Source organism: Loxodonta africana, chromosome 5 (assembly GCF_030014295.1).
Source record: "Loxodonta africana isolate mLoxAfr1 chromosome 5, mLoxAfr1.hap2, whole genome shotgun sequence".
In the NCBI taxonomy this organism is placed as follows: domain Eukaryota; kingdom Metazoa; phylum Chordata; class Mammalia; order Proboscidea; family Elephantidae; genus Loxodonta; species Loxodonta africana.
In genome coordinates, this window is record NC_087346.1 from 25,924,564 (window position 1) to 26,068,742 (window position 144,179).

The 144,179-nt window shown below is 39.3% G+C and overlaps 1 protein-coding gene and 1 pseudogene across 1 annotated transcript; both read right to left on the reverse strand.

Moving 5' to 3' along the window:
* Positions 1–39,863: 39,863 nt before the first annotated feature.
* Positions 39,864–94,041, reverse strand: LOC104845456 (rho GTPase-activating protein 20-like). Its single transcript, XM_064285398.1, has 14 exons — positions 93,902–94,041; positions 86,868–87,035; positions 82,670–82,801; positions 79,355–79,396; positions 78,581–78,665; positions 71,833–71,910; positions 69,161–69,227; positions 66,655–66,843; positions 51,234–51,412; positions 49,122–49,283; positions 45,842–45,951; positions 43,612–43,801; positions 42,115–42,238; positions 39,864–40,961 (listed from the first exon to the last, which is right to left on the reverse strand). Exons 3-14 carry the CDS (start codon positions 82,753–82,755, stop codon positions 40,924–40,926), a joined length of 1,350 nt encoding a protein of 449 aa, XP_064141468.1. The 5' UTR covers positions 82,756–82,801; positions 86,868–87,035; positions 93,902–94,041; the 3' UTR covers positions 39,864–40,923.
* Positions 94,042–110,564: 16,523 nt separating this feature from the next.
* Positions 110,565–120,322, reverse strand: LOC100668167 (mitotic spindle assembly checkpoint protein MAD2A-like; annotated as a pseudogene).
* Between the last annotated feature and the right edge of the window lie 23,857 nt (positions 120,323–144,179).

The window sequence follows — 144,179 nt, forward strand, 5'->3', positions numbered from 1 at the left end:
TCTTCCTCGAATCCTGACATCCTGTTCTTCTTCATATAGTCCAGCTTCTCTTATTATTTGCTCAGCATACAGATTGAATAGGTATGGTGAAAGAATACAACCCTGATGCACACCTTTCCTGACTTTAAACCAATATAATAGGTCATAAAATCAGGTAGTGTGAGGCTTCCAACTTTGTTCTTCTTTTTCAGTGATGCTTTACTTATCTAGGGCGTCTTACTCTTCCATATGAAGTTGGTGATTTGTTTCTCCATCTCATTAAAAAATGCCATTGGAATTTGGATTGGGATTGCATTGTATCTATAGATCGCTTTCTGTAGAATAGAAATTTTTACAATGTTGAGTCTTCCTATCCACGAACAAGGTATGTTTTTCCACTTATGTAGGTCTCTTTTGGTTTCCTGTAGTGGTGTCTTATAGTTTTCTATGTATAGGTCTTTTACGTCTCTGGTTAGATTTATTCCTAAGTAAGAACTGAAGAAAAAATTCAAGCCTCGAGTTGCAAGTGTGAAGGATACTACGGGGAAAATATTAAATGATGCAGGAAGCATCAAAAGAAGATGGAAGGAATACACAGAGTCATTATATGAAAAAGAATTAGAGTCGATGTTCAACTATTTCAAGAGGTAGCATATGATCAGGAACTGATGGTACTGAAGGAAGAAGTCCAAGGTGCTCTGAAGGCATTGGTACAAAATAATGCTCCAGGAATTGAAGGAATGTCAATTGAGATGTTTCAACAAACAGATGCAGCGCTGGAGGTGCTCACTCGTCTATGCCAAGAAATATGGAAGACAGCTTCCTGGCCAACTGACTGGAAGAGATCCATGTTTATGCCTATTCCTAAGAAAGGTGATCCAACCAAATGTGGAAATATTAGAACGATGTCATTAATATCACACGCAAGCAAAATTTTGCTGAAGATCATTCAAAAACAGCTGCAGCAGTATATTGACAGGGAACTGCCAGAAATTCAGGCTGGATTCAGAAGAGGACGTGGAACCAGGGATATCATTGCTGATGTCAGATGGATCCTGGCTGAAAGCGGAGAATACCAGAAGGATGTTTACCTTTGTTTTCTTGACTATGCAAAGGCATTTGACTGTGTGGATCATAACAAATTATAGATAACATATCAAAGAATGGGAATTCCAGCACACTTAATTATGCTCATGGGGAACCTTTACATAAATCAAGAGGAAGTTGTTTAGACAGAACCAGAGGATACTGATTGGCTTAAAGCCAGGAAAAGTGTGCGTCAGGGTTATATCTTCTCACCATACCTACTCAATCTGTATGCCGAGCAAATAATCTGAGATGCTAGACTATGTGAAGAACAACCGGGCACCAGGTTTGGAAGAAGACTCATTAACAACCTGCGTTATGCAGATGACAAAACCTTGCTTGCTCAAAGCGAAAAGGACTTGAAGCACTTACTAATGAAGATCGGAGACCACAGCCCTCAGTATGGATTGCACCTCAACATAAAGAAAACAAAAATCTTCACAACTAGACCAATGAGCAACATCATGATAAATGGAGAAAAGATTGACGTTGTCAAGGGTTTCATTTTATTTGGATCCAGAATCAACAGCCTTTGAAGCGGCAGTCAAGAAATCAAATGACGCATTGCATTGGGTAAATCTGCTGCAAAGGACCTCTTTAAAGTGTTGAAAAGCAAAGATGTCACCTTGAAGTCTAAGGTGCGCCTGGCCCAAAGCATGGTATTTGCAATCTCATCATATGCATCATAAGCTGGACAATGAATAAGGCAGACCAAAGAAGAATTGATGCCTTTGAATTTTGGTGCTGGGGCGCCTGACCCAAGCCATGGTATTTGCAATCTCATCATATGCATTATAAGCTGGACAATGAATAAGGAAGACCAAAGAAGAGTTGACGCCTTTGAATTTTGGTATTGGGGAAGAGTATTGAATATACCATGGACTGCCAAAAGAACGAACAAATCTGTCTTGGAAGAAGTACAAACAGAATGCTCCTTAGAAGCAAGGATGGTGAGACTGCGTCTTATATACTTTGGACATATTGTCAGGAGGAATCAGTCCCTGGAGATGGACATCATGCTTGGCAAAGTACAAGGTCAGTGGAAAAGAGATAGCCCCTCAATGAGGTGGATTGACACAGTGGCTACAACAATATGCTCAAGCATAATAAAGATTGTAAAGATGGCACAGGACTGGGCAGTGTTTCTTTCTGTTGTGCATAGGATTGCTGAGTTGGAACCGACTGGACGGCACCTAACAACAACAACATTTTATCTACTTGGGGTTACTACTGTAAATGGTATTGATTTGGTGATTTCCTCTTCGACATTCTCTTTGTTGGTGTAGAGGAATCCAACTGATTTTTGTATGTTTATCTTGTATTCTGGTATGCTGTTGAACTCTTCTATTAGTGTCAGTAGTTTTCTTAAAGATTCCTTAGAGTTTTCTGTGTATAAGATCATGTCATCTGCAAATAGAGATACTTTTACTTCTTCCTTACCAATATGGATGCTGTTTATTTCTTTATCTAGCCTAATTGTTCTGGTTAGGACTTCTAGCACAATGTTCAATAAAGGGTGATAAAGGGCTTCCTTGTCCTGTTCCCGTTCTCAGTCAGGGGGAATGCTCACAGTCTTTCTCCATTTAGGATGATGTTGACTATTGGCTTTGTATAAATGCCCTTTATTATGTTGAAGAATTTTCCTCCTATTCCTATTTTGCTGAGAGTTTTTATCATGAATGGGTGTTGGACTTTGTCAAATGCCTTTTCTACATCAGTTGGTAAGATCATGTGGTTTTTTTCTTTTTTTATATGATGGATTGCATTGATTGTTTTTCTAATGTTGAATCATCCCTGTATACCTGGTATGAATTCCACTTGGTTATGGTGAGTTATTTTTTTGATATGTTGTTGAATTCTATTGGCTAGAATTTTGTTGAGGATTTTTGCATCTAAGTTCATGAGGGATATAGGTCTATAATTTTCTTTTTTGTGTGTGGTATCTTTACCTGGTTTTGGTATCAGGGATATGCTGGCTTCATAGAATGAGTTTGGGAGTATTCCATCCTTCTCTATGCTCTGAAATACCTTTAGTAATAGTTGTGGTGACTCTCCTCTGAAAGTTTGGTAGAACTTCCCGGTGAAGCCATCTGGGCCAGGGCTTTTGTTGTTGTTGTTGTTGTTGGGAGTTTTTTAATTACCTTTTCAATCTCTTTTTTTTTTTGTTTGGTCTACCTCTATGTGAGTTTAGGTAGGTAGTGTGTTTTTAGGAATTCATCCATTTCTCCTAGGTTTTCAAATTTGTTAGAGTACAATTTTTCTTAATAGTCTGATATGATTCTTTTAATTTCAGTTGCATCTGTTGTGGTATCACTCATCTCGTTTCTTATTTGGGTGATTTGCTTCCTCTCCTGTTTTTCTTTTGTCAGTTTGGCCAGTGGTTTATCTATTTTGTTATTTTTTTCAAAGAACTATGTTTTGGTCTCGTTAACTCTTTCAATTGTTTTCCTCTTCTCTATTTCATTTAATTTTGCCTTCATTTTTATTATTTGCTTTCTTTTGGTGCCTGAGGGTTTCTTTTGTTGCTCTATTTATAAAAGTTGTAGAAATAATTCTTTGATTTTGAACGTTTCTTCTTTTTGGAAGGGTGCATTTATTGCTATAAATTGATCTCTGAGCACTGCTTTAGCGGTGTCCCAAAGGTTCTAATAGGAAGTGTTTTCATTCTCATTGGATTCTATGAATTTCTATATTCCATCCTTAATGTTTTCTATAACCGAGTTGTTTTTCAGAACGGTGTTGTCCAGTTTCCAAGTGTTTGATTTCTTTTCCCTGGTTTTTCTGTTACTGATTTCTACTTTTAAGGCCTTATTGTCAGAGAAGATGTTTTGTGATATTCTGATGTTTTGGATTCTTTTAAGGTTTGGTTTATGACCTAATATGTGGGCTATTCTAGAGAATGTTCCAAATTTGCTAGAAAAGAAAGTATATTTGAGTGCTGTTGGGTGGAGAGTTTTGTATATGTCTATGAGGTCAAGTTGGTTGATCGCGGCATTTAGATCTTCTGTGTCTTTATTGAGCTTCTTTCTGGGCGTTATGTCCTTCAACGACAGTGGTATGTTGAAGACTCCTACTATTATTGTGGGGCTGTCTATCTCACCTTTCGATCCTGTTAGAGTTTGTTTTATGTATCTTGAAGCCCTGTCTTTGGGTGCATAAATATTTAATATGGTTATATCCTCCTGGCATAGCCAAAACGAAACCAAACCCTGTGCCGTCAATTCTGACTCATAGCGACCCTATAAGCATAAAAAAAATTATTGTCCCTTTAATCATTATATAGTGTCCTTCCTTATCATTTGTGATGGATTTAACTTTAAATCCTATTTTATCAGAAATTAATATTGTCACTCCTGTTCTTTTTTGATTGTTTTTTGCTTGATATATTTTTTTCCATCCTTTGAGTTTTAGTTTGTTAGTACCTTTAAGTCTCTTATATGCAGGATATAGATGAATTGTGATTTTTTAATCCATTCTGCCACCCTCTGTGTCTTTATTGGTGCATTTAGTCCATTCACATTCACCTTAATTATGGATAGGCATGTGCTGTTATTTTGATGTCTTCTTTTCTGTGTTGTTGACAGTTTCTTTATCCCACTTAATTTATTGTGCTGAGTAGTTTATCTTTATATATTGTCTTTTCCTCTTATTGATTGTTGTTGATTTTGTTTTTGTGGGGTGTTTGTGTTTTTCTTGTATTTTATTTTGATATGTAGGATTGTTAATCTCTTTTGTGGTTACCTTAATATTTATCCCTATTTTTCTAAGTTTAAACCTAACTTTTATTTTTATTTTCTTGTATCACCTTGACCTCGTCTCCATATGAAAGATCTATAACTATATTTTTTAGTCCCTCTTTATTGTTTTAATGTTGTCATCTTTTACATAATGACATTGCTATTTCCCTATTTTGAGTGTTTTTTTAAATCTTGATTCATTTTTGTTATTTCCCTATTTGGGTTGATATCTGGTTGCTCTGCCTGTGTTCTAGTCTTGGATTAATATCTGATATTCTTGATTTTCTAAGCTGAGAACTCCCTTTAGTATTTCTTGTAGTTTTGGCTTGGTTTTTACAAATCCCCTAAACTTCTGTTTATCTGGAAATGTCCTAATTTCACCTTCATAGTTGAGAGAGTTTTACTGAATACATGATTCTCGACTGGCAGTTTTTTTCCTTTAGTGCTTTATATAAGTCGTCCTATTGCCCTCTTGCCTGCAAGGTTTCTGCTGGTTAGTCTGAACTTATTCTTATTGATTCTCCTTTGTAGGTGACTTTTGTTTTATCCTTAGCCATCCTTAAAATTTTCTCTTTATCTTTGGTTTTGGAAAGTTTGATTATAATACGACTTGGTGACTTTCTTTTGAGATCTACCTTATGTTGAGTTTGATGAGCATCTTGGATAGATATCTTCTCATCTGTAATGATAACAGGGAAGTTTTCTGCCAGCAAACCTTCAACAATTCTCTCTGTATTTTCTGTTATCCCCCCTGTTCTGGTACTCCAATCACTCATAGGTTATTTCCCTTTATAGTGTCCCACATAATTCTTAGGGTTTCTCCAATTTATTTTTTATTATTTTATCTACTTTTTCTTTAAATATATTGGTGCCAAGTGTTATATCTTCAGTCTCACTAATTCTACCTTCCACTTCCTCACTTCTGCTCCTCTTACTTTCTATTGAGTTGTCTAATTCTGTACTTTTATTGTTAATCTTCTGAATTTCTGATTGCTTTCTCTCTATGGATTCTTGCAGCCTATTAAATTTTTCATTATATTCTTGAATAAACTTTTTCTTTCTTCAGTTGCTTTATCTGTGTGTTCTTCAGTTTGTGTGTTTTCCCTGATCACCTCCCTGATCTCTTGGAGAGTTCTGTATATTAATCTTCTGTATTCTACATTTGGTAATTCCAGGAAGACATATTCATCTGGAAGATTCCTTGATTCTTTGTCTTGAGAGCTTGTTGAAGCGATTGTTGTCTGTTTCTTTATGTGATTTGATATTGGCTATTGTTTCTGAGCCACCTATAAGTTATTGTATTAATTTATGTTTGTTGACTGTATCCTAGTTACATGCTTTGTTTTGTTTTGATGTGCCCATATAGGCTGCTTGAGTGAGCTAGCTTGATTATTTGCACCTTTGAAGCTCTAATGTCATTTCACCAGATGGCTAGAGCTGTTACCAGATATATGAGTCTAGGAGTCCATTCAATTTTCTTGTATGGATTCAGCTCAGGTGTCCAGGTAGTTGGTCAGCAAGTGTGTAGTACAGGGTCTGTCCTACAGGCTTAGACGGGGAGGGGTGATTAGTGTATGCACAGGTATCTGCTTGCAGCAGGGGGTCATGCTTCAAACAAGGCATGGGGCTGACAACCATCCCCCAAGTGTCTGTGAGGAAAATACATCCCTCCCTGTTCCCTAGAGTGCACAGGTAGGTAGGTTGTGCACCTGGAACATGGGCACCCATTGCTTTTGTTTATAAGGACTGGGAGGCACCACTTGTCCTTGGACCCCTGTCATGGGTGGCTAGGTGATGTGGGTGGGGCCACCAGCCCCCAGGCTTTTGATATGGGTAGGTGAGGACCCTGTTTAATAGCAAAGTGGTGTCAAACATCAAAAACCCGCCTCTCCACCACACAGCTGAAACAGTTAAGTCAGATCTCAAGCACATACACCATTGCAGTCTGCCAGCCAAGGCCTAATCTCCTGAAATGGGCCCACACACATCCATGCAGGCATGAAATGTACATGAAGTTCATGGACATTTGTGCCTGGACAGGAGCCGCTTCTGTCCTGAGCTCCCCAGGTTAGTGGAGCTGGTAGATTATCTTTTCTCCCAGTTGTTAATTTATTCCTTCTCCAAGGCTGGACAAATGGCCCAGGGTGCTCAGTAGGACCTATCTCAGACCCAGAGAAATCAACAGCCACTGAAGCCAGCTTGGGGGCTAGGGGCAGGGTAAAATAAACACAAGTACTTAGCTTTTGCTGAGAGCACTATTTTTCTCTGGTTTCAGAGGTGTGAGTAGACTGTGTGGTTTGCTATCTCTCCCTGAGGAAACTACACCCTGGACATTACCACCAGCCCTGCCATGGTCGCTCTAAGTGATCGTGCCTGAGGGGTGCTGGTTCTTACCGAGTCAGGTACAGCAAATCCTTCCTCATTCTGAACTGTCTCTCCCTCCTCCTCCCGCTGAGTCTGATTTCCTAACTTTGCCTGTGATGTTCAGGGCTCCTAGCTTGTCATATATATATAAACATTTCACTTGTTTTTTGGGTCTTTGTTTTAAGAGGGATCACCAGAAGCATCTGATTATTCCACTATCTTAGCTCCGCCCCAGGTATGTTATGTTTTTTAACGCATCATTAAAAAAAAATTACACTTGGGAAATTCACTAAAATAGAGTGTATTTCTTTACTGACTTTTTTTTTGTGCTTTAAGTGAAAGTTTACAAGTCAGGTCAGTCTTTTATACAGAAATTATACACACCTTGCTATATGCGCCCAGATGCTCTACCCTAGTGAACAGCACACTCCTTCTCTCCACCTTGTATTCCTGTGTCCATTCAGCCAGATTCTGTCCCCCTCTGCCTTCTCATCTGCCCACCAGACAGGAGCTGCCCACAGAGTCTCATGTGTCTACTTGAGCCAAGAAGCTCACTCCTCACCAGTATTGTTTTCTATCTTATAGTCCAGTCCAATCTCTGTCTTTACTGGCATTTTTAAAGAGGTAGTTAACCTTACTTGTTGGCTGTAGCAAGTAGCATGGATTTCATAATGAAAAGAAAGTTTACTATCTTTCTAATGCATTGTTTAATATGCTTAGAGATATTCAGAAGCCTAACATAATGCTCACAAGATTTATATATTTAGAAGTTAAAAAAAAATTAAAATACATATTAGTATTCTTTGGGCTACACACAACAGGTATCTATTTGTGCTTGCTTAAATGTAAGAAAAGGAAATGTAAAGAAATAATTTATAAGAATAATTTAAAATCCAAGAAAGGTTTTAGGGACAGCTCAGGATGAGCAAAACCCAAGGTAAATCTAAAGACAAGTCAGGGTTCTGTGGTCTTTCAGTTCCAGTGGGCTCTCAACAGTCTGATTTGAGATCAACCAGCTGTGATCAGCCTGGCAGTGCCACAGAACACAGCAGTCAGAGTGGTAGGACCTACTTCACACTTGATCAGTACACAAAAGTCAAAGTATAAACTAGGCAAGTCCAAATGTCGTCAAGGTGATTCTGAGTCACGGGACTGCCATATATGTCAGAGTAGAACCGTCCTCCATGGGGTTTTCATGGCTGTGACTTTTCAAAAGCAGGTCGTAAAGTTTTTCTTCCGAGGTCCCTCTGAGTGGGTTCAAACTGTTAACCTTTTTATTAGAAGCCTAGTGCTTAACCATTTGAACCACTCAAGGAATCCAAAAAAATATAAAACTTAGTGGTGATTCTTCCTCCAAATAGATATTCCAAACAATTAAAATGTTCTGTCAATACATTTTGTTTTATACACATGGAAATGTGTCTAAGGGTCTTAGACTCATTATAGCTCAGTGAACTTGTAAATCTTCCTTATCCTAATACTTGGCTATAAAGATTTTTAAGAGGTATGTAAAATCATACAGGCTGAATTCCAAAATTTCCTTTATTATGTGTTGACACAGTGTTTGTCAGAGGCAAAACGTAAATGTTACCAGGGAGTTACAGTTAGTGGCTATAAAAAGACTAAGATGAGAATTGTGTTAATGTTACCTTTAGCCTGTAGATCTGGCTAAATAAAGGAATGGCAAATGAAAGCAATAAGTTCCTTACTTAACTCTACAAAGATATGGTGAAAAGCTACTCACAGTCATCTCAGTTTGGAGAAACCAAACATTTCTTTTGAGTTTTAATGCGGCCTTTCTCTTTGGTTGTACTCTAAGAAGGAGATAGATTTGAGTCTCAAAGGGAGGTATGTGCTTTGAGTTTCATTCTCTGATCAGGAATGCTAAAAAAGGAAATCAAAGGACCTCCCTGTAACTAACTCTGAATACATAGGCTGGCTGAGAGACTGTGTATTAGCTTCCTAAGGCTACTGTAATACAGTACCTTAAGTTGGGTGGCTTAACAAAACAAGGATTTATTGTCTCATAGTTTTGGAGGCTAAAAGTCTGAAATGAAGGTGTTAGCAGGGCCACCCTCTCTGAATGCTCTAGGAGAAGATTTGTCCTTGTCTCTTCCTAGCTTCTGGTGGTCCCTGACAATCCTTTGTAATCTTTGGCTTGTAGATGCATCACTCCAATCTCCGCCTCTGTCTTCACATGGCCGTCTTCCCTCTTAACCTGTGTGTCTTTTCTTTGTATAAGGACACAAGTCACATTGGAGTAGGGCTCACCCTACTCCAGTATGACCTTATGCTATTACATCTGCAGAGACACTATTTCTAAATAAGTTCATATTCACAGGTACTGCAGGTTAGGATGTCAATATCATATCTTTTAGGGGGACAGAATTACATACAGAGAGGGAGAGAAAAGGAAAGAGAGAAAACACTTTTTGGAAACTGAGGAAACATCTCAGTCATGCTGGCCTGCAGTATTAGAGTAGGTACCAGCCCAAGAGGCTAAGATTAAAATGGCATGTTACCTGAGGTCTCTGGAAAAGACCAGCTGAGGGAATGTTGTACTTCAGAACACAGGCTAACAGCAGCTAATCCGAACTGAGGGCTGACTATGTGCCAGATGCCTCACTGAGCATTTCTCTTGCTTTCTTTCATTTAATTCTCAAAATAAGCTAATCAAGTCAGTGCTGTTCTTTCCCTCAGTATACAGCTGAAGAAATTGAGACTTAGAGAAATTAAGCAACTTGCTCAAGTCAGGAGGAGAGGCAGAATTTGAACATAGGGCCCGTGCTCAGAGAATAGATGCTCTCATGACGCTGGACAGCCTCTCCTTAATAAGAAAGCAGCAAATGTCTTTTCAAATTTATGTCTTTAAAAGCTGCTGACAAGTGACCCCCGCATAAAGCCCAAGCTTTTGAACCCTGTGAATTTACTACTCCATAGAAACAAATGTCACCGTAAAGAATTTAAGACGAAAACCAGCCTCTTCATTGTTCCAAGTTTGCCCTGAAGCATATTAAGTGATGACAGTTTTTTAGGCAGCACCATGCCTTCATGAGGCACTTTGTCCCACATTAAAGACGTAAGCTTTACTGGGGATGTGAACTAGATTTTGGTTTTTTTTTTGACTCTTGGCGATTTAGCAGGTCATGTTTGCCAAAACTCTTGAGACTCTTCTTGCAGTTATAAAAAAGGGTATCCCTTATACTTTTGCAAGTATGAGTATTTCTTTATTTGCATACATATCCCAAACAGGGTTACAGCTATATGTTTTCATTTCTATATCTAAACATTAGAATTAATGTCCCTGGGTGGCCCAAATGGCTTGCACTAGATTACTTACCTAAAGGTTGGTGGTTTGAAGCTATGCAGCACCACTGTGGGGGAAAGGCCTGGTGATCTGCTTCCATAAAGATTTTTTAAAAAACCCAGTGGCATCATGTAGATTCTGACTCATTGTGACCCTATAGGACAGAGTAGAACTGCCCCATAGAGTTTCCAAGGAGCACCTGGTGGATTCAAACTGCAGAACTTTTGGTTAGTAGCCATAGCTCTTAACCACTACGCTGCCAGGGTTTCGCCATAAAAATTACAGCTGAGAATATCCTATGGAGCAGTTCTACTCCCTAATGAGTCAGAATTGACTTGATGGCAACGGGTATATTAGAATTAGCAAGGTAATTTATTATTGTGCTGAGTGTGCAAACCCAAACCGAATCCAGTGCTGTCGAATCAATTCCGACTCATAGCGACCCTATAGGACAGAGTAGAACTGCCCCATAGAGTTTCCAAGGAGCACCTGGCAGATTCGAACTGCCAACCCTTTGATTAGCAGCCGTAGCACTTAACCACTACACCACCAGGGTTTCCAAGTGTGCATGATAACATTATTAATGAACTAAGTTAATGATGTTGTTGTTGGGTGTCATCAAGTCGATTCCAACTCATAGTGAGCCATGTGAAAAAGTAGACCTGCTTCATAGGATTCTCTTGGCTATGGTAGTTTTGGAAGCAGATCACGGGTCTCTCTTCCATAGACTGATGGGTGGGTTTGAACTGTCAACCTTTGGGTTAGCAGCTGAGTGCTCAACCATTGCACCACCAGGAATCCTTAAAGCTAATGATAACAAAAAGTAATTAATACTTTGTAGAGCTATTAATTCCCATATCGTGTGTGTGTGCTTTTCCTCCTTTAGGACATTTTTTTGTTTCCTAATTTCTATTCCGATGATTTATATACTGCCCTCAGTATGTTTTAGGCAACACTGGGCAGAGACTTCACTCAAACATGTTGTAGTCCCAGGATTTGTATCACAGTGGTATCTTCCACAGTTATGCCGGGTGTTAATAGTCTTCCATTTCTGAGCCTGAAATACAGCACTTACAAAGTTGTTTTAGAATTATTATTTTACGTCTCTGAGTTTCTCTATGATAGCCAATACCTTCTTTTATTTGTTTCTGTCTCAGGACCTTGTAAATTGCTTTAGAGCAGGATTTCTGAAATTAGACATTATGTAACACCTCCACCATTTTTGCCAAACATGCCACCTTCATACTTTTTTGCCATAATGCATACCACCTGCAATTAATATTTTTTTAGTAAACTCAGGATTTAGGTATACAAATTTACCTATAAGGGGAGTATATACTATTGCCAATGGAAAACCAGAATTTCCTGCTTTATTAGGTTATGAAACGTATTGATACACTGGCTCTGTGTTCTTATCTGCCCCTAAGCATTAGACACATACTGACTAATCTAAGACTTTATTCTTGAGGTTGTAAGATTAATTAAGAGGAACTTTTAAAAGGAATAACTTTCTTATTATTTAACGGTGTGTTACTTAATGTCACTTTGTTACTGCTTACAGTCATCTGGCTTACAACCCATGACACACTTCGGGAGACACAAACATGGCCCACAAATAGAACACAAGTCAACCTGGGTTCACATCCTCATTTTCTTACTGTTTATTCTTTGGCAAGCCAGTTAACTCCTTTAAGCCTTAATTCCTCATTGTAAAAGAGGGACAATAATATTTACATTTCAAGAGCACTTTGAATATATGAGGTCACGATCACAACGTGCCTGGGATTCATTTAGCAATTTGAACACCTGCTATGTGCCAGGTGCACTCCTTGGTGCTCAGAATACAGAAAATCTCCCAGTAAGGAAGAGCTCTGCTCTCATGGAATTTATATTTTAGTGAGGGAAAATCAACCACAAACAACCAAACAAAAGAGCAAGTTCTTTCAGACTGTGCTAAGAGCTCTGAAGTAAACACAACAAGGGAATGTGAAAGAAAGTGACTAGTATTCGAGGAATGCTAATTTCCTTCCTGACTCCCACCCCATATGGTATTTAAGGACAAAAATGGAGACCGTCTTGAGAATAGGGCTTGTCAACTGAGGTAAGCAAGGTGCAAAAAACTGAATACAGGTAACAATTGCAGTTTAAGACATAATTAAATACATGGCCCAAATTTTAAATTTCTGTTCTTCTCTAAGATCTGCCTTCTTAAGTTACTTTATATAAAACATATTGTAACTGAAGAGGGTTCTTTTCCAGTCTTATTAGCCGATCAAAATAAGATCGACCCCACACCATCAGTTGCAAGGGAAAGAGAAAGTGGAAATTTATTGTTTAAGCAAACTAGGAGCAACCTGGGGCCTAGCAGAAGAAAAACCACGTGCTTCCAGCCCAGGGGAGTTTGGAGTTTTTATGCCCTCCAGTCCACAGGGGGCGGGATTGGTGCCCAAAATCGACACCCAGGTCTCTCCCACGTCCATATTTTGAGATCCAGGTGCTGAGTCATTTCCAAAGGAAGAGAACTTTTACTTTCCAAATGGCCTCTGGTGCAGCTGTGTGCTAGAGAACATCTTCCTCTCCAGCTAAGTTCAGGTCCCACGTAAAGTTCTGGGACAAGGCATGCGTGAGATCTCAGTTTGCGCATGCGCGGGGTTTTGGTCCTAAATTCAAACAGGACTTAGGGCCCAGGGCGTGGTGGGGCCTAGCTGCTGTTAGAAATCCCGGCTTGTGGAGTTGGCGAGGGAGGGAGGGGAAGTGCGGTGGAGCAGGGGAAACCTCTGCAGGGGTTTCAATGTGAACTTCTCTTCCACACAGAACATTTCAGTGTTCGTGTCAGATTATACACAGTTGGTACTTTATCAGCTACTTTCATCATGATTATACTTTTCTTCTTTTTTACTCTCTAGAAGATATTTTCGTAAGCTTGGTGAATTTAATTCAGAAGAGTTGAGTTTTTTTTTGTTTTTTTTGTTTTTTTTACATAATTCAAGCCTATAAACATGCGTTAGGGAAAAATTTTTTATAATTTTGTTGAATTACTCAGATTGTATTTCTACACAGATCAAATTCACTAGGTAATTTTTTCAGAACAAGTATTTTTTGACAAAATATAAACAAACTTGCAATAAAAAATAGTAAGTTACTCATCTTAACCTGAACTAAAATTATGAACCTTTTAGGGAGTGTCTAAAAACAGGAACTTATTGGTAAATTCAATCATCATCAGAGATTCTCTGAGTGGAGCAGGGCTTGGACATAAGTTTGTTGATCACGCCTGAATGGGAAGCCAATATGCAATAGTTTGATTTTGTACCTGAAACAAAGGATGGATTAATATAAAGAAAAACAACGTCTAAGATTTCTAAGATGTATTATTTGGCCTGTGAAAGATAACTTAACTTGTCTGAAGCATTCCTGATTAATGTTTGAGGGGAAAAAAATCAGGAAAAAATGATTCTTCTTTTCCAATTCCTTTGTCACTTAAGTACTCAACTCCTTTGCAATGATTTGCATTCTGTAGCTCTTGCTGGATTGTTAACATCCTTCCGATGTCTAAATGGTGTAAGTATCAGGATCAAGATCTTGAAGAATCAATTAAAAGAGTATGGAGTTGGAGACAGGGCACTCAATGAAGAAGTATTGAAAAGGCAACTACTCTGTTCCCTCTGTCTTTCACCTCAGGCATAATTGAATCCTGCTTTTCCTTCTCAAATAACCATGACCCTTTTGATGTTTGCGAAAAAAGGGAAGATCAAGCTGATTCTCTGAATCCACACATGAATGTCTCCCCCCTCCACTTCTTCAAAGACCCAATTAAATTTGGGTTACAGTTATGTTTCCAATGTAATTACCAGGCACAAAAGAAAACTACTTCCTTTATTAAGATAACTGCAAAATATTTTTTCCCTTCCTCTCTGTTTTTTTTTATGTTACATTTCAAAATTTTGTGAGTATATTTTAAATCCCTGAGATTCATATAAATTTTACTTTTTCTCTGGCCACTCATAATTAGAGGTTTCCATAACGATGCCACAATAGGTTTTTCTTCTGGGTCAGAACACCTACTTGTAAAGCAAGTAGTTCAGAGCCATTGGCCCATCATTTCCTTTAGAACCATAATGATTTTTATTGCTCAAAGCAGCAATTAGGAATGTTTAACACGCTAGATGATGTAGTGGACATAGCTGTGATCTACTTTTGACCCCAGTATTTATTATTTGTACTTTAGCAAATGAGTCTCTGAGTTCTGAATTCCCATTGTTGTATCTATAAAACAACAGTACTTAGGCCCATAGTGTTGTTAGGAGAAGCAAATGAGAAAATGCGTATGTGCTGCTTTTTAATAAGCAGTAATGAACTCTGCAATGGAAGCTTTTGTGTGTGTGTGTATGTGATACACAGCAATATACATTTCAACAATTTCTACATACAACTCAGTGACATTGATTATATTCTTCAAGCATGGAAGAATTCTCACCATCCTTCTCCAAATTTTTCCATCACCATTGACTTAAACTCACTGCCCCCTAAGCTTCTCATCTAACCTTTCGACTTGCTTTTGTCAATTTGATCTCACACAGGTAATTCTTTAACAGAGCACAATGGTCAAAGCAGACATACTTATTAAGATAAACTACCTTTTAGCTCAAAGAAGACTTCAGGAGATAGTTTTGGTATAAGATTTGAAGTTTCATGATTGTCTCATGGAAACAGTTTTGGGGGTTCATCCAGCCTCAATGGTTCCAAAAAGTCTGGATTTGCAGAGGAAGATTTTGCTATTACCATGGCACTAGAAGAAAGCCTCAAGCAACAAGCCAAGGCTCATAAATCATTGCTATGTTTAGCCTGATTTTCAGTGCTCACTGTATGCAACCAGTTGCATTTATCTGAGCTAATGTTACTTTGAAAGCTTGACATATGGGATCGAATGTCTCAATTCCTGTCTGAACACACCAATAGTAGTGACCACTCAGGTTCCAGTTGTAGAATGAAAGACCAATCCAGCTATTCCATTATCCATATTCTATCATGCTTTTCATATGTATCTGGTCAATGAATTGCCTCAAAGTTTTCATGAAAATTTACTTATAGCGATAATGATAAAATGACACTCCATCCATAAAAATATTACCTCAGCGACAATCTGTATTAATATTCTGGGATCAACTTGCCTCACATAATCTGGTTCTCTCACTCATTGCCTCTCTCCCAAACCCACCCAGCAGGAAAGCCTCTGACACAGAAAGCTACCCTAGGTCAGGTCAAATGTCTGGATGGATGTGTCATACCTAGAAAGTTCTCTGAAGTCCAGATCAGTGCAGGACTTTCGGGTTTGTAACAAATTGGAGATCCGTAAAAGGCCAAGATCATGCTGGATATAATTTTGGGACTAAGGTGAAAACGAGAGCTGCCTGAGGAAAGGATATCAGAAAATGGAGCTTGACAGGTAATATGGCGCATTACGATCATTGGAAAAAGGGGAGCTTTTCTTCCCCTCTTTTGGCAATACAACAGAATAAAGAGGGGAACGAGGACAGGAGTCGAGGTAAAGTGTAAATTCACTCAGTGAATAAGCTATTTAAACCTTACGTACTTCTAGTTTTTCGAATTTTACTTCTTGCATTCTAACTAAACATCTAACTTGAAATTCTACAGCAGCAAAATTCTATCTTCAAGAAGCCAAGTTTCTAAATAAAAGTTATGTTTTTTTTATTTTTCTTGGAAAATACTAATCTTATCTGAAGGATAATACCTTGTGATCTTAAATTATAAAAAAAAAAAAAGCCATTTACAAATCTTAAAATTTATCTGTGTGCTTTGGAGAGAAACCTAAAGCTTGCTCTCTGTAAAGACATAATGGAGCTGTAATTCATATTCACTCTGGGAGGCCTCCGCCATCATTTTTCAGGAAAATGAGAACCCAGAAAGGAACTGACATTTAGGAGGCTGGCAGAGAGTTGTCTGAAAAGATTGAGAGAAGTGGCTGCTGTGGGTGTTGTCTGCAGGTTTGCACATAAACCAATCAGGAGAAAGCTGACAAAATTATCTAGCCAGCACTGTGCCAGGCCCAGCGGGTGAAGAACCTGTGATCAAGTGAGAGACAAGGGTGAAGCATATTAAGCATTTATATCAGTATTTTCAAAGATTCACAAAACCTTTTTTTGACATCTATACATAAAATGATACAACAAAAATTACCGAAACATGTTGGTCTGCTTATTCAAGTTTGTAGGCGTGACCAGGCAAGGACTTGCTGGTTTACCTCCTTTCCCACAGCTCCAAGGAGCCCTGGTGGTGCAGTCGTTAAGTGCTTGGCTGCTAACTGAAATGTTGGTGGCTTGAACCAACCAGCCTCTCTGTGGGAGAAAGATGTGGCAGTCTCCTTCCTTAAAGATTGCAACCTTGGAAACCCTGTGGGGCAGTTCTACTCTGTCCTGTAGGGTTGCAATGAGTTGATACTGACTCAACGCCAACAGGTTTACTACTCCAGCCTGGCTCCCTGTGGCTCCCAGAGGTGCCATGGAGGACCATCTGAAAATCATTGAAATGTCAAGTTTCCTTATTTCCTGAATCCCTAGAGCCCATGGACTTTAGGTGTGTTCTCCATTTAAAAACAATGGGGGGAGGGGAATCGCTGAAAGAAAATAAATATATGTACATATACGTATGAGGAACCCTGGTGGTACAACAGTTAATAGTTAAGCACTTGCTGCTAATCGAAAGGTTGGTGGTTTGAACCTACCCAGGGACTCCGTGGGAGAAAGACCTGGTGATTTGCTTCCATAAAGACTAAAAACAGCTTAGAAAATCCTATGGTGTAGTTCTACTCTGCCACATAGGGTCATTATGAGTTGAAAATCGACTTGATGGCACCTAACAACAACAGGTATATCCATATGTGTGTATATTTAAATATGTACTCCAATTTCAGAAATGTTAAAATCTGAAAAAAAGAAAAAAACAAACACATGCCTTAGAGTACAGACTACATTTCACAAAAATTGTGTAAAAAAGATTACAAGGCTACAGAAATTCAAATAAAAAGGAGTGGCCACTGTGGCTGAACCAATCAAGACAGCCTTCACTGGGGAGATGACACTTGATGGGTCAGATTTGGACAGGGGAAAAGAAAAAGAAGGGAATCGTTTAGGAGCGGCAAACACATAAGCAAAAGTTCTCCGAGCAGGAATGACTGAATTGTATTGTGGGAAACTGGCCAGTGTGGAATGAAGAGCCTGGGTTATGAATGGTCGAAGTAAATTTGGTTGGATTGAAAAGGATTATTGTGGGCAGAATATCAGAAAGGTTGATCATCTCTGTACCTACCAGTTTCAGCATTTACAACTGTCCCTGACACCTATTGGGTGTTGAAAGGGAAATATAAATTGAGGAAGTTTTTCTTGATACGGGAGCTATTGGGAGAGCTTTTTTTTTTTCCTTTTTTTAATCAGAAAGTGTCTTGTGCCATTTTCTTGCATGGGGCTCATATTTAAAATATACATTATTGAGTTAATTACATTTATTAAGTAATAATCCAATACTGATCCCCAGCCCAGGTGGCATAGTAGTTAAGAATTCAGCTGCTAACTAAAAGATTGGCAGTTTGGATCCATCATCTGCTCCTTGGAAACCATGTGGGATAGTTCTATTCTGTCCTATAGGGTTCCTATGGGACGGAATTTACTCCACAGCGACTTTTTCTTTTGTTGCTGTTAATCCAATACTGGTTTATACTACTGAATTCACAATATTATAAAGTCACACACCCTCAAAAATTCCAACATTTTATAACAATTATGATGTTAAATGGACTAGAGTTAAACAAGCACAGAGACACCTGTTTTCCACTACTACGAGTCACTTTGTTTTGCTGTTATTCAAGTAGTACATCATGTAATGCCTCCAATGTGCAATTTAGGAGCTGAGGCTACCTGGCAGATAGCTCTGGTCTATTAACTATAGCCCAGAAAATCCTAAGATATTAGAAATAAGCAACAGTCATGAATTTCAGACCAATATAAAAAAGAAGACAAACATGTTTTACACAAATTGATGCAATCCTAGCTCAGTGCAAAAAAAGTTTATGTCTTAGTTCTTAAACCCAAAAACCCACTGCAGTGGAGTCCATTCTGACACATAGCAATCCCGCAGGATAGAGTAGAGCTGTCCCATAGAGTTTCCAAGGCCATAAATTGTTGTGGAATCAGACTGCCACGTCTTTCTCCTGCTAGTGAGTTTGAATTGCCAACCTCTCGGTTAGCAGCCAGTGCTTATCCACTGTGCCACCAGGGATCCTTACAGTGGGCAAAAGTATGTTTGCCTTTAAAGTTTTTTGTAATGAAAATAGTCTGATGATGGTCCAATGTGGACTCCCATTATTTGTTTGGAGGGGGATGCTTCTTCCCCATTCTTGGCATATCCGTGCATACGGAGGGATCTCCATTAAAGCAATGTTCTGTTCTCTATTTTGCCCAAAGTAACAACAACAAAACACTGTTGCTGTGGAGTCTATTCAAACTCATGGTGATCCTATAGGACAAAGTAGAACTGTCTGATAGGAGTGGCTAATGGATTTGAACTGGACACCTTTTGGTTAGCAGCCAAGCTTTTAACCACTACACCACCAGGACTCCAAGAGGGAACTTATCCAACTGGAACATTTGAAAAGAATAAACTGGTCATGAGCTGCTCATTTCTGTTCTCTCCTTGGCCTTGGTCGGTAGGTAGAGAGTATGTGCTCTGCTGTCCTTCCTGCCCCTCTGGGAATGAGGCTGCCCCAGTGGAGGGGTGGGGAGGCCTGAGGGGGGCAGCTTCACCTGGGACCAGATGGGTGAGTCTGTCTGAACTGGGATTCAGTGTTAGGAAGTCGACAGCTTTTATCAGTAACAAAGATGGAGCTGTATGCTCCTTATGTTTTATTTTTTGCCTTTCTCTCAAGTGGTTAAGAAATGAAGCAAGGAAGTAATGTCATCTTTATTGAGGGCCCTCAAAGTCAACCCAGGGAATCTAGGTGAAAGTCATTGCACTAAGTCAATGTAGTTTCTCAAGAAAAGAAGCAAATGTTTTTAGCTTTCTTTGTCTAGTTTACTGATAAAAAATTTAAAAAAGAGGCACGGGACTTCTTAGGCATAAGATGATTGATAGTGGTTTGGATAGTATGGTAAAGATGAAAACTGAAGGTAGTGAAAAATTAAGGAAACGTTTCAGAGGAACATAAAGTAAAACAATAGGATATCTGAAACTCTTAAATCACCATCATGGCAACAGTCTGTAGGGTTGCCAGATTTAGCAACTAAAAATTTAACTGGACAGGAAGTCCAGTTAACTCTGGACTTCAGGTAAACAATAAATAATTTTTTTAGGATAAGCAGGTCTCATGCAATATCAAGGACATAAATATACAAAATATTTATTCATTATTTATCTGAAATTTAAATTTAACTGGGCATCCTCTATTTAATCTGGCAAACCTAGGGACAGGGGACATCATGGGACCATCCCATGTGCCAGAGCATAAGCAGCAGAATTAGGATAGAATATTCTACCAAGGAAGTCTAGAGAGACAAGTACAAGAAGGGTCAGTGTGAGCTAAAATCTTTAGGAGAAGTAAGTTCAGTGGTAGGATTCCCAGCTTCGGTGCAGGAGACCTGGGTTCATTTCCTGGCCAATGCATCTCAGCCACCTCCTGTCTGTCCGTGAAGGCTTCTCTGTTGCTCTGATGCTGAACAGATTTCAGCAGAACTACCAGACTTTTTTTTTTTTTTTTTTTACCAGACTAAGACAGACTAGGAACAAAGGCCTGGTGATCTACTTCTGAAAACCAACCAATGAAAACCCTGTAGATCATAGCAGTCTGATCTGCATCTGAACATGGAAGGTGACACAGGACTGGGTAGCATTTTATTCTGTTTTACATGGGGTCACCATGAATCAGGGGATGACTTGGTGGAAGCTAAACAACAATGATGTCAAAACTTGAGAGATATCTTTGTAATTTTTTATTTTTATACTTTATTGATCATCACTACAAATATTTAGTCAAGAAAGCAAAACAGACTTTCAAGTGGGAGACCCCATGAACTGAACATCAGTGGAATATATAATTGGAAGAGTGGCAGATTGAGAGTAAGGGAAGAAAGCTTTGCATAATTGCTAGGAAAGGCATGGAGTATCCTCATTTGTTGATTTATTCCCTTTGGTGACCAACAAGTGGAGCAAAGAAGATAGAGCTGTATAGAAAACTGAGGAGCACCTCCTTGGACCGGAAACAGCAGAAACACAAAGTGGTAAGAAGGGCTGAGACCATGGGTCTGACTGCCCTGAATTTAGGAACAGGCAGAGGCAGCCTGGAACCAATGCCTGTGGATAACAGGGGCCCAGCAGAGTCAAGGGAAAGAGCCAGCTCAATGCTGAAAACCAAGGCTAGTTTAAGTCCCCATCCTATTCCATGAATGGAAGCCGAAAAGAACAAAACACTGCCTAGTGAGCCATTTAGAAGGTGGGAAGCAGACGTAGCCTCAAAGTACTGTGAATCAATCTGCGATATTGCCAGTATTCATGCTGAATGAAAGCTTGACAAGTGCTACTGATATAAACCTTTCTTTGTATTAACAGCTTCAGGGGATCAAATGGGGGCAACTGAAAATCCATTAGATAAGAATGGTAAGGTCTGAGAAGAACTTTAAAAAAATCTCCTCAATATGAGCCAGCAAACTAAAATAACAATATAAACAAGAGATCTGAAGAAAGACAGACAGCCAAAGAAATAACCAGCCAGGAGATAAATTTACTCCCTAAAAAATGAAAACAATTGAGCAATCTTAAAATGACATTAAAGTAAGTACGTTTAAGGTTCACAGAGAGGAAAGAATGATTTCTACAGAAAAAATAGAAAATGATATGAACAGGAAGAGGAATCAATTACTAATCCTAGAAAATATGTAAGCATTAAAAAAAAAACAGGAAAAACTTAAAAGATAAACTCTAAAATTAACAAAGGTAAAGAAAAGAGAGAATGGGAAGAGAATTTTTGTTCATAATAAAACATGGAGAAAAAAAATTTAAGTAGTTAATAGATTTGGAAGTTTGAGAACTCATTTTTTCAGTAGGATTTTAATAGGACTCTGGCAAAAGATAATAGAATGTTGAAGTAGCATTATTCACAAAGATAAGGGCCGAGAAATTTTAATATATATAAGTAAAAAATTACAGGGAAACACTAATAGAAGTATAACCCATAGTTTACAAATAAAAAAAATTAGGAAAAAAAAAACCCTAAAGTCTCTGATACAATAAAAATGTGAAATAAGATGCTAAATGTAAATTCAAATATATTATTAGTGATAATAAATGTAAATATGTTAAATTACTGTATTAAAGCTTAGATTAAAAAAAAAACAACTATATACTGCCTGTAAGAGACACTGCTACACAAAAAAGAAAAAAAAAAAAAGAGACGGGGCCAAGATGGCTGAATAGTCAAAAGCTTCCGCTGAACGCTCTTGCAACAAACACCTAAAAAAACAAGTGAATGGGTAACATACATGACAATCTACGAACCCTGACCAACAAACACAGAACTAAGGAATCGACCTGAGTAACAAGGGAATGAGAGACAACACAGAAGCAGCGACTAGTTGTAGAGCCTGTGCAGCGCCCTGGCTCTGATTCCTTGGGGCTGTTCTTTTGTGCGAATGTGGTGGGGCTAGTGGCAGATTCCTGAGACACGGCAAGCACGGGATGCAGCCTTAACCCCTGGGGCAATGTCGGTGGGGACCCAGCCAGCTCACAGAGGCTACACACCAACCTGAGTGAAGGGGAAGCAAGAGACCCGTCAGAAGCAGCGACTAGTTGCCAAGCCTGCACAGTGTCCCAACTTTGATTCCTTGGTGCTATTCTTTGGTGCAAATGTGGTGGGGCTGACTGCAGTTTCTGAGACAAGGCAAGCATGGGATGCAGCCCTAAAGCCCTGGGGCAATCTCAAAAGGGGACCCACTCAGAACACACAGGCTACACACACCTCTCTAACCTCAGATAAAACAGCTCTGTGGACCCAAGGTAAGTGATTTTGTCTATTTTACCACACTACTCTCTCCTCTCTGATCCCTCCACTCCTTGCTCCAGACGACTTCATTAACATTTGAATTCCCTGGGCCTGAGATAGTAGTGCCCTGCTTTTTTCTGAGCCATTTTCCTAGCCTGGGAAAAGCAGCAAATTAACAATCATGGGAAAAATACTTTCCTGACTTCCCTAAACCAGAAGATCAAGGCAGAAGCAGCTCCAGTCCAGGCATAAGAGACCCATAGGCTCTGGCTTTCACCCCTACATGGAACCAGGTGGCTATTATAATGGAAACGCAGATCTGTTAAAGGTCTGACTATAATTGTTTCAGCTGAGCAGTGGAAAGGCAGGTTTTGGAGGTCTGATACCACTCTACCTATTAAACAGAGCCCTCACCTACCCAGAGCAGGGACCTGAGGGCTGAGGCTCCATCCACACCACCTAGCCACCCATGAAAGGATTCTGAGGATAATGGTACCTACCAGTCTTTACAGGTATAAGCACTGGGTGCCTAAGGTACAGATGCAGAGCCCACCCACCAAGGCGCTCTAGAGAAGGGAACACTGCTTCCTCACTGGCACTTACAGGAAGGCTGTCAGAACCCTGCCCTCCTCAGAGTGTGACCCCTGCCGCTGCCAGAAACTGGTGCATACAACTATCACCACTACTCCTCTAAGATAGTAGGTGAAAGCCTACACCACACATGAGGTGACTGACCATCAGGACACCTGAGCTGATTCTACTCAAGAATAGTGAATGGACTCATAGGCTCATATACCTGGTAACAGCTCTAACCACCTGGTAATGGGACATTAGTGCTTCAAAGGCTCCAATAATTGAGTTAGTGCACTCTAGAAGCCTATGTGGGTATATTGAAACAAAAGAAAACAAGAAGATAGGACTCAGTGAGCAAATATAAAATAAATTATTGCAATAACTTATAGATGGCTCAGAGACAGCAGTTGATATCAAATCACATAAAGAAGCAGACCATGACTGCTTCTACAATGCCCCAAAACAGAGAATCAAGATCTCTCCCAGATGAAGATATATTCCTGGAATTGCCAGATGTAGAATACAAAAGATTACTATGCAGAACGTTTCAAGACATCAGGGACAACATCAGAAAGGAAATCAGGCAATGTACAGAAAAAGCCAAGGAACGCACAGAAAAAGCAGTTGAAGAATTTAAAAAGATTTTTTTATTCATGAACATAATGGAAAATTTAATAAGCTGCAAGAATCTGTAGAGAGACAGCATTCAGACATTCAAAAGATTAGCAATAAAATTACAGAACTAGACAATTCAATAGGAAGTCAGAGGAGTAGAATTGAGGAATTGGGATGCAGAATTGGGGAGATGGAGGATAAGGCAATTGGCACCAATATATTTGAGGAAAAATCAGAGAAAAGAATTTAAAAAAATGAAGAAACAATAAGAATCATGTGGGACTCTATCAAGAAGAATAACTTGCATGTGATTGGAATTCCAGAGCAGGGAGGGATAACAGAAGGAATTGTGAAGATGTGTTGGCAGAAAACTTCCCTGAGATTGTGAAAGATGAAAGGAAATCTATCGAAGACGCTCATTGAACCCCATGCAAGGTAGATCTCAAAATAAAATCACAAAGACATATTATCATCAAATGTGACAAAACCAAAGATAAGGAGAAAATTTTAAAAGCAGCCAGGGATAAATGAAAAGTCACCTACAAAGGAGAATCAATAAGAATAAATTCGGACTACTCGGCAGAAACCATGCAGGCAAGAAGGCAATGGGATGACATAAATAGAGCATTGAAGAAGAAAAATTGCCAGCGAAGAGTCATATATACAGGAAAACTCTCTCTGAAATATGAAGGTGAAATTAAGTCATTTACAGATAAACACAAGCTTAGAGAATTTGCAAAAACCAAACCAAAGCTACAAGAATTACTAAAGGAAATTCTTTGGTCAGAAAATCAATAATATCAGATATTAACACAACACAAGGACAAAGAACAGAGCATCCTGAGATCAACTCAGATAGGGAAATCACAAAAATAAAATAAGATAAAAAAAATGCTCAAAACAGGGAATCACTGATGTCATTATGTAAAAGATGACAATAATCAATAAAGAGGGACTAAATACAGGAGGCATAGATCTTCCATACGGGGAGGAAGTCAAGGTGATACAGGGAGATACAAGTTAGAATTATACTTAGAAAAATATGGATAAATATTAAGGTAACCACAAAGAAGACTAACAATCCCATGCTTTAAAATAAAAACCAAGATAAACATAAAGACTCAGTAAAAACAAGTTCAACTACAATGAAAAAGAGGAACACACAATTTACAAAAGAAAACTTCTCAGCACAAGGAAGTAAGTGAAAAAAAGAAATTGTCAACAGCACACACAAAAAAGGTATCAAAATGACAGCACTAAACTCATAAAAAAAAAAAAAACCCTCATCTATAATTACACTGAATGTAAATGGACTCAATGCACCAATAAAGAGACAGAGAGTTGCAGATTGGATAAAAAAAATATTCCAGCTATATGCTGCCTACAAGAGACACACCTTAGACTTAGAGACACAAACTAAAACTCAAAGGATGGAAAAAATATATCAAGCAAACAACAATCAAAAAAGAGTAGGAGTGGCAATACTAATTTCTGACAAAATAGACTTTAAAGTTCAATCCACCACAAAGGATAAAGAAGGACACTACATAATGATTAAAGGGACAATTTACCAGGAAGATATGACCATATTAAATATTTATGCACCCAATGACAGTGCTGCAAGGTACATCAAACGAACACTAACAACATTGAAAAGTGAGGTAGAGAGCTCCACAATAATAGTAGGAGACTTCAACACACCACTTTCAGTGAAGGACAGGACATCCAGAAAAAGGTCAATAAAGACACGGAACATCAAAATGCCACAGTGAACCAATTTGATCTCATAGACATATACAGAGCACTCCACCCATCAGGCGCAAAGTATACGTTCTTTTCTAGTGCACATGGAACATTCTCTAGCATAGACCACATATTAGTTCATAAAGAAAGCCTTTGCAGAATCCAAAACATCAAAATATTACAAAGCATCTTCTCTGTTATAAGGTGATAAAAGTAGAAATCAATAACAGAAAAACCAGAGAAAAGAAATCAAATACTTGGAAACTGAACAATACACTGCTCAAAAAAGACTGGGTTATAGAGGACATTAAGGAGGGAATAAAGAAATTCATAGAATCCAATGAGAATGAAAACATTTCCTATCAGAACCTTTGGGACACAGTGAAAGCAGTACTGACAGGTCAATGTATATCAATAAATGCACACATACAAAAAGAAGGGCCAAAAACTGTCCCTAAACTTGAACAAATAGAAAGAGAGCAACAAAAGAAACCCTCAGGCACCAGAAAAACAAATAATAAAAATTAGAGCAGAATTAAATGAATTAGAGAACAGAAGAATTGAAAGAGTTAACAAGACCAAAAGCTGGTTCTCTGAAAAAATTAACAAAGTTGATAAACCATTGGCCAGACTGACAAAAGAAAAACAGGAAAGGAAACAAATAGCCCAAATAAAAAATGAGATGGGCAACATCACAACAGACCCAACCGAAATTAAAAGAACCCTATCAGGTTACTACAAAAAATTGTTCTCTAAAAAATTTGAAAACCTTGAAAAAATGGATGAATTCCTAGACACAGTATACCTACCTAAACTAAGACAAACAAAGGTAGAACAACTAAATAGACCCATGACAAAAAAAGAGGTTGAAAAGGTAATCAAAAAATTTCCAACAAAAAAAAGCCCCAGCCCTGATGGCTTCACTACAGAGTTCTACCAGACTTTCAGAGAAGAGTTAACACCATTACTACTAAAGGTATTTCAGAACATAGAAAAGGATGAATACTCCCAAACTCATTCTGTGAAGCCAGCATATCCCTGATACCAAAACCAGGTAAAGACACCACAAAAAAAGAAAATTACAGACCTGTATCCCACATGAACTTAGATGCAAAAATCCTCAACAAAATTCTAGCCAATAGAATTCAACAACATAAAAAAAAAAAAAAATTTCACCATGACCAAGTGGGATTTATACCAGGCATGCAGGGATGGTTCAACATTAGAAAAACAATTACTGTAATCCACCATATAAATAAAAGACAAGAACCACATGATTTTGTCAACTGATGCAGAAAATGCATTTGACAAAGTCCAAAACCCATTCATGATAAAAACTCTCAGCAAAATAAGAATAGAAGGGAAATTCCTCAACATGATAAAGGGCATTTATACAAAACCAACATCATCCTAAATGGAGAGATTCTGGAAGCATTTCCCTTGAGAATGGGAACCAGACAAGGATGCCCCTTATCACCACTCTTATTCAACATTGTGCTGGAGGTTCTAGCCAGGGTCTAGGCTAAATAAAAAAATAAATGGCATCCAGATTGGTAAGGTAGAAGAAAAAGTATCTTCATTTGCAGAAGACATGATCTTATACCCAGATAACCTTAAAAAAACACTGAAACTAACAGAGTTTGGCAGAGTGTCAGGGTACAAGGTAAACATACAAGAATCAGTTGGATTCCTCTACACCAACAAAAAGAACATCGAAGAGGAAATCACCAAATCAATACCATTTACAGTAGCCCCCAAGAAGATAAAATACTTAGGAAAAAACCTTGCCAGAGATGTAAAGGACTTATACAAAGAAAACTTCTAGACACTGCTGCAAGAAACCAAAAGAGATCTACATAAGTGGGAAAACATACCTTGCTCATGGATAGGAAGACTTAACATTGTTAAAATGTCTATTACACCAAAAGCCATCTATGGATACAATGCAATTCTCATCCAAATTCCATTTTTTAATGAGGTGGAGAAACAAATCACCAACTTCATATGGAAGGGCAAGAGACCCTGGATAAGTAAAGCATTACTGAAAAAGAAGAACAAAGTGGAACGCCTCAGTCTACCTGATTTTAGAACCTGTGATACTGCCACAGTGGTCAAAACAGCCTGGTACTGGTACAACAACAGGCACATAGACCAATGGAACAGAATTGAGAATCCAGACATAAATCCATCCACATATGAGCAAATGATATTTGACAAAGGCCCAAAGTCAGTTAATTGGGGAAAAGACAGTCTTTTTAACAACTGGTGCTGGCATAACTGGATATCCATCTGCAAAACAATGAAACAAGACCCATACCTCACACCATGCACAAAAATATACTCGAAATGGATCAAAGACCTAAACATAAAATCTAAAATGATAATGATCATGGAAGAAAAAATAGGGACAACGTTAGGAGCCCTAATAGCTGGCATAAACAGTATACAAAACATTAATAAAGATGCAGAAGAGAAACCAGATAACTGGGAGTTCCTAAAAATCAAACACCTGTGCTCATCCAAAGACTTCACTGAAAGAGCAAAAAGACTACCTAGAGACTGGGGAAAAGTTTTTAGCTATGACATTTCTGATCTGTGCCTGATCTCTAAAACCTACATGATTCTGCTAAAACTCAACCACAAAAAGACAAATAACCCAATGAAAAAATGGGCAAAGGCTATGAACAGGCACTTCACTAAAGAAGACATTCAGGCTGCTATCAGATACATGAGGAAAGGCTCAGGATCATTAGCCATTAGAGAAATGCAAATCAAAACTACAGCGAGATTCCGTCTCACTTCAACAAAGCTGGCATTGATCCAAAAAAGACATATTAATAAATGCTGGAGAGGTTGTGGAGAGACTGGAACACTGATACATTGCAGGTGGGAATGTAAAATGGTACCAACACTTTGGAAATGGATTTGGCGCTTCCTTAAAAAACTAGAGATTGAACTACCATACGATCCAGCAATCCCACTCCTTGGAATATATCCTAGAGAAATAAGAGCCTTTATATGGACAGATATATGTACACCCATGTTCATTGCAGCACTGTTTACAATAGCAAAAAGTTGGAAGCAACCAAGGTGCTCATCAGCAGATGAATGGATAAATTATGGTATAGTCACACAGTGGAATACTACACATATATAAAGAACAATGATGAATCCATGAAACGTTTCATAACACGGAGAAATCTAGAAGACATTATGCTGAGTGAAATTAGTTGCAAAAGGACAAACAGTGTACAAGAGTACTATTACAAGAACTGGAGAAATAGTTTAAGCAGAGAAGAAAATATTCTTTGATGGTTAGGAGAGGGGGGAGGGAGGAAGGGAGGGAGGGGGTATTCACTAATTAGATAGTACATAAGCTTTATTTTAGGTGAAGGGAAAGATAATACACAATACAGGGTAGGTCAACACAACTGGACTACACCAAAAGCAGTTTCCTGAATAAAGTGAACGCTTCAATGGCCAGAGTAGCAAGGGCAAGGGTTTGTGGACCATGGTTTCAGGGGATATCTAAGCCAATTGGCATAATAAAATCTATTAAGAAAACATTCTGCATCCCCTTTTGGAGAGTGGTGTCTGGGGGCTTAAACGTTAGCAACCGGCTATCTAAGATGCATCAATTGGTCTCAACCCACCTGGAGCAAGGAAGAATGAAGAACACCAAAGACACAAGGTAATTATGAGCCTAAGATACAGAAAGGACCACATAAACCAGAGACTACATCAGCCTGAGACCAGAAGAACTAGATGGTGCCTGCCCACAACCGATGACTGCCCTGACAGGGAAAGAACAGAGAACCCCTGAGGAAGCCAGAGAGTAGTGGGACGCAGACCACAAATTCTCTTAAAAAGACCAGACTTAATGGTCAGACTGGGACTAGAAGGACTCTGGAGGCCATGGTCTCCAGACCTTCTGTTAGCGCAAGACAGGAACCATTCCCAAAGCCAACTCTTCAGACAGGGATTGGACTGGAATATGGAATGGAAAATGATAGTGGTGAAGAACGAGCTTCTTGGATCAAGTAGACACATGAGACTATGTTGGCATCTCCTGTCTGGAGGGGAGATGAGAGGGCAGAGGGGGCCAGAAGCTACCCGAATGGATACAAGGAGAGAGAGTGGAGGGAAAAACTGTGCTATCTCATTGGAGGGAGAGTAATTAGGAGTGTAAAAAAAAAAAAAAAAATTAGGAGTGTATAGCAAGGTGTATATACATTTTTGTATGAGGGACTGACCTGATTTGAAAACTTTCACTTAAAGCACAATAAAAACTAATAAAAAAAAAAAGAAAGAAAGAGAGAATGTGGTTTGAACCACCAAGGACAGGAATGGGGAGGTGGGTCAGGAGAGGTCAAGTCAAAGTTTTTCACTCATTTCACAAAGCAGTCACCTATATCCCCCAACATAAAGGTGCCTGCCAATTCAGTGAATCAAAGCGCAGCTCATGTCATCAAAAAGAAGATCCCAAAGGCTTCCACGACCCCCACCCCCACCCCAATCCACTACATTGGAGGAGAGATGAAGACCATAAGAGGATGAGGAGAAGCAAAAGAGCAGATGAGGCTCCCTCCTAAATCCAAGTTCCTCCAGTTACGATTGGGCTGAGCTGCCAGAGAGGAAGGGCATGAGACTGATAACTTAAACTGGGATAAGTGGACAGAACTGAACTGAACTGTTTAATATGTGAAAGTAATCAGCTATGAGATCTGTCCTGCATATCATTAAGGGACTAGAAAGGGAGATTCAGCACAGTCAAAGGCAGTAATTAGAAAAAAATAAATAAGTAAAGCAATTCCATAGTTGTACCCCAGTGAATCAGACTTTTCAATAAACCAGTTGTACACGTACGAAAAAATAAAAAAAGAGGAGATACATTAGGCATAAGTGAGCCACATCTTTCTCCCGTGGAATGGCTGGTGAATTCAAACCACTTACCTTTGAGTTAGCACCAAGTGCTTAACCACTGTACCACTAGGGCTCTTTAGCAACTATATAGGAACTTAAAAAAAAAGAAGGAAAAGATTACCATTGAGTTGACTCTGATTCTTGGCAACCCCATGTACGTCAGAGTAGAAAAATGCTTAGTAGGGTTTTCAATGGCTGACTTTTCAGAAGAAGATCACCATGCCTTTCTTCTGAGGCATCTTTGGATAGACTCAAATCTCCAAACCTTTTAGATAGCAGCCAAGCAGGGTAGCCATTTTTGCCACCCAGGGACTCCATAAAACAACTAGACTTGAGTGAATTAGTTCTATATATGTCAATATAGAAAAAACATGTTAAGATTAAAAAAAAAAAGTTGCAGAATTATAAAAATTTGTGTAGGTTACTGATTCATTGAATAATACTTTGTTGTTGTTGTTGTCACGTGCCATAGAGTCGGTTCAGACTCATAGCAACACTATGCACAACAGAAGGAAACACTGCCCGATCTGCGCTATCCTCACAATCGTTGTTATGCTTGAGTCCATTGTTGTGGCCACTGTGTCAATCCATCCCTTCTCCAGGGACTGATCCCTTCTGATAACAAGTCCAAAGACCAAGTCTCACCATCCTTGCTTCTAAGGAGCATTCTGGCTGTATTTCTTCCAAGACAGATTTGTTTGTTCTTTTGGCAGCCCTTGGTATATTCAATAATACTTTATTTACTTACATATGCAAACATATATATGTTGTGGATATTTATGTACTAAAACTATCCATAACTTTTTATTTATTAAAAAATGATGTGAAGCAGTTTGAGGGCTTAGGACCATAATCTCGGAGGACAACCTGGCCACTTGGTATAACATAGCTCATAAAGATAATGTTCTACATCCCAGTTTGGTGAGTAGCGTCTGGGGCCTTAAAAGCTTGTGAGTGGCCATCTAAGATACAACTCCTGATCTCTTCTGGTCTGGAGCAAAGGAAAGTGAAAGAAACCAAAGACTCAAGAAAGAAATTAATCCATAGGACTAATGTCCCACACGAACCACAGCCTCTGCTACCATAAGACCGGAAGAACTAGATGGTGCCCAGCTACCACTATCAACCATTTTGACCAAGGACACAATAAATGGTCCCAGAGAGAATGGAAAAAAAAAAAAAAAAATGTAGAACAAAACTCAAATTTCTTAAAAAAGATCAGACTTACTGGACCGGTAGAGACTAGAGGAACCTGAGTCTATTGCCTTGGGATACTCTTTAAACTTGGAACTCAAACTATTCCCAGAGGTAGCCTAGCAGCCAAAGACTGAGTGGATCGTAACAATAAATAATATCACCTGTGAATATTGTGCTACTCTAACCAACCACCTAAACGAGACCTAGCGGTCAACATTTGCTCTAGACCAAGGATGAGAAGGTAAGGGGGGTCAAGGAGGCTAGATTAACGGAAACAGAACATCCAGAACGGAAATAATGAGCATGCTGACACATTGTGAGAAGTATAACCAATGTCACTGAATAGTATGTATAAAAAACATTGTTAAATGAGAGCCTAATTTGCTGTGCAGATTTTCTCCAAAATCATAATATTTTTAAAAATGATGTGAAGCATATGACAAAATGTTAACATTTTTAAATCTTTCTTTTAAGATCTAAAATACTACACATACACTTTAAGTTTTTTGCTTTTTTCCTATCCCATCCCCTTCCTTCTTTCACAGAGATAATCATTATCCTGAGGTTTTTTTCTGTCCCCATTAGTTGTACACCTTTACATTTTGGAAAAAAATCCCATAAAGTAATCTCTTTCCATTTTAGGAAATCATAACTTTCCTTTGAGAATTTTGTTTTCCACCAAAATTTTTTAACTGCTCCAAGGAACGACTTAATTGTTTGGAAGAACCAAGTCAATGAAATCAGTACAGATATTTAGGCCCAGGGCAAAAAAGAAATCAGTTTCTTCCCAGCACTAACTATGCTATGGACAAGAAAAACATTTAACAAAAATGGAAAATACAGTCACTGTCCTATTACAGCTCTTCAGGGCACTGGCTCATTTGGTTAGCAGAGAAAGCTTTGTAGAAAGGATGAAAGTCATTGTCAAATGCTTTTTAAATGGTGTTTTTTTGTACTCATATATGCTCCTTTCCCCATATACTTATGGGTTGCTTTTTTGAACAAGAATTGTGTGCACATATATTTCATTCAATGTATCACAGTAATTAATCACCACCATTAAGGAGAACTATTTTGCTGATATAGCCTATGAGCAGCTTTCTTTTTAGAGTCAAGTAAGATGTTCATCCTAAGAACCCATACTTTGCTTTTTGAAATGTTTAATCTTAATTACAACACTAACTGCAAACTGATTAATGCTTACCTGAGTCTGACTCCCAGCTACGCTGAAGGCCAACATCAGAAAGTCTAATTGCCTTTTATTCATTCTAGAGTAGACAGTTGGGACCTTTTAGAGTTTATCAGGCCCTAGAGCTTTCCTTAAAATTAAGAAATAAATTGCCTTTCTCAAGAACATATTGTTCTTGAGTATCCAAAGGGAAAAACTGACATTTATTATTTCCCCACGGCCAGAATCTCCTCTGTGAGTTGCAATTGATAAATCAGTTAAATCTTAGTTTTTCTTTCCCTCCTGTTATCTCTGTCTCCTCTTATATTGAAATCAGAGGAACTTTTGTGTATTTTCTTTACTGGCTCAAATATTCGCAGGTGCCTTGCCCAGCCATATCTTTTTTTTGACCACTTTTATTTGCAATCGTTGATAAGATACTTTAGGAGAAATTTCACACAATCATTCCCAAATATAAAAATTAAAAAATACAGTCTGAATATCTTATTTTTTGCATAATGAATAAAAATAGTATATCCCAGGATCTATGATAAGGCTGTGAAATCATATCTAAAAATTTCATTGAGCTCACCAAACTGATTTCATATGTGCTGTTTTCCGTCAGTTTTAAAATTTGCAGACATTACTAATCCATACAAAATCACTAAATTCTTAGAAAAATGCACACATTCACTCATTCCTCTGTGTGCGTGTATGTCTTTTGAGTAGACGTCTAGCAAGCATTAGAAGTAACATAAAAGTACCACAGGATATAGCTTTTTACGGCAGAAATTTTAACTGGTCAGACAACTTATAAACTTAGGAGCATAATTCCCTGGTGGTGCAAGTGCTTATGTGTCATAAAGGAATGACCATTTTTAGCTGGGATGGACAGGGAAGGCTTTGAGGAATTGCCGCGAGAGGAGAACCCACACAGCTACATAGCGTTTGGATATGCAGAGGCGAAGGGGAGCTGAAGGTCATAGTTAGAAAACTGTGTGTCTTGTTCAGGGAAGAGTGAGATGTCTGACCTAGCTAAAGTAAAGGATCTACACTGGGAAACACGGAAGATAAAATAACACTACCAGAGCAGAAGACATTGTACAAGATCTTTAAAAGTGCACTTCCCTGGAAACAAAAATCTGGAGATCCATTGAAGCCCATTGCTTTTTGAGCAGTGAGTAAGTGTAAAATCTGTGGTTTAAAAAGATATATTTAAGGAATGTTTATTAGTGTGTTTCCAGGAATATTAATTTATGGGGTTACTCCAAGAGTCTCCTTGATCAAATAAGTGTGGGAAACACTGAGTTTTCTTTCTTTCTTTTGTTTTAACTGCAGGTCTTCTCTAATGCTTTAACAGACATCTTGACTCTCCTAAAAGGAAATACAGCATTTCATAAAACTATCTGGCCAGAGAACCCTTTGTAGAAAAAGAGTGCACGGATCAAGTATTTCACAATATTGGTATCAAGTCTACAAACAGATACGTGAGAAATGTACTTAATAACTCAATTTAGTTTCTATTTTGATCCTGTGTTCCCTGATGGAAAATCAGGATTTCTCCATTTTCCCCATGAATATGTTTATGTTCTGTGGTCTTAGAGTATCAAGGATTTAGTGGGTTATGGAGGATAAGTGTTATGGATTTAAATGTGTCCCCTCCAAAATATATGTTGTAAATCCTAACCCCTGGTTATAATCCCATTTGGGAATGGGTTTTCTTTGTTAAGTCAATGAGGAAATATTAGTATCAGGTATGTGTTTTAAATAAATTTCTTTTGAAATATGAAAGAGCAGATTAAGCAAGCAAGCAGAGATGGCGTAGGTGCTATAGCACGTGAAGGTCACCAAAGAACAGGTACTGAGAAGAGACAAGCATCTTTCCCCAGAGCCAACAAAGAAAGTCTTCTCCTAAAGCCAGTGCCCTGAATTTGAACTTCTAGACTCCTAAAATTGTGAGAAAATAAATTTGTTTGTTAAAGCCACCCATCTGCAGTATTCCTGTTACAGCAGCACTAGATAACTGGGACAATCGAGTAACATGATCTTCCATGATATATATTTATAGTGGCATCTGCTGAGATGTTTTAATTGCCATCTGGTCCTGGGGAATTAATCTGTACAGCTGTTGCTGAGACACGTCTCGTTTAAATCCAGTGGCTTCCTTTGCTACTTCCATACTGTTCTTGGTTCATGGGAATAATTCTTCTGATCTCTCCCGTGGCAAGGTACAAGAAATTGTGTAAATGGTCAGGGCTCCATTTTCTTAGACACGTCATGTAGCTATTTTTTTTTTAAATAATTTTTATTGTGCTTTAAGTGAAAGTTTACAAATCAAGTCAGTCTCTCACACAAAAACCCATATACACCTTGCTACACACTCCCAATTACTCTCCCCCTAATGAGACAGACCGCACTCTCCCTCCACTCTCTCTTTTCTTGTTCATTTCACCAGCTTCTAACCCCCTCCACCCTCTCCTCTCCCCTCCCGGTAGGAGATGCCAACATAGTCTCAAGTGTCCACCTGATCCAAGAAGCTCACTCCCCACCAGCATCCCTCTCCAACCCATTGTCCAGTCCAATCCCTGTCTGAAGAGGTGGCTTTGGGAATGGTTCCTGTCCTGGGCCAACAGAAGGTCTGGGGGCCATGACCACTGGGGTCCTTCCAGTCTCAGTTAGACCATTAAGTCTGCTCTTAATGAGAATTTGGGGACTGCATCCCACTGCTTTCCTGCTCCCTCAGAGGTTCTCTGTTGTGTTCCCTGTCAGGACAGTCATTGGTTGTAGCCGGGCACCATCTAGTTCTTCTGGTCTCAGGATGATGTAATCTCTGGTTCATGTGGCCCTTCTGTCTCTTGGGCTCGTCATTGCCTTGTGTTCTTGGTGTTCTTCGTTCTGCTTTGATCCAGGTGGGTTGAGACCAATTGATGCATCTTAGATGGCTGCTTGCTAGCGTTTAAGACCCCAGACGCCACTCTTCAAAGTAGGATGCAGAATGTTTTCTTAACAGATTTTATTATGCCAATTGACTTAGATGTCCCCTGAAACCATGGTCCCCAGACCTCTGCCCCTGTTACGCTGGCCTTCAAAGCATTCAGTTTATTCAGGAAACTTCTTTGCTTTTGGTTTAGTCCAATTGTGCGGACCTCCTCTGTATTGTGTGCTGTCTTTCCCTTCACCTAAAGTAGTTCTTATCTATTATCTAATTAGTGAATGTCCCTCTCCCACTTTCCCTCCTTCCCCTCTCTCGTAACCACAAAAGAATGTTTTCTTCTCAGTTTAAATTATTTCTCAAGTTCTTATAATAGTGGTCTTATACAATATTTGTCCATTTGCAACTGACTAATTTTACTCAGCATAATGCCTTCCAGGTTCATCCATGTTATGAAATGTTTCACAGATTCCTCACTGTTCTTTATCTATAAGTAGTATTCCATTATGTGAATATACCATAATTTATTTACCCATTCATCCATTGATGGGCACCTTGGTTGCTTCCATCTTTTTGCTATTGTAAACAGTGCTGCAGTAAACACGGGTGTGCATGTATCTGTTCATGTAAAGGCTCTTATTTCTCTAGGATATATTCCAAAGAGTGGGATTGCTGGATCCTTTGGTAGTTCTATTTTAGCTTTTAAGGAAGCACCAAATCAATTTCCAAAGTGGTTGTACCATTTGACATTCCCACCAGCACTGTAGAAGTGTTCCAATCTCTCCACAGCCTCTCCAATATTTATTATTTTGTGTTTTTTGGATTAATGCCAGCCTCGTCGGAGTGAGACGAAATCTCATTGTAGTTTTCATCTACATTTCTCTGATGGCTAATGATCGTGAACATTTCCTCATATATCTGTTAGCTACCTGAATGTCTTCTTTAGTGAAGTGTCTATTCATTATCTTTTGCTCATTTTTTAATTGGGTTATTTGTCTTTTTGCAGTTGAGTTTTTGCAATATCATGTAGATTTTAGAGATCAGGCACTGATCAGAAATGTCATAGCTAAAAACTTTTTCCCAATCTGTAGGTAGTCTTTTTACTCTTTTGGTGAAGTCTTTGGATGAGCATAAGTGTTTGATTTTTAGGAGCTCCCAGTTATCTAGTTTTTCTTCTACATTCTTTATAATGTTTTGTATACTGTTTATGCCAAGTATTAGGGCTCCTAACGTTGTCCCTATTTTTTGTTGCATCGTTTTAGATTTTATATTTAGGTCTTTGATCCATTTTGAGTTAGTTTTTGTGCATGGAGTGAGGTATGGGTCTTGTTTCATTTTTTTGCAGATGGATATCCAGTTATGCCAGCACCATTTGGTAAAAAGACTGTCTTTTCCCGATTTAACTGTTTTGGGGCCTTTGTCAAGTATCAACTGCTCATATGTGGATGGATTTATGTCTGGATTCTCAATTCTGTTCCATTGGTCTATGTGCCAGTTGTTGTACCAGTACCAGGCTGTTTTGACTACTGTGGCGGTATAATAGGTTCTAAAATCAGGTAAAGTAAGACGTCCCACTTTGTTCTTCTTTCTCAGTAATGCCTTATTTATCCGGGGCCTCTTTCCCTTCCATATGAAATTGGTGATTTGTTTCTCCATCTCATTAAAGAATGTCATTGGGATTTGGATCAGAATTGCATTAAATGTATAGATCACTTTTGGTAGAATAGACATTTTTATAATGTTAAGTCTTCCTATCCATGAGCAAGGTACGTTCTTCCACTTAAGTAAGTCTCCTTTGGTTTCTTGCAGAAAGGTACTGTAGTTTCTTTGTATAAGCCTTTTACGTATCTGGTAAGATTTATTCCTAAGTATTTTATCTTCTTGGGGGTTACTGTAAATGGCATTGATTTGGTGATTTCCTCTTTGATGTTCTTTTTGTTGGTGTAGAGGAACCCCACTGATTTTTGTGTGTTTATCTTCTATCCTGATACTCTGCTGAACTCTTCTATTAGTTTCAGTAGTTCTCTGGAGGATTCCTTAGGGTTTTCTGTGTATAAGATCATGTCATCCACAAATAGAGACACTTTTACTTCTTCCTTGCCAATCTGGATGACCTTTATTTCTTTATCTAGCCTAATTTCTCTGACTAGGACTTCCAGCACAATATTGAATAAGAGTGGTGATAAGGGGCATCCTTGTCTGGTTCCTGATCTCAATGGGAATGTTTTCAGGCTCTCTGCATTTAGGGTGATGTTGGCTGTTGGCTTTGTGTAAGTGCTCTTTATTATGTTGAGGAATTTTCCTTCTATTCCTATTTTGCTGAGAGTTTTTTTTTTTTTTTTTATCATGAATGAGTGTTGAACTTTTTCAAATGCCTTTTCTGTATCAATTGATACAATCATGTGATTCTTGTCTTTTGTTTTATTTATGTAGTGGATTACATTAATTGTTTTTCTAATGTTGAACCATCCCTGCATACCTGGTATGAATCCCACTTGGTCTTGGTTAATTATTTTTTTGATATGTTGTTGAATTCTATTGGCTAGAATTTTGTGGAGGATTTTTGCATCCACATTCATGAGGGATATAGGTCTATATTTCTTTTTTTGTGGTGTCTTTACCTGGTTTTGGTATCAGGAATATGGTGGCTTCACAGAATGAGTTTGGGAGTATTCATCCTTTTCTGTGTTCTGAAATACCTTTAATAGTAGTGGTGTTAACTCTTCTCTGAACGTTTGGTAGAACTGTGCAGTGAAGCCGTCCGGACCAGGGCTTTTTTTTTGTTGGGAGTTTTTTTGATTACCTTTTCAATCTATTCTTTTGTTATGGGTCTATTTAGTTGTTCTACCTCTGTTTGTGTTAGTTCAGGTAGGTAGTGTGTTTCTAGGAATTCATCCATTTCTTCTAGGTTTTCAAATTTGAGTATAGTTTTTCATAGTAATCTGATATGATTCTTTTAATTTCAGTTGGGTCTGTTGTAATATTTCCCAACTCAGTTCTTATTCGGGTTATTTGCTTCCTTTCCTGTTTTTCTTTTGTCATTTTGGCCAGTGGTTTATCAATTTTGTTGTTTTTTTCAAAAAACCAGCATTTGGACTTGTTAATTCTTTAAATTGTTTTTCTGTTTTCTATTTCATTCAGTTCAGCTCTAATTTTTATTATTCATTTTCTTCTGGTGCCTGTGGGATTCTTTTGTTGCTCTCTTTCTATTTGCTCAAGTTGTAGGGATAATTCTTTGATTTTGGCCCTTTCTTCTTTTTGTATGTGTGCATTTATTGATAAAAATTGGTCTCTGAGCACCGATTTTGCTGTGGGGGACTAAATTTTTAAAACTCATAAGCTACAAAGAACTTCCTTTTCCTCATATTTCTGTCTTTCCCCTGAGGCAATGACCTAGCTGTCTGGAAAGAAGGGTGGAGGAAAGGACTATCTCAGAAAAAAATTTGCTACTATTTCACAAATATTTCCTACCACAATTGGAATACCCTAGGGAAACTGACTTAAAGAACGAAGGGTTAAAAGCTAGTGAACAAGAGGATGAGTGTTGTAGTGGGACTGTCTTGAGGTTTGATTATTATTTGTGGTAGATTACAGTAATAAACTGCAAATATTCGTTGCTGTCGAGTCATTTCTGAGTTATAGTGACCCTAAAGGACAGAGTAGAACTGCCCCATAGGGTTTCCGAGGCGGTAATCTTTATGGAAGCAGATGCTACATGTTTTTCCTGTGGAGTGGGTGTTGGGTTTGAACCACAGACCTTTCAGTCAGCCACTGAATTCTTAACTGTACCACTAGGGCTCCTCAGATTACAGCAATAGTCTTCAATAAATGAGTGGCCCCTTCTCCATAACTCATTGTGTTTGTAGATGCTTGTGCAGTCCCCTCCTAAGTTGATTCTAGGTTTGACCATGTGACCTGCTTTGAGAAATGAGACATTAGCAATCATGAAACAGGCAGAGTCTTGAAAAGGGTTTACCTCTCTTGCTTGTGGGAACAATTCTTTTACCATACTAAGAGGCCTAGGTAGGGTAGCTTGTTGGAGACATGTGGACCAACTGGGAGCTAGCATTAACCGATGGACACATAAGCTAGCCCTAGTCAAGCTGTCAGCTGAGTGTAGGTACTTGAGAGTCACCAGGCGAGACCAGGAAAACTGTCCAGCTGAGCTTAGACCAAAGTGCTTATACACAGAAATATGAGGCAAATAAAATGGTGGTCTGAGCCACTAGATTTTGGAGTTGTTTTTATTACAAGAATACATAAATTATGATAAATATATAATAATATCTAAATAACAATAATATCTAAGTAACATAAATAATATAGTAGGAATGGAAAGATAGAACAGAGATTTTGTGGAAAGATTTTCTCAAATATGAGTATGTGGGATCAAGGAAAGGAAAGCTCAAAGAGAGCTATGAAGAGTTATGGAGCTCATTTTTTGTTCAGTGTTCCAAATAAAAACAAATGATGTAAAGATACCAGAGTTTAAGATGACTTCTGTTCATCTAGGGCTTCAAACTGGTTTGAAACAGTTCCGTTAGAGTGATGGAGGCAAGGCAGGGCTTTGAACCGAGTTGATAGGCTTCAGTCATGGACAAGGGAAACAAGGAAAGCTTATGGTTGCACAGCAATCAGATCTTGTTGTGGGATTTTGTCCTGAGTAGGAAACAGGTGACAGTGCCCCCCTCAAAGATGGCTCTTGATGGCGCTGCTTTGAATGTGCGCTGTTCTCCACAGTTCTGCCAATAATCCAATCTCCCGCATCAGGAAGCTCTAGCATCAGGAAACCAGGAGGCTGATGCTGGAGACTGGATTCCTGGCACGACTGTGGAGAGCGACACACATTCAAAGCAGCACCACATTTTTGAGCAGGGTTTCCTACCAGGGTCAAAATCTCACAGGCAAGAGATTTGGTTGCGGTGCAACACATAGGGCTGTCTTTGTTTCCGTGTCCCTGACAAAGCATTTCAAATCAGTTCGAATTCCTGGTTCATTCTTGCGCCAAGAAATTTGCTTATTTCTGAACAGCATCTCAGGATTTAATCCAAATTCAGCAAAGCCCTGTAAACATTTTGGAAAACACAACAGCTCTCAGTGGTGTCTTATAGATAGGAGTGATATGGAAGAGTCCAATATGATTATGGATGTTCTAATCTTCAGGGACTCAGAAAATGGTGACAGGTAGTTGGTCCACGTCAGAAGGGGCCTGGGCAGAATCCCGCAGTTGTCTCTTTCTGTAAATCAGTATAACTCTTATCGGCTTGGATTCAAGAGGCTGCTCCGTGTTACTTCTGAATGAAAAAAAAAAAGTTGTCTTGGCATAAACATATTCTCAGATACTAGACCCATCTCAGTTCCTGATAAAATGGACTTTCTTAAAGATTTCCTCAAAGGACTGAGATAAATATCATACAACCAAGAAATAGCAAAAATATGAAGGGACGCATGATACATGATACAGGTTCTGAATCTAAAATCCACCTTGTAAATAAAAAGGGGTGTTGGCAGTTAGCTATGATGTCCAGGTGTTATTGAGACAATTCTGACTCACGGCAACCCCATGTGATGGTGACCTTTTGGAAGGAGATCGCCAGGCCTTTCTTTCAAGGCATCTCTGAGCAGGTTTGAACTGCCAACTTTTCGGTTAGTAGCAGGGCGCTTAATTGTTTGCACCACCCAGGGGCCCCTTAGCTATGATTACCTAGACTCAAATAATACTAGCTACTGAGTCTGGCCTCAGAGAAATCTCTACTAGTCCATTGTTGTCTTTTTCACAAATTTACTTGACATCGTTATCTTATTTAATCCTCACAAATATCCTAAGATTTAGATACCATTTTTATCTGAATTTTAGAGATTAAGAATTTGAGGCTGAGATGGAAAAACTGGCCACAGATAACAGAACTGGTAACAGTGGGGCAGGGGTTCACACTCTGAAAAAGCTGTTTGACATCAAGTCCTTTTTTTCTCAATGATGCTGGTTCTTTTCAAACTGTTTCAAAGAGCACTGGATCCCTGAGGTACCTCAGGGACACTGAGCAAGAAGAGGGGGAGAAATAAAACAGGCAGTGCTCTTGGCCCCTCACTTTGGTTTCAACCAGAGCGCATCTGTTAGATCTATCAGGGTTCCATTTAAAGTTTTGTTTGAAAAAGTCTCCAAACCACTGTATCCTACCATGCTCTGTCCTGATGCTGTTACAAGCTGCACTAGCAACTTCTTGACATCGTGGACTTGCTCTTCTCTTTTCTTTGATCTCACAACAGCATGCTATCTCCCCCTATCCATGAGCCACCCTTCTGAAGAAGCAGTAAGAAGACCCCTAGGCCCAGCTTCATTGTCCTTGGTCATGCTGTGGGCTCCAGGACAGTTGCTGTCTCCGCATCACCCATGACTCCTACCAGGCTCACTCTTTCTTAGAAAAGCCATTAAATTATTCACAGTACCTGAAGCCTTCTCTGAACAATCACAACTCATTGTTGTGATCATTGAGCTTTCCTCCAAGAGGGAAGTGATGTCTTTTCCAAATATTTTCAAGCAATTTTTGATAACAAATTGTACAAGAGAAATCTGGAACACAAAACGGCAAAAAGGTTTTTTTTTTTTTTTAATATGACAAAGTTATAAATCACATTTCATATAGGCACCCTGAATCTAACCAAAATGTAAAAGAATTCTGAGACAAATTCAGAGTTGATATGAAAACAAATAAACTAGTTTTCTCTAAGAAATGGTGATACTTTCAAGAGTAGTTTGGGCAAAGACATTAAAAATACTCTTAATCAGTGAAATAAAGATGTAATTTGTGTCCCTGGCTTAATGGCTAATATTTTTATATCAATGGCTACACAGTTAACATTTAGATAATTTTTAAATTACCCACATATGGTGTTGGGGGTTAAGATGTTATTCAATTTATAAAGCATCGGATACATGAAAATTCATGAAATTCACTTCTTAAGTGAAGAAGTATCTTAAACTTGAGAAGTGGAATTTTTCTGTGGGCTTACTGTGAAGGAATGAGGCAGCGGGGTAGAAAAATCTGTCTGTCTGTCTAACTGCTGTCCTTCCCCAAGCATTGTCTTGTCTTAGGCTTGCACTGTGGGGGTGCTAGGGGGAAAACTGTGATCTCATTAGGCACCCTGCTGCTCCCTTAGGATGTTCTGGAATCTTTTACTGTTTTTTTCACCCTGGTAGCAGACATAAAAGGGCAGCCAAGTATTTCTGAGTGGGCCAATGTTGGCAGAAGTCCGGTGTGTGTGGAACCAAGGGTGCTCATATTGCCTGGTCCCCTGGGATGTGCATGGGCACAACTGCGAGCAATGCCTAGATGAGCTGGGTGCTGTGAGCACGGCCATTGCTCAGATGAGGGGGCTGGCTTGGAGACTTTGCCCAAGGTTACACATCCAGCAATGATAAGGTTGAGAGTTGAAGCTTGGCTTGTCCAACTTTAAAGCCCAGGTTTTTTCTATCATATCACACCTTTCATCACACCACTTTTTTATCTCTCTGTGGTTTGGTCAGAGCCCTGGTGGCACACTGGTTAAAGAGCAGTGAATTTGAAGTGCTAACTGAAACATCAGCACTTCAAATTCACCAGCCACTCCTCGGAAACCCTATGGGGCAGTTCTACTCTGTCCTATAGGGTTGCTATAAGTTGGAATCCACTTGATGGCAATGGGTTTTGGTTTATGTTTCAGTCAGTCTAGTATTTAGTATTTAGTGTCCTGAACAGGAAAGAAGTGACTCAGCTGCTCTCAATTTCCCACATGAGGATCCACCTTCCCATACCCCACCATGATAAGATAAATGACTCTGCCATCCCAGAAGAGTAGGATTAAAGTGTATACTTTTAAAAAATGGTGCTTTAGATAACAACCTGATTTTCAAGTACGCAGTGAGGACTCAGGCCCCAAAGGCATAAAAAGGAGAAATAGGATTACCTTTTTTGTCAATTCATTTTCCAGTCCTGGGCTGCAGGAAGTAGAAGACCAAAGAATGCTTGGGGCGATGCAGACTGATAAATTATATGCAGTCATCTGATTCGATGCAGAATGTTGTTCAATGTTGTGTAAAGCCCCAAAAAGGTATCGCAGGAGAACAACATTGGCTTTTGGAAGTTGGTCTAAAAGCCTTGAAATACAGAAAAACACACTCTTAAGTCATTTCTTTAAGGACTTGTAAATAAGGAGAGAGACAAGACATTTTTTTTTTGTCTACTACGTCCATAACCCAATGAAAAACGTAAAAGAATGTAGGACTCTGTCTCATAAAAAGTGCTGCCTGCAATATTTCCCAGAAACCACTACCATGTGTTTAACTAAAAAAAAAAAACAAAAAAAAAAACCTGTTGCTGTCAAGTCTATTCCAACTCATATCGACCCTATAAGACAGAGTAGAACTGCCTCATAGCATTTCCAAGGAGCACCTGGTAGATTCGAACTGCCGGCCCTTTGGTTAACAGCTATGGCACTCAGCCACTATGCCACAGGGTTTCCGTGTTTCACTTGGGCTAACCTTATTAATGTAGAATTTAATATAAATTTAGTACAAACCCCATAAAATTCCAGAATGTGCTCAATTAACACTCACAAAAATTACTGATGAAATTAAACAGCAATTGCATTGAAAATACTCCCTTTATTTCCAAGGTAACAATGAAGAAAATGCTGTCTGATGATAAAAGTTCAAATCTTATCTACTGAGACACATAAGTACGTTGTGAGGTCTGCTCTGCTCAGCAGCATCCAAGGTCAATTTTATTCCAAATCAATCTCAATGGTACCACTTTCTTCTACAACTTTACAAGAGTATAATTTTCAATGTTCTAATATTTGTGATTAATTTTTTTTTTCTAATCATGCATTGGAACTGTTTCTCAGTTCATATTCAGTTTTACTTTTTTTTTTATAACAAGATGCTGCAACTTGGAGAAAATATGGTCACTAAAACGGCACCAGGAACAGGGAGCCCAGCTCTGAGTACTACGGACTGATGATACACCCTTAAAGTACTGTGAAGTACACAGGTTTTATACTAGCAGCAGCAAAAAGCTATGGGATGTGATATTTGATGTACCCGAACGGTCTCCTCTAAAGTGTAATAGGAGTGCAGTTGGTAACATGCACAACAGAGAGCTACAGGACTTGGTGCTCACTGTACTCAAATGGTCTTCTCTAAACTATAACAGAAATAGAGGTGGTATTTTGTTCCATCGCCTTGTTTTTTGGTGACTTTTGTGCTGTTCCTTAGTTTCTAACTCTTCAATGCAAATACTATGTTCTATTGCTAAAAAGGGGTTTACCAAAAGTATTGTGAAGGTGATAATTCATAACATTTGGAAGTCGCTAAAAAAGATTTGTGCTCAACAGGCATATACACATACTACACACTATTGGAATTCTCTGGTTTTTCACAGAAGGAAAGCTTAGGAAATGGAATTACTGGGTACTTTTTTCCTATTCTGCTATGTTGCACATAACATTCATGATGAGTCCTGCCAGAAATTTCTATTTGCATGGGCATAGACCTGGAATTCTTTGTGATCATGTCTTGACTTTGGAATTTGAGCTCCTGTTTTCTCTGAGTCTTGCAGGGAGCTAATTATCACTCCACCATGTTCCCCCAGTACCTCTGAGTGTCCCTTTTATAGCACTGATGACACTTCAGTTTATCTACTTCTCTCCTCCACCAGCCTCTGAGTTCATTGAGGTGAGGGATCATGTCCTTCACCTCTGTGTGTCTAGAGACTAGCAGAGTTGCAGGTATGAACGCATACAGAAATGCTTCATTAAATTTACTTCCTAAGCATGATAAGACCTTCTGGTTAATTAAATATTTGAGAAATTTAAATAATAACGCTGTCAGAGTTGGCCTCTACCACCTCTCTTGGACTAATGGATTTCATCTCCCATTAATTTCAAATATTCAGAAGGTGGACAATGGTCAACGGTCCCCTATTAGTAAGGTAAGGAGAAAAACAGTAACTTGGTGACAGCAGCAACGTAGACATCTATTTTTAAACTGGCCTCCATGGGTGTGACCACATGAAACACTTTGGCTGTAGTCCTCACTTAGTAGGCAAAGTTGTACAATAGAAGTTATTTTTTCCTGAGAGTGTGTTGGTTGTATTTTTGAGGCATGGACAGAGTCGGGTTATGATTGCATCATTACCTCTGGATTCCAGTTATTTTCTCCTCCTCATTCCCTTCATCAATAACAGCAAGCCACTGACAATACAGACCAGACGAAAATACACTTTCCTGGATGTTCCTAAAAAAATCCTAAAATAGATGAGAAGTAATATTATTCTTAAGACAAACATGTATTAGACAAATGACAGAGACAACATTTAGTTGAAAAATTCAGTTTGGTCCCCACTTCCTTCACAGCCATCCACACTGTGACATCCACAGAACTCGGCTCCACCTCTTTGCTGACTTGCACACCCATAAGCAGGTGCTTGGATTTTCTCCAACTAAAACTAGTGGCATAAAAGCAGAGTCTGGGCTGTGATGGGAATAAAGGTAAAGCCCCTTTCTATCTTCTGAAATCTTCCTATGTACAGTTTAGCCAACTGGTACAAACTACAAGGCCTGGTGATAAACACCCTAAATCCTATTATTTTCTTCAAAAGAGATATACATACACATTTTGATTATCTGTTTCAGCCATGGTATTCTTAATTCCTGGCAAGAAAAGTTCTGAAACAAACACCACACACACAAATGCAGGCACACACACACACACACACACATAAAAGAGGAGTAAGTCTTCTGACTTGAGATATATGTGCTTCTTGGAAAAACCTCCTCTCATAAAAGCTTCGTTTTTCATCTCTTTAAGGGTTTTTGCTGTTTCTGTGCACCCCTGAGTGGATTCAGACTCATCATAGTGACCCTATGTGACAGAAGAGAACTGCCTGATAGGGTTTCCTAGGCTGTAATCTTTATGGAAGCAGATCGCCAGGCCTTTTCTCCCGAGGAGCGGCTGGTGGTTCAAACCACTGACCTTTCCGTTAGGAGCTGAGTGCTTAATGATTGCGCCACCAAGGCTCCTTACCTTAATTGGAAAGGTGGGATAGGATATCATATTTTTTGGGGGTTTAGTTTCTTTGGGAAGTAAAATGTTCCAAAACAGAAAGAAATGATCAAAATTTAGATACAGCAAAACTTCAGGCCTCTGAGTACTAGAGCCACAGGCATGCACACGCCAGCTTCCTAAGTGGTGACCTGGAAAATCTGTCTTAATATCATACAGTTGGGCCTATTAAAATTTATTAAGCTTAATTTTAGTGTGATAACAAGGGGAATATGTCAGATCATCTTGCTAGCTTCAAAGTCACATCTTTCTGCCAGTGGTCTCACTAAATAAATAGCTCGAACCACTCACCCAACACCCCCCCCAGCAACAACAAAAACATTGTCTTTGAGTCCATTCTGACTCATAGCGACCTTATAGGACACAGAAGAACTGCTCCATAGGGTTTCCAAGGAGCAGCTGGTGGATTCTAACTGCCAACCTTTTTGGTTAGCAGTCATAACATGCCTTAGCTCTTAACCACTGCGCCACAAGACCTCTCTTAATAGCAGCTACTACAGAAAATGCCTCAGGGCAACTATCATGATCACAATCTGGAAATCATTCACTCTTTCTTATATTTACTGAGGTCCTGTGTGTGTCAGGCTCTGCTTTGCATTCTGAGGACTTAGCTGTGAAGAAAACGGACAAAGTCAGTTTCCCAAGTCCCTCCCACCCTCCACTTATTAGAGCAATGGTGACCTTGCTTCCTCTGCATCCTTCCAACAGGGCACTGCCTGAACAGAAGCATGTCCCTTCTTCCATTACCAGTACCCTGTTTTTTTTGTAAGGATTCCAAGGAGACCAAACAGCGAGAATTCAGCTTAGGCTGTTGGTACATGCAGAATTCCGCATACTGTCTTGGTGGAAGTCTCCCAGTAAGGGGCCACAGCCTTTTGATCTGGGGGCTGGCTAATTTATGCTAATCTATGTGTTAAAAGCTAGTGGACAGGAAGGTGTTATAGAAAAGCGGGTACACACTAGTGATAGAACATTTGTTGCTACATATTTTCATATGGACTAAGACACAGGTTTGCAAGAAATGGCCATTTACTGGCATATATGATGTCCCATTTACCAAGATGGATTTGATTGTATTTAAACTCATGAAGTAATATTAAATGGGCATCTGGCCACTCGACTGGAAAGGGAATATACAAAATTATTCTTTACTCATGTCTAGGGCAAGGCACTTTTGATCTTTATGCCTCAGCCTGAGTTGGAGGCCCTGGGCCCTGTTTCTACCCTGCCTTCCTTGTATCTCCGCCATGCTGGGGACCAGAGCCCTGAAGCAGGCCTGCAGAGGCTGCTCTGGGATCAACACTTTGCTTAAAGTTGGTCTTGGTTGTAGGTTCTATTTTCACAATATGTGAGGCATCTCTAAGGATGCGAAGAGCAAGGCATCTGAGAAGAGCAGGTTACCGCGTAACTGTGCCGTGCGTGGCAGGTTAAGCGTAACACGTATTAAAGAATGCTGAAGGTGGTCAAGATGAAAGAAGGCCCAATGGTAGCATCATTCCTATGGCACTTTTAAAGTGAAAGGCATTAAGAGAACGGGAAGGAATGATGATAAAACCAGTGGAGCTGTTGGTGGCCTGACTGAGCATTTATTTATTTTATTTTCTTCTAGTTTAAGTGAAAGTTTATAAATCAAGTCAGTCTCTCATACAAAAACTTATACACACCTTGCTATGTCCTCCTAGTTGCTCTTCCCCTAATGAGTACAGCACACTCCTCTTCTCCACCCTGTATTTTCCCTACGTATTCAACGAGCTCCTGTCCCCTTCTGCCTTCTCACCTTGCCTCCAGACAGGAGCTGCCCACATAGTCTCAAGTGTCTGCTTGGGCCAGGAAGCTCACTCCTCACCAGTATCATTTTCTGTCCTATAATCCAGTCCAATCCCTGTCTGAAGTTGGCTTGGAGAATGGTTCAGTCTTGGGCTAACAGAGGATCTGGGGACCGTGACCTCTGGGGTCCCTCTACTCTCATGGACTGAGTATTTTTTGACTCATCATAAGGTAAAAATTTCCTTACTATGGGAAATTTTTGTCATTATTTTCAAAAGTTTAAAAAGAAATTTCTTTTGGAAACTTTGCCGTCATTTCCGGTGAGGAGCTCTTCAAAGGTAGGATGCTTGTGTGTGTGTAAGTGCGTGCTTCCAAATTTTTATTTATTTAATTTTTTTGCACGTGGCATGCAGACAGGTGCTTTTAACACCCACGGCAGTTTCCTTACCTTTCTGTAATGTTTTTCAGATTTTCAAATTCTGACTGTATTATACCTACTATGGCTCTTTGCCAATCATGAAGAAGGGAGCCAGTCATATTTCTTTACAGCTACACTGTGTGAAGATAATGGTAGAACTTTCCTTACCTTTAAGACAGACGCTACTACCAAAACCGACTCATCGTCCCAATTCACCTTCTCTCCTGAGTTTAGTTTCTGCTTGAGGGCTCCACATGCTCTGATACTGGCCGATATTCTGAAGATGCCCTCTGTCAGAGGCCCTTTTTGGTTAAGAAAGAAAAGCATTTCCTGGGGGGAAGGAATGGAAAAGACAATATGCAGAATTTCATACACACAGGCCTCAGCACAAGCTTGTCCTTATTGGCATCCGGAGCTAGGCTACAGGAGAGTATGGTGCTCAAGCTGGAAGGACTCAAGTAAATTCTTTAGTTTTTTTTTTTTTTTTTGGCGTCTCTAAGTACGTTTTCTATTCATTGGTCCACTCTACATTCCTACACTGAAACACTTCAAACACTTGTTTTTTTCAGATTTTCTTTTTCAGTTAATTTACACTTCTAAATCAAAGTTCTCTGTCTACTTTAAGACTTCTGTTACATCACCCCGTCCTACCTCACCATTCTTTCCCCATTTGCTTATCCCCTTTAAGCAACTGTATCCCCCATTCCTACTTCTTGTATTTCCTCTCCTCTTTCAAAATCAGGCTCAAAAACCTCCTCCTCCAGATAGCCTTCTCCAAATAAATCCTCTCAGCACTTTCTGGAAAACCTGGTGGCGTAGTGGTAAAGTGCTACTGCTGCTAACCAAAAGGTTGGCAGTTCAAATCCACCATGCGCTCCTTGGAAACTCTATGGGGCACTTCTGCTCTGTCCTGTAGGGTTGCTATGAGTCAGAATTGACTTGATAGCAATGGTTTAGTTTGGTTTCTTACTTTTTCATTTCCTTTTTCTCTATCTTTTTGTCTCCTGCTTGCAGTCAGGGGTCTATCTAGGGAAAGCAGTGCCTAGGGCAATTAGTGTTAAATCTCTCAATGATCTCTCCCAGCTGGCCATGGAAACTGTGGTGGCCAATGGAAACTGTTCTGGCACCCTGCCTCAAGTGGTGCCCAGGGCACACAGTCAGAGCACAGGACAGGCACCCTACGTGCCCAACTCCCCGTACCCCCAGATAGGCCTCTGCTTGTTGGAGTAAGGTAATCTGTGGCACTGAATTCTATTATACCACCTATTCACTGTGTGACCTTGGGGAAAGTATAGTACTTACCTATATTAAAGCTTTTGTATCTCATTTGTGAAATGGGGATGATGATAATCATAACCCAAGCCAAACCAGTTGCTCTGGGACAATTCCAACTCACAACAATCCTATAGCACAAAGTAGAACTGCCCCATAGGGTTTCCAAGGAGCAGCCAGTGGAATCAAACTGCCAACCTTTAGGTTAGCAACCCAGCTTTTAACCACTGCAACTCCACGGCTCTCTGATGATACTGATAATTACCCCAAATTTTCTGTGAAAGTTGCAGGGTCTGGGGTGGTACCCAGCATGCCCTTAAGACAATGATTTTCTTCACATCAAGCATGTGAAGCACTAGGACAGCCCCTGGAGGGATACTAGATACTCAATAACTGTAAACACTGAGGGTTTAATACACTTCTTTCAGACAACACAAGCTAAACTTTGTGGCTTTCGTTTGACTTATTCTATCAGGATTAAGATATTGGTATGTGCCAGAAGGTGAGTCTTGTAGTGTTATGCTTTAGCACTTGAAATAAAATCAATCGCCATCTGAAATAAAAAATCAAACTCCATCTGAAATATTTTGAGTTGTAATATTGAGTAGTCTCAGCTGAAGAAGCAACTAACGGAAAGCTGAGAGTAGCACGGAGTTCATGGAAGGAGCTGAGAGGAGAATGTGAAAGGAGGTGGTACCTCTGCTTCAGAGACTGGTAGACACAGAGCACGTTCTGACTTATCTGAGCAGGCATATGTGGGTCTTTGCTGAAACTGGTGGAATGGAAAAATTACCTTTTTCTCTTGTGTCCACCTTATGATTCTGCAATAACTAAGTCAAATTTTTATTCTTTGAAAGAATATAACAAAGTTTCTCAGCCAAAGCCAGGGGCTGTCTAGTGCTTTCTCCACTTAGGAATAGATTTGGATGAGAACACGCACCTTCCAGAGCTTTCCCTTCCTCAATCTCTCTCCTCAGGGGGGCCACAAAAGGCCAAAAGGAGACCTACCCGGAGAGGAGAGGGCAGGTCATCACTGGGACAAACATCCTTGAGTGAAACCCCAAAGAGCTTCCCTGGCTCGGGGGATGGTAGAGCCCTGCACACGTTGTCCTGGCAAGTGCTGGGGTTCCGCCGAAAGGCCCAATTCACCACAGGCCATTTCTTTTCACCTGTCTTCTGGCCTGCATCTAAGGAAGAAGTGAAATTGTTAGAAGTAGTAGATTAATTCACTTAAACTTATTTCCACTGTTTTCATTTGCAGAGCATGTTGTTTCCTAGGGCTAGAAGAGAGAGAAAGGGAGTCATTCAGTGTGTAGAATTTCCTCCATCCTGGGCAGGTGGATCACATGCTCGTGGTGGTAACTTGTTCTGTTTTTCCTTAATCCATAAATGGATACTTACATCCAGAGGCTTCATCAGACTCAGGTTCAATTCTTCTGGAGGTGACACTTCCTACAGGTGCTATCTGCTCCTGTTGCAGTGCCTCCTGAGGCACCTAATGCTTGGTGGTACAAGTTCACTGATGTTAAATACGATCCATGAGGAATCAGATCCCATTTGAAAAGCTAAAAAATGTGGTATCAAAATCAAGCAGAGTTTCATAATCATCTACCTTTACAGTAAGTCTCCCCACTCTGGATATTCTCTTCGGCTTTCTGAGTGAGTGCCTGCCTATTGTGAACTCTTTCTTATCAAAAAGATCTGCCCTTCATGACTCAACCTCCCTGACCCCACCTCTTGGGTACCCTATAACTCCTTCACTCCGAGGGGCCACAACCCTCAGGCAGTTCCATGGACGATGTGCCTCCCCCTGAGGACAGGATTCTTGGGAAGTCACCTTTAAATGCTGGCTGTGTGATGAGAACTCAGGTGGCCTTGTTTCTTGTAACACCCACCCATGCTACCCAGAGATGATTTTTAGCTACCCAACAGTCCCTGTCAAAGGAATGCTGGACAAGAAGAGCTTTTCTAAGACCAGGTGGTCAGCAATGAAAACCTGAGTTCAAAGAGGTCTTTTCTACTACTCAGCTATGAATGTTTCCTGATAAGATGTCCTAATATTTTGTTAAGCTGCTTAGAACCAGATGCTAAAAGAGTCCATAGACGAGCCAAGTTGTTGGAGGAAATACAGATGAGCAACATTCCACCAAATATTCTCAAATGCCCATCGACTTGGTTTTTCTAGGACATGGCAAGTATAACCTTAGGTGTAGTACTTCTGGTGCTGGATCAGAAGGTTTTGCCATTTAAGGGAACAAATTACTCAATCTCTTTGAACTTCAGGTTCCTCGACTTTAACACGATATCTCATGGAACTGAGTACTAAAATGGATGAAATGTATAATATACTCCTCAGCACAACGCACGGTTCATAGTAACCTTGATGAGAATGATTTCCTCACTCAGAGGGCCCAAGGCAATCAAGACATCAGTATCCTCTTCGAAAAGCAGACCCCATCCCCCTTCTCCATTTGGCTTAGTACCCCCAGAAGGTATGCAGTCATGAAGGATTGCCAGCATTCCACCTAACTCTTTCTTCCTGCCCTAACATTCACACTCCATCATTTTAAAAGCCTGAAGGAAAACAAACACATTCTTCAATCCAGGAAGGGATTTCTATACATCCAGCAATGTCAACATGTGCAAATGTTGAACGTACAGGTTAACATATAGGTGAAATAGCTGTGCTCAGCCTGGTTTCCCTACCCTTGACCTGATTTTATTATTTCTAAAACTATCGAAATGTATTCAGTTATTTAGCTTTAATACCTCTTAAGAACATTGTTCTATCCCTTGGTTTAAAGCTATATATAAAGGTACGCTGTGACACAAACAGAGGGCAAAGTATAAACTGAGTTCTGTACTTTCTCAAAAGGACTTTTGGGCTTAGATGGACCTTTTGTTACATACATTATCTGGTGTAAGAGTTCATGTTGCCTCTGGCACCAGTGAAAATAAGTGCTATTGTCATGAAAACTATCAGGTGATTGAACAAGCTAACTTTTTAACAAGCTAAGAAACCTAGCCTTTCTTAAATGGTCCTGGCTAGATTGGAGTTGTGTTACCTCATGCTTGTAAATAGGGTATTAATATTAAAAAATAAAATGTGTGAAACTTTGTGCTTATAGAATAACTATCATAAAAATAAAAACACTTTAACTGGGAATTCTGGCCACACTATTCCTCAAATTAATAATACATTTTCTTCAGAAAGAGAAATATTGATGGGAGAATACAGGAATAGTAGGAAGAAGAATGGTAAGAAGGAAGATTAAAAAGCTCCCAACCATAAGGGTAAGTGACAAGGTAACCACAAAGGAGACAAACTATCTTACTCACCAAAATAAAATACAAGGGAAAAATACAGACTCAGCAGAAACAAAATCAACAGCAACAAATATGAGGAAAGGACAATACATAAAGAAAATCTACTCAGCACATAAAATGAAGTGGGAAAAAGAAGCTGTCAAATGCACAAAAAAAGACATCAAAATAATAGCACTAAATTCCTACCTACCCATAAGTACTCTGAATGTAAATGGACTAAATGCACCAAGAAAGAGACAGAGAGTGGCGGAATGGATTAAAAAACAAGATCCGTCTATATGCTGCCTACAAAAGACACACCTTAGACTTAGAGACACAAACGAACTAAAACTCAAAGGATGGAAAAAAAATATATCCAGCAAACAACAATCAAAAAAGAGCAGGAGTGGCAATATTAATTTCTGACAAAATAGACTTTAAAGTTAAATCCATCATAAAGGACAAGGAAGGACACTATATAATGATTAAAGGGACAATACACCAAGAAGATATAACCATATTAAATATTTATGCACCCAATGACAGGGCTGCAAGATACATAAAACAAACTCTATTTTTTTATCACCATTGAAAAGTGAGATAGACAGCTCCACAATAATAGTAGGAGATTACAACACACCACTTTTGGTGAAGGACAGGGCATCCAGAAAGAAGCTCAATAAAGGCACGGAAGATCTAAATGCCACAGTCAACCAACTTGACCTCGTAGACATATACAGAACACTCCACCCAACGGCAACCAACTATACTTTCTTTTCTAGTGCACATGGAACATTCTCTAGAAAAGACTACATGTTAGGTCATAAAGCAAGGCTTAGCAGAATCCAAAACATTGAAATATTACAAAGCATCTTCTCTGACCGTAAGGCCATAAAAGTGGAAATCAAAACAGGAAAAGCAGGGAAAAGAAATCAAATACTTGGAAACTGAACAATACACTGCTCAAAAAAGACTGGATTATAGAAGACATTAAGGACGGAATAAAGAAATGCAAAGAATCCAATGAGAATGAAAACACTTCCTATCAGAACCTTTGGGACACAGCAAAAGTGGTGCTCAGAGGCCGATTTATATCAATAAATGTACACATCCAAAAACAAGAAAGGGCCCAAATCAAAGAACTATCCCTACAACTTGAACAAATAGAAAGAGGGCAACAAAAGAAACACATAGGCACCAGAAGAAAATGAAAAATAAAAATTAGAGCTGAACTAAATGAAACAGAAAACAGAAAAACAATTGAAAGAATTAACAAGACCAAAAGCTGGTTTTTTGAAAAACTCAACAAAATTGATAAACCATTGGCCAAACTGACAAAAGAAAAACAGGAGAAGAAGCAAATAACCCAAAAAAGAAATGAGTTGGGCGATATTACAACAGACCCAACTGAAATTAAAAGAATCATATCAGATTACTATGAAAAACTATACTCAAACGAATTTGAAAACCTAGAAGAAATGGATGAATTCCTAGAAACACACTACCTACCTAAACTAACACAAACAGAGGCAGAACAACTAAATAGACCCATAACAAAAGAAGAGATTAAAAAGGTAATGAGAAAACTCCCCCCCCCCCAAAAGCCCTGGTTTGGACAGCTTCACCGCAGAGTTCTACCAAACTTATAGAGAACAGTTAACACCACTACTACTAAAGGTATTTCAGAGCATAAAAAAGGGTGGAATACTATCAAATTCATTCTATGAAGCCACCATATCCCTGATACCAAAACTGGGTAAAGACACCACAAGAAAAGAAAATTATAGACCTATATCCCTCATGAATGTAGATGCAAAAATCCTCCACAAAATTCTAGCCAATAGAATTCAACAACACATCAAAAAAATAATAAATCATGACCAAGTGGGACTCATATCAGGTATGCAGGGATGGTTCAACATTAGAAAAACAATTAATGTAATCCACCACATAAATAAAACAAGAGACAAGAATCCCATGATTTTATCAATTGATGCAGAAAAGGCATTTGACAGAGTTCAACACTCATTCATGATGAAAACTCTCAGTAAAATAGGAATAGAAGGAAAATTTCTCAACATAATAAAGGGCATTTATACAACGCCAACAGCCAACATCACCCTAAATGGAGAGAACCTGAAAACATTCCCATTGAGATCGGGAATCAGATGCCCTTTGTCACCACTCTTATTTAACATTGTGCTGGAAGTCCTAGCCAGAGCAATTAGGCAAGAAATAAAGGTCATCCAGATTGGCAAGGAAGAAGTAAAAGTATCTCTGTTTGCAGATGACATGATCTTATACACAGAAAACCCTAAGGAATCCTCCAGAAAACTACTGGAACTAATAGAAAAGTTCAGCAGAATATCGGGATATAAGATAAACATACAAAAATCAGTTGGATTCCTCTACACCAACAAAAAGAACATCAAAGAGGAAATCACCAAATCAATGCCATTTACGGTAGCCCCTGAGAAGATAAAATACTTAGGAATAAATCTTACCAGAGATGTAAAAGACTTATACAAAGAAAACTACAGTACACTTCTGCAAGAAACCAAAAGAGACTCACATAAATGGAAGAACATACCTTGCTCATGGATAGGAAGACTTAACATTATAAAAATGTCTATTCTACCAAAAGCGATCTATACATTTAATGCAATTCTGATCCAAATCCCAACGACATTCTTTAATGAGATGGAGAAACAAATCACCAATTTCATAGGGAAGGGAAGAGGCCCTGGATAAATAAGACATTATTGAAAAAGAAGAAAAAACTAGGAGGCCTTACTTTACCTGACTTTAGAACCTATTATAGCACCACAATGGTCAAAACAGCCTGGTACTGGTACAGCAACAGATACATGGACCAATGGAACAGAATTGAGAATCCAGACATAAATCCATCCACATATAAGCAATTGATATTTGACAAAGGCCCCAAAACAGTTAAATGGGGAAAAGACAGTCTTTTTAGCAAATGGTGCTGGCATAACTGGATATCCATCTGCAAAAAAATGAAAAAAGACCCATACCTCACTCTGTGCACAAAAACTAACTCAAAATGGATCAAAGACCTAAATATAAAATCTAAAACGGGCGGCAGAGCCAAGATGGCGGACTAGGCAGATGCTACCTCGGATTCCTCTTACAACAAAGACACGGAAAAACAAGTGAATCGATCACATACATAACAATCTACGAACCCTGAACAACAAACACAGATTTAGAGACGGAGAACGAACTAATACAGGGAAGCAGCGATTGTTTCCAGAGCCTGGAGCCAGCGTACCAGTCAGGTACGGCACAAGCACAGAAAGCTGCTCCACCCCCCTGAACTAACCCCGGGAGGGGGACCAGCCGGTTCCACGGGCGGCGTGGGACGCAGCCGGTAGGATAAGTCCCCGGGAGGCAGTGACTGGTCTTGGAGCAGAAAGAGCAGCGTCCGAGCCGGGGAACCGTCCCGCAGGGATTTGGACTGGACGCAGGTACTGCATAAACATGGAGAGTTGCTCCACCCCCCTGAACTAACCCCGGGAAGGGGACCAGCCGGGTCGCGCGGGCGGCGTGGGACGCAGCCGGTAGGATAAGTCCCCGGGAGGCAGTGACTGGTCTTGGAGCAGAAAGAGCAGCGTCCGAGCCGGGGAACCGTCCTGCAGGGATTTGGACTGGACGCAGGTACGGCATAAACACGGAGAGTTGCTCCACCCCCCTGAACTAACCCCGGGAAGGGGACCAGCCGGGTCGCGCGGGCGGCGTGGGACGCAGCCGGTAGGAGAAGTCCCCGGGAGGCAGCGACTGGTATTGGAGCGGGGAGAACAGCGTCCCAGCTGGGACACTCGGTCACGGCACAAGCACGGGGACCTGCTCCACCCATCTGAACTAACCCCAGGAGGAGGCCCAACTGGCTCTCGGGTGCGGCACGGCCACGCGGCTGGAGGGACGAGAAGTCCCCGGGAGGCAGCGACTGATTTTGGAGTCGAGAGTACACCGTCCCAGTAGGGGAGCCTTGACGCTGGGCGTGGGGCTGGAAGCAGAGGATCTGACCGTGACTCCAGCGGGCCAGACGCCCCAGGGGCAATCTCCACACAGCCAGCACACATAGGCGACGCGCCCCACGGGAATCTCAGATATAATAGTCATTCCAACCAAGACAAGCAACTCTGGCTATATTCTGAGGTGCTACTCTCCTATCTCTCTGTTCCCTCCCCCACCCTCCCCAGGCGGCTTCATTAACATCTGAATAGCCTGAGCCAGAGGGAGAACTCTGATAGGGATCTGACTGCATTTTTTTTTAGCAGATTTTCTGGAAAAACTAGTTTCCCAGTGATGGCTCAGAGACAACAATCCATATCAAACCACTTAAAGAAGCAGACCATGACAGCTTCTCCAAGCCCCCAAACAAAAGAATCAAAATCTTTCCCAAATGAAGATACAATCTTGGAATTATCAGATACAGAATATAAAAAACTAATTTACAGAATGCTTCAAGACATCACAAACGAAATAAAGCAAACTGCAGAAAAAGCCAAGGAACACACTGATAAAACTGTTGAAGAACTCAAAAAGATTATTCAAGAACATAGTGGAAAAATTAATAAGTTGCAAGAATCCATAGAGAGACAACATGTAGAAATCCAAAAGATTAACAATAAAATAACAGAATTAGACAACGCACTAGGAAGTCAGAGGAGCAGACTTGAGCAATTAGAATGCAGACTGGGACATCTGGAGGACCAGGGAATCAACACCAACATAGCTGAAAAAAAATCAGATAAAAGAATTAAAAAAAATGAAGAAACCCTAAGAATCATGTGGGACTCTATCAAGAAGGATAACCTGCGGGTGATTGGAGTCCCAGAACAGGGAGGGGGGACAGAAAACACAGAGAAAATAGTTGAAGAACTCCTGACAGAAAACTTCCCTGACATCATGAAAGACGAAAGGATATCTATCCAAGATGCTCATCGAACCCCATTTAAGATTGATCCAAAAAGAAAAACACCAAGACATATTATCATCAAACTCACCAAAACCAAAGATAAACAGAAAATTTTAAAAGCACCCAGGGAGAAAAGAAAGGTTTCCTTCAAGGGAGAATCAATAAGAATATGTTCTGACTACTCAGCAGAAACCATGCAGGCAAGAAGGGAATGGGACGACATATACAGAACACTGAAGGAGAAAAACTGCCAACCAAGGATCATATATCCAGCAAAACTCTCTCTGAAATATGAAGGCGAAATTAAGATATTTACAGACAAACACAAGTTTAGAGAATTTGCAAAAACCAAACCAAAGCTACAAGAAATACTAAAGGATATTGTTTGGTCAGAGAACCAATAATATCAGATATCAGCACAACACAAGGTCACAAAACAGAACGTCCTGATATCAACTCACATAGGGAAATCACAAAAACAAACAAATTAAGATTAATTAAAAAAAAAAATACACATAACAGGGAATCATGGAAGTCAATAGGTAAAAGATCACAATAATCAAAAAGAGGGACTAAATATAGGAGGCATTGAACTGCCATATGGAGAGTGATACAAGGCGATATAGAACAATACAAGTTAGGTTTTTACTTAGAAAAATAGGGGTAAATAATAAGGTAACCACAAAAAGGTATAACAACTCTATAACTCAAGATAAAAACCAAGAAAAACGTAACGACTCCACTAACATAAAGTCAACCACTATGAAAATGAGGATCTCACAATTTACTAAGAAAAACACCTCAGCACAAAAAAGTATGTGGAAAAATGAAATTGTCAACAACACACATAAAAAGGCATCAAAATGACAGCACTAAAAACTTATTTATCTATAATTACGCTGAATGTAAATGGACTAAATGCACCAATAAAGAGACAGAGAGTCACAGACTGGATAAAGAAACACGATCCATCTATATGCTGCCTACAAGAGACACACCTTAGACTTAGAGACACAAACAAACTAAAACTCAAAGGATGGAAAAAAGTATATCAAGCAAACAATAAGCAAAAAAGAAGAGGAGTAGCAATATTAATTTCTGACAAAATAGACTTTAGACTTAAATCCACCACAAAGGATAAAGAAGGACACTATATAATGATAAAAGGGACAATTGATCAGGAAGACATAACCATATTAAATATATATGCACCCAATGACAGGGCTGCAAGATACATAAATCAAATTTTAACAGAATTGAAAAGCGAGATAGATACCTCCACAATTATAGTAGGAGACTTCAACACACCACTTTCGGAGAAGGACAGGACATCCAGTAAGAAGCTCAACAGAGACACGGAAGATCTAATTACAACAGTCAACCAACTTGACCTCATTGACTTATACAGAACTCTCCACCCAACTGCTGCAAAGTATACTTTTTTTTCTAGCGCACATGGAACATTCTCTAGAATAGACCACATATTAGGTCATAAAACAAACCTTTGCAGAGTCCAAAACATCGAAATATTACAAAGCATCTTCTCAGACCACAAGGCAATAAAACTAGAGATCAATAACAGAAAAACTAGGGAAAAGAAATCAAATACTTGGAAAATGAACAATACCCTCCTGAAAAAAGACTGGGTTATAGAAGACATCAAGGAGGGAATAAGGAAATTCATAGAAAGCAACGAGAATGAAAATACTTCCTATCAAAACCTCTGGGACACAGCAAAAGCAGCGCTCAGAGGCCAATTTATATCGATAAATGCACACATACAAAAAGAAGAAAGAGCCAAAATCAGAGAACTGTCCCTACAACTTGAACAAATAGAAAGTGAGCAACAAAAGAATCCATCAGGCACCAGAAGAAAACAATTAATAAAAACTAGAGCTGAACTAAATGAATTAGAGAACAGAAAAACAATTGAAAGAATTAACAAAGCCAAAAGCTGGTTCTTTGAAAAAATTAACAAAATTGATAAACCACTGGCTAGACTGACTAAAGAAATACAGGAAAGGAAACAACCCGAATAAGAAATGAGAAGGACCACATCACAACAGAACCAAATGAAATTAAAAGAATCATTTCAGATTATTATGAAAAATCGTACTCTAACAAATTTGAAAACCTAGAAGAAATGGATGAATTCCTGGAAAAACACTACCTACCTAAACTAACACATTCAGAAGTAGAACAACTAAATAGACCCATAACAAAAAAAGAGATTGAAACGGTAATCAAAAAACTCCCAACAAAAAAAAGCCCTGGCCCGGACGGCTTCACTGCAGAGTTCTACCAAACTTTCAGAGAAGAGTTAACACCACTACTACTAAAGGTATTCCAAAGCATAGAAAATGACGGAATACTACCCAACTCATTCTATGAAGCCACCATCTCCCTGATACCAAAACCAGGTAAAGACATTACAAAAAAAGAAAATTATAGACCTATATCCCTCATGAACTTTGATGCAAAAATCCTCACCAAAATTCTAGCCAATAGAATCCAACAACACATCAAAAAAATAATTCACCCTGATCAAGTGGGATTTATACCAGGTATGCAAGGCTGGTTTAATATCAGAAAAACCATTTATGTAATCCATCACATAAATAAAACAAAAGACAAAAACCACATGATCTTATCAATTGATGCAGAAAAGGCATTTGACAAAGTCCAACACCCATTCATGATAAAAACTCTTACCAAAATAGGAATTGAAGGAAAATGCCTCAACATAATAAAGGGCATCTATGCAAAGCCAACAGCCAATATCACTCTAAATGGAGAGAACCTGAAAGCATTTCCCTTGAGAACGGGAACCAGACAAGGATGCCCTTTATCACTGCTCTTATACAACATCGTGTTGGAAGTCCTAGCCAGGGCAGTTAGGCTAGACAAAGAAATAAAAGGTATCCGGATTGGCAAGGAAGAAGTAAAGTTATCACTATTTGCAGATGACATGATTATATACACAGAAAACCCTAAGGAATCCTCCAGAAAACTACTGAAACTAATAGAAGAGTTTGGCAGAGTCTCAGGTTATAAAATAAACATACAAAAATCACTTGGATTCCTCTACATCAACAAAAAGAACACCGAAGAGGAAATAACCAAATCAATACCATTCACAGTAGCCCCCAAGAAGATAAGATACTTAGGAATAAATCTTACCAAGGATGTAAAAGACCTATACAAGGAAAACTACAAAGCTCTACTACAAGAAATTCAAAAGGACATACTTAAGTGGAAAAACATACCCTGCTCATGGATAGGAAGACTCAACATAGTAAAAATGTCTATTCTACCAAAAGCCATCTATACATTTAACGCACTTCCGATCCAAATTCCAATGTCATATTTTAAGGGGATAGAGAAACAAATCACCAATTTCATATGGAAGGGAAAGAAGCCCCGGATAAGCAAAGCACTACTGAAAAAGAAGAAGAAAGTGGGAGGCCTCACCTTACTTGACTTCAGAACCTATTATACAGCCACAGTAGTCAAAACAGCCTGGTATTGGTACAACAACAGACACATAGACCAATGGAACAGAATTGAGAACCCAGACATAGATCCATCCACGTATGAGCAGCTGATATTTGACAAAGGACCAGTGTCAATTAACTGGGGAAAAGATAGCCTTTTTAACAAATGGTGCTGGCATAACTGGATATCCATTTGCAAAAAAATGAAACAGGACCCATACCTCACACCATGCACAAAAACTAACTCCAAGTGGATCAAAGACCTAAACATAAAGACTAAAACGATAAAGATCATGGAAGAAAAAATTGGGACAACCCTAGGAGCCCTAATACAAGGTATAAACAGAATACAAAACATTACCAAAAATGATCAAGAGAAACCCGATAACTGGGAGCTCCTAAAAATCAAACACCTATGCTCATCTAGAGACTTCTCCAAAAGAGTAAAAAGACCACCTACAGACTGGGAAAGAATTTTCAGCTATGACATCTCCGACCAGCGCCTGATCTCTAAAATCTACATGATTCTGTCAAAACTCAACCACAAAAAGACAAACAACCCAATCAAGAAGTGGGCAAAGGATATGAACACACATTTCACTAAAGAAGATATTCAGGCAGCCAACAGATACATGAGAAAATGCTCTCGATCATTAGCCATTAGAGAAATGCAAATTAAAACTACGATGAGATTCCATCTCACACCAGCAAGGCTGGCATTAATCCAAAAAACACAAAATAATAAATGTTGGAGAGGCTGCGGAGAGATTGGTACTCTCATACACTGCTGGTGGGAATGTAAAATGGTACAACCACTTTGGAAATCCATCTGGCGTTATCTTAAACAGTTAGAAATAGAACTACCATACAACCCAGAAATCCCACTCCTAGGAATATACCCTAGAGATACAAGAGCCTTCATACAAACAGATATATGCACACCCATGTTTATTGCAGCTCTGTTTACAATAGCAAAAAGCTGGAAGCAACCAAGATGTCCATCAACGGATGAATGGGTAAATAAATCGTGGTGTATTCACACAATGGAATACTACGCATCGATAAAGAACAGTGACGAATCTCTGAAACATTTCATAACATGGAGGAACCTGGAAGGCATTATGCTGAGCGAAATCAGTCAGAGGCAAAAGGACAAATATTGTATAAGACCACTATTATAAGATCTTGAGAAATAGTAAACCTGAGAAGAACACATACTTTTGTGGTTACGAGGCGGGGAGGGAGGGAGGGTGGGAGAGGGTTTTTTATTGGTTAATCAGTAGATAAGAACTACTTTAGGTGAAGGGAAAGACAACACTCAATACATGGAAGGTCAGCTCAATTGGACTGGACCAAAAGCAAAGAAGTTTCCAAGATAAAATGAATGCTTCAAAGGTCAGGGGAGCAAGTGCGGGGGTCTGGGGAACATGGTTTGCGGGGACTTCTAAGTCAATTGGCAAAATAATTCTATTATGAAATCATTCTGCATCCCACTTTGAAATGTGGCGTCTGGGGTCTTAAATGCTAACAAGCGGCCATCTAAGATGCAGCAATTGGTCTCAACCCACCTGGAGCAAAGGAAAATGAAGAACACCAAGGCCACACGACAACTCAGAGCCCAAGAGACAGAAAGGGCCACATGAACCAGAGACCTACATCATCCTGAGACCAGAAGAACTAGTTGGTGCCCGGCCACAATCGATGACTGCCCTGACAGGGATCACAGCAGAGGACCCCTGAGGGAGCAGGAAATCAGTGGGATACAGACCCCCAATCCTCATAAAAAGACCAAACTTAATGGTCTGACTGAGACTAGAGGAATCCCGGCGGCCATGGTCCCCAGACCTTCAGTTGACACAGGACAGGAACCATCCCCGAAGACAAGTCATCAGAAATGAAAGGGACTGGTCAGCGGGTGGGAGAGAGACGCTGATGAAGAGTGAGCTAATTATATCAGGTGGTCACCTGAGATTGTGTTGGCAACTCTTGTCTGGAGGGGGGATGGGAGGATAGAGAGAGAGGGAAGCCAGCAAAATTGTCAAGAAAGGAGAGACTGAAAGGGCTGACTCAAGAGGGGGAGAGCAAGTGGGAGCAGGGAGTGAGATGTATGTAAACTTATATGTGACAGACTGATTGGATTTGTAAACGTTCACTTGAAGCTTAATAAAAGTTATTAAAAAAAAAAATCTAAAACGATAAAGATCATGGAAAAAAAAATAGGGACAACATTAGGAGCCCTAACACATGGCATAAACAGTATACAAAACATTATAAAGAATGTAGAAGAAAAACTACATAACTGGGAGCTCCTAAAAAACAAACACTTATGCTCATCCAAAGACTTCACCAAAAGAGTAAAAAGACTACCTACAGATTGGGAAAAAGTTTTTAGCTATGACATTTCTGATCAGCCCCTGATCTCTAAAATCTACATGATATTGCAAAAACTCAACTGCAAAAAGACAAATAATCCAATTAAAAAATGAGCAAAAGATATGAATAGACACTTCACTATAGAAGACATTCAGGTAGCTAACAGATATGAGGAAATGTTCACGATCATTAGCCATTAGAGAAATGCAGATGAAAACTACAATGAGATTTCATCTCACTTCAACAAGGCTGGCATTAATCCAAAAAACACAAAATAATAAATATTGGAGAGGCTGTGGAGAGATTGGAACACTTCTACAGTGCTGGTGGGAATGTCAAATGGTACAACCACTTTGGAAATCGATTTGGCGCTTCCTTAAAAAGCTAGAAATAGAACTAACAAAGGATCCAGCAATCCCACTCCTTGGAATATATCCTAGAGAAATAAGAGCCTTTACACGAACAGATATATGCACACCCATGTTTATTGATGCACTGTTTACAATAGCAAAAAGATGGAAGCAACCAAGGTGCTCATCAACGGATGAATGGGTAAATAAATTATGGTATATTCACATAGTGGAATACTACTTATCAATAAAGAACAGTGAGGAATCTGTGAAACATTTCATAACATGGATGAACCTGGAAGGCATTATGCTGAGTGAAATTAGTCAGTTGCAAATGGACAAATATTGTATAAGACCACTATTATAAGAACTTGAGAAATAGTTTAAACTGAGAAGAAAACATTCTTTTGTGGTTACGAGAGGGGGGAGGGAGGGAGGGTGGGAGAGGGGTATTCACTAATTAGATAGTAGATAAGAACTACTTTAGGTGAAGGGAAAGACAGCACACAGTACAGGGGTGGTCAGCAGAATTGGACTAAACCAAAAGCAAAGAAGTTTCCTGAATAAACTGAATGCTTCGAAGGCCAGCGTAACAGGGGCAGGGGTCTGGGGACCATGGTTTCAGGGGACATCTAAGTCAATTGGTAGAATAAAATCTAATAAGAAAACATTCTGTATCCCACTTTGACGAATGGCATCTGGGGTCTTAAACGCTAGCAAGCAGCCATCTAAGATGCATCAATTGGTCTCAACCCACCTGGATCAAAGGAGAATGAAGAACACCAAGGACATAAGGCGATTACGAGCCCACAAGACAGAAAGGGCCACATGAGCCACAGATTACATCATCTTGCGACCAGAAGAACCAGATGGTGCCTGGCTACAACCCATGACTGCCCTGACAGGGAACACAACAGAGAACCCCTGAGGGAGCAGGAGAGTAGTGGCATGTAGACCCCAAATTCTCATAAGACCAGACTTAATGGTCTGCGACTGGAAGGACCCCGGTGGTCATGGCCCCCAGACATTCTGTTGGCCCAGGACAGGAACCATTCCCAATGCCAACTCTTCAGACATGTATTGCACTGGACAATGGGTTGGAGAGGGATGCTGGTGAAGAGTGAGCTTCTTGGATCAGGTGGACACTTAAGACTATGTTGGCATCTCCTGCCTGGAGGGGAGATGAGAGGCTGGAGGGGCTTAGAAGCTGGCGAAAAGGACACGAAAAGAGAGTGGAGGGAGGGAGAGAGCAGGCTGTCTCATTACGGGGAGAGTAATTGGGAGTGGGTAGTAAGGTGTTTATGGGTTTTTGTGTGAGAGACTGACTTGATTTGTAAACTTTCACTTTAAGCACCATAAAAATTATTAAAAAAAAAAAAAAAGCCCCCATCCATACACACTCAATCCTGCTCCAGTCTAGACCTGGGTCAGAAGCACACAGGGAAAGTGAGCTTGGTCCACATGGCTCGCTGTGGAGGTAGAACTTAGAGGCCACTTCAGCCCAAGCTCAGAATAGTTTCCAGTTCAACTCCGAAACACTTCTACTCCACTCAAGGTCTTCCATTCCTTGTGTATCTAAGCTAAGCAGTCATAAGTCCCCTTCTGCTGTGGCCTAGATCCTGAGGAAAGCCCTGAGATGGGGAAAACATGAGTTTCCAGGCCTTAAGAAGTTCATATTCTAATAAGACACACAGATATGTACACACACAATTAAAATACGCAAGAAGGGCTCTGGAAGGGCTCTGGGGATACAGAGAAGGGAACTACTACTACCGGGAGGAATGAAAAGAAGTGAGTTGGGTCTTGAGGATATTTCTCTCAGTCTCATTCTTGGTGAAGATTGGATCCTTGCCTACACTGCCCTTCTCCCTGGCATGGAGAATCAGCTGTGTTATGATTTTGTTTCTAGGAATGGAGACATGAGCTGAGAGAAGGCACCTACAGGAGGGGAGGGGACTCACCTTTCTGTTCCTGGCCCTTCAGTGAGCACCTGGGCTGTAGGACGAACTGACCTTCCATCTCTGGAAATGGCTGCTCCAGTAAGAAGGGCTCCTGGAGGGTGGATGGAGATGTGGAGCCCCTTGGGCGGTGTGGCAGGAGTGCAGTGGCTTGAAGATGGCTCATTTTTATTCCATAGGGATGCTCATGTCCTATACAGAGAAACATGTACATACAGATTCAGGCCGACTGGTGATGGGTGTGATCAAAGCTATCTTACGGCACCCGCGTGCACCACACTGGCGTGCTGTGCCTCTGGGATAAAGGAGGCAGTGTCTCCTGCGTGTGCTCTCAAGGGGAAGACCGTGCACAAAGCAGGCGTCCAAGAAAGGTGTTTAAAAAAAGTAAGGAGAAAATCGTCTTTAAAATGTTACCTGATTGGAAAGTATAGATCAGTTTGAGCACTACACCATGATGACTTTTACTATGTTTCCATCTGAGAATATTTAAAGCCCTCTAGTTTCTGCCTAGAAACTAACTAGATCTGAGCGTCTTAGGCAAATTACCTGACCAGCACCCCAGCCTAAATTCATCATTTAAAGCACTTACCATCAATATTACACAGATTTGTACAGATCAGAGTAACAAAGTAAATATATTAATAAACATTGGCAGTCAATGTTCTTTAAATAATTGGATGATACGTGTCAAGACTCACTAGGATCACTCTTCTCTAACACATATGTCCATTTAACAGGTATTTCATTACATTTCATTAATGCTATAGCCAGAGCAGCAGGTAGAGTTGCCCTTATGCTTACCTCCTCCCCCCCCACCCCCCCACCCCCGCTGGAGTGAGGGTGGCCCTCACAGGCAGAATTAGAAGTAAGGCTGCAGAGTATTGGAAGCCCAGAAGCCAACTCCAAAACAGTGTTTACACAGTGAAACGGAACCCTCAATCATTAGGTGTTGAGAGCCAAATGATATCTTTTGCTCTTTCATGCTTCCAATGGCTTCCTCTCCATCGAATTCTCAGAGACCCTGTGCTGCAACATAGATTGAGCTTTTTAAGAAGAGAGCAAACACTCCCTTTCTTCTAGTTCTGACTGACTGTAACGTGGTGAGTTCTTGCCTTTCCGTTTCTCCTGGTATAAATACAATATGAACGTTCTGTTCATAACAAGAACTAAGCCACAAAGAAGCTTCCAGGAGAGCAACAAAATAAAACAAATTCATCAGGGTAACCAGGAGCTAATCCACAACTGAGAAGTGAAAGCACATGAAAATCCATGTACAGAATGGCTGTTAAAGGACCCTCGTAAATGACGGAAGATTTAGACTCCACAGAGTCAGCAGTGGTGCCTGAAGCTGTTCTAAGCTTAGAAGTTACCATCTACATTCATTTCATCTAAATGAACACATTTTATTAAAATAAATATATTTGAAGTATTTGTCTGATTTTTTTTTCAGGTATTTTATTGCAGAATGACTTTTACAAAGATGTTGACATTAATGCAAAATATGAAATGGGATTTTGGTCCTCAGCTGTGTACTTGATTTGTTATATTCTGAGACGGAGAACATGCAATCTGTGAATCATAAAAACCTTGGTTTTTAGATTATTCAGATCACTTGGAAATATCCTGAATTATACAGCAATGGCCTCACAGGATGGTGGAAAGAATTTAAAAAGATGATGTAGATAAGAGGGAACACCCCACAGGATTTCTAGCGGCAATCAGTTATCACCATCGCCCCATGGCAAGCTCTGCTACAGAACCTGTCCCTTCCCTTATTTTATTTGCTCTATTTCTTTTAACCACAGTAAATCAACTTGCTAATCCAAGAATTTTTTTTTTTTTTTTTAGCTAAATGGTTCTAATAACTATTTCAGGAGAGGTGTAATCTATTTATCAATAATTTTGAGAATAAATGTTGGAAAACTCAGCCTGTAAAATGTAAAATGGCAAAGTGCAGGTCAGTCGTCCAGCGAAGCCTTCAGGAATCTAGATGTGCTTATCTCAGTTTGCCTGTGATGCTGAGAGAAGCTCTGGGCGCTGAGCAGGTGTTCAGTAAGTACTTGTAGTTGGACAGAGAGACCTGCTGCATTTTAGAGGATGCTTACAACACAGAGGCTACTTCGTAGTCAGAATATGGAACAGAATAATTCCAGAATGGAATATAAAATATGATGTATGGGGAAAGAAATTTCAATCCGTATTGCTTTCATAAAAAATAAGGACAGGTTTATCAAGACAGGGCTGTATGTCAAGTGAAAAAGCAGAGAGGAAAAATTCACATTTTTCTCCCCAACTTGACCACAAGCTGCTGAATGAAGAGATGTTATTATTTATTCCCTGGGATAGAGTAAAGCTTCATAATTTATTTATCAAATGTATGAATGGATATTGTGAGAAGTTTTTACCACAAAGAATATTTAAACTTAAGACCAAACAATCAATACTTGCAGACTTTAGAGTTATAATTTGGAATCCAGTCAACCCCATCTTAGAGTTCCCTGCCACTTACCAATGAGTGGGAATGGGGCCTCTTTCTTGCCAGAACTGACCCACAACTGGTAATCACTCTTAGAGCCCTTGGAGACCAAAAAAAAAAGAAAAAGTCACAACAATTCTTTCACAGTAGGTACTTGAAAGAGGGCACATTTCTTTAACATTTCTATGTTTTTGAAAAGAAAAAGAATTGGGACCAGTGTAAATGCTGTAAGTCCATGGAGGTGGCCACAGTTTTTGAGTTAGCAGCTGTGATTTCAGCAACCCATCCCTCTCCCAGCACCCAGTAGACTACTCCAGATTCCTGCTTTGTCTCTTCATAGGCCGGGGATCTATGGAACAACAATGCAATCAGTCCCTCACTTTATGGGTGGCCCGTGGATATGAAATCACATTTAGGTTCCTTAACTAAGAAAGAAAAGTCTAATCTCTTCTTGACGGTCCTGCTGTCTCTGGACTCCTTGGAGAACCTTAGGCTTTGTCTTCATTTGTCTCTGCCCAGACAAGTGTGCTGCTCAGAGAGACACACACCCTGCCGTGACTATGTCTGAGCAAAGGAAAACTTGAAAAACATCTCAAGTTCAGCTGCCTTGAGCAGACAGACAAATGCCCAAAGACCTTGAGGAGATGGGCAGAGTGAAGTCAGTCCACTGGCTTTGGTTTGGACAAGCTCCATTCTGGAGCAAGAAGGATAAAGGGCGCGAAGCTGGAGATCAGGCCAGATGCAGAGAAGTATTATCCCAGCAGTTACTGCCCAGCAATACTAGAAAGCCCCTTGAAGCAACCACATCTCAATCATACACACTCTGCTGAACTATTTTACAGTCCTCCAGAAAAACATAAAGCAAAAATGATGTTTCAAATGGAGTTGTTGGTGATAGTTCATACGCCTGCCCTTGACTGCTGGTAAGATATCATGGCCTTGCCTGTATGAAGGAGGGTCCCAGCTATGGAGGCTATCACAAGCACACGTATGTGTATGCACGTACACACATACACACACACTTGCATACTCTCTCAGCTAAATATGCTCAAAACTGTATTTCAAATAGGATGTAAGATCTAACAAAAATCTTTTCTTTTAAGGTGGAGCTGGGAACACTATGCTGGAATCCCATAGAACAGGCAGAGCCAAGTAACGCTGATTTTTTAGTAAAGTAGAAATTCTTTCTTGTCTGGTGAAACTGATGACTTCAAGCAAAGGAAAATCACAAATGTAAAATAAAATGAGCTGTATCACTGATCAATCTACTCTACACCTAAAGCCACTCACTCTTTCCAAGATTTAAGTTTTCTTTTTCAGGGCATGTATATCATATAGGTGCAGAGGTATCTGATTTACTGAGTGAATATAAATTCAATTTTATTTTAAATGTATTATTAAATTTCTCTAGTAAAGAAATCATTGATTCATTAAGCCAAATTCTGGCTTTTCAGGAGCTTTATTATATCACTCATAGATTCTCTAAGAGTTGGAATTAATTCAAAGGGAATGAGTTTGATTTTTGGTTTGGTATTATATAAGTAGGTCAGGCTGAGTTTAATTACAAGTCTTATAATCACGTCACGCCACAATAGCAAGGCATTTTCATATTTCTACATTATTTATGTAAGGAGCCATGATATCCAAGTCCTTTCTTCAGTTTCTATCTGTCTGAATGTCACTGTCTTCAGTAATAGTTCTCAATTGTGTGGTGTTCATATAGCAGGAGAGTCTTACAATTACTCTTTCCTTTTCCCCAACCTCACCCTCATCCTCAAACATGCCCCCTCTTCCATTAGAAAAATTTCATTAACTTAGGTCAGCCCCAACAAAATATAAAGGAGCAGACACTAAAAGCAAAACAAGGACAAGAGTGGTGGGCACACAAATGCTCCTAAATTCATAGTCTTGTTGAGAACTTGTCTCCCTTGCTAGCAACTCATTAGAGGCATCAGTCATCTCATCCTCAGGACCTGCAGTCAGGGGCTATGACTTCTAGCCGTGCGTTCTTTATGTCAAATTTTAGTACAAAACACGTCCTGCAGGATCCATCATACTAAGTTTGAGTCCTAGAGTGACAATTAGGATCAGTGAGGTACGGGAGGAGAGGAACCAGGAAAGGAGGTTCAGAAAGAACACTAAAACAGAACAGGTAAGGCGGAGGTTACAATTATGCCACTAAAAATCTTGTAAAAATTTTGTTGTATACGTATATAATGGAGCCCTCGTGGCTCAGTGGGGAAGAGCTCAGCTGCTAACCAAAAGATCAGCAGTTCAAATCCATCAGATGTTGCTTGGAAACTTTATGGGACAGTTCTACTCTGTCGTATAGGGTTGCTATGAGTCAGAATCAACTTGATGGCAAGGGGTAAAACTCGGTCTTTTATATATACAATATATACAATAAAAATAGATGCTGTTATTAGCACTCTAAAACTATAGTTCAATTTAATTAATCTATGACTTTAAGGTCACACGGAATTTAAAATTGGAGTATAAGAACAGCACCTGTGTAGAAAGCAATATTAGAATTTCAAGGCTTTTAATTTCTAAATTCTGGAGGATAAAATATGCCTTTGGTATCTATAACTATCAGCTGCCTTATGAAAGCAGTTGTATTTTATACACACACACATACACACACACACACAACTCTCAAAAATCAAAGTTGGTTTTTAACTAAAAATTGTTTGCAGGTAACTTACATTTATTCCGAGCATTGGTAGTGACTTCTCGATAATGTCGTTGGTTGTATCTGAATTTGTTACTGTTAAACTTATAGGCTGTAAAAATGAAATAAAAAATACAGTTGTAAGTAAAGAATTTTAAAACAGCTCTGTAAATAATGATTGCAAATTGTTATCCGTATTATAAAGGCAAAGCTTGATTTCAGACACTGACAAAGCAAAGCACAAGTAGAGCATAGATCCTTAAGTATAATTTTATTTTTCATTCCTTTAGATATGAAGGAAACCCTGGTGGCATAGTGGTTAAGAGCAATGGCTACTAACCAAAAAGCTCGGCAGTTCAGATCCACCAGGCATTACTTGGAAACCCTATGGGGCAGATCTACTCTGTCCTATAGGGTCACTATGAGTTAGAATTCACTTGAACGCAGTGGGTTTTGGTTTTTTGTTTTAAATATGAAGCCAGCAGAAAGCATTTCAGTAAAACATCTATTTCTTCTAAAATAAAGGATGTGTGGCACACGAACATAATGACTCAAGAAAGAGAAAGACTGAGAATTCAGAGAGGGCACATGGACTGGTCCTCAGCCCCTCAACAATATTTCCATAAGGAGGGGACGATGTAAAACGGAGAAATTTGGACCCTTTCTCTCTCTTCCTGAGTTCTATTTTTACAGTCTGGCTTTATTGATTTGCATTTCACCCACAGTTATGGTAACATCAGAATAAGAACTGGCTATAAAAAATGCTTTTCAAAAGACTATTCAGTCGCCATTTTCTAAGTCATGCACAGTGGCTACTGACGTTTTTATTATTGAATACCGTTGAAAATACAACAGAATTAAAAAAATAAAGCCAATGGTTTGAAACAAGACTGACAATTTTAGAAATCTAAGTTCTGTTCCAACTCTGCCAGTGAACGGGGTATCTATAATAGCTCTCAACTACACCTCACATTGAGATATTGATCCATGGGAGTAGGGAGATAATTTGTAGAAAACAACCTGAAAGGGACTCTGAGGATTCTGAGATGATATCTGTTCAACTATTGAAATTCTAAGAGACATTATTTAAAAATAGGATTATGACATGTAACTAAGATATGCACATAGGTTTTACAGTATTAGCACATGAATCCACACTGAGAGCTATGTCCTCTGGTAAACAGTGCTTAAAGAGGGCAGATAAGCAGCCTAAGTGGACACTCACAGGCCTTGAAACAAAAATGATATTAAACACAAAGCTAAAGGAAACCCTTTCATAATTCATCACTTGCCCTTTCTTTTTTTTTTTCTTATGAGCCAATTTCTTGATATGACAGATGTCCCTGAAAGTTGTTTGTTAATTCAATTTTTAGAAACAAAACCATCTTAAATGCATTGATTTCAAACTGTGCTACTAGTAGCCCTAAGGATTCTGAAAAAGTGTCTCAGAACCCAGAAGTAGAGCTCAGGGACCCAGAATCAGGGGCATTAGGGCTTCCTGTTGCTAAAGTTTACCATGATGTTTATCATTCTAAATGGAGAAAATACTGAAGTTATCGAGGAGTCCCCCTTACTTGGATCCACAATCAATGCCCATAGAAGCAGGACTCGAGAAATCAAATGATGTATTACATTGGGCAAATCTGTTGCAAAGACCTCCTTAAAGTGTGAAAAAGCAAAGATATCACTTTAAAGACTAAGGTGTGCCTGATCCAAGCTAAGGGATTTTCAGTTGCCTCACATGCATGCAAAAGTTAGACAATGAATAAGGAATACCAAAGAAGAACTGATGCATTTTAATCATGGTGTTGGTGAAGAATACTGAATATACCATGGACTGCCAGGAGAGCAAACAATTGTGTCTTGGAGGAAGTACAGCCAGAATGATCCTTAGAAGCAAGGACAGTGAGACTTTGTCTCATGTACTGTGGACATGTTATCAGGAGGGACCAGTCCCTGGAGAAGGACATCATGTTTGGTAAAGGAGAAGTTCAGTGAAAAAGAAGATCCCAACAAGATAGACTGACATAATGACTGCAACAATGGGCTCAAACATAATGATTGTGAGGATGGCCCAGGACCAGGCAGTGTTTCTTTCTGTTGTACATGGGGCTGCTGTGACTGGGAACCAACTCAATGACACCTAGCAACAGCAACAATTGCTAAAGTGCCTAGAAGGTTTCACACATGAGGGTTTAGCTTGGTATTTCACTAGAAGTAAAGGTTCTGCTGTTTCTTAAAATATCTGAAAACCCTTCCATCTAATTGAAAGGAATTCTCCCATGAAATCTTTTATAAAGTAGAAAATCTCTTTCGAAATGCTAATAATCCCTCCCTAATTTATTTCGTTTGTGAGATAATGGTTTTTCTTAGCATGAGGAACATACCTGTTCAAAACAAGAATTCCAGGGACCTGTATATTTCTTCCTGCTGCTGCTCTTTGTAAATAAATCAGATATACTCTAATAAATATGTCTTTGTAAACAAATAAGAATTAAAAAAAACCTTTTGCATAATTTAATTAAAAATGCAAATATGGCTATTTTGTTCTATGAGCTAAAGTGTTACTTGACGTATGAAGAACCAGGAAAATGTGACCAAGTCTGAAGGACTGAGGTAAACTCTCAAATGACCCACATGTTCAAATCATGAGACAAAGAGCAGCTATTACAACTATGCTGAATGTTGTTGTTGTTAGGTGCTATTGACTCGGTTCTGACTCATTGCAACCCTATGCACAACAGAACGAAACACTACCTGGTCCTGCACCATCCTTACAATCGTTGTTAAGCTTGAGCTCATTGTTGCAGCCTCTGTGTCAATCCACCTCGTTGAGGGTCTTCCTCTTTTCCACTGACCCTGTACTCTGCCAAGCATGATGTCTTTCTCCAGGGACTGATCCCTCCTGACAACATGTCCAAAGTATGGAAGACGCAGTCTTGGTATCCTTGCCTCTAAGGAGCATTCTGGTCACACTTCTTCCAAGACAGATTTGTTCGTTCTTTTGGCAGTCCATGGTATATTCAATATTCTTCGCCAACACAACAATTCAAAGGCGTCAACTCTTCTTCAGTCTTCCTTATTCATTGTCCAGCTTTCACATGCATATGATGTGATTGAAAATACCATGGCACGAGTCAGGCGCACCTTAGTCTTTAGGGTTGCATCTTTGCTCTTCAACACTTTGAAGTGGTCCTTTGCAGCAGATTTGCCAATGCATCTTTTGATTTCTTCACTGCTGCTTCCATGGCTGTTGATTGTGGATCCAAGTGAAATGAAATCCTTGGCAACTTCAATCTCTTCTCCGTTTATCATGATGTTGTTCTTTGGTCCAGCTGGGAGGACATTTGTTTTCTTCATGTTGAGGTGTAACCCATACTGAAGGCTGTGGTCTTTGATACTCATTAGTAAGTGCTTCAAGCCCTCCTCACTTTCAGCAAGAAAGGTTGTGTCATCTGCATAATGCAGGCTGTTAATGAGCCTTCCTCCAATCCTGATGCCCCGTTCTTCTTCATATAGTCTAGCTTCTCGGATTATTTGTTCAGCATACAGATTAAATAGGTATGGTGAAAGAATACAACCCTGATGCACACCTTTCCTGACTTTAAAACAATCAGTATCCCCTTGTTCTGTCTGAACCACTGCCTCATGATTTATGTAAAGGTTCTTCATGAGCATAATTAAGTGTTGTGGAATTCCCATGCTTTGCAATATTATCCATAGTTTGTTATGATCCACACAGTCAAATGCCTTTGCATAGTCAATGAAACACAGGCAAACAGCCTTCTGGTATTCTCTACTTTCAGCCAGGATCCATCTGACATTAGCAATGATACTCCTGGTTGCACGTCCTCTTCTGAAACCGGCCTGAATTTCTGGCAGTTCCCTATCGATACACTGCTACAGCCGGTTTTGAGTGATGTTTAGCTAAATTTTGCTTGCATGTGATATTAATGATATTGTTCTATAATTTCCACATTTAGTTGGATCACCTTTCTTGGGAATAGGCATAAATATGGATCTCCTCCAGTCAGTTGGCCAGGAAGCTGTCTTCCATATTTCTTGGCATAGACGAGTGAGCACCTCCAGCGCTGCATCTGTTTGTTGAAACATCTCAGTTGATGTTCCATCAATTCCTGGAGCCTTGTTTTTCGCCAATGCCTTCAGAGCAGCTTGGACTTCTTCCTTCAGTACCTTCCGTTCCTGATCATATGCCACCTCTTGAAATGGTTGAATATTGACTCATTCTTTTTGGTAGAATGACCCTGTGTATTCCTTCCATCTTCTTTTGATGCTTCCTGCGTCGTTTAATATTTTCCCCATGGAATCCTTCACTATTTCAATTTGAGACTTGAATTTTTTCTTCAGTTCTTTCACCTTGAGAAATCCTGAGTGTGTTCTTCCCTTTTGGTTTTCCATCTCCAGCTCTTTGCACATGTCAGTATAATACTTTATTTGTCTTCTTGAGAGGCCCTTTGAAATTTCCTGTTCAGTTCTTTTAGTTCATCAAATCTTCCTTTTGCTTTAGCTGCTTGACACTCAAGAGCAAGTTTCAGGGTCTCCTCTGACATCCATCTTGATCTTTTCCTGTCTTTTCAGTGACCTCTTGTTTTCTTCATGGATGGATGTCCTTGATGTCATTCCACAACTCATCTGGTCTTCAGTCACTAGTGCTCAATGCATCAAATCTATGCTTGAGATGGTCTGTAATTCAGGTGGGATATACTGAAGGTCATATTTTGGCTCTCGTGGACTTGCTCCAATTTTCTTCAGTTTCAGTTTGAACTTGCATATGCGCAATGGATGGTCTGTTGCACAGTCAGCTCCTGGCCTTGTTCTGACTGATGATATTGAGCTTTTCCATCACCTCTTTCCACAGATTCTCAATGATACAAAGGAAAATATGTTCATATCAAATAAAAATACACGCAATCTCAGCATAGAAATAGAAAACATTTTAAAATGAAAAATTTACCTGAAACATACATGAAAGAAAGAATTTATTGGATGTGCTAAAGAGCATAATATAGATGACAAATGAAAGAGTCAGTGAATTTGAAAATAGATCCATAATAATGATTCCGACTGAGGAAGAAAAAAGAATAAAAGTAAATAACTAAAAGAGTGTGAGGGACCTCTGGACAATATCAAAATGTGTAATATACTTTTATCAGAAGGAGAGAAGAGAGAATATGGGGAAGAAAAAATGTTTGAAGTAATGATGGCTAAAATTTTTCCAAACTTGATGGAAGACATAAATTTACAGTTTGGAGCAGTGCAGTAAACCTCAAACAGAATAAATTAAAAGAAAACCATGCTTTGGCACATAATAGTCAAATGGCTGAAAACTAAAAATGTAGAGAAAATCTTGAAAGCAGTCAAAGAAAAATGATAAGTCACATACAGAGGATCAATGATTTGTCTGATCGTGGACTACTCATCAGAAAGCATGGAGACCAAAAGACAGTGGGATAGCTTTAAAGAGCTATAAGGAAAAAACAGCCTTGCAAACAAAATTCTGTATGGGGGAAAACACCTTCATGAGTGAAAGGGAAATAAAGACATTTTCAGATAAAAGAAAACTAAGAAAATTTGTTGGTATCAGCTGTGTAGTATAGAAAAATGCTAAGGAAACTCTCATAAGAATGAAAGTCAGAGGAAAACTCTGATCTCTGACGAACGTAGAAAATGAATGTAGCACACTGCAGATATTATTTTTAAGTTTTTCTTTTTAATTCCAATGTGATTTTCCATGAAAATTCTGAACAGAACCAATTGAAAACAAAGCAGGCAGAGACCAGCATTTGCTTCACTACAGGAGAACTCTCGAGTCTCCTCTCCTTCGTGAAGTGGCATCAGGCACTTGGGAATAGGTCAGGGCATCCACATGCCTTTTGCTGTTGAACAGGAATAACTGTTTTGAACTACCTCCTTTTCTCACCTACAAATTCTGTTTTGTGGGATCTACAGTTGCTGTAAACTATGACAGGCCACAATGTCACAAAAATATTCAGAACATGACGTATCCATCTTACTCATCAGTGTGAGCATCTTGCCTACTGCACTGCAATCGCAGAAATCAAATGATACACAATAACTGGGGCTAAACGCTTTTCCTCCATTTGCATAAACAAAAGAGGTACAAACATACTGATCCCTTAGACAGTCGCACATTCCAGTTCAATTCAATCCCTGACAATCATCAGAATGAAGAATATTTCAAAACTATTCTGCATTTGACATAACTAAATGCAATATCTGACCTTAGAAAGGGAAATGGCTCTAAAGAATCATGCACACGCTACATCTATGTCTCACCTGACAAGAGTGAACCTGTATGGCAGTAAAGTAACAGAGTATTCTTACTCTTAGGAAATATATAAATATTTAAGAATAAAGGGCCATTTCCAAATAAAATGTTAAAAAAAAAAAAACCTGCAGAAACAACCAAAACCAATCTGTATGTATGTAACAATTGGAAAGACAGTGCTCAAATCTGATAGGAAATACCTCCTTGTGGAAATCACTTCGTTAACACAAGTCACTCTGGTTGCTATTAGACAAATCCAGAGAAACATGAAGGACATTTAACATGCAAAATTCTTTCAAAGCTAAACAGTGGAACTAACATGGATTCCTCTTGCTTCATATTGCCTAGCACTTGTTTGCCTTTTACAAAGACATATGCTTTTCCACATGGTACTGTCTCCATGCCTTCTCTCTCTCTCCTTCTGCCTAAGTCAGAGACAAGGAATTTAATTTAGGGGCTTAAAGACACTTACACAGGCACAGTTCTCGATGTCCTCAGTAAAGATTTTCAGGGGAATGCTCTTCGGGTGGTCTTTCTCTTTGGCTAGATTGATGTACCTAGACGAATTCAATAAAAGCCAAAAGAGTATTAATTTAGCCAATAGCTTATTTGAAAATCAACCTATGTTGCTAATATTTTCAATATACTGTATGCCATTTTAAAAGCAGGTGGGTAGACTCAGCAAGATCAAAGGATGGATTAGAAGAAAACATACAAAACTATTTCAGGAAAATAAGACGTGGCCTAGAAAATAAAGGGGTCTCTGTCATGTGAGATTGGAGCAGCAGATTAGGTCCTAAAAGCTTTCCTGTCTGCACTGGGGGGCCCAGAACCTTCCTAGGTTCAAGGGTAGGCAGCAACAGTTGGTTTGTGAATTTCTCACTACAGTAACCTGTATTCATGGAGATTTAATATATGTTTTGGGAGTAAAGTTAGCCCCAACGTCTAAGTTGGAGAGAAGGGAAACAGGAGACTGGTAACCAGAACTGCCTCCAAAATAAGTGAAACATGCCTGTGAATAAGAGCACATTATTTATAGTAGTCCCAGTGCCTCAAGATAAGTGAAACAGGCATGTAAATAAGAGCACATTATTTATAGTAGTAGCCAAAGTAAATCTAAATAAATTACTTGAGGACAGTACAACAATTTCTGCTAAGGAGGGAGGAATAATTGGGGACACTTCCTTGCAGAGACCTGCATTTTTCAATATCATTTATCACGGATTATATTTTTTATCACAAATACCTTCGAAGGGAAGAGCGCCATTGTTCCTTTTGTTCTGAAGAACTGCATGAATAAAAAAGGAAAAAAAATTAAACTGTATGCGACACTTATACTAACATCGTAATGACTGCTATTCCTGATAAAATATCAGCAGCCAGTTGCTACTGTTGTGGATGCCCATGTAAGTGGTGCGCTTCACACACCTGGACCTTGAGTGACCCTGTGCTTTTACTGGCAACGTTACAGCGATAGGAAGTAGATCTGACAGTGGGACAGAAGGTGGTTTGAAATCTAAACACTGGATTGCAACCATAGACGCAAGTTATCTGGACATTTAACAGCCGTGACCGTCACTTGTCACCATTGGAAAGAAAGTTAATTATACCTCAGGGCGTTCTTACAACTTAATACCCACCTACCTGTTGTCCTTGAGTGGATTCTGATTGATAAAGACAACGTAAAGTGCTATTCAAATATAAAACCAAAAAATCAAACCCCTTGCCATTAAGTCGATTCCGACTCATAACGACCCTACAGAACAGAGTACAACTGCTCCACAGGGTTTCCAAGAAGAGGCTGATGGATTTGAACTGCCGACATTTTGGTTAAAAGCCATAGCACGCTATAGCTCTTAACCACTGCCCCCTAGAGCCTTGCTCAAATATAAAGTACGGAACTATTCAGATGAAACCATACTTAAGATATTTGGCATTCGGATGGAACTACCTTGGCCTAGAAACAAGAATATCTCTTTAAACAAAAAAAAAAAAAAACTCAATATTTAATTTATTTATACAGGTAGCAGGATTGTAAAATGTTAAATTATTTCCTAGAAAACTTACCCTTAATTAGAAGGATCCTCTTATCAATATCAATTCACTGACTGCTAAATTACTAATGATTGATATTTTCCCTGCTAAAGTTACTATAGCATCAAATATTCAGACTTAAAGTGTTTTAAACTTCATTTGTACGTAGATTTCTCATTTATCAGATTTTATTTGTGGTAAAAGACACATAACATTTACCATAAATGGCATTTAGTACCTTCACGATGTTATACAGACATCACCACTATCTAGTTCCAGAATATTTTCCTCGCCTCAAAAGAAAACCCCCAACCAATTAAGCAGTCACTTCCCATTCTCCCCTTTACCTAGGCCCTGGCGATCATGAATCTGATTTCTGTCTCTATTTTGGATATTTCACATAAATGGAATCAAAATATATGGTCCCTTCTGTCTGGCTCTTTTCACTTAGCATCATCTTTTAAAGTTCATCCATGTTGTAGCATGGATCAGTACTTCATTCTTTTTTATGGCCTACTAAAAAAAAAAATATCTGGTGTATGGATATTTCACATTTGTTTATCCATTTATCAGTTGATGGAGATCAGGGTTGTTTCCAAATTTTGGCTATTGTGAACAGTGCTGCTATGCACATTTGTATGCATTTTTTTTTTTAATACGTTTTCAATTCTTCTGAGTGTATACCCAGGAGTGGTTGGGCAATGACTAAGCGTTCTGCTTCTAAATGAAAGGTTGGTGGTTCAAACCCACCCAGCGGCCCCATGGGAAAAAGACATAGGAATCTACTCCCGTAAAGATTACAGCCTAGAAAACTCTATGAGTTGAAATCAACTTGACAGCACCTAGCAACAACATGGTAATTCTTTGTTTAACTTCTCGAAGAGCTACCACATTTTTCCACAGCAGCTGCACCCTTCTACATTCCCACCAGCAATAGCTCTTCCCTCTCCCCAAGTCACCATTTCAGGATCTACTTCATCAAGACAAGGGGTCTTCCACTTGGCCTCCTAACCTGCATACGCACATGTACACAGCCTCTAATTACTCACACCCATTTGTAGAAGAGTAATACCACCAAGCACCAGGGCCAGGCACTGTTTTAAATGCCTTATACATATTCACATAGCTTTAGAACCAATAACACTGTATCAACCTATGGAAATTTTTTCTGTTCCCTCATCAAAGACTTCATGAATTCCCAATTTAAACTGCTTCCCTTCATCTGTAACATGAAGGAGGTGTTGGATAACAGCAACTGATAATCTTTACAGAAATCTATTATGGAAGAGAAGACGTGCAGAGGATAATAGGAACACATGTTTCTTCCTAATAAGCTCTGAAAATTGTTATGTCAACAGCTGCATTTTACAGTTTAATAGATGAACAATTCGGAAACATTTTAGTTGACTTAAAGATGATGTGTGTGACTGTGAAGGAGTGAGGTGAGGAAAAGTCAGAAAGAAGAGTGTTGAGTGCACTTGATGAACACTCACGCTCTGTGTAAAACAAGTGCGGGGCTTGGGGTGCCGTTGTTCACAAGAGTAGATAGATGTAAGTGTTGCCTGGTCACTGTGAACGCCGGACTGTTGGTATTTCCCATTCTAAGCCTAGAAATGTACCTTAGAAAATTAATCTGCACTTTGTGGATCATACCTTTATTTTTCATTGTCACCTTCTTGGACACTCAATCAGGTAATCACAGTGATTTAAGCAACCGAGTAATTGATAATATGATCGATTTTATTTGTATGATTAATGACTATTTCTTTAAGGAATTAATTTGGGAGCATAAAAGCAATTTTTCAAATTTAATTGGACTACTTAATGATACTTTCTTAAGAAAGGTCTATTCCAGTACAGATAGTCCCCAACTGACAACGTATTCAGGTAACGACCAACTTCACTTAACTGTCCATTTTTTTTGTATATGTTATTGTTAGTGATATGCTGTAGGGCGTAATTTGCTGATGTTATCATTTTCAGATGTTCACTTGCAGATGTTCCATTTTATGATTTACTGTTCTATGAGTCAGAATTGACTCAACGGCAGTCGGTTTTTTCTTTTTTTTTTTCAAAACACTGCCAGATTTATAAAGATACTGATAGTAAAAGGCAATGCTCATGAAAACTTAAAAAAAAAAAATGAGGTATTTGACTTATGCCAGAACCGACTTAGGATGCAGTCATCTGAACAGAACCCTGAATACTCACTCCTCAAAGTAGCTCTTAGAGCTTTTTTATAACCACTTGGTCAAAACCAAAGGGAGTAGCTCTGATAGTTCCCATTGTTTACTATCAATTTGCACATATTTGAGTAAAAAACTCTGGGAAAATAGAAGGCATGTAAGTGTCTTGATGGGAGGTAAACGGTGAGTCATGGTTTTAAAACACACTCAGATTAAAATGTTTTCTTTTTAAAAAATAGAGGAAAAAATGTAATTATATTTTTCTCTCCATTCTAGAAAAGCTGACTATGCCCTTCACATAGCTAACCCACACAAATACAGGGCCAAGCTGGGCTTCTTACCTAAAGGTGGCTGTGAAGTTCACGGTGGGCCAGCCCAAAACAAGGGACCTCTTGGCATTGGTGTCATCACAGTCTGTCATCCACATGGTGTTCAGTGGTATTTTGTCTTTAATTTTGAAGGTCTTTCTATACCTAGGAAGATAACCCAACAGAAACTCTGTTAGTTTGTTTCTTAAATGTCAAGGGAGAGCTTTGCTCATGGTAAGAAATCAGTTTTCATGGTGCCAGAGCAAAGCATGCCTTCCTCATCTCTATTATCCTTGGTGCACAGCACAGTCAATGGTCAGATGGGGCTTTCCTAAGTGCTGATGGAAACCTGGCTGAGGAGGGCCCTGAAAATACTTCATTGAAGGAAGCAAGTAACCACAGACTGACTGGTTTATTGTTCTCAGTGCTGACTATTGACTGGGAACCAAAACTTTTAATTTTCTTTTCTTTTCTTACTGTTTTAAGTGAAAGTTTACAAATCAAGTCAGTCTCTCATATAAAAATTTGTATACACCTTGATATGTACTCCTAGTTGCTCTCCCCCTAATGAGATAGTACATTCCTCTCCACCCTGTATTCCCCATGTCCATTCAGCCAGCTTCTGTGAACTTCTAATTTTCAAATTGTTGTTGTTGTTAGTTGCCACGACTCATTTCTAACTCATGGCTACTAAATGTGTGCAGAGCAGGACTGTTCCATAGGGCTTTCAAGGCTGTGATCTTTTGGATGCAGTCAGACAGAACTGTCTCCTGAGGGGCCTCTGGGTGGATTCAAACTGGCAACCTTTTGGCTAGCTGTCAAGGGCTTTACCGTTTATGTCACCAAAATTATTACTTTCTTAGGGAAACATTCATTCATTCATTATTTATGACTTGCTTACTTCAAAAAGTATTTGAGAGGTTGAACAAAGATAAAAAGTACATGATTTATGATTCATAAAAATATTCATAAAATACTTTTTTAAGAGAGGAAGACATAATTGATTTAAAATGTGCTCTCAACTTTAGTTTTTGTAGCCCTTAAAGCATAAGTTGTTTCAAATTTCCTCTCTTGAGGAATTGTTCATATGATTTTTCCTTAGATTCTGGCTAAAATTGAGAAACTATAGCCTAAAGACTGAAGGAAATTAAAAAAAAATAAAATTCAGACCAGAAGCCAAGAGGTCTTATATATATGTGATGAACACACTTCCGTTTAACTCTGGAGAGTCAGAAGATGACTGATTTTGTCAGCAATGAAATTGCTTTCTGACAATTTCTGCTTAATCCCCCTTATAACTCTGACATAAAACCACTATGTCCCCTGACTTAATTTGCAAATTTAACGGTCAGGTGGGCCTGAGATTTAAATAGTTACAGCCCTCTGAAGAATGCCTAGGGGACCTGGGCACATTGCTCTGGGACTCATGACTATTTAGAACTCCTTGTGGGGACACTCAAGCTAAAATAAGATCAAAGACACCTCATGTGGAAACATCCCTATGACTCCACTGAGTCAAGGACAGGTTAGAGCTAAAACTCTTCAATGGGATTTATAAAATGAAAAGAATCGTGCAGGAGGTACACCTGAAGGATAATCTAGATTCACAGCTTAGAGCAACTGAATATAAGTATAATGGAAAAGCACCTTGTAATACAAGGTGGCTTCTTTGTACATTTTATGTCAATAGTTCTTACCCTATTCCTGTATCTTTGAAGATTTTTTAGAAAACATTCAACTATCATATAAAATCATTTTTCTGGATAGCAACTCTGAAGGTATTATAAAGCTAAAATGCATGGCCATTTGGAAGGTGAAGCACATATCTGCTTGCTTTTATAGATTTTGTATTTTTGAGCACAGGCATCTATGTGTAAAGAGGAAACACTAGTGGCGTAGTGGTTAAGAGCTACGGCTACTAACCAAAAGGTTGGCAGTTGGAATCTACAAGGTGCTCTTTGGAAACTCTATGGGGCAGTTCTACTCTTTCCTATAGGGTCGCTATGAGTCAGAATCGACTTGACAGCAATGGGTCTTAAATGTGTAAAGATACCCAAGACACTACGTCGCAACTTCCAAATATATTGACCTGCAAAGAAGCCATTTCTAGAATTCTCTCCTTAGTTCAATAAAGTTTCAAAATTATCTACTCCACAGTGGAAACCAAACCAAGGAGCCATCTAAGAACCCAGAACACAGTTTCAACTCTACTCTAACATTTATTGAGCACTTATCATATGCCAAGCACTAAACATTTTATGAATATTATGCCACTTAATCCTGAAACAACTACATCAGATAGTCTCTATTACCGCGGTTTTAGATGAAGAAACTCACAGAGAGGTTAAGTAACTTGCCAAGACAGCAGTGCTGGGATTTGAACTCAGGCAGTCTAAATCCTGAGATTATGGTTGTAACCATGTGGAATCTGTACAAGCCCTTGGGTGTGGACCTCTCTTAAAGCCAAGGCCTGGACACAGAGTCTTTTCCTTTCTTTTTACTTCTAAAGAGAACACCAATCCACAGTTATATCTGTAGGCAACTTCTCTCATTCATAACGCATTCTAAGACATTTATATCTTTATCATTGCCTCTGTTTTTTGTTTGCTTGTTTTTTGGTAGCTGACTTCGATGGCAGCAGAGGGGTGGCGGGGGGGACTTGTCATTAATTTTTTAGTTTATTAAGCATTCTGTTCTATTTCTTACTAGATACAAAACAGATGGAATTAGTCTTTTACTTAACCCAAAGGAAAGGTTGATTTCAATGGTGAGAGACAAACTACATGCTTATGAATGTTCTATGAAATCCAAAAGAAAGGAAGAACGGTGGCCACAGAACCACAGGGTAAAACCTGTGCTTTCAAATAGTTCTGTTTCAAAAGTGCATTCCAGTAATTACTAACATGGTGCCCTGGGGGAGGCCACTAGACCTCTGAGTATAAAGGTATTCTGAAAAATAAGGAAAACAAGCTCATCTCCCAGGGGGGTTGTAAGGCTGAGACAAGCTTAGGTATATAAAGTCTTTACCATAATACCTGACACATAATAAGCCCTTGATAAATCCTACCTGTTATTATTGTCATTTGCATTAAATATAGCAGCTGACAAAATTAGTACTTAATCTGACATATTTTATCCATGGCAGGCCTTAAATGGGAGCCAAGGTAAAGGCAAAAGAAAAGAGTTTTATTTTCCATAGTGACTAAATACCTTCCTCATGAGATTTTCAATGCTGAATAATTCTTTCACTTTCACGATATGTCATAATGAAAATGGAGATGGAGCAGATAAACAGATGACCAGGTTAGTCAATTCCTTCCACCACCACTCCCCCTCCTCGCCTTCATATATTTCTTGAGCAATCACCATGTTCTAATGCGGGTATAAATTGCGTTGGTGTAAAAGTGTACCCAGTTGGCTCTATCTCCAACATATATTCAAAATTTGTCTGCTTCTCTTTCATTTTCATTTCCGCTCCCAAGATGCAGCCCTCTTTTTCATTCATCAGGACTACTGCCTCCCCTAACTAGTCTCCCTACCCTCCAATCCATTATCTACCAACAGCCAGAGCAATATGCTAAAAATATAAGCCAGATATGGTCACTCTACTAGAATAAATTCCAAACTCCTCACCAAAGGTTACTGAGACCCTGTGTGACCAGATCCTTACCTAATTCTCAAGTGTCATAAAACAGAGGTCACACCCCCATGTGTCAGACTCCAGTCATATGGGCTTTCCTTGAGCCTTCCCTGAAAGGGGAGAAGCCACACCCACTGTAGGGTCTGCCATTCCTTCATGCTAGATGGCTAGCTGCCAAATCTAGGAGTGGTAACTGCTTCCCGAACCATAGGTAGGGATTTAAATGCTGCCACCAGATACCTTCCTGATGACCCCTTTTCTAACATGTCCTATCTTCTACTTCAAGTGCCACCCAACATATCTTCTTCCCAGGAGCACTAATCACAAACTGTGTTTCTCTCCTCTATTTTTATTATCTCTCTGTAAGGTTCAAAGAAGAGGGACGTTCCTGTCATATTCTTCACTGTATTCTCTCCACGGGCACCATACAGAGCAGGATCTTCATGCATATTTGTTGAGTAAATCAAAGATCAAAAGCCAAAAAAAAAAAAAAAAAGTTGTATTTGCTTATAGTAAGGGCTATTAAAATGCAATTTGTTAGTGAGAATGCAATTCTAACGATAATCAGAAGAGTGAGTAGAATACACTTACTTGGAATTAGACACAAGCAACAAATCACTGAAGAGGAAGAGGTGTCGCTTCTGCCTTCTCCAGCCTCTTTTGAATTCCACAGGGCCATGAATCAGCAGGGTACGATTGGGGCCTTCAGATAACGTAGTTGTCTCACTGTGGGTGTCCACCTCAGTGGAACGACTTTTCCTGCAACACACCGCAAACCACAGAATAGCTAGTCAATGGTCAAATGTACGCTAGAGTTTTATTCCAAAGGTTGTGGATGACACAATTGCTAGAAATTACAATCTCAATCCCCAAAATAGGGCTCCCCAATTCAAGTTTAGGAATCATTGGGTTATAGTTTTTAAAGCTACTGGAAAAGATGAGGTCACTTAGGAAGTTGGTATAGATGCAGAGCATATTTAAAGAAAGAGCCCTGAGGTATGGCAACTCAGAGAGGTGGGAAAAAGGAGAAACATCAAAGCAGATCATGAACTCTCAGTGAAGAGGAAAACTAAGAGGTCAAGGGTAGATACTACTACAGGAAGTGTGAGAACAGCCATGTCAAAGGCTGCAGAAGGCCAAGGCAGATGGTTACTCACAATCGGATTTAGTAACCTGAAGGTCACTGGGGACCCTGACAAGAACAATGTTGGTAGAATAATGGGAGGAAAGTTTCTTTGTAGGACTGTGGAAGGCAGAATGCCCCTCTGTCCTAAATCCTAAACTTGGAACCTATGAATATGTCACATAGTAAAAGAGACTTTGCAAATGTAATTAAGGTTATGAACTTCAAAATAGGGAGATTATCCTGAAATATCCTGGTGGGTCCAATCTAATTGCATGAATGCTTAAAAACAGAGAGCTTTTTCCAGCTGGATTTAGAGAGATGGCACAGAAAGAAGTTAGAGAGATTGGAAGTGTGAGTGAGATTCGACCCTCATTGCTGGAATGAACCACATTTGAAACAGGAAAGTAGTCAGCCTCTAAGCGCAAAAGTCAGCCCTGGCTGACAGCCAGCAGGAAAAGAGTCACATCAGTATTATCACCTCAAGGGACTGAACTTGACCAAAAACTTGAATGAGTTTGGAAGCAGAGTTTTCACAAGGGCCTGCAGACACCTTGACCAACCTTGTGAGACCCTAAGCAGAGGATCCAGCCAAGTCCACCTGGACTTTCTGACATAGAAAAACTATGAGGTAATAAATTTCTATTGTTTTAAGCCACTTAGTTTGTGGTCATTTGTTACAGCTACAATAAAAAAATTCATATACATTTTGGCACCTGTAAGTGGGTGCTGCTGTAACAAATATTTAAAAATGTAGAGGTAGCTTTGGAATTGGCAGTACATGGAAGTTGGGAGAATTTTGAGGAGTATGATAGAAAAAGCCTAGATTCCCTTGAACAGACTGTGATAGAAATACGGATGTTAAAAATTCTGCTGGTGAGAGCTCAGAAAGGGTGAGAAGCATTGTAGAGAAAACCTGTGTTGACTTGGAGAACACCTGAATCATTTATAAACAGACTATTGGTAGAAATATGGACTTTAAAGGCACTGCTGGAGAGGTTCTAGAAAGAATTGAGGAACATGTTCTTGAAAACTGGAGGAAGGGAGATTCTTGTTATATACGGGCAGAGAGCTTAACGGAATTATGCTCTGTAGTTATGTGGAAAGTAGAACTTAATACTGATGAGCTTGGATATTTAGGTGAGGAGATTTCCAAGCAAATTGTTGAAGGTCAGGCCTGGTTTCTTCTCTCTACTTATAGTAAAGTGTGAGAAAAGAAAGATAAAGTGAGAAAACTATTCAACAAAAAAGAACCATAACTCGATGATTTGGGAAATTCTCAGCCTATTCCAATGGCAAAAGATGCTAAAATTAAGAGATTGATTTTAAAAGTGTGGCACAGATAAAAAGCTGAGCATGTGATTGTAACATCTTTTGCTAAAACATTAGAAAGATCAAAAGATAAGACTGTTCAGTCATACAAAAGCCTCTTTGAAGAGATTAAGGGTATGAATCACAGATCTCTTCTAAGGGGCCTCTAAGAAGCTTCTGGGCATTGTCCATCAGCCATCTCAGCAGAAGCCAAAACCAGAAAAGGAAGTATCTCAGAAAGATGGGTGGAGTCTAATGAAGTGATTGCCAGTGACATCCGTGGTAGACCCACAAAGTTCTTGAAAACTTTATATTAGCAGAAACAATGTGACTTTAAAGTGAAAGGGACAGGAAGAGAACAGAATTAAAGAAGGCTGTTCGATCCTCAAAATGCCACTGTCAGAAAGCAGGCTGATAAAGCCGCCCAGCTGCCAACATCGCTATATTTAATGAAAAAGAAGAATCACGCAAAAAGCAACGCCAAAAGCTCGGGGTTAGAACCAAGTACCCAGAGGTTGGAGCTGTGAGCCACAGAGAGCTATCCTTAGTGTATCTTTGGAAATACTCTTTTCAACTTAATAATATAATACATATTATATCTTGCATACTCAATATATGTAAATCGTCACTTAAAAATTTCAGATTACCAAGTCTTTATTTAATCTGGCAAATGTCAGTGACAGTAATAAGATAGAACATGTAAACTGGAATAAATGTTGTCAATTTAGAGGATTATAATGAAACTTAAGGGAGCCCTGGTGGTACAGTGGTGAAGTAATACGGCTGCTAACGAAAAGGCTGGCAGTTTGAATCCACGAGCAGCTCTCTGGAAACCCTACGGGGCAGTTCTACTCTGCCCTGCAGGGTTGCAGAATGGGCTCGTTGTCAATCGGGTTGATGAAACTTAAAGGAGCCCTGGTGGTGCAGTGGTTAAACTGATCAACTGCTAACTGAAAGGCTGGTGGTTCGAAACCACCAGCAGCTCTGTGGAAGAAAGATGTTGCAGTCTGTTTCCATAGAGGTTTACGGCCTTGGAAGCCTTACGGGTTCACTAGGAGTTGGAATCAACTCAGTGGCAGTGGGTTTGGTTTGTGATTAAACTTAATATGAAGTTTAAGAAATCAAAAGTAGTTTTAAACTCTAAAGTTGTCCACAAATATTTGCTACTAGTTAATCTTGATTATAAAAAAAGTAACCATTGACATGGTCTTAATGAAAAGTATCTACGGTATTTCTTAAGGAAAAAATATAATCATATTTCCCTAATGTTTTTAAACCAACTTATACCTTTGAAAAGTCTCATTCCATTCCATAAGCTACTATTGAATCTACAGAAGTTCCTCTGCTATACTCTGCGGAGAAGACTGTGATGGACGTGACAGCTTTTATTCAAATAGCACTTAGAACTTAGTTAAAAAAAAAAAAAAGTTTCTAACCCAACATAGATAAAATGATATGGATATTTGTGAAGAAGAAATTTCAGTTTCGTTTTACGTTAACGTGAAAATTTAGATCATTGAGGATTAATTCCCATCTTTACTAAATCAATATTTGATTTCTGGGAAAACTGATAAAGAACATCAAATAAAACTGGAAACACTAAAAAAAGTTTCTAAACATGAGACAGTATCAATAAAATGGTCTTAGATATGATTTGGCTGAGTTATAACCAAATAATATCTAAGAGTATCTGACCTTGATAGGAAAAACATCTAGGTTGAACAAACCATAAAAGCTTTCATAAATAGGGAAGACATTTTCATAGACCTACAGAAAAGTCTCTCCCATGGAGCCAAGAAATTGTCTCTCCTGAGAATGTAAAGCCTGTTCTTCTGTGCTCAGTAGCACTATATCTAATGAATATGAGTAGCTTTTCATGAAACCAGTGCTGAAGTTAAGAATTAGTTCATGTATTTCAGAGGAAACAAGACCCAACGCTTCCTGTGATCCCCAGTCTATTTTGATGATTAAAAACAGTATATTAAAAGACTACCTTGTCCACTTAAGTCTTGAAAGACCACATAGAAGCTTGGGGTGCTTTTGGATTGACGTAAACATCTTTTTTTTCCTCAACTCCTGGGAGTGAAAACCAGTCCAGTCCTCAGCACTGGGCAGAGTGCTTCAAACAAATCCATGAGCCTGAGGATTCCAGTGTTGCCACGATCACTTGTTATTATGATTTCAAAGTTCTGAGGTTCAAACTGTAACTGACTAACTGACATATCTTCTCCCCTCAGTTTCAATTTTTTAAAAAATTAAACCGTCCTCACATGGTGTTGTTAGAAATACATACAGTTTCCATGTACCTTTTACTCAGTTTCTGCCAATGGTAATGAGATGGTTAATTTTATGTGTCAGCTTGGGTTAGCTATGGTGTTCAGTTGTTTGGTCAAATGCCAGTCTGGATGTTGCTGTGAAGATATCTTGTAGATGTGATTAACATCTACGATGAGTAGACTTTAAGTAGAGATCCCATTTAATAACGGGAATGGGCCACATCCAATCAGTTGAAGGCCTTAAGAGCAAAAGCTGAGGTTTCCTGGAGAAAAAGGAATTCTGTCTCAAGGCTGTAACATGGAAATCCTGCCCAAGTTTCCAGCTCACCAGACTGGCCAGATTTCAGAGTCAAGACTACAATATCAACCCCTTCCTGAGTTTCCAGCCTGCTGGCCTGTCCTACAGATGTTAGACTTGCCAGTCCCCACAATCCTGAGAGCCAATTCCTAAAATCAATCTCTCTCTCCCTCGCCTACTGATTTTCTCTGGAGAACCCTGTAATGTCTTCTAGTGCTATACTACAATATCATAACCAGTATATTAGCATTGATATAGTCAAGATGAAGAACATTTCCCTCACCACGAGGATCCCTCATATTGTTCTTTTACATTCACACCAACTTCCTTCCCAACCCACTACCTCTTTAATCCGTAGCAACTACTAAACTGTTCTCCATTTCTATAATTTGGTCATTTCAAGAATATTATATAAATGGAATCATACAGTATGTGACCTTTTTGGAATGTCTTTTTTCACTCATAATTCTCTGGAGATTCATCCAGGTTGTTGCAGTATCAATAATTCATTCCTTTGTATGACTTAGTGGTGCTCAATGGTATGGGTGTGTACCACGCTGTAACCTTTCCTTCGCTGAAGGACATCTGGATTGTTTCTGGTGTTTGGCTGTAACAAATAAAGCTGCTATAAACATTTGTGTACAGGTTTTGGTGTGATAAATGCCCAGGTGTGGAATTGCTAGGCTGTACGGTGGCTGCATGTTTCATTTTTAAAGGAACTGTCAAACTATTTCCCAGGGTGGCAATACCATTTCATACTCACCCCCACCCCCAGCAATATCTGAATAATCCAGCGTCTCCACATCCACACCAGCATTTGGTGTTATCACTATTTTTATTTTAGCCATTCTGAGAGGTGTGGAGCACTATCTCATTGTGGGTTTACTTTACATTTCCGTAATGGTTAATGATGTTGAACATCTTTTCATGTGTTTATTTGTATTTGTACTGTATCTTCTTAAGTTTCATGAAACTGATAGTATTCTGGTTAAAACACTTTAAATATAGTGTTCCCTTTCCAAGAGTTAATCAACCATTTCACAGATGCTGCACAGATAGGCTAAGTATCTTGGAGTCAAATGATGTTAGGAATTCAAATTTAGCTGACTCTGGAGGGCACACAAGTCTCAGGGAAGTGAGGTAACCGAACCTCTTCTCATATGCTGTCTCCTTTCCTTGAGCCCTTGGAGGAGTGGTATTTGATCTTACTAATAAAGTTTGTGGTTTTCTTTGTAGTCTCCTGTAATAGTTATTTGAATACATATCTCTTAAGTACCTCAAGAAAAAGTCCATATCTCATTTATCATTTAATTCTCACAGGCTTTGGCATATTGGAGGAATGAAAAAGCATTTTATTGAAGTAAATGAGTGAACCAGTTTTTTGCCATGGATGGGGAAAAGAAAGGGATGACCGAAAATAGACTCTCTTTCATCTACTTCATTCATTCAAGAAACAGTATCTGAACCTGTACCGGGAAAAGGGCACTTGGTTAGGTCTAGGCAGCAAAGAACAAAAGGGACCCAGGCACCACTCATGAAACCTAGATCTGAATATAGGAGACAGAAATTAAATAATCTCATGAATAGCCTTGTATGTAACACCAGACTCTGAAAAACACTGCAAAGAAAAGGTAAAGAGAGAGATAAGAGATTACAAGTGGGACCCGTCACCTGACTTAGACTGTGCAAAGAGGGCAGACAAGGGGGGCTTATTCGAAGAATTCATTTAAATGATCTTTAAAGGATAATTCGAGATTAACTAGATGAAGACACAGAGATAGATACTGAGGTATAGAGAGGTGAAGAAGTAGAGAGACAGAGAGAGAGAAGGAGGGAGAGAGAACAGTGTGTAGTGGGAGGGAATGTTCCAGCAAAGGGGATACAACATGTGCAGTTTCAGAGCCATGAGTTTGCTGGATTGGGGGTGGGGGGACACGCTAATAGAAGGCACAGGAAAGTGAGATAAACCTGAAAAGCTAAGTAGGGGCCAGGAATGCAGGTCCTTTTAGACCTTGTTAAGGCCTCTTGTCTTAAAACCAAACTAGCATACACGTGGCATGTAGACAGTGGGCTCCAGAGGCTTGTAAAATATTTTAAAGCCATAGTGCTAGTCTAGAACACACTGACTGTATTTAGCACCATGGAAGTTTATTAAGCAACACCTTCTGTCCACTCATCAAGCATCGTCAGGATTTAGTTAAGGTAAAAAATGTAGGTAGAATTAACAAGCACTTCCCCCAATTTGCAGAATATTCACCAGGTGACTCTCACTCTCTGCCTCTCTTTCAGAGAGCTTAGAGGCCAAGAACTTCTTTCCTTCTACAATATAATCCTTGGTAACCAATTCTGGTCTGCACCAAAATGACGTGGGGGAGCTTTTTAGGCATCCGCCCACCCGGGTTCTGATCAATCAGACCTGGAGAATCTGTATTTTACAACAGGCTTTGGGTGACACTGGTGTGCAACCAGGGCTACGAAAGACTGTTCTTTGGGTGTACATTGGAAAGACGTGGTGTTCTGATACCATCTCCTTTGTAGCAAAGGAAACAAGGGAAAGGAAGCCTTTTGTTACATTGAGGGGTCTTTCCTTAGTTTGGTAGTTACATTTAAAAGTTACCTTTACAATAGCTGCTTAATTTCTTCCAAAGTACCATTGGTATTTCTTTATTTCACAAAAACCTGCAAATGGAATAACAGTGATAGAGTCTGCTTTCTTTTAGTTCATTGAACACTGAACTTCCCACCCTAAATATCAAATAGAACAGAGGGTATGAGGTGACGCTATGCCAACCGTACCAACATCTAAGCACAGCGCAAAAGAAAACTTTCCTTTCCTAATACTATTTTTTCCTTCAATTTTTAATGTTTTGATTAAATGTTTACATAAGGAAGCAGGTTGTGAAGTGTCAAGTTCTCAAATCAAACCACCTGGTTTTGAATCCCTCCTCATTAGTTACTACCTATGTGACACTAGGCAAACCAGTTACACTTTCAACGCCTCAGTGTTCTCATCTGCAGATGAGATTCATGGGATTGCTATGAGAATTAAATCAGATAATACTAAAATAAACTTAGCATGGCTTTGACATAGCATTATGGATTGAATTGTATCCCATAAAATATGTGCTCAAATCCTAATCCCTACCCCTGGGGATATGATCCAGCTTGGACATAGGGTTTTTCCTTTGCTGTATTAATAAGGTCGTATTAGGAGTTAGGATGGATCCTAAACCTAATCACTTCTGAGTTATGAAAAGAGCAGAATAAATACACGGACAGGGGAAGAGGAAGGCTAACGACAGAGAGAGATCATCTACAAATCCAGGCACGCTGAGGATTGCTGGCAGCATTTTTTTTTTTACTAGAAGCTGAAATAGACAAGGAAAGACCTCTCCCTAGACCCACACCCTGAATTTGGACTTCTAGCCTTCTGAACTGTGAGAAAATCAATTTGTGCTCTTTAAAGCAACCCACTGTGGTATGTCTCTCGTGGTATCACTAGGTATAAGACACTGTAATCCCTCAATATTTTAGTTATGCTTATATGAAGGAAGACTTTCTATTCAAAAATAGCAAACATTTCCATGAACTAAAAGAGAAGGGAGCGAAAACAGGTAGTAAAATCGGTCGAGGTAGTTCAAGCTTGTCCTCTCATTTCCTCACAGCAGCCTTGTGAGGTAAGCATCGTTACCTCCATTTTTACAGATGAAAAACCTGAGGCTGATAGTTAAGTAGCTGAGAGCCATGTACCTAAATAGTGAATTTGATTATAAATTCACATAGTGTTTCAACAAAACAGCTCTTGGCACCCTTTCCTTCACCAGCTCAACCCACTCTCCTTACACTCCAGGTCACATCCCACTGAGACAGGAAGGAGTAAAAGAGGACAACAGAACTGCCTTCTGCCCTGAAGTTCATGTTTTCTGGGTATTTTTTGTATCTGCTTATTCTGTCTTTTCTAACTCTGGAATACTAACTTTTGACTGCTTTAATTCATGTTATCTGGAATCTCCTGAAAGTTTTGCTAAACTTTGCGATCCCTCTGTTATTTCTTTTTCTTTTCTTAATTTTTTTATTGTGCATTAAGTGAAAGTTTATAATTTAAGTCAGACTCTCATACAAAAACTTACACACACATTGTTATATGACCCCTACTTGCTCTTCCTGAAACGTGACCACACACTCCTTCTCTCCACTCAGTATTTCCTGTGCCCATTCAACCCGCTCCTGTCCTCCTCTGCCTTCTCATCTCACCTCTAGACAGGACCTGCCCAAACAGTCTCATGTGTCTACTTGAGCTAAGAAGCACACTCCTCACCAGTATCATTTTATGTCTTATAGTCCAGCCTAATCTTTGTCTGAAGAGTTGGCGTCAGGAACGATTTTAGTTTTGGGCTAACAAAGAATCCGGAGGCCATGACCTCTGGGGTCCCTCCAGTCTCAGTCAGACCATCAAGTTTGGTCTTTTTACTAGACTTTGAGGTCTGCATCCCACTTTTCTCCTGCACCACCAGGGATTCTCTGTTGTGTTCCCTGTCAGGGCAGTCATTGCTGGTAGCCGGGCACCATCTAATTCTTCTGATCTCAGGCTGACGGAGTCTCTGGTTTATGTGGCTGTTTCTTTACCCCTTCTGTTATTTCTTAACAAGAGTAGTTCTGACTCATTGGCTCTTACTGTGAGCCTCCTATTTTAATTTTTTCTTTTTTTAATCTTGACTATGGTTAACTGCTGCCCAGCTGGATCCAACTTTACCTGGCTACATAGGAATGAAGTCTGCGAAGAGGGACGACAATTAGTACTACCAGAATAAAGTATAACACATTATTAGTTAAAATATAGTGTTGAGGGAATAGGATGACAGTCATTCCCCTATTCCTCATGGTCACAGAGAAGAGTAGACTTCATTCCACTGACCTGGAGAGGACACACCTGGAAGAACTTGGAAGTAGAAGTTCTCTCTAAACTGGCCACAATCTTGCATTGAAGTGCCAAAAGCACAAGACACTAAATACAAGGATATGAGGAAACCGGAATATTTAAATTGTGTAAGAAGGCAATATCGACTTAAATGCCATTCTCTCAGATAGTAGGTAATACATATGAGGAGACCCCCACAAGCACCACCACCAACACCCCTACCAACAACAAATACACACACACACATATATATTAAACGTATGCAGACACAACTTGGACAATTTCTGCTCAGTGAATGTGGCTTTAAAGGCTGCTAACTCCTGATACTGTTGCAGCTGATTTGTCCTGCACAGGAATGAAGGCCAGATGTTCTAAGGTTCCTGCTTCCTACATTAGATACCACAAATCTTTCTGCACATGCTACCTGGCCGACAATGCTGTTGTTGTTTTTTGTTGCTGTCAAAGTGATTCTACCTCATGGCAACCCCCTGAGTGCAGAGCTGAACTACTCCATAGGGTTTTCAGGAGCAGATCACTAGACCTGTCTTCCAAGGCACTTCTGGATGGGTTCAAACCACCTACCTTTGTAGTGTTAAAATAGATTATGCCATTCACTTAATTCTGGGATTGTAATTTTACTGTGGTAACTTCCATAATGGAGTTGTGGTTTTTTTGTGTGATTTATTGACCCCTTAGAGAACTGAACTAATGAGAGATTTGAATTAATTTAACTTTGAAGAAGCTAAAGAAGCTACAGAAATTCCTGTGAAAAGACACCCCAGGATACAGCTGTGGCTACAGGAACCCAGGAATCTGAGAGAGACTGGCTGAGACTGAGCCAATTGTATAAAATTGAGAATGAAGTAATTTGGACTTTTGTTTCTATGGGCTTTCATTTGTAAGAGGATTAAGAAGTTTGATAACGAGAAAAGTCTCAAAGTGTTCCTATTTGGTATAGTTTTATGTTGCTATAGTTTTTGCACTCATTACATAAAGTCTGCTGAGCTATTTTGGACAACATGACTGGACATAATTAGTCATAAGAAATCAGATAGGGAATGCATGTTCAGTTTAGGGTGCTGTATGGTGCTCTGTTCTGACTCGTTGTTAGTCTTTTGTTGGGCAAAAAGTGAAATTCCTACCAGCAATTTCCAAAAGGACTTAAGTGTGGAAGGAAGCAGGGTTCAGGATAGGAACACAGTAGCCCTTTGAGTATACATGTTTCCCTGCGGAGAGGGACAGCCAATCCTGCCTTCCTTCTGACTTGCTTGTTAAGCCCAGTGAGATAGGACATTGTTTTCAAACCTTCCTTCATATACATGCTGCCTTCACATCAGCCTGTCATTCATATGATGGCTGACCTAATGTTTTTCTTTAAATACTGAGTGTATTTTTAAAACAATATTCTGCTCATGATAAGCAATGTGTTAAGTGTGTTAGTTATACACATACAGATAAAAATACATAATTAGGTACTAAAAAAAAAAGCTTATCAACATACCACCTAAAATGAACTCACATAATGAAATAAAAAAAAAAATTTTTTTAATACACACTGCAATATGCTAATAAAAAGCTGGCAAAGGTTCGGAGGGATGCTTGCTACTCCATGCTTTAGGTTTACATTCCAATCATGATGAAGGAAAACAGGATTCTTTCTCACTCTATCCCAAGCAAAAAAGAGAAAATGCCACAGCTCACGTCTCTCCAGGACTTCTAAGCTTCCAAGTACATCTGCCCTGGACAGTTCAGCATGCAGGCTTACACCCAGATAAAGGGTGGAAAGAGGTGAAGACGAATAAGGTAATCTGCCCATTTTACCTGTGACCACATGGGCTGCTCAGTTCACATCAGAAGAAAGAGCAAATCCTATTTCTGCCTTACGTATAAGCCTCATTTTTCTACCCAGGGAATCCCCTCATTTGGGTAGTAACGTAGACATTATATTTCACCCCCTTTGTTTCCTGTGTCTATTTCTCAAACTGGTTAAAACCTATAGAGTACAAGGGTTGGCATTATGTGTTAAGCCCAAATTCAAACACATCATTTGGACACAAACACAAAAAAACAAGAGAAGAAAAAGTTGACTGAGGAAAAGGAATATTTCTGTCTTACAGCAGGACACTAACATTTAATGACAGCTTATAATGGGGGGAAAAAGTGTCTTTTAAAAAGTAAATGCAACTCATATTCAAATATTGTGGGGACACGTTATTACTTCTCCAACTTGGGGTACAATTCATGTGATTGTCTTCTTTAAGCTAAGTCTGGGCACACTGGAGCAGGGGGACCCTTCTGTCTCGTAGTAACTGAAAAGCAATCAGATAACAGTGGAAAGAATATTGGCTTTGGAGTCAGCCTGGGGGTGGATTTTGGATGATTGAAGCAGAAAAATAATTTAACCTTCCTGAATCTCAGTTTTTCCATCTGTAAAATGGGGATAATAACACTTACACGGTTGTCGTGAGGATTGAAAACACATGTAATGAACAAATTTGATGTGTGACTCCCTCCCTGTTCACAAGTTGAATTAAAAGGGTTCTCTCACCCTTAAGAGCATTTTCTCATGGTTTTGCTTTATGGCTCTCCACTGGAATTCACCAGGCATCAGCAGTTATAAATCCTCATTGTGGATCCAGTTCTTTTCCTCTCTCTGTGCTATTCTTCCTCCATGGGTCTGAATTGAGGCTTTAAGGTGGCAGTTTCTTTCATTTGAGGACTCCTCATTTAGGAATGAGACTTCATTATTTCCTTTGCCTCATGGTTAACCCCATATTTCCAAGACCACAGCCAAGACTATGACCCAAGCACCCCAACCCTCCCTCTAACTCCAACTTCCATTCATTTAGAGGCACCGAGCTGAACAGGTGAAAAGCACCTAATTAGTGCCTGGCACACAGTGGATGATCAATGTACATGAATTTCCTTTTTCACCCTTGCAGCTGTGGACTGGACAGACAGTTCTTTACAGTGCTGTACTGGCTATTATGACTGTGAACACAGTGATCCAGTAACTGTATGTTAGACATGAAATAGTTTGGACATTGCAGCCTCAATCCTCAAAACCACTAACATCTGCATTTAGCAAAACTGCCATTTCAGAAGGAAACACACATCCGTGTCTAGCCATCCACTGGCTATGTCCATATCTAGATCGTTTTGAAACACGTTTGAGATCTTTCTCTTGTATGGAAATGGAGTCTGGGTGGTCCAGCTTCTGCCTGAAGACCTATTCTGGCATAGATAACATGCAAAGACAATAAAGATCTTTCTCTGACAGAAGTTCTTTTGTGTAAATATGCTTGCGGAGCACAATGGTACAGATAAATGCAGATGAAAATGGACTTTGAACAAATAAATCAAACTGTATTACATTTCTCTAGCATCAAAATAGGTCAGATGGTAAGAGTACAAAAATAAGTGAAATGGTAACATAAAATGACTTGTGTAATCAGAGGGCCAATTCTGACATTTTTCTCTCTAGGCCTTTTCTAACAGTCTTGTTGCTAGGGCTACAATGTTTTTGCCAGATTGGAAGAGGACTTTCAACTCTAATAGAGATTAAGTCGCTTGCCTAACTAGATTTTTTTTCTTTTTTAAAAATAAGCATCAGTGAATACTTCCGACTTTGAAAGAATGGAAAGATCTCCAAAGATCTGTTCTCAGTAAGTATAACTAATAACATTTGAAATTTAGTAGGCGAGTTTCATTCTATAGTTATTCCCACACAAACTTTTATCATGGTCACACTGAACAAAATAATGCGAAACAGAATTTCATATATTTAATGAAAAATAAATTGTCAAATGAAGCCAAAAATTCATTCCTCAGAGATTTTAAGTAACTGAGGTTACTTAATAAACAAATCTTCTTAGTTAGAAAATTACATTTCATATCTGTTCACAAATTCATACCTGATTTACTCTTTAGAGAGCACAGGTAGGGTGTAGGATTAAGTACTCTGCTTTTAGTTCCTTACATCCGTTTGTCAAAGTCATCCGAGGATGGAATACCTAAAAACCCAGAAACCAAACCCACTGCTGTTGAGTTGATTCTGACTCATAGCGACCCTATAGGACAGAGCAGAAATGTCCGATAGAGTTGCCAAGGAGTGCCTGGCAGATTCGAACTGCTGACCTCTTGGTTAGCAGCCGTAGCACTCAACCACTATACCACTAGGGTTTGGAGAGTGTAAATATGAAATAATCCAATAAAATAAGTTCAAAATTTGTAAAACACCCTAGAGGAACACGAATTTGTTCTAGAAACTCAGCTTCTAAAAGGATATAAAAATTAAGAGCCATTGGGAAAAGTCAGCTTCTAAAAGGATATAAAAATTAAGAGCCATTGGGAAAAGCTGGGGAAACACTCTTTTTGATAGGCTTGTCAGGGAGTCAGAAGAGGATTTTCCTTGGCTGTGGACCAGTTACTTACCCATTGACCCCACAATTCCGCTTCTGACTAAAGCGTGACACATGCGCAAAGACATGTTTTTCAGCATTATTTTGGAAAAGCGAGAAAGTTAAGGTGACTTGAGTGCCATCAAGAGGAGATTCATTAAATAAATTAATGGAATACTACAGAACAGTCTTAGAAAGACCGATACATGCAAATTTATACTGAAAAAATATATTAACTGAAAATATCAAGTTGGGAAATAACATCTTTTGTATGAACCTATTTATATGTATCTGTAAATATATAATACATAAACGCTTCCATGTAGAAGCATGCATAAGAAACTGTTGTTATAGTTTGCTGCTGTGGAATCAACCCCCAAATCATGGCAACCCCATGCACAATGGAAAGAAAGGCTGCTCGGTCCTGTGTCATCTCCATGATCAAGTTGTGGATCGGACTATCACGTTAATTCAGTGAAGAGAGAAAGGTAGAAGGTGAAATTTTAATTTTCACATTAAACTCCACTGTAATATTTGAATACTTTTTATCATAAAAATTGGAAATGTTTATTACAAAAATAGTTATATAATAAAAAGGTTAAAAGTACTAAATACTTCACTGTATAGTATTAAATGAAAAATTTGATTCAAGGCGGAGCCAAGATGGCGGACTAGGCAGACGCTACCTCGGATCCCTCTTACAACAAAGACACGGAAAAACAAGTGAATCGATCACTTACATAACAATCTAAGAACCCTGAACAAAAAACACAGATTTAGAGACGGAGAACGAACTAATACGGGGAAGCAGCGATTGTTTCCAGAGCCTGGAGCCAGCGTACCAGTCAGGTACGGCACAAGCACAGAGACCTGCTCCACCCCCCTGAACTAACCCCGGGAGGGGGACCAGCCGGTTCCACCGGCGGCGTGGGACGCAGTCGGTAGGAGAAGTCCCCGGGAGGCAGTGACTGATCTTGGAGCAGAAAGAGCAGCATCCGAGCCGGGGAACCGTCCCGCAGGGATTTGGACTGGACGCAGCGGATTTTCTGGAAAAACTAGTTTCCCAGTGATGGCTCGGAGACAACAATCCATATCAAACCACTTAAAGAAGCAGACCGTGACAGCTTCTCCAACCCCCCAAACAAAAGAATCAAAATCTTTCCCAAATGAAGATACAATCTTGGAATTATCAGATACAGAATATAAAAAACTAATTTACAGAATGCTTAATGATATCACAAATGAAATTAGGATAACTGCAGAAAAAGCCAAGGAACACACTGATAAAACTGTTGAAGAACTCAAAAAGATTATTCAAGAACATACTGGAAAAATTAATAAGTTGCAAGAATGCATAGAGAGACAACATGTAGAAATCCAAAAGATTAACAATAAAATAACAGAATTAGACAACACACTAGGAAGTCAGAGGAGCAGACTCGAGCAATTAGAATGCAGACTGGGTCATCTGGAGGACCAGGGAATCAACACCAACATAGCTGAAAAAAAATCAGATAAAAGAATTAAAAAAAATGAAGAAACCCTAAGAATTATGTGGGACTCTATCAAGAAGGATAACCTGCGGGTGATTGGAGTCCCAGAACAGGGAGTGGGGACAGAAAACACAGAGAAAATAGTTGAAGAACTCCTGACAGAAAACTTCCCTGACATCATGAAAGACGAAAGGATATCTATCCAAGATGCTCATCGAACCCCATTTAAGATTGATCCAAAAAGAAAAACACCAAGACATATTATCATCAAACTCACCAAAACCAAAGATAAACAGAAAATTTTAAAAGCAGCCAGGGAGAAAAGAAAGGTTTCCTTCAAGGGAGAATCAATAAGAATATGTTCTGACTACTCAGCAGAAACCATGCAGGCAAGAAGGGAATGGGACGACATATACAGAACACTGAAGGAAAAAAACTGCCAACCAAGGATCATATATCCAGCAAAACTCTCTCTGAAATATGAAGGCGAAATTAAGATATTTACAGACAAACACAAGTTTAGAGAATTTGCAAAAACCAAACCAAAGCTACAAGAAATACTAAAGGATATTGTTTGGTCAGAGAACCAATAATATCAGATATCAGCACAACACAAGGTCACAAAACAGAACGTCCTGATATCAACTCAAATAGGGAAATCACAAAAACAAACAAATTAAGATTAATTAAAAAAAAAAAATACACATAACAGGGAATCATGGAAGTCAATAGGTAAAAGATCACAATAATCAAAAAGAGGGACTAAATACAGGAGGCATTGAACTGCCATATGGAGAGTGATACAAGGCGATATAGAACAATACAAGTTAGGTTTTTACTTAGAAAAATAGGGGTAAATAATAAGGTAACCACAAAAAGGTATAACAACTCTATAACTCAAGATAAAAACCAAGAAAAATGTAACGACTCAACTAACATAAAGTCAAGCACTATGAAAATGAGGATCTCACAATTTACTAAGAAAAACGCCTCAGCACAAAAAAGTATGTGGAAAAATAAAATTGTCAACAACACACATAAAAAGGCATCAAAATGACAGCACTAAAAACTTATTTATCTATAATTACGCTGAATGTAAATGGACTAAATGCACCAATAAAGAGACAGAGAGTCACAGACTGGATAAAGAAACACGATCCATCTATATGCTGCCTACAAGAGACACACCTTAGACTTAGAGACACAAACAAACTAAAACTCAAAGGATGGAAAAAAGTATATCAAGCAAACAATAAGCAAAAAAGAAGAGGAGTAGCAATATTAATTTCTGACAAAACAGACTTTAGACTTAAATCCACCACAAAGGATAAAGAAGGACACTATATAATGATAAAAGGGACAATTGATCAGGAAGACATAACCATATTAAATATTTACGCACCCAATGACAGGGCTGCAAGATACATAAATCAAATTTTAACAGACTTGAAAAGCGAGATAGATACCTCCACAATTATAGTAGGAGACTTCAACACACCACTTTCGGAGAAGGACAGGACATCCAGTAAGAAGCTCAACAGAGACACGGAAGATCTAATTACAACAATCAACCAACTTGACCTCATTGACTTATACAGAACTCTCCACCCAACTGCTGCAAAATATACTTTTTTTTCTAGCGCACATGGAACATTCTCTAGAATAGACCACATATTAGGTCATAAAACAAACCTTTGCAGAGTCCAAAACATCGAAATATTACAACGCATCTTCTCAGACCACAAGGCAATAAAACTGGAGATCAATAACAGAAAAACTAGGGAAAAGAAATCAAATACTTGGAAAATGAACAATACCCTCCTGAAAAAGGACTGGGTTATAGAAGACATCAAGGAGGGAATAAGGAAATTCATAGAAAGCAACGAGAATGAAAATACTTCCTATCAAAACCTCTGGGACACAGCAAAAGCAGTGCTCAGAGGCCAATTTATATCAATAAATGCACACATACAAAAAGAAGAAAGAGCCAAAATCAGAGAACTGTCCCTACAACTTGAACAAATAGAAAGTGAGCAACAAAAGAATGCATCAGGCACCAGAAGAAAACAAATAATAAAAATTAGAGCTGAACTAAATGAATTAGAGAACAGAAAAACAATTGAAAGAATTAACAAAGCCAAAAGCTGGTTCTTTGAAAAAATTAACAAAATTGATAAACCATTGGCTAGACTGACTAAAGAAATACAGGAAAGGAAACAAATAACCCGAATAAGAAATGAGAAGGACCACATCGCAACAGAACCAAATGAAATTAAAAGAATCATTTCAGATTATTATGAAAAATCGTACTCTAACAAATTTGAAAACCTAGAAGAAATGGATGAATTCCTGGAAAAACACTACCTACCTAAACTAACACATTCAGAAGTAGAACAACTAAATAGACCCATAACAAAAAAAGAGATTGAAACGGTAATCAAAAAACTCCCAACAAAAAAAAGCCCTGGCCCGGACGGCTTCACTGCAGAGTTCTACCAAACTTTCAGAGAAGAGTTAACACCACTACTACTAAAGGTATTCCAAAGCATAGAAAATGACGGAATACTACCCAACTCATTCTATGAAGCCACCATCTCCCTGATACCAAAACCAGGTAAAGACATTACAAAAAAAGAAAATTATAGACCTATATCCCTCATGAACATTGATGCGAAAATCCTCACCAAAATTCTAGCCAATAGAATCCAACAACACATCAAAAAAATAATTCACCCTGATCAAGTGGGATTTATACCAGGTATGCAAGGCTGGTTTAATATCAGAAAAACCATTTATGTAATCCATCACATAAATAAAACAAAAGACAAAAACCACATGATCTTATCAATTGATGCAGAAAAGGCATTTGACAAAGTCCAACACCCATTCATGATAAAAACTCTTACCAAAATAGGAATTGAAGGAAAATTCCTCAACATAATAAAGGGCATCTATGCAAAGCCAACAGCCAATATCACTCTAAATGGAGAGAACCTGAAAGCATTTCCCTTGAGAACGGGAACCAGACAAGGATGCCCTTTATCACCGCTCTTATTCAACATCGTGTTGGAAGTCTTAGCCAGGGCAATTAGGTTAGACAAAGAAATAAAAGGTATCCGGATTGGCAAGGAAGAAGTAAAGTTATCACTATTTGCAGATGACATGATTATATACACAGAAAACCCTAAGGAATCCTCCAGAAAACTACTGAAACTAATAGAAGAGTTTGGCAGAGTCTCAGGTTATAAAATAAACATACAAAAATCACTTGGATTCCTCTACATCAACAAAAAGAACACCGAAGAGCAAATAACCAAATCAATACCAATCAATACCATTCACAGTAGCCCCCAAGAAGATAAGATACTTAGGAATAAATCTTACCAAGGATGTAAAAGACCTATACAAAGAAAACTACAAAGCTCTACTACAAGAAATTCAAAAGGACATACTTAAGTGGAAAAACATACCTTGCTCATGGATAGGAAGACTTACCATAGTAAAAATGTCTATTCTACCAAAAGCCATCTATACATTTAATGCACTTCCGATCCAAATTCCAATGTCATATTTTAAGGGGATAGAGAAACAAATCACCAATTTCATATGGAAGGGAAAGAAGCCCCGGATAAGCAAAGCACTACTGAAAAAGAAGAAGAAAGTGGGAGGCCTCACCTTACCTGACTTCAGAACCTATTATACAGCCACAGTAGTCAAAACAGCCTGGTATTGGTACAACAACAGACACATAGACCAATGGAACAGAATTGAGAACCCAGACATAGATCCATCCACGTATGAGCAGCTGATATTTGACAAAGGACCAGTGTCAATTAACTGGGGAAAAGATAGCCTTTTTAACAAATGGTGCTGGCATAACTGGATATCCATTTGCAAAAAAATGAAACAGGACCCATACCTCACACCATGCACAAAAACTAACTCCAAGTGGATCAAAGACCTAAACATAAAGACTAAAACGATAAAGATCATGGAAGAAAAAATTGGGACAACCCTAGGAGCCCTAATACAAGGTATAAACAGAATACAAAACATTACCAAAAATGATCAAGAGAAACCCGATAACTGGGAGCTCCTAAAAATCAAACACCTATGCTCATCTAAAGACTTCACCAAAAGAGTAAAAAGACCACCTACAGATTGGGAAAGAATTTTCAGCTATGACATCTCCGACCAGCGCCTGATCTCTAAAATCTACATGATTCTGTCAAAACTCAACCACAAAAAGACAAACAACCCAATCAAGAAGTGGGCAAAGGATATGAACACACATTTCTCGAAAGAGATTCAGGCAGCCAACAGATACATGAGCAAATGCTCTCGATCATTAGCCATTAGAGAAATGCAAATTAAAACTACGATGAGATTCCATCTCACACCAGCAAGGCTGGCATTAATCCAAAAAACACAAAATAATAAATGTTGGAGAGGCTGCGGAGAGATTGGAACTCTCATACACTGCTGGTGGGAATGTAAAATGGTACAACCACTTTGGAAATCTATCTGGCGTTATCTTAAACAGTTAGAAATAGAACTACCATACAACCCAGAAATCCCACTCCTAGGAATATACCCTAGAGATACAAGAGCCTTCATACAAACAGATATATGCACACCCATGTTTATTGCAGCTCTGTTTACAATAGCAAAAAGTTGGAAGCAACCAAGGTGTCCATCAACGGATGAATGGGTAAATAAATCGTGGTGTATTCACACAATGGAATACTACGCATCGATAAAGAACAGTGACGAATCTCTGAAACATTTCATAACATGGAGGAACCTGGAAGGCATTATGCTGAGCGAAATCAGTCAGAGGCAAAAGGACAAATATTGTATAAGACCACTATTATAAGATCTTGAGAAATAGTAAACCTGAGAAGAACACATACTTTTGTGGTTACGAGGCGGGGAGGGAGGGAGGGTGGGAGAGGGTTTTTTATTGGTTAATCACTAGATAAGAACTGCTTTAGGTGAAGGGAAAGACAACACTCAATACATGGAAGGTCAGCTCAATTGGACTGGACCAAAAGCAAAGAAGTTTCCGGGATAAAATGAATGCTTCAAATCTCAGCGGAGCAAGCGTGGGGGTCTGGGAAACATGGTTTGCGGGGACTTCTAAGTCAATTGGCAAAATAATTCTATTATGAAATCATTCTGCATCCCACTTTGAAATGTGGCGTCTGGGGTCTTAAATGCTAACAAGCGGCCATCTAAGATGCAGCAATTGGTCTCAACCCACCTGGAGCAAAGGAAAATGAAGAACACCAAGCCCACACGGCAACTAAGAGCCCAAGAGACAGAAAGGGCCACATGAACCAGAGACCTACATCATCCTGAGACCAGAAGAACTAGTTGGTGCCCGGCCAAAATCGATGACTGCCCCGACAGGGATCACAGCAGAGGACCCCTGAGGGAGCAGGAGATCAGTGGGATGCAGACCCCAAATTCTCATAAAAAGACCAAACTTAATGGTCTGACTGAGACTGGAGGAATCCCGGCGGCCATGCTCTCCAGACCTTCTGTTGACACAGGACAGGAACCATCCCCGAAGACAACTCATCAGAAATGAAAGGAACTGGTCAGCGGGTGGGAGAGAGACGCTGATGAAGAGTGAGCTAATTATATCAGGTGGACACTTGAGATTGTGTTGGCAACTCTTGTCTGGAGGGGGGATGGGAGGATAGAGAGAGAGGGAAGCCGGCAAAATTGTCAAGAAAGGAGAGACTGAAAGGGCTGACTCAAGACGGGGAGAGTAAGTGGGAGTAGGGAGTGAGACGTATGTAAACTTATATGTGACAGACTGATTGGATTTGTAAACGTTCACTTGAAGCTTAATAAAAGTTATTAAAAAAAAAAAAAAAAAACCCTAAAAAAAAAAAAATTTGATTCAAAACAGAATACTTGTTTCTTCCCTCCAGTATGCCCAGACCAAGTGTTCTCTGTTGATGATACCACCATTCACCTGATTGCCACGCCAAAAATTTAGGTGGCATCTTTGATTCCTCTTTCTCATACCCACATCCCATCCATCAGTAAGGGCTATCAGCAGCCTCTCCTAACCACCTCCACCATTACTACCCTCATCCAAACATTCACTGTCTCCCTCCTTGACGGCTTCAATAGCTTCCTGACTAGTCTCCATGCTTCCATAGTTGCCCATGCTTGAGGGGAGAGGAGGAAGTTGGTAACAGAGTAGAATGTGAGTGGGTCTGGAAGACAGGCTTACCTGATTTTGAATCCCAGCACCACCATTTATTTAAAGAAAGGCCTTGGTACCATACCTTGAATTCTCTGAGCCTCCATTTCCTAAAAGGTGAATCAGTACTTTTAAAAAGTAACTCAAATTGTTCTTGTGAGAATTAAATAATTCACATAAAGTGCCTAGCAAATAATAGATGCTAAATGTGTTTTTCCAACGTCTTCATATTTCTATAATTTTCAAATTATCTCGATGCTAACCTCTAATTTATAGAGTTCAATCTTATAATCAAAAAAGTAAACAAAAAAAATTCATCTTAATATGAACATCACAGCATTAGTGGCATCTGGTGGAAAATATAAAAGTTACAACGTAGCATTACTACAGATATTCAGATTTTTCATGTTTAGTAATTAAAATAAATTTTAGATACAAAGCAACCAAATGAAAACTAAAACAATGACCAAACCCATTGCTATCGAGCCAATTTCGACTTATAGAGGCCCTACAAGGCAGAGTAGAACTACCCCAGAGGATTTCCAAGGAGAACTTACTTGGTAGATTTGAACTGCTGACCTTTTGGTGAACAGCTGAACTTTTAACCACTACGACACCAGGGTTTCCAAATGAAAACATAAAGATGAAGAAAAAAATGTCTATGAGGATATCTTATTGCGCTAATATTTTATGGGTGGTCTATATTCTAAAAATATATGGGAGGTTAATAAACATAAGAAACTTTAAAAAACAAACCAAACGCATTGCCATCCAGGTTCTGACTCATAGTGACCCTAGAGGGCAGGGTACAACTGCCCCATAGAGTTTCCAAGGAGCACCTGGTGGATTCAAACTTCTGGTTAGCAGCCGTAGCTCTTAACTACTATGCCACCAGGGTTTCCATAAGAAACTTAGGTACACTCTAATAATAAAAAGAATAAACATTTATCAAGCGTTCGACTTTAGTGAAAAGAAGATATAGAGATATGTAGATATAGAGCAGTTACGCTGTGCTGAGTCTCTTTTTACACAATTGTATGGCATAGAATTCCCATTCTTTGCATTCTTACATACTGTGGACATGTTGTCAGGAGGGATAGACCCTGGAGAAGGACACCATGCATGGCAGAGTACAGGGTCAGCGGAAAAGAGGAAGACCCTTAAGGAGGTGGATTGACACAGTGGCTGCAACAATGAGCTCAAGCATAACAACGATTGTAAAGATGGCTCAGGACTGGGCAGTGTTTCATTCTGTCATTCATAGGGTCGCTATGAGTTGGAACCGACTTGTTGGCACCTAACAACAACAACATGGCATAGAAGTCACTTCCCAAGTTTTCATATCAAAATTTACTATGGGGTGTCCTGGGCAACAAATACCTTGAAGAATTTTGTCCTTGATTTGTGCTTCAGAGAATATGGAATTAAGATAAAATAGGGAGACTTGCCATATGATTTCAGATGCTAAGGATGAAGATAACAAATGATATTGTTTTACATGTGAGCCTTAAATAAATATCACAAAATGGAATCTTCAGAAGTAGGGAGGGGTTTTAATATTTGTGACCAAAGAAGAAACTATGATCTAGTACAGGCAAATGACAACCATTGGGCCAAATCCTGCCCATCACTTGGTTTTTGTGATTGGAACACGGCCAGGCTCATTTCTTTATGTATTGTCTACATGTGCTTTTGAGATACAACGGCAAACTTGACTAGGTGCAACAGAAACCAGACGCCTACACAGACTGAACTATTTATTATCTTTACAGAAAAAGTCTGTCAACCCCTGATTTATCAGATTGCTTTCATGTTTCCCCTCCCTCATCTCCATGTATCATCCCCTGCCGACTGATATTTGGCATGGCCATGAGTCTTGCTTTCATTAGTGGAATGTAGGAAAAACATCAGTGTGAAGGTTCTGAAGTCAAGCCTTAACAGTCTTACCTAGTCACTGCCCCTCTGATGGTAGAATGAGGTATGTGGAACACAACAACTTCAGCTAACCTGTTGACTTGTGAGAATAAGAGCTTACTGATACCCCATGGCTCTTTACTATGCAGCAAAAGCCACCTAATACGTGAGATTGTTATACCTTTGCTTGGACATTCCCACGAAGGCTTGTCTTCTCAGACTGAAGACACTAGAAGGATCCTGGAGGCCAGGTGTAGCTCAGTCCCTTCTGGGCTCTATTTCAGACTTTGATGGGCTCAACGGGAACATGTTTTCATTCCTCTACCTATGGTAAGTAAAACAGAATCAGAGTCTAGGCCAGGTCTAGAGGCCCACCGGACTCTTGGAATCTTCATGTCTCTGTTTAAAATGGTGTAGAAACCTGTCACAAATCTTAGAGCTGTTTGCTTTAAATGTCTTCCCCTAAGGTACGCCTAAAGGGGTAGAAACAGGTTGGGACAAGTCCAGTTGGAGTCATAGACCGAAGCTGTTTTCTAATCTCACTTTAACAATAAAGCTCGTAGCTTGACTCCTATTCAATTCCAACATGTTTATTTCTTAACTGATACATAGCCTGGTCTTTAGAACCCTACAACAGTAAACAGTGTCATGCAAATGTAAAATTGGAAAATTTAAATCTGTTAACAGTTATTAGCTGAGATGAAGTGACTGAAGTATATGCTGAACCTTTGAAAATGTGATTTCAGTTTTACATTCTTAATTCTCAAACTGAAAGACAAACAAAGCTTTCCATTGACATTGTTCTTGAATCCATCAAGCAAGGTCATTTGGGAAAAGGTCTATTTATTACATAGAGATAGAGAATCCACAGTTGCTGTCACTGAGGACTCTAAAGCTGCCCTACTTCTCAGGTTTTCAGCCTTTGATTCCTTATGCGGTTAACATTCTTCCATTAAACCTTCCCTAAACTAGCTTTTATTTTCAAAACAAGAGCTTACCTGATGCAGAATTGGTACTACAGAGTTAAACTAGCTTTTATTTTCAAAACAAGAGCTTACCTGATGCAGAATTGGTACTACAGAGTTGCAGCTATAGACCACAGGACAGAAGCTCCTATCATTAAAACTATTTTCAATGAGAAACATTAAAATTCACAGCATTAATTTCTGGAGATGTGTCTTAAAGGAGAAAGAAGTCAGTGCTATACTAAATCACAAATTAAAACAAGATCATTTAATTCGCCAAATAAAGACATGAATGCCTGAAATTTTAGTGTGATCAGTAATATGTGAGCTCCTTTGGGGAAGAACCACATCTTATTTACCATTTCCATTGTTTACTACATAGGCATTCAATGCTTCTTGAAGGCTAAATAGTCCTTGCTTTCTTTAAAGATTTTCAAACATATTTCCTAAAAATACAACCAGAATTTTCATTTCTCCTTATTTATTCCAATGTTCTATTTCTGCTTTCCTTCTCAACCTATATTTCAAATGTTAGAGGTTATGAACTATCCAAGAATTCAAAGGAATGCTTTAATTTTAATAGTGTCCACTTTGTGTTACACTATATGTTGTTTGGATACCTAGAGACTTTTGATTATACCTAATTCAAAATCACTTCCATTTCTGCACTATTACTTTTCTTATTCAAGAAAAGACTTGTGGGTAACCCTTTCTAGCCACCTGGGCCTCATTTAGGTAGCTTCAACAGCTCCTTAGGGTATGGGCTTTCTTAACAGCATTCACTATAACCACCATCAAAGAGTAGCATCTATTTGCCAAGCACTGAGACGAAGGAATATAAGACAATGCACTTCGTTCTTAAAAAGTATGCAATTGGATCAAAAAGATATGATTCATCAAGTGAAGTAATGAAGACAAAGAAATGCATAATTAAATGACATGTGTGGCTACTTTATGGTCCTCTGCAATGTATTTTCCTTTGCCTCCTAAGATTTTAAGCTTCAGAAAGGCCAGAACGTTGTTTCATTCATCCTGACACTTGCAACATAGTATTTTTGCACATTAATAGACGCTCAACATGTAATTTTTGAATAAATGAATACAGGCTATGTGTATTCACTGAAAAGTGAAAGTTAAATTAGAACAGTGTCCAATGGACATTGTAGCTACGTAATAAATTTACTTACTACAAAAGAGATGAGATTAAGAATAGACTATAAAAGATTTCTTTGAAGTTCGCAATAAATTGACCTTGGAAAAATAGGTGAGAACTAGATAGAACACACCTGATGATAGTATTAATGCAGGCACAGGGATAAGCAAGCTGTATAAGTATACAAAGATAACGAACTTGAGAGTAAAAAAAAAGGCCGTATTAAGGATATAGTGAGAAATCTTACACATAAGTCAAGAAGGTAAGGTTAAGAGTGTAGAAAGGCACTTTCTGGTTATTTAGTTGCCCTCGAGTTGATTTTGCCTCATGGCAACCCATCGTGCACACAGTAGAACCGCTCCATATTTTTCAAGGCTCTGAAATTTTGAAAGCAGATTGCCAGGCCTTATTTCCGAGTTGCCTGTAGGTTGAGTTTGAACCACCAAACTTTTCATTACTAGTCCAGTGCTTAATTTTTTGCGCCACCTAGGGACTCCTAGAGGTACTATAATCCAACATTCGCTAAACCGAACTAATTCCAAAAAGCATATCTCTTGTTATACAAACAATCAACATTTATTTTAAGTCGATTATTATGAGATTAAAGTGGTATAACCAAACACAATAGATTCAAGGTACCTCAAGATTTCCTCGTCTTTGTATGCTTTGGACCTATAGCCTAGGTGACACAAAAAAATCCTGTGCAATACTGAACCCATCCCACCTACCATTTAACACCAGTATCAAAACATTTTAAGACAAATTTAAAACATACAAATTTAACTTTATTTCACCATTGTCATTAAAAGCTTGACTTTATGAAACGTAAAAGGACATTTTCAAAGAGTTCTCTATCACAGGAAATTAAACAGTAGAAACATTCAAAGCTTCATAGGTAAAGTTATATAAAGTCAAATAATTGGAAATGTTTTCAACATGGGAACTCTAGATCTAAAAAAATGCTGGACGGACCTCAATATTTCTTGACTTATGGATTATATTAGTTATTTTCAGGATCTAAACAAAGATTCTGAATAGTCAGACTATTTTTGCAATAATTTACAATTAAATATCACTCTACCTATATTCTGACTCAAGCTACTTGACCAAAATGTCTGATTTAGCAAGTTATTTAGCTTTATACTGAAAGTTTTTCCAACTACCGTTGCCACCTTCAAAAGAACTGACATTAAAACAACGTGCAAGATGCTTTTGTGCTCATCTATTTAGCCAAATACATTCATGAGGGGATAATGCCATCATCTCCTCAAATTGATGATGTCAACTCCATGGAACATTAAACAGGTACAAAAAATGGATGATGCACACTTCAGTAGGGTAAAATGTTGTTTCCCCACCTAAAAATTCACCAGCAAAATAAAACATATCAACTTGTAGTTGACTTCCTTTTAGGAAAACACATTTGAGAATTGCAAGTACATTATTTTTCTCAGCTCATCCCTCAGTCATTGACAGGAGTTTTCTAGGCCACCATGCTATTTACTTTGTGGATTGTAGTAGTGAATGAACGAAGACGGACTTCCTCAGAACTGATAACGAACTGTGGTCCTGATTCTTCCCATTTCTCAGGTACAACCAAATCTTTATCTGTGTAAATCAGCAGATCAAATGAACCTAAATTGGGGATAAAAATACATTAAAGTACACCATGTTTTCAAAGGTAAAACAACCTTCCCTGTCTCTCTCACCTTTTGAACCACCCATAGCGTTAAGACAGGATAGCTTGGCCTCTAATCATTAGATAGTATCTTTTCCTCAATGAAAATAAATTTTAATACAGAAAATACTGCAACCTCCTATCATATCTTACGAAAAGTATAGGACTTTTTTTTTTTAAACAGAAAATCATTAAAAATATTATAAGTGTATCATCACATGGGAAAAAAATGAATGTAATCAATGTAATCCATAGGAGAGCTAACATCTTGATTTGTTCACTGTTATGTTTCAGTACCCAGACCACTGCCTGGCATATAATAGGCATTCAACAAATACCTGAAAATGAAAGAATAACTAAGTTTGAAGAGCAAAACACAATTTTACACCTAAAATCTTAACACATAGAAAATAGCAAAGGGAATTACACCAGAACGGGTATTGTAAAAGTTTTCATTTTTTTCCCTGCAATACCCCAATCTTTACTTTTTGCTTTACAATGCTTTGTCCCCCGTTTATATCACATGATACTGACAATTAACAAAAAACTGAATAAAGGGTGATTCTTGAACAGTAGTTTAGCCTTTTCCCCATTACAACTTTAAATGAATGAGAAGCTGTGTAAATACTCACAGGAAACTTCCAAGGGTGGCAGAATTGTTACTGTAGCTGTGATCTGTCTGATCACTGAACGGATCTCATCTTGGATAGTTTTCTGAGACTCTGCTCTGGCTGCACTAGGAAGAAACCAAATCAATTCATGTATTTCAGGTTTCAACAAGTTATTTAAAACTTCTCAGTAACCAAGAGTATTTACCTGCTTAAGTGCTTCTGAAATCAAATGTGTAATGCAATAAGAAGAGTTTAAAAAATAATGAAGAAAAGTATCTTAGGACCTACAGCCTAGTAGGCATAATTTTAATATCCTTATTTATTTCATTTATCCTTTCAGTCATCTATTACGATCAGCATCATATCATTTATTATCACATGACTAGAAAATTTGCCAATCTCTTTAAGTTAGGAAAACTTCAGCATCTCTTAAAATAACAGGAAGGATCAAAAATATTTAATCAGCAATATCATTTTGGATTTTAGAAATGCCTAAAGTCTAACTCCCAAGTCCCTCAAATAAAATGTTAAAGTTGTATGTCAAATTATTTTTATCATCTAAAAATTTCCTGATCTAAACTAAAGGCTTCAGGAGCAAGGTACATTTCATTACGAGACATAACTATGGTTAAGAGTTGGCAGATAAGCACGTCCCGGACAATGCTAGACATCACCAGAGAACGATCGGCATTTCCATCCAGGAGTCTTGAGCCCTCAGTCACTTATGACGTTTAGGTCATGAACATGTCTTACCAAGTTCATGACATTAAAGGAAATAAAGCAGAGTCACATCTTTAGTTGGGGAAGAGTCTAAGAAAACCCCTTAGATATAAGTACATTCCTGAAATGCCCCATCTATTGTGTCTTGTAGAGTTCTGAATAGAGCACCATAAACATTAAAATTTAGAACTCGATGCTATGAACTAAGGCATTAGCTTAGAGAATACCATCTCCACAAATCCATGATGCGCTAAACTGAGCACAATTCTTTTCCACAGGAGATTGAAGATTTAATTAAACTGACAGAAACACTTTACGCCATTTACTTTACATGAAACTAGTTCAATACATTTAGAACCCATTTCGTAATGAAAACAAGTTTTTGGAAAAGGCTTATCAGAGCAAAAATCATTTCTTACTTACCCGTCATCTTTTGCAGTCTTGTCACACTCAATATCAAACTGCCATCTTTCAAGGACCGTACTGCTTTCAATATTTGAGATGACTACTACCAGTTTCTGAGCAGAACATTTGTATAACCATTCTGCAACACAAAACAAGGCATCTTTTTTGGTCCACTGCATTGCAAAGCAACTCTTACCTTCTCAGGTCTCTCGTCCTACCCTCGGCCAATTCCTACCACTGGTATTTTGTACCCCCTCCCTTCTGCTCAGAAAACTTATCAACACATCAATAATCTAGCTCCTCTTTTCAAATTCTCAGGATTTCTACAAAGTACAGTACTCGCTGCTGAGGATACAGTGAGCAAGAGAGATTTTCACCCACAATCAAGGTAGGAGCGTAGGAGATGGGAACTGATTTAATCACCACACCAACAAATGTGAAATTACAACTGCAGTGACTGCTGTGAAGGAGAAATGGTACAATGAAGAGCATTTAAATAGGAAAAACTGGCCCAATCAGGGAGGACAGGGAAGGCTTCAGCTTAGCTCTGAGGGGCAAACAGTATTAAATATGCAAAAGGAAAGGGAAGAAGGTACAGGCCTTAAGTACTTGAGGGTGACAGCACGTGACTATAGGACTGAAAGAAAGCCAGTACAACTGCAGGAAAGATAAACAGGAGCCAGACCATTCAAGGCCAGGTGGGCCAAATGAAATTGTATCTGAAGAACCAGGGAAGTCATCACTGTGTTTGAAATAGGACGTGATATAATTAGATTTACATTTCAAAACTATCACTTTGAAAATGGGTTACAGGGGATCTAGACATTAGTGTAGATCCCTTACTCCCTTACCAAAAGGTTGTTTAACAAAAGGTTGGCAGTTCAAATTCAGCAGCTGCTCCTTGGAAACTTATGGGGCAGTTCTAGTCTGTCCTATAGGGTCAGTATGAGTTGGAATCGATTCAACGGCAATGGGTTTGGATTTTTGGTTTTTAGACACTAATTTGTTGATTTAGTAGTTTAAGCAAGATGAGATCATTAAAGCATGTAGGAGGTATATTGGTAGAAATGGAGAAGTAGACAGATTCAAGGGATTTCATGGTGAAATTTATCAAAACTTACTGGATTAACTCCCATAGCTAACAAGTCAGGAATACCTCCCAAGTTACTGGCTTGTATCGCCGGTTGGATGGTTGAGCCATTCACTGCTAGGAAAGTGAGTTGAAAGTGGAGCACTTTTGGAGATAATCTTAAATTCAGTTTTCAACATGATGAGTCGGAAGTATCTCCGGGATAGTTACATAAGAAAGCCATTGGGTATGTAAGTTTGGAGTTAGGAGAGATTTGGGTTAGATATAAAAAGTCAACTACACAAAGTTTATCAGAACATGTCAGAGATCATCTAGAGAGATTATAAAGTGAGAGGAGGGCCTCAGATTGAGCTCTGAGGTAACTTTGAAAACTGATATAGCATATACAGGAGTCAGCAAAGTTTTCCGTCAAGAAACAGAAAATCATTTAGTAATCAGTAAATATTTCAGATTATGTGGGCCACCTAGGTGTCTGTTCTGTTTGCAAGTAGTACAAAAACAGACCACCAGCTGGACTCCTGGCATATATCAACAACTTGCCATCAAAGGTTTAGCTCTTAAAAGGAGAATGGGTGGTCATTTGAAGGGGATTTCGGGTAGGCAGCAATTTTTCTTCTTTGACAATTGGAGACATGATGTCATTGGGAAGAATCCCAATCAAAACAGAAATAAAAAATAGGAGAAAAAGTAGTGTAAAGTCCCTGAGGACACTAGAAGCAACGGGACTCAAAACAGATAAACAATTTGCCTCAAAGAATAACTCCTCAATTTTAATAAATACAAAAGAGGGAACAAGCTAAATAGGAAGTCCAGATACATTTGAGGTGGAATTTCATTTGAGTGGTCTTGAAACAGATAATCCAATGAACCAGCGGCTCAGGCAATGCTTGCTTCTCCATCAAATTGAGATGAAGACACAGACCTATACATACAGATCTGTGGAGGTTCTAGGCCAATTCACCTGGGTGTAGCTCTATGAACGGCTACGGGAGATTTAGCCCTAACCCTCTGACCCATAACTTTGGATGCAACTTTGGGAGAGCGAGGTTACTCCTAATGACATGCTTCCTGCTTACACCTGAGACTGATATCTACTACCACATCCCCAACAGTCCCCCAATCTTGCTATTCTGATAGCACTGACCTACTAAAGCATAAGTTCTTCGAGGCTGAGAAACTCTGTACTCCTATCTTTCTTTCCTTGCCTTTTCACCATTGCTTGAGATCCTTCCATGCAGACCTGCACAAGTATGTAGGGATTTTACTCATGCAGATATTAATGGCAGGAAAATGTTACTAGCTTATCTAGAGGATAATGTAGCTTCATAGTGGTATCAAGCTAACGAACGTCAGACGGCCATTATCAGAACTGCATATTAAAACAGAAAAGGTAAAAAATAAAATAAAAACTAAAAAATGAAGCTACAACTGAACATGAAAAAATTCTGAAACAACAATACAAAAAACAATTTTTGAATTTAAAAATTCAAAAGAAAAAGGATGGCCACTGCTAAAAGACAAACTAGTATTTTGGAAGAACTAATGGGGAGAAACGGAAGTTGAAACATGAAAGGGAAACTATCAGAAATTCTAGAAGGAAAAAAAAACATGGAGAACAGTACTGGTACAACAGGTAATAAAGCAATTTCTTGAGTGAAAGAAAAAATTGAGGGTTCAGGTAAAAGAGACTCAGTCACAGGCAGATTAAAAACAAAGATATAGGGAAAAAGCTAAAAAATGGGTGTTCTGTTACTTAGGATTTTTTTTTTTTTTTTTAAGTTTAGTCCCAGAAACCCAAGTTTAGTATTTTAGTATTTTATTTTCCTTGATGTTTCTCTAACACTAACTTTAAAATCTCAGCGGCTACAGAGAAAGCATCATTTTAGGAATGTACAGTCGTCGTTTTCTCAAACACTATCATAATTACGTGAAGTTCTAACTTGTACCATTTGTCCATATGAACTTTTGAATTACAGCAAAAATCATTCTAAGAGAGTTGATGGAGACATTTATCAAGTCATATCATATTCGTAACATCAAAATACTCAGCCACCTCAGAATGTGGTGGAAAAGGATTTAATTTATACACTCTGTGCTTTCTCCCAATTGAAAACCACTACATATTTCAGAAGGCAGTGTGTTTCACACTTCTATATAGGAAGCTGAAAAACGACCAAGATGACAGGCAATGTGGATACAAAAATGGCTGCAAAACTCAAAGTGCTTTCAATTATTAAATACCTTTTAGTTGATCCACCACATTATTTAGGTATTTGATGAGTTCAGGATCAGCAGTCACAAGGAAGGTGAGTCCATATGTTTGCACTCAGGTAAAAGTTTCAGATGGATATATGCCACACTGATATAAAAGGATGTTAATGTCAAATGCTGAAAGCAAAAGAAACATTAAAGTCATTATCATTTGTAGCTACAGAAAATAAACCATATTTAGATGGAAAAAATTTTTTTTTAATTTTTTTTTATGTGGTGGATTATGGTTTCATTAATGGTGTAAAACTGTAAATGCTGAAACACAGGTTCGCTTGTCTTACTCAAGGCAGAGTACGTCTGTACAAAGTGGCATTAAATGTCCATAAAATCTTGCTTCTGGGTAAAAGAAAGCAATATATGCGTTCACGTGGCAATAAAGGACAAATTAAACGCCAAAATGCATTAACCCACCACTGCCACATTTCGTCTCATTGTAATCCAAGACTAAATTCAGATTACATGGCTAGAAGATACAAAACAGGCTTGGACCGACTGGTCAACTGCTCGAGACAAGCTTCTCCTCTTTTTCCTCCTTTTCTCCCCTCATGTCCTGCCGGGCTCTAGTAGAAGTCGTGCACACAGCTGGCCTGGTCCGGGGCAATGCTATCCAGACAAAGTCTCATGAACTGTGCCCTGCCTCAGAACCAACGCCGGGCAGGGGCTGGGTCAAAACACACACTGGGTCTCCGCTCAGCCGTACCAGGTCTCAGGGGGCTGCGGAGTCCGACCAAAGAACCGCTCAAGGTGAAGCCGCTGAACCGGAGGCGGCCCCCGCAGCGCCCAGCCCTCTCCCCCACCATTAGCAACGCGTCCCGAGCTAGGCGCCGGCATCCGCCTCTCCGCCGATTCCTCGGCGCCGGCAGACAGCGCGGGGCCGCGAGGGCTCGAATTCAGGGCCGCTCCGGCCCATCCCGGCTCCCCACCTCGAAGGCCGAGCCGCGGGCCTACGGGACGGCCTGGGCTCGGTTCTCCCCAACCCTGGCCCGCACCAGGACTTACAGAAGAACTCGGCCACGATTTCGGCGCTTCCGCGGAGCGTAACACCCTGCTCCCGGGTGAGCTGCAGCGCCATGGCTCGGCCCACAGACTAAGGCGCGGCTTACACCGGGCAAACACCGACTGCCCCGGCTCCGGCAGCGCTTCCCCGCCATTCGTTTCAAACGTTACCTAGCAGCCCACCGTCCTGCCCTTCGCGCAGGCGCGGTGAATCTCCTGGTCCCGCCTACGCAGCGGCGCCCTGGCCTGCCTCTCCGCCCTCCCTCCCTCGCCCTGGCCGGAGCTGACTAAATGCGCAGGCGCGGTCAGTGGACCTGGCCTTGCTACTCAGGGTTTGGTTACGTGTGTGGGTTTTTGCTCCTTGGGTGATAGAGTCTCCTCGTGACAGAGTCGATGGGGCAGAGTGGAGAAGATGGGCAATTCCTATTTTTGCGTCCGCTTACTACGACTATGGACTGAGCGAGCAAGGAGCACAATTTTTTTGAGTTTTAAAGGTATTTTGAAACTAATGTAAACTGCCTATCAGCTGCACCTAAAGTGGCCCCATTGATCTTCATACTTGTTCATGTTGCCCAGTAGCAGATGCATGGTGAAAATTTATCCAGAAGCAAGTGCACGCCGAGCAGCCAAGCCACTGCCTTCTAGAGCCTGGTGCCCATGTTGTCAGGGTGCCTTCCAGTTGGTTCAGACACATAGTGACCCAGTGCATGACAGAAGGAAACACTGGCAGGTCTTGTGCTATCCCCACGATTGTTGCTATATTTGAGGCCATTATTGAAGCCACTGTGTCAATCCATCTTGTTAGGGGTCTTCCTCTTCTTCCCTAACCCTGTATTTTACTCCTTCCAATCTCCTTCTCCAGGGGCTGGTCCCTCCTGATAAATCCTGGTAGCATGTCCAAAATCCTTAAGACAAGTCTCACCATCCTCGCTTCAAAAGAGCACTCTGGCTATCATTCTTCCAAGGCAGATTTGTTCATTCTTTTCGTAGTCCGTGGTATATTCAATACTCTTCACCAACACTTTAACTTTAATGCAGCAATTTTGGGGTCTTCCTTAGTCATTGTACAGTTTTCGTATGCATTTTAGGCAATTGAAAATACTGTGGCTTGGATCAGCTGCACCTTGGTCTTTGCAAAGTTTCCTGAGTAAACAATGCTTGGAAGGCCAGCATAGCAGGGGTGGGGGTTTGGGGACTATGGTTTCAGGGGACATCTAAGTCAATTGGCATAATAAAATCTATTAAGAAAACATTCGGCATCCCACTTTGGAGAGTGATGTCTGGCGTCTTAAATGCTAGCAAGCAGCCATCCAAGATGCAACAGTTGGTCTCAACTCACCTGGAACAAAGGAGAATGAAGACCACCAAAGACATAAGGTAATTATGAGCCCAAGGGACAGAAAGGGCCTGAGAAAGCAGAGGCTGCATCAGCCTGAGACCGGAAGGACTACATGGTACCCAGCTACAACTGATGACTGCCTTGACAGGGAACACAACAGAGAACCCCTTAGGGAGCAGCAGAGCAGGGGGATACAGACCCCAAATTCTTATAGAAAGACCAGACTGAATGGTCTGACTGGCACGAGAAGGACCCCAGAGGTCATGATCCCCAGACCTTCTGTTACCCCAGGATAGGAACCTTTCCCACAGCCAACTCTTTAGTTAGGGTTTGGACTGGAAATGATACTGGTGATGAGTGAGCATCTTGGATCAAGTAGACACATGAGGGTGGTTCCTGTCTGGAGGGTAGATGAGAGGGCAGAGGGTATCAGAAGCTGGGGAAATGGACAGGAAACAGACAGTGGAGGGAGGGAGTATGCTGCCTAATTAGAGGGAGAACAGCTAGGAGTATATAGCAAGGTGTATAAGTTTTTGTATGAGAGAATGACTTGGTTGGTAAACTTTCACTGAAAGCACAATAAAAAAGAAAAAAGTGATATCTTTGCTTTTTAACACTTGAAAGAGATCTTTTGCAGCAGATTTGCCCAATACAGTACAGCATTTATTTCTTGATCGCTAAGTCTGCTATCGTGTTTTTTTTCCCCAAGGAAATTGGATTAGGAATTGAAAGAATGAACCCAAATCCACTTTTGTCTTCCATGTCCATATCCGTCTTGAGCTCAGGGCCCCATCAAAAGCAGCGGAGCAGAGCCTGGGGTGGCAGGGGCTGTGTCTCACTGGGCAAAATGTACTTGGTTCACCCTCCCATCCTTTGGTGGTTTGTCAGAACTAAGGTCACATCACCAAAAAGACCCTTCAACCCTGAAGGTGAATTTGACTCACAAATTCAATAGTTAGGGTGGGAGCCCTGGTGGTACAGTGGTTCAGAGCTCTGCTGCTAACTAAAAGGTCAGCAATTCAAATACACAGGCTGCTCCTTAGAGAAATCCTATGGGATAGTTCTGGTTTGTCCTGTAGGGTCGCTATGAGTTGAAATCCACCTCATGGCAACAGTTTTCTTTTTTGTTTTTTTTATGTTATAGTGAGGAGTGTTAAGGAGACATTGGATGTTTAATGTTTGTCATTAAGAAGGAAATTATTTGTAAAATGAAGTCTGAAAGACTATCCAGCAGACATGCTATGTTCTTTAATTATATGAGAAATGCCTGAGTGTGTGTTTTAGATTTTTTATCGATACATAACAAATGAGCATAATTTCAACAGCTTAAAACAACACCCATTTATTATCTCAGTTTCCTCACTCAGAAGGCATGGCATAGCTGGTTTCTCTGCTTAGAGTCTCACAAGGCTGAAATCAGGGTGTCTGCTGATTAGACTTCCTCTGACATATGGAGTTCTCTTCCAGGTTTTCTGGTTGTTGGAAAAATTAATTTCCCTTCCGTTGTACAACTGAGGTCCCTCTTGTCTTGCTAATTGTTTGCTGGAGGCCACCCTTCCATAGGCCTTCTCACTTCCAAGCTCTGTGACTTCAGGAAGTCCTGGAGTCTTAAGGACTCAAGTCAGGTCAGGGCTGGCTTTTAGATCAGAACCATTCAGATAATTTTCCTTTTGACCTAATCTTGAAAGTGATAAAAACCCCTTTAAAGTGATATCCCCTCAGAATCACAGGTTCTGCCCCAGTGCTGTCAGTGTACGGATTGTTTCTACAGGGTGTGCTCTTGTGGGAGAGAAGCGCAGGAATGTTGGGAGCCTTTCACGCAATGAAATAGCGTATTTCATTCAGTTCGAAGAGCAAACTACGAGTAGAATGGATAATAGGCTGAGTTGACCCAGTAAAATCTTACATCATTTAGTCTCTTTTGAGTGTTTTAATCACCAGTTTTAATGTGAAGAACAATGATGTCAGGGGAAGTGAGTAAGAGGCAAGGAAGCTGAATGTCCTTCACCCTTCCACTGTGACCTCCGCTTACAAAACCTGACTCCTAGCCACCCTACAGGACCGAGCAAAACTGCGCCATAAAGTTTCCAAAGAGTGCCTGGTGGATTCAAACTGCCGACATTTTGGTTAGCAGTGGTTAGCACTTAACCACTAGGCAACCAGGGTTTCCAGGGAGTTCAGTTGGGGCCTGCATTCTGACATCATAATGGTAAGTAAGGCTTGGTACCCACCTTTCCCCATAGAAAAATTGCCTGTTTCGAAGGAACTAACTTTATGTTAAAACTCAGCACTTCAGGAAAGACTTCTTTGTGTTTCATGATAGTATGATTTTTAAATTATCAGAAAATGCAAATAATTGTTAGTGTAGCTTGGAGATTCTAGAAATTAACAGAATTTTCAGGCATTAAGCACAGGGTCACTATGAGTTGGAATTGACTCGAAGGCAGTGGGTTTGGCTTTTTTTTTTTTTTTTTTGGTTCCCATGCCTTGACGAAGTATTTATTGAGTATTTTCTTTGTACTCTAGGAGAAAATATAAGTAAAAAATAACGCATAAAAGGGATAGTCTACCTTTTGAGAAGTTTGTAGTCTTGTTTTATTTAAATATACATGCAAAAAAAAAAAAAAAAAACAAAGAACAACAGAATTTTCACCACTTAGGCTTTTTCAGCCTTCTGCCTGCCTCCACAGTGTCCTTTCAGATTACTTTCCTAACCTCTCTGCTTCATTATTCTTTCAAACTCAGGGCTTTTCATCATGTCTAGAAATTTCTTTTTGATGGTCGGATTCCTAGTTATACTCACACCCCTTCTTAACTTAAATGTTACTATTAGAAAAATTTTCTTTGACTCCTCACACTGTATGAAGTCCTCTCTTATATATTCTGATAGCATCTCATAATAGTTGCTTCATCAGGATTTGTGTTATATAGTCTGTATATTTCTGTAGAATCCATGGTGGCATTAATGTGTGCTCGACAAATATGTGTTGCATAAATGAATGTTTGAATATTTGCCTCATGGTAGCTTCATGGTAGAACCTAATACATTTCCTAGTGGGAGAGTACGTTGGATGGATGAGGTTATGCCACTTTTAGTGAGCTTTGAATGCTCATCTGAGTTGATTGAGCTGGAGGCACCAGAGATTTCTAGGGTCTTAGTGGTGGCAGAATTCTCATCTTCCATACAGGAGACACAGGTTCAATTCCTGGTCAGTGCACCTCACGTGTAGACACCACCATCTGTCAGTGGAGGCTTGTGTGTTGCTGTGATGCTGAACAGGTTTCAGTAGCACTTTCCAGACCAAGACAGACCAGGAAGAAAGGCCTTTGTTCCATGGTGCCTGGGGTCACCATGAGTTAGAGGCTGACTGGATGGCCACCAAGCACCACAGGATTGAGACCAGGAAAGCGACATTTTTTCAAGTCCCGTTCAGTAATGTTGGTAGAAAGGATTGTGCACGGGACAGCCTAGAATGGTTGTTCTCAAAATTAAGTAGAAGAATCCCCTGGATATCTTGCTAAATATACAAATTCCTGGATTATATTCCCTTCTCTTCCAGTTTGATTCAGTCCAGTAGACTAGCCACTAGCCACATGTGGCTCTTGAGCACTTGAAATGTGCCTGTCTGAACTGGGATGTGCAGCTAGTGTAAAATACATCCATAACATTTCAAAGACATACAGAAAAAAGAATATAAAGTATCATGTATTCCTATGTTTTTTAATGGATTATATATATTGGTGGCGTAGTAGTTGAGTGCTAAGGTTGCTAGCCAAAAGGTTGGCAATTCGAATCCACCAGGGGCTCCTTGGAAACTCTGTGGGGCAGTTCTACTCTGTCCTACAGGGTCGCTATGAGTCGGAATCGACTTGACGGCACTGGGTTTGTTTGTATTTTGAAATGAATCTTTGACATAAATTGGATTAAATAAAATGTGTTATTAAAATTAATCTGTTTTAAATTTTAACGTGACTTCAGGGACATTTAAAATTACACATGCCACTTGTGTTATGTTTCTGCTGAACAGTGGTATTCTACAGGATGGGGCTTAGGGCATAGCATGTTTAACCAGCATCCCAAGTGATGCAAATTCTCACAGCACCCTTTGAAAAGCAATAGACTACGATGGCTATTTTCATAATGCAGGGCGAGGAAGTTGATCATCTCGACCTGGTAGATAGATGCGAGAGAGGCTGAATAAGAGTGAAATATCAGAGAAAGGCATTTTGAAACAAGAGTTGATGACAGATATGAATGAAAAATGAAAGAGTAATACAGGTAAACCCAAGGTGCCGAGTGTGCAATAGGAGATAGTATTGGTCAAAGCATGAGCAAGTTAGAAAGAGCTGCCCAGACTCTGAGCCTGTACTGCTTCTAAGTCATCACCCCAGTAACAGGATGGTAGAGGCTTAGGAGATGCTTCTTTTCCATTAAGTTTTGGATGCTCAGTTTGGCCTTGACCCCAACTTAACCAAAGCATGCAGACTTGTCTTTACAGAATGTTTTTAAAAAATTGTTTTTTGTTACTTGAGTTTACTTTTATTCACAGTTCAGTAAAATTTTTCTAATAAGTGTTGTTGAGGGTGGTGGCTATTTGGACAGGGTGATGTATAAATTAAGATTTTTTTTTTCTGAAGAAAATTCAAACACAACATATAACAAAACGAACTCATATTCATAAAAAAAGATAACTATGAAAAAGTGTGTCATAAATAGGCCTATTTCCATATTAAAGAAAAAAAAACCTACTGGCATTGAGTAGGTTCTGACTCATAGCGACCCTAAAGGACAGAGTAGAACTGTCCCATAGGATTTCCAAGGCTGTAATCTTTACAGAAGCCGACTACCACATCTTTCTCCTACCGGGTGACTGCTGGGTTCAAACTGCCGATTTTTTGGTTAGCACCCAAACACTTAATATTCCATATTTAAAAAAAAAAAAAAAAAAACTCCAAACCCATTGCAGTCGAGTGGATTCTGACTCATAGCGACCCTGTAGGACAGAGTAGAACTGCCCCATAGGGTTTCCACCGAGCGCCTGGTGGATTCCAACTGCCGGCTTTTTTTGTTAGCAGCCATAGCTCTTAATCACTACGCCACCAGCGTGTCATATACCATGTAAGAGTGCTTAAAACATAGATGAGCTCATAAAAATTTGGAAAAAATCATCTGGAATTTAAGAATAAAAAAAAAAAAACGTAATTAATGACCTTGTTGAACTATCTTATAGATGAGAAAACCAAGGTTCAGAGAGGATGTATAGTTTGTCTAAGGTTCACCATCTAGTCACTGAAAGACAGAGTAGTAGGATCGAGGGTCATAACTTCGTCTCCTTTTTAAATTATGTCTATTTCAAACCACGCTAAAGATGATCGTTTTTTTTAAAGTTTACGTTGGAAAAAAAAAAAAAAAACTGATTTTATGTTCATACAAAAATAGTTCCTAGAGCCGGAAGATGGCACCGTTGACATGGGAAATAATGCCTTTAAAAAATTCAGTCAAGGTGTCTGTGTTTTACCTCCAGGTAAAAAGTTGTTTTATTTAAACATTTCAAACAGGGCTATGCAAAGTAAGTCCTCTGAGCCAACTCTGCTGGCCTCTTTGGCCCACAAGCTAAGAATTTTTTTTTTTTTAAGGGTTGTAAAACAAACAAAAAAACCCTGAAGAACATCGACAGAGATCTATATGGCCTGCAAAGCATAATTTGTGTTTCATCTGGCTCTTTTCAAAAAAGTTTGCCACGCCTGATCTAAAACACTTGTAATGAAGGAAAAATGAACTTAGTAGTTTCAAAGGTATTCATATTTATGGAATACTTCAGAATGGAATGTTGAATCACACTATAGAGCTGTTATCCTTCTTTTGAAGGTCCCGGTGGTACAGGAGCCCTGGTGGCCCCGTGGTTAAGTGCTAGGCTGTTCACCAAAAGGTTGTTGGTTTGAGCATAGGAGCTGCTCTATGGGAGAAGGATGTGGCGATCTGCTTCCGTAGAGATTACTACTGTTATCACAAATCACGGGTTCAAGTCGCTTGTGGGGAAGTTAATATTGAGACAGGAGGAGGTAAGCAGTAAGAGAGGGCTTTACTGAATACCGGTATTCAAGACACAGGAAGGTTAAGTTTTTTTTTAATTTTGTCTATCTAAAGGGTTGATGAGAGGGTTTTATATGGGGAAGATCAGGGTTACCTAATGTTTTGAGCACATAGTCTACAGATGGTCTTATACATCACAAAACAACTAAAAAAAAAAACTGTTAAACTAAAGATATGTATGTCAGACATCTGGGCTCTAATCAGTATATTTGTAACAGGCTGAAAATACAAAAGAATCTCTCGGCTAGTGGAACTGTTTTGTCAAGTCTAGTATAGCTGAGATACGGAGTAAGATTTTTTTTTTTTTTTTCCTGTAGCTGAGATAGGGAGTAAGAAAGTTATAGATTAAAAATGTCAGACAGCCTTCTTGTTGGTTTGTAGGCTGAAGGCCATTTCTCAAGAGAAGAAAAAAGAAAGGAGAGACCAAGGCCACAGGAGCTAAGATAGCTCTGTACCCCTTTGTAAGAGACCAGTGTAGCTGGTTTAATAAAAAAATGTTTAGGGATTACTTAGAGCATCATGTCATGTTATCTCAAGCTCTCAATCATCCATTTTGAATAGGGGAAAATATGTTGTAAGGTATTAGAGTGTTTGTTATGTTTAAGAGTGGAACAGGCTGTTCAGCTATATTTTGAGCAGAGCCTGTTCCATTTTCTAAGGACTAGAGATTAATCCCCCCACGTGTCTGTCAGTTAGTCGTACTGTGGGGGCTTGTGTGTTGCTGTGATGCTGGAAGCTATGCCACCGGTATTCAGATACCAGGAGGGTCACCCATGGAGGACAGGTTTCAGCTGAACTTCCAGACTAGGAAGAAGGACCCGGCAGTCTACTTCTGAAAAGCATTAGCCAGTGAAAACCTTATGAATAGCAGTGGAACATTGTCTGATATAGTGCTGGAAGATGAGCCCCCCAGGTTGGAAGGCACTCAAAAGATGAATGGGGAAGAGCTGCCTCCTCAAAGTAGAGTCAACCTTAATGACACGGATGGTGGAAAGCTTTCAGGACCTTCATTTGCTGATGTGGCACGACTCAAAATGAGAAGAAACACCTGCAAACATCCATTAATAATCGGAACATGGAAGGTACAAAGTATGACTCTAGGAAAATTGGAAATCATCCAAAATGAAATGGAACGCATTAACATCGATATCCTGGGCATTAGTGAGCTGAAACGGACTGTATTGGCCATTTTGAATTGGACAATCATATAGTCTACTATGTTGGCAATGACAACTCAAAGAGGAATGGTGTTGCATTCGCCGTCAAAAAGAACGTTTCAAGATCTATCCTGAAGTACAATGCTGTCAGTGATAGGATAATATCCATACGCCTACAAGGAGGACCAGTTAATACGACTGTTATTCAAATTTACGCAGCAACCACTAGGGCCAAAGATGAAGAAATAGAAGATTTTTATCAGCTGCTGCAGTTTGAAATTGATCAAACATGCAATCAAGATGCATTGATAATTAGTGGTGATTGGAATGCGAAAGTTGGAAACGAAGAAGGATCAGTAGTTGGAAAATATGGCCCGGGTGATAGAAATGATGCTGGAGAGCGAATGATAGAATTTTGCAAGACCAACGAATTCTTCATTGCAAATACCTTCTTTCAACAACATGAATGGTGACTATACACATGGATTTCGCCAGATGGAACACACAGAAACCAAATTGACTACATCTGTGGAAACGGACTATGGAAAAGCTCAATACCATCAGTCAGAAAAAGGCCAGGGGCCGACTGTGGAACAGAACATCAATTGCTCACATGCAAGTTCAAGCTGAAACTGAAGAAAATCAGAGCAAGTTCACGAGAGCCAAAATACGAACTTGGGTATATCCCACCTGAATTTAGGGACCATCTGAAGAACAGATTTGATGCACTGAACACTAGTGACCAAAGACCAGACGATTTGTGGAATGACATCAAGGACATCATCCATGAAGAAAGCAAGAGGTCACTGAAAAGACAGGAAAGAAAGAAAAGACCAAGATGGATGTCAGGGGAGACTCTGAAACATCCTCTTGAGCGTCGAGCAGCTAAAGCAAACGGAAGAATTGATGAAGTAAAAGAACTGAAAACAATATTTCAAAAGGCCTCTTAAGAAGACAAAGTAAAGTATTACAATGACATGTGCAAAGAGCTGGAGATGGAAAACCAAAAGGGAACAACACACTCGGCGTTTCTCAAGCTGAAAGAACTGAAGAAAAAATTCAAGGCTCAAGTTGAAATAGTGAAGGATTCCATGGGGAAGTATTACACGACGCAAGAAGCATCAAAAGAAAATGGAATGATTACACAAAGTCATTATACCAAAAAGAATTAGTTGATATTCAGCCATTTCAAGAGGTGGCATAGGATCAGGAACCGAAGGTACTGAAGGAAGAAGTCCAAGCTGCTCTGAAGGCATTGGTGAAAAACAAGGCTCCAGGAATTGATGGAATATCAATTGAGATGTTTCAACAAACAGATGCAGCGCTGTGGGTGCTCATTCATGTAGGCCAAGAAATATGGAAGACAGCTTCCTGACCAACTGACTGGAAGAGATCCATATTTATGCCTATTCCCAAGAAAGGTGATCCAACCGAATGTGGAAATTATAGAACAATATCATTAATATCACATGCAAGCAAAATTTTGCTGAAGATCATTCAAAAAAGGCTGCAGCAGTATATCCACAGGGAACTGCCAGAAATTCAGGCCGGTTACAGAAGAGTATGTGGAACCCGGAATATCATTGCTAATGTCAGATGGATCCTGGTTGAAAGCAGAGAATACCAGAAAGATGTTCACCTGTGTTTTATTGACTATGCAAAGGCATTCGACTGTGTGGATCATAACAAGCTATGGATAACACTGCGAAAAATGGGAGTTCCAGAACACTTAATTTTGCTCGTGAGGAACCCTTACATAGATCAAGAGGCAGTTGTTCAGACAGAACAAGGGGATACTGATTGGTTTAAAGTCAGGAAAGGTGTGCGTCAGGATTGTAGTCTTTCACCATACCTGTTTAATCTGTATGCTGAACAAATAATCCGAGAAGCTGGACTATATGAAGAAGAACGGGGCATCGGGATTGGAGGAAGACTCATTTACAACCTGCGTTATGCAGATGACACCACCTCGCTTGCTGAAAGTGAAGAGGACTTGAATTACTTACTAATGAAGATCAAAGACCACAGCCTTCAGTATGGATTACACCTGAACATAAAGAAAACGAAAAATCCTCACAACTGGACCAATGAGCAAAATCATGATAAACGGAGAAAAGATGGAAGTTGTAAAGGATTTCATTTTACTTGGATCTACAATCAACAACCACAGAAGAAGAAGTCGAGAAATCAAAAGACTCATTGCTTTGGGTAAATCTGCTGCAAAGGACCTCTTCAAAGTGTTGAAGAGCAAAGATGTCACCCTGAAGACTAAGGTGCGCCTGAACCGAGCCATGGTATTTTCAATCACATCATATGCATGTGAAAGCTGGGCAATGAATAAGGAAGACTGAAGAAGAGTTGACGCCTTTGAATTGTGTTGTTGGCGAAGAATATTGAATATACCAGGGACTGCCAAAAGAACAAACAAATCTGTCCCAGAAGACGTGCGGCCAGAATGCTCCTTAGATGCAAGGATGGTGAGACTGCGTCTTACACACTTTGGACATGTTGTCAGGAGGGATCAGTCCCAGGAGAAGGACATCATGCTTGGCAGAATACAGGGTCAGCGGAAAAGAGGAAGACCCTCAATGAGGTGGATTGACACAGTGGCTGCAACAATGAGCTCAAGCATAACAATGATTGTAAGGATGGCGCAGGACCGGGCAGTGTTTTGTTCTGTTGTGCATAGGGTCGCTATGAGTCGGAACTGTCTCGATGGCACCTAACAACAACAACATCTCACATATTTAAATAGAAACTCTCCTTAATCTTCCTTCTTCTGGTGCCTTTGGGATTTTCTGCCACCTTTATAACGATATTCCTTGCAAAAGTTTTCTTTCCCATCGTCTCCACTTTTTCGACTCCATTACCTTCTGATCCAGCTCCAATAAGATTTGTCCCACCTCGTCACTGAATCCAATCTTGTCAAAGATCTCTACAATGCCAAACCCAATGGTCCATTTTCAGTCCTCATCTAACTTATATTCATAGGAGCTCTTGACACATTTAACCACTTTTTCATTCTTGAATCACTTTTTTCACTTGATCGCCAGAAAAACAGACTCAGTTTTCTTCCTTTCTCCATGGATATTCTGTTCCAGTCTCCCTTGAGTCTTTCTCATTCCAATATTTGGAATGCTCCAAGATGCTCCCCTTCTCTACTTACTCCCTGTCTTAGTCATCTAGTGCTGCTATAACAGAGGTACACCAAGTGGATGGCTTTAAAAAAGAGAAATTTATTTCTTCACACTAAAGTAGGCTAAAAGTCCAAAATCAGGGCATCGACTCCAAGGGAAGGCTTTCCCTCTCTGCTGGCTCTGGAGGAAAGTCCTTTTCCTCAATCTTCCCCCAGTCGAGCAGATTCTCAGGCACGGGGATCCCGGGTCCAAAGGATGCGCTTTGCTCCTGGTGCTGCTTTCTTGGTGGTATGAGGTCCCCAACTCTCTGCTTGCTTCACTATCCTTTTATCTCTTCAGAGATAAAAGGTGATGCAGGCCACACCCCAGAGAAACTGCCTTTATGTTGGTTTAGGGGTGTGGCCTGAGCAAGGGTGTTAGATCCCAGCCTAATTGTCTTTAACATAAATTTAAAATGACAAAATGGAGGACAACCACACAATACTGGGAATCATGGCTTAACCAAGTTAATACACACATGTTTGGGGGGTCATAATTCAATCCATGACATTCCCTTCCTCCAAAAACCAAATTTAATCTATTGCCTTCTAGTCAATTCTAACTCATAGCAACTCTATAGGACAGACTAGAACTGCCCCATAGGGTTTCCCAGGAAAGGCTGGTGGCTTCAAACTGCCAACCTTTTGGATAGCAGCCGAGCTTTTGACCACTGTGCCACCAGGGCTCCACTCCCTTCTTAGGTGGCTTAAAAAAAACCAAGCCCACTGCCGTCAAGTTGATTCTGACTCATAGCGACTGTATAGGACAGAGTAGAACTGCCCAGTAGAGTTTCCAAGGAGCACCTGGTGGATTCAAACAGCCGACCTCTTGGTTAAATTCAATTCGGACTCATAACGACACCCAGTAGGAAGCTCTAAATGAAAAAGACACAAAATAAAAAGTGGTGGCAAGGATACGGAGATATTGAAACCCTCATACACTGCTGATGGGAATGTAAAATGGTACCATCACCTTGGAAAACAGTCTGTCGGTGCCTGAGAAGATGAAACATAGGGTCACCAAAAAAACCAAAACCAAACCCTGTGCTGTCGAGTTGATTCGGACTCATAGCGACCCTATAGGGCAGAGTAGAACTGCCCCATAGAGTTTCCAATGTGTCTGGCAGATTCGAACTGCTATCATTTTGGTTAGCAGTCGTAGCACTTAACCACTATGCCACCAGGGTTTCCAATATGACCCAGCAACTCCACCTTTAGGTATATACTCAAAAGAAAAAAACAGAGTGTCCACTCCCAAAACTTGTCCATGAAATGTTCATAGCAGCATTATTCATAATAGCCGAAAGTGGAAACCATCCAACAACCCAAATGTCCATCAACAGAAGAGAAAATAGATAGCTGCCAGAGAGTCGACTCTAACTCATGGTGACCTTATGTACAACAGAAGAAAACATTGCCTGGCCCTGCATCATCCTCGAAACCACCAGCATGTTTGAGTCCATTGTTAAAGCTATTGTGCCAATCCATCTCACTGAGGATCTTCCTTGCCCTCACTGACCCTCTATTTCACCAAACATGGTGCCCTTCTCCACTAATGGATCTCTTCTAACGATGTGTACAAAGCAAGCAAGTCTGACAATGTTCTGTTGTGATCCATAAGGTTTTAATTAGCTAACTTTTGGAAGTAGGTAGCCAGACCTTTAGGTCATCTTAGTCTGGAAGCTCCACTGAAATCTGTCCATCATGGGTGACCCTGCTGGTACTTAAAATCTTGGTGACATAGCTTCCAGCATCAGAGCAACAGGTAAGCCAACATGGTAAGACAAACACACAGGTGGTAAGTCAACTGAGGAAGTGATTTGTACATAAAATGGAATATTATTCGGCAATTGAAATGAATGAAGTACTGATACATGCCATAATGTGGACGAACTTAGAAAACATTATTTTAAGTGACAGAAACAAGTCACAAAGGACCATATTGTATGATTCAATTTATATGAATTGTCCAGAGTAGGCAAATCTAGAGACAGAAACCTGTTACCTAGGGCAGGGGGCAATGGGGGGGGGGGATGCAAGGTGTTAGGAAGGAATGGACAGTGACTGCTAATTGGTATTTTATTTTTCTTTTGGGGATGATGAAAATGCTCTAAACTTAATTGTGATGATGGCTACATAACTCTCTGAATGCACTAAAAAACATCTGTACATTTTCAATGTGTGAATTGTATATTATGTGAATCAATTGTATAGCATCTCAATAAAACTGTCAAAAAAAAAAAAAAAAGACTACATATTCCAAATGTTAAAAGGTGGTGTTACAGGCTTGTTTATTTATGTTTTTATTTTTTACTTTATATATTTCTGCATTATCTGAAATTTTTATAATGCCTACCTGTTATACATTTATAACATAAAGTGATTTCTATTTTGAAAAATACTTATCCAACAATATTTACAGAACATCTATCAGATAAAGCTATTATTAAATTAATCTTAGAAAGAAAACTAGGGACAAATGCACTTGCTTCCTTTTCGGTTTATTTTTGTAAATTAAATTTTCGAAGTTCTTGTCATTTCAACTACCAATGTCTTTGTAAGTTTTAAGCTAAGATTAGTGTATTTGATTCTCATTAAAATAAATTTAATAGGTTACAGATCTGTTTGGGATTATTTATCCCTTTAATTCCAATAAGCCAATTAGGTAATGTGATCCTCATTCTTTAGAAGCTGACAACACATTTACTATCTACAGGATTTCATGTAATTATGGCCACCTCAATTTTGATAGGCAGCCTAAGGTAAAAAACGTATTTAACATAGCAAGTTTCTGACTTAATGCCTTTAATTTTAAGTATGATTATAATTGATGAATAACTAGTTTTTTGAACATTAAGAAACAAGTTATTAAGAGTTATATTCTGCATTCAAACAAATTTTTTTCTACAATAGAAAGGACAGGTACAGGAAAAACATATCATTGTAAACTAATTTCCATGACATATTCAGAAACTACTTTTTATTTTATTTTTAGAAATATATATTTGTTTTGGTTTAAAATTTTTTGTGTGTGTATGTGTGTGTGTGCTTTAGGTGAAAGCTTACAGAGCAAATTAGTTTCTCTTTAAACAGTTGATACACAAATTGTTTTGTGACGTTGGTTGCCAACCCTGCAATGTGTAAACACTTTCCCCTTCTCCACCCTGGGTTACCTGTTTCCATTCGTCCAGTCTTCCTGTCCCTTCCTACATTCTCGTCTTTGCTTTTGGGCTGTTGTGCCCCTTAGTCTCATATACATGATTGAACTATGAACCACGTTCCTCACATGTGTTATTGTTGGGCCTGTAGACCTGTCTAATCTTTGGCTGAAGGGTGAACCTCAGCAGTAACTTCACTACTGAGTTAAAAGTGTGTCCAGTGAAACGCTCCCGATCGTTAGCCGTTAGAGAAATGCAAATCAAAGCTACAATGAGATTCCATCTCACTCCAACAAGGTTGGCATTACTCCAAAAAACACAAAATAATAAATGTTAGAGAGGTTGTGGAGAGACTGGAACACTTATACACTGCTGGTGGGAAAGTAAAATTGTACAACCACTTTGGAAATCAATTTGGCGCTTCCTTAAAAAGCTAGAAATAGAACTACCGTACAGTCCTTGGAACATATCCTAGAGAAATAAGAGCTTTTACATGAACAGATATATGCACACCCATGTTCACTGAAGTACTGTTTACAATAGCAAAAAGATGGAATCAACCAAGGTGCCCATCAATGGATGAATGGATAAATAAATTATAGTATATTCACAAAATGAATCAGTATCAATAAAGAACAATGATGAATCCATGGAACATTTCATAACATGGAGAAATCTGGAAGGCATTATGCTAAGTGATATTATTCAGTTGCAAAAGGACAAAATTTTATGAGAAAACAATTATAAGAACTTGAAAAATAAACAAAGAAGAAAATATTCTTTGATGGTTACAAGAGTGGAAAGGGAGGGAAGGAGAGGGGTTTTCACTAATTAGATAGTAGTTAAGAACTATTTTAGGTGAAGGGAAGGGCAAAACACATTACAGGAGAGGTCAGCACTACTGGACTAATCCAAAAGCAAAATTGTTTCCTGAACAAACTGAACGATTTGAAGGCCAGCACAGCAGGGATGGGGGTTTGGTGACCATAGTTTCAGGGGACATCTAAGTCATTTGGCATAATAAAATCTATGAAGAAAACATTCTGCATCCCACTTTGGAGAGTGGTGTCTGGGGTCTTAAAGGCTAGCAAACGGCCATCTAAGATGCGTCTTAAAAAGTTAGAAATAGAACTACCATACAACCCAGAAATCCCACTCCTCAGAATATACCCTAGAGAATATACCCTAGAGAAATAAGAGCCTTCGCACAAACAGATATATGCACACCCATGTTTATTGCAGCTCTGTTTACAATAGCAAAAAGCTGGAAGCAACCAAGGTGTCCATCAACGGATGAATGGTTAAATAAATTGTGGTATATTCACACAATGGAATACTACCCCTCGATAAAGAACAGTGACGAAACTGTGAAACACTTCATAACATGGAGGAACCTGAAGGCATTATGCTGAGCGAAATTAGTCCGAGGCAAAAGGACAAATATTGTATAAGACCACTATTATAAGATCTTGAGAAATAGTATAAACTGAGAAGAACACTTACTTTTGTGGTTATGAGCGGGGGGAGGGAGGGAGGGTGGGAGAGGGTTATTTACTGATTAGTTAGTAGATAAGAACTACTTTAGATGAAGAGAAGGACAATACTCAATACAGGGAAGGTCAGCTCAACTGGACTGGACCAAAAGTAAAGAAGTTTCCGGGATAAAATGAATGCTTCAAAGGTCAGCAGAGCAAGGGCAGGAGTTTGGGGACTATGGCTTAAGGGGACTTCTAAGTCAATTGGCAAAATAATTCTATTATGAAAACATTCTGCATCCCACTTTGAAATGTGGTGTCTGGGGTCTTAAATGCTAACAAGCAGCCATCTAAGATGCATCAATTGGTCTCAACCCACCTGGATCAAAGGAGAATGAAGAACACCAAGGTCACAGGATAACTATGAGCCCAAGAGACAGAAAGGGCCACAGGAACCAGAGACTTACGTCATCCTGAGACCAGAAGAACTAGATGGTGCCCGGCTACGACTGATGACTGCCCTGACAGGGAGCACAACAGAGAACCCCTGAGGGAGCAGGAGATCAGTGGGATGCAGACCCCAAATTCTCATAAAAAGACCAGACTTAATGGTCTGACTGAGACTAGAGGAATCCCAGCAGTCATGGTCCCCAAACCTTCTGTTGGCCCAGGACAGGAACCATTCCCGAAGACAACTCATTGGACATGGAAGGGACTCGACAATGGGTAGGAGAGAGATGCTGATGAAGAGTGAGCTACTTGTATCAGGTGGACACTTGAGACTGTGTTGGCATCTCCTGTCTGGAGGGGAGATAGGAGGGTAGATAGTGTTAGAAACTGGCAAAATGTCACAAAAGGAGAGACTGGAAGGGCTGACTCAGTAGGGGGAGAGTAAGTGGGAGTATGGAGTAAGGTGTATATAAGCTTATATGTGACAGACTGACTTGATTTGTAAACGTTCACTTAAAGCTCAATAAAAATTATTTAAAATAAAGAAATAAATAAACCAAGAATATCCCCTGAAGTCCTTTTAAAACCAAACAATAGTTTAGCCCAACTAGTAAAGAATGTCTGTCTTGAGCATTGTGCGGTTTTAAGATCTAGCTACATGGGATCAGCAGCAACTCAAAAGATTAGATAGGAAACTTAGGGGCAGTGAGTTTTTGTTAATGGGAGAGGAACAACTCAAAAAAGGAGGGTGAGAATGGTAGCACAATTTGAAAACTGTAATCAAGGTCACTGAATTGCACATGTAAAAATTGTTGAATCGGTATGTGTTCTGCTGTGTATATTCTCAACAACAAAAACAAAAATAAATTATTTAAGAAATGAATTTTAGGCTTAGAGTGGATATTGGAAAGGTTTAAGACTTTTGGGGGTGCTGAGATAGGGTGAGGAGCCTTGGTGGTAGTGATTAAAGCTCAGCTGTAACCAAAAGGTCGGCAGTTCAAGTCCACCAGCCACTTCTTGGAAACCCTATTGGGCAGTTCCACTCTGTCCTATAGTGTCACGTGAAGTCAGAATTGACTCGATGCCAGCGGGTTTGGTTTTGGATTTTTGAGATAGGGGGATGGGATGAAAGCACTATGCACATGGGAAGGCCCAAAATTTTGGGGGGCAGCCAGTGGACTGTTATGGTTGAATCGTTAAATTGTGTCCCACCAAAATCTATGTTGAAGCCTTAACTCTTGTACTAGTGAATGTGGCCTTGTTTGGAGATAAAGTCTTCCTTTGAAGATGTTATCAGTTAACAAGGTCATATTTAAATAGGGTGGGTCCTAATCCCTCCTTGAATAGTGTCTTATAAAGGGGACTACAGACACGGAAACAGTGTTACAGGAGAAGTGGATGGATGAATCTGCAGTGAGGAGGAGAGGCCGTGTGAATGTGCATCTAAAAGCCAAAGAATGTCAAGAAATGCCCAGGGCTACCAGAAGCTGGACGTGACAAGGAAGGATCTTCCCCTAGAGCTGATCGAGAGAGAACTGTGAGACGATAAACTTACACGCTTCAAAGTCACCCACTTCATGGTATTTTGTTAGGTTTGTTAGTTTCTGTTGGGAAACGAAGACACTGATGTTTCAGCATTATTAAATTCTCATGTGTATTTCTGTCAAGAATATCATAGGGGTGATGTCGTGCCTTTCTCGGTGCATCTTATCGAGGAACGCATGTCGATACACCTCATATTGGTGAGGTTAACTTTGATTATTTAGCTGGGCTGTGTCTGCCAGGTTTCTCCTCTGTAAAGTTTCTATTTATTCTTTTTAAATTAATATTTGTATGTATATATAAATCAAAATATACTTTGATATTATGTAAATATTCTGTTTCTCATCATGTTTTCAACTACTACATTTAGAATCCATTATGAATCTTGCCTAAAAATAATTAATGTGTGTTTTCCAAAGGTGATTTTCTATTTCTATGATTCCTTATACATTTATTAATTGGAATTTTACTAGCAGCTTTCCCTTCTGCACCATTAATTTATTTATCCACATCAGTTTGGACTTACGGATTTTTATTTTATTCTACGGGTTTTAATCTGTTGTTATAACTCCTTTTTTTCTTGTTCAAATTACCCCAGACTTGGTCATTGGGGGCCTCTTTAAGAGAGCTTCTTTGCTTTTGACATGTCTTTAATTTTATTTTTGAGCATGACATTACTTTCTGGCACAATATATTGCAGGAGCATTTTGTGCTATCTGTGCCCGGGCTGTGGAATCTGTTATTTCTCCAGATGCTCTGGCTCCTTTTATTTTAGAATGACATTTAGAAGCTAAGACACGGACACGGGATGCACTCACAGCTGCTGAACTGTAATTACTCTCAGGTTATGCTTATTTCCTAGCACGAAGCTAGGAAATGCATGTGTGTAAATGCACAGGTACATACCCATCCGGATCTTTTCTATATTGATGATATATACACACACATATGCATATATACACTTGCACGTACACATACATAAACATATGTATATAACACAACTTAAAAAGTCATGAATTCATCCTTATACCTCCAGTTCTAACTACACGGTAGAGTTCATTCTAGTCTTCCCCTTGTCTTTATCCTCTCTTCACTCTGAAAATAAGAATCCTGGCTATTATTATCCACACTGTATTTACTTCTTGCTTAATCCTAGAATATATATAAAGTACTTATAGAATTCCTAACCTATAACCATATGAAAAATAGATTGGCTAAGCATAGTACAATATGTATACAGTAGGTTTTTTGGTTTTTTTGTCCTTAGTTTTGGAGTATACAGAAAGAATATTGGTTTCCAAAGTTACTTGGGTAAGTTCTTTCCTTCCCTATCCCTTTCAGTGTATGGCATTTTTATGCAAATAATGCAATGTTATATGTATTTTTCCCAAGTGCACAACACTCCACCCCTATTTTTATAAGCCGGCTATGCCGTGTGTTATATGTGTGGGCATTTTTTCTACAAGTATGGTAATTACTCATTTATAATAGAGTTTGGGTGATTTTTATTATTTGTATTCCATTCTGCATTTCCCCCATACCCTGGTTAATTCTAATGAGTTATTTGATTTTTCAAGCATTGCAAACATCAACCTGGTTCTAAAAATCAGAACTAAAAAGAAACAAAAAAGAAAGCTATAAAAAAGTCTGCTGCTAAAAGTAACACAGCTACCTTATTTCTTCTTTGTTTTCAATCCCCCATTCTTTTCATAATCACTCCCTGTAGGTAATCAACCCCATTAGTCTCTGATTTACTCTCTTTTTTTTTTCCAAAATTGTGCAGATCGCAGATACATGTTTTTCCCATTGTCTCTCGCATGTAACATTGCATTTTTTTTCTGCTTTTTTTTTTTCCTTCTCTTAAAAATGTATAAAAATAAAAATTGGGGGATAATGCCATGGTCCATAGAGATCTTCCTCCTCCATTTTGACAGCTTTATAGTAATCCATCGTGTGGATGTACCATGGTTTAATTCAACCAGACTCCTGTAGGCATTTAGGTAGTGTCCAGTAGTTTGCAAATATAACCCAAGCTGTAGTGAATAACATGTACCTGTATTTATTTTTTCTTATCGTTGGAGGTATATCTTTAAGATAAATTCCTGGAAGTGGGATTACTGACTCAAAAGGTAAGTACATATGTGGTTTTGTTAGACATTGCCAAATTCCCCTCTGAAAGACTTGTACCAATTTACATCCATGTCAGCAGTGTATGATGTGACACGTTTTTTATTTAATCTCCTAATCTGAGGCTAGGAATCCAAGCCCAGGAATCTCATTTTCTCCAGATTTTGCTGAAGTCTCTATAAGTGTGAGTGAATTTCTTTCTTTCTGAATTTCCCAATATCTGCCAAAGTTCTTGACCTGCCACTAAGTGACCTTCCTTACTACCTGTAAGGCAGGGACTGTATAAACTGTAGAGCAGATATCAGCTCAGTTTCCTATGAGGACTCTGTGTACCTCAGCTGACATATGAAATATAAACCCTTGTTTTTTAATGGTGGGCTTCTTGTCAAACATGATACCCAGGCATGGTTTTAGTTACACAACTGATTTGTTTAATTACATCCTGATAACAAGGAGGACAGATTCTTATTGAACCTATGCATATAATTACATTATCAAAAAGAGTAAATATTTGTAGAAGTATTTGTCCCTGGATCCTAAGAGACAGTGATATCAACAATATTTCCAACAAGTATACTTAATTCAGCCCCATGTAATCAGTTCTTGTTTTTCTGGGTGCTGGCTAAGCAGTCTGCTCTCACAAAGGTATCTGCTCCTGGACTAAAAGGAATCCTGGAAATTCTGGCTCATTCCTCTAATACAGTCTGACAGTTCTAAGTGATGCTTCCTTAAGTTCCAAAGTCATGAGTCTATTTCTCAAAGCATCAGTAGTTAAGAGAACCTGCTACAATCATTTCATGAGACTGAAACTTTTCTACTTTGTAGAAGACTCAGTGTTTGGCGTCTACATCATAGCAGAAGTTTCAGGCAGGCGAGAGAAGGAAGCAGAGTTGTCAGTTGATGAGAAGGGTAAATGACAGTGCTGAGTTTTATCAGTAACCAACAACATCAGAATGGTGGAGCGTTAAATCCTCTGTTGGCATGTAATCCATAACCGGTTTATGAGGATTAGATCGATATTTCCCTTTCGGGTAGGAACATACTATTGACAGTAAGCACATTCTTGTGTTAGTTTCTGAAATATATATACAGATTAATAACTTTTTTTTGGATTCATAGTGGTACAAAGTGTTAACTGAAAGGTTGATGGTTTGAACACATCCAGCATCTCTGTGGGAGGAAGACGTACAGATCTGCTTCTGAAAAGAATAAAGCGAAGAAAACCCTAGGGGGAAGTTCTCATCTGTCACTTGTGGTCACCATGAGTTGAAATCAACTCAATGGCACCTAAGAATAACAACAATCACATTTTTATCTGAGTGAAATTCACTCAGTAAAAGGGAGCTTCTCTGATTTCACAACTCTTTCCTTGCAGCTTTTACAATTTTGTTGTTAGTTGCTGTTGAGTTGGATCTGGCTCATGGCAACTTTATGTGTAAAGAAAAAAACGTAGTCAGATCCTCTGCCATCTTCATGATACTTGTTATGTTTGAGCCCATTGTTGTGACTATCATGTTACACATCTCATTGAAAGTTTCCTTCGTTTTTGCCAGCCCTCCATTTTACCAAATGTTTTGTCCTTCTCTAGTGATTGGTCTTTCCTGATGATGTGTGGAAAGTAATAAGTCAAAGTCTCACCATTATTCCTTCTAAAAAGCATTCTGATTGTATTTCTTCTAAAACTGATTTGTTCACTCTTTTGTCAATCCACTGTATATCCAATATTTGGTACTCAGCTTATTAAAAATATGAAGCATACCAAAAATTCTCTAGTTATTTCTAGTATTCTACCTTTTATAAGGTAGGAAGACAAATCATTTCATTTAAAAAGATGCCTTGAATTCATTCATTCATTCATTTATTCCTCTGAATTTTGTGCCTGGCCTTGAGAAAACAAACTCTAAAGCATTAACATGGTTTCTGCTGAGTAGTCCGAGCATATTCTTATTGACTTTTCTTTTGAAGATGACTTCATTTATCCCTAGCACCTCTTAAAATTCTCTCTTTATCTTCAGTTTTGGAAAGTTTGATTATAATATGACTTGGTGACTTTCTTTTGAGATCTACCTCATGTGGAGTTCAATGAGCATCTTGGATAGATATCTTGTCATCTTTTGTGATATCAGGGAAGTTTTCTGCCAACATATCTTCAACAATTCTCACTATATTTTCTGTTATCCCTCGCTTTTCTCATACTCCAATCACTCCTAGGTTATTTCTCTTGATAGAGTCTCACATGATTCTTAGAATTCTTCAGTTTTTTACAAATTATCTTATCTGATTTTTCTTTTCCTATATTGGTGCCAAGTGTTTTATCCTTAATCTCATTAATTTTGCCTTCCATTTCCTCAATTCTGCTTCTCTAATTTTCTATTGAGTTTTCTAATTCTGTAATTTTATTGTTAATCTTCTGAATTTCTGATTGCTGTCTCTCTATAGATTCCTGTAGACTATTAAATTTTTCATTATGTTCTTGGGTAATCTTTTTCTTTCTTCAACTGTTTGATCTGTGTGTTCTTTGGCTTGTGTGTTTTCCTGATGACCTCCCTGATCCCTTGAAGAGTTCTGTATATTAATCTTCTTTAGTCTACATGTGGTAATTTCAGGAAGATGTCTTCATCTGGAAGATTCCTTCATTCTTTGTTTTGAGAGCTTGTTGAAGCCATTGTCTGCTTCTTTATGTGATTCAATATTGACTGTTGTCTCCAAGCCATTTATACATTATCGTATTAATTTATTATGTGCTTGATTACTGTATCTTAGCTTCTTGCTTTGTTTTGTTTTGATAAACCCAAATAGGCTGCTTGAGTGAGCGAGCTTGATTATTTGCCCCTTTGAAGCTCTAACGTCCTGTTACCAGACGGCTGGACCTGTTACCAAGTATATGAGCCTAGGAGTCCATTCACTTTTCTTCTATGGATTCAGCCCACATGTCCAGGCAGTTGGTCAGCAAGTGTGTGGTAAACGCTTTGTCCTACAGTCTTAGAGGGTCAGAGGTGATTGGTGTAGGCAGAGGTATCTGCTTGTAGCAGGGGGTCATGCTCTAAAAAAGGCAGGGGGCTGACAACCATCCCCAAGTGTCTGCAAGGAAACTGCATCCCTGTTAAGGAGACTGCACAGGCAGGTGGGTTGTGCACCTGGAACATGGGCACCAAATGGTTTTGGTTAGAAGGACTGGGAGGCACCACTTCTCCTTGGAGCCCTGTCATGGGTGGCTAGGTGATGTGGGTGGGACAACCGGCCCTCAGGCCCTTGATATGGGCAGGTGAGGAGGACCTTGTTTAATGGCAAAGTGTTGTCAAACATTAAAAACCCACCTGTCCACCACACAGCTGAAACAGTTGAAGTCAGACCTCAAGCACACACACCATTGCAGTCTGCCAATCAAGGCCTAATCTCCTGAAATGGACCCACACAGTACCACGCAGGCACGAAAGCTATTCAAAGTTCGTGGACTGTTTGTGCCTGGACAGAAGCTGATTCTGTCCTGAACTCCACAGGTTAGTGGAGCCGGCAGATTATCTTTTCCCCCAATTGTTAATTT

Excerpts from the sequence above, each read along its gene's own strand:
- LOC104845456 (XM_064285398.1), bottom strand. The coding sequence starts at position 82,755 with ATGTGGATGACAGACTGTGATGACACCAATGCCAAGAGGTCCCTTGTT. Across the intron at positions 79,397-82,669 it reads AACTTCACAGCCACCTTTAG|TTCTTCAGAACAAAAGGAAC; the intron begins GTAAGAAGCCCA and ends TTATTCATGCAG. Across the intron at positions 43,802-45,841 it reads AAAATAACTGGAATCCAGAG|GCTTTTAGACCAACTTCCAA; the intron begins GTAATGATGCAA and ends CTGTATTTCAAG.